Source organism: Arvicanthis niloticus, chromosome 11 (assembly GCF_011762505.2).
Source record: "Arvicanthis niloticus isolate mArvNil1 chromosome 11, mArvNil1.pat.X, whole genome shotgun sequence".
Classification (NCBI taxonomy): domain Eukaryota; kingdom Metazoa; phylum Chordata; class Mammalia; order Rodentia; family Muridae; genus Arvicanthis; species Arvicanthis niloticus.
Genome location: NC_047668.1, coordinates 16,079,034 through 16,223,212, shown reverse-complemented (window position 1 = coordinate 16,223,212; position 144,179 = coordinate 16,079,034). Strand labels below are relative to the sequence as shown.

The 144,179-nt window shown below is 38.1% G+C and overlaps 1 protein-coding gene and 2 long non-coding RNA genes across 5 annotated transcripts; 2 read left to right on the top strand and 1 right to left on the bottom strand.

Annotated features, from left to right (window-relative positions):
* The first annotated feature begins 27,609 nt into the window (after nucleotides 1-27,609).
* On the top strand, nucleotides 27,610-43,431 carry LOC143443952 (uncharacterized). The gene is made up of 4 exons (XR_013113410.1): nucleotides 27,610-27,758; nucleotides 30,343-30,408; nucleotides 42,065-42,257; nucleotides 42,535-43,431. It is a non-coding gene; the product is annotated as an uncharacterized LOC143443952 (long non-coding RNA).
* Nucleotides 43,432-65,905: 22,474 nt separating this feature from the next.
* On the bottom strand, nucleotides 65,906-71,629 carry LOC143443849 (uncharacterized). The gene is made up of 3 exons (XR_013113162.1): nucleotides 68,700-71,629; nucleotides 68,473-68,586; nucleotides 65,906-66,773 (listed from the first exon to the last, which is right to left on the bottom strand). It is a non-coding gene; the product is annotated as an uncharacterized LOC143443849 (long non-coding RNA).
* Nucleotides 71,630-71,686: 57 nt separating this feature from the next.
* On the top strand, nucleotides 71,687-136,984 carry Arhgap5 (Rho GTPase activating protein 5). Of its 3 annotated transcripts, none has more exons than XM_034514656.2 (7): nucleotides 71,687-71,806; nucleotides 84,560-88,448; nucleotides 108,396-108,543; nucleotides 125,164-125,241; nucleotides 127,553-127,684; nucleotides 129,490-129,595; nucleotides 134,085-136,984. In XM_034514656.2, the coding sequence occupies exons 2-7, from the start codon at nucleotides 84,729-84,731 to the stop codon at nucleotides 134,410-134,412; spliced, it is 4,512 nt and encodes a 1,503-aa protein (XP_034370547.1). In that variant the 5' UTR covers nucleotides 71,687-71,806; nucleotides 84,560-84,728; the 3' UTR covers nucleotides 134,413-136,984. The 3 variants fall into 3 exon arrangements, with proteins under 3 accessions (XP_034370547.1, XP_034370548.1, XP_076797989.1); XM_034514657.2 differs by lacking the exon at nucleotides 71,687-71,806 and adding an exon at nucleotides 71,902-72,142; XM_076941874.1 differs by lacking the exon at nucleotides 71,687-71,806 and adding an exon at nucleotides 71,970-72,142 and having other exon boundaries at nucleotides 108,399-108,543; nucleotides 134,085-136,732.
* Nucleotides 136,985-144,179: the final 7,195 nt, after the last annotated feature.

The following is a 144,179-nucleotide window of genomic DNA, read 5'->3' as shown; positions in this document are numbered from 1 at the left end:
ATCTTTCAGAACCATGTTAGAAATTAGGTTGCTTCTTACGATCTCCAAAAGAATTTCTGACTGTGAGCACATTGCAGGGAGGGGAAGCACACAGGAGAACTGGGACAGGCCCTTGGCATTGTTTATCTATGCAGCAGGTATTTACCAAGTGGCAACTTACATGCCAAGTCCTCTGAAATTAAAATTATTGGCAATCTGTAAACAGAATTAGAGTGATAGTCTTTCCATTTGGATACGCACAATTAATTTGAATGGCTGGGGGATGAACTAAAGACCATGCTTGATTCCCCTACCTTACTTACGCTCATCAGCAGTCATTTTTCTTTTGCTAGAAAGGGGAAGGAAGAAAGGAAGAAAAAAGGGAGGGAGAGAAGGAGGGAGGGAAGGAGGGAAGAAAGGAGGGAGGGAGGGAGAGCACAGCCAGGCACCTCACAAGGATGTGTTGCAGAAGACCTAACCACTACACTGGTTTGCCTTGGAATGTCACTTGATGGTAATTAGTTTTCTCATTCCAGCCAGGGTCCCCTTTAGCATCACACTATCTGTCCCTTTCAAATCCTCCCTGAGCAGCGCTTTGTAAGTAATTGTAATCAATCACTGCCTATGGGCAATCCCTTCTCAATAATGAGCTCATCATCCCATCAGGTGGAAATACAGCAGCACAATTAATATTGGGGGATGAAAATAAATGACTGTTTTCTGAAGAATGAGCCTGGAGTTCTGCTTCAGAGCTCACAATGCAGCCCAAGACCAAATTTTAATTCTTTTCCTGAGAATTAACAGACTTTGCTTCAGACCCACTACACTTCATTAAAACTGTGGTAAAGAGCCTGCAAAGCAGCCTAGACGGATTGCAGCTGTGACTCTCCGAGAGAAGGAAAGAATCCTCTGCTTGTTCAAGCGTGACACAGTGAGTTTGTAATGGAGTCACTCCATCCGGATACATCCGGGTTCAACGCATTGATTTCCCTCACAAGCACCACAGCTCACTCTCAGCTGTAAGACAAGCAGCTCCTGAAGCAGCCAAGACTGTTACTTGCTTTGATAAGGAACTTGCTAAGGAACTGTGTGGCCTTAGGTGGGGGCCAAGGCGCAGAGAAGAAAGGAAGAAACTCCCGCTGAATTCAAGTGTGCTACTAGGACTAACCGAAGTCTGAGCCAGTCAACCTGCTTTGTCTAGTCAAGATGCTGAGGAGGAAGAAGGGGCAGAGACAGGGTAGGAGGCCTGTGGACATGGAGAGGTGACTAACTTTTGCTCTGACCCTGGACTAGGGATTGTTCTCTTCTGAGAATTCTTTTCTAGCCTTTTACACTAAGTTAGATTAATGTCTTAGGGCTTCTACTGCCTCGATAAACAGCATCACCAAAAGGATCTTGGGGAGGAGGAAGGGTTCAGTTCAGCTGTGGTAAGAACTCTCAGGCCACACAGGGTCACTCAGGGAAGTCAGGGCAAGAACTCAAGGCAGGAACCTGGTGTCAGGAACTGAAGCAGAGGCCACACAGGAGCTACTTCTTACAAGATAGCTTATCCTGCTTTCTTATGCGTCCCATGGCTGCCTACCCAGGGGTGGCGCCACCCACAATATGGGCTGGGCCCACCCACATTAGTCACTAATTAAGAGAATGTCCCACAGGCTTTCCCATAGGCCAATTTGGTGAGGGCATTTTCTCACTTGAGGTTCTCTCTTCCTGGACGATTCTAGGTTGGGTCAAGTTAGGAGGGAAAACACACAAACAAACAAACAAACAAAAAAAACCCAAACCAAACCAAACAAAAATCCTAACTAGGACTATGAACTCCCAAGTTGTCTTGCACTTACTCTTTTGCCTTTCTCCCTACCCTTTGAAAGTTCTCTGCTTTGACAGCTGCAACTTTAAATTTTTTCACTGCTTACTTTTAATGATGGTTCTCAAACCTTTAACCTCCCTTTTATCCTACCACCCACCAGAGATAGTGGGGGAAAAAAAGGATATGGGGGAAGTGGACCTGTTTAGAAATGTTTCTTTGGAGCATCTCCTGTCTGTGTTGTCTAGAAATCAGAAGTTCAGTTCACAGGTCAACAGCAGCCGCTCAGTCCACTTGCCAACACTTCGCGGATACACCAGCAGTCCAGTTCAGTAGAGTTGGGATAGCCCTTCAGTTCCACTTCAGGAAAACACTCCTTCAAATGTTTGCCCCAGCAAAATACCTTCCAACACAACTGACTCTCCAAAGAACCCTTAAGTTTTCACTTCAGCCCACTATTGTGCAGCAGTTCCCACCCAGATTAAAACATTCCATTGGGATGGGTTAAGCAGGAAGGCAAACAACTCCAAACAGCTTTAGGAAGTCCCCGAAACTGACAAGATTCTCTGTGCTCCTTCCCAAGAGTAAAAAGGACAAGCTTCTCAGTGTCATTCTCAGACAAGCCAAGCTGCAAAGAAGACTCTGAGACCAGCCTAGCTGCCTGGAGGAAGTTTAGGCCAACTGAGACACTGGAAAGGACACTCTCCAACCTGTTGACCCACCTGCAGACTGTGGCATGCTCCAGATTCCTAGCTTTTATGAGTGTTTACCTATGCTTGGATGGGCCTTGGTGATGCAGCTATCTGAGTTATTTTGTCTCCAGTAAGTAACCCGTCACCTTTACTCCTGTGAGATGAATACACTGGTTCTCCAAGTTGGACTTTGGTGGTATCTGTACTTCAGACTGTCATGAGTTCCCTGTCTGGGGTGAGTAGAAGTATTCATTGCATCTCCTCAGGAAATTCTTCGTCACACAACACAGAGGAATTGGCATGTGGCCTTTGGAGAAAGGTCATGTGTTCTGTCACTAATCAGCTGTGTGGCCTGAGGCCAGTCAGCCTCTCTGAGCTTCAGCATCTTTGTGAATAATGATAAGTATTCTAGTAATTCTAGTATTGCTGAGAGATAAAATTATTTAGTAAAGGGACTGGTCATCATCATCATCATCATCATCACCATTCCCTAGGGCCTTGGTCATAGTTTCCCAAGGGCAAGAGTCTATGTCTTCATCTTCTAGAGCTCAGCACATAGGATGCTCCCCCTTCAGGTCTGCTGGATGATTTTGCAGTGGTAGCTGCTGGTGAGGGGGTAGCTGATCCTCTTGGGGTAATGACAGGGCCTAGAGAAAGCTGAGGTCCGGGCAGTGATACAGACTGTAACTCCCTACCAGAGTCAACCTATTCTGTACTCAGTGTGAAGCCTTTTGTATGAGTGGTTAGGATAGGAAGCACTTCTTGAGAAGATGGTGTGATTAATCTGTGTGTTCCTTTTCTGCTGGGAAAGTGTTTTCTAGGAAAAGCTCCCAGATAAAAAGCCCACACTTAAGCACTTAACACTGGGTGTTAAAAATGAAGCTGCTGGTCAACTTGCCAGCCTTTTCCATCTGCACTGCCTTCCCTGGGCTCCGGGGCTCAGGTTTCTCATGGGGCCCTTATACCCACACTGTGCTGAGGAGCGCTGTCTGTTCCTGGGGCTCAGGCATCTAAGGGCACTCTTGAGAGAGGACGCCTCTGTGCAAACAGGCAACTTTGCTAGCGGTAATGCTGTGGCCATGTGTGAGGGGAAGAAGCCACATGACTTCTTAGGCTCCCTTTCAGCCCTTTGAATCCAACAACAACAAAAAGTCCTGGGGTGGGAGAAAAGAAAGGAGGAAGGCAACAGGGAGAGAAGCCAAGTGTGGTGGGCTCGCACCTATCCCAGCACTCAGAGGGCAGAAGCATGAGGGCTGCCAGGAGTTCAAGACCATCCAGAGCTACATAGACTTTCAGAGAGAGGGGTGAGGGGCGAGGGAGGGACAGAGCAAGGGCAAAGAGGAGAAGAGAGATTCAGTAACACCGCTCCCTTTGAAATTAGCATAGCTAGGCAGTGGAGAGGTAACTGCTGACTTAGAAATAGTTCAGACAGCAATATGTCCACTGGCTCATTAGAAATGTCATTGAGCCGAAGACTGACTACAATTCCAGTTGATATAAATACAGCATTCAGCTGCCCTTCGCAAGGAATGAAACTGGCTTGCCTCTGACCTAGTAGACGTCAGGACCAAAGAGGGAGGCATTCATGTGGCATGGTAGCAAAAACACAGCTAAGGAGAAAGCCTGGTTATGAAACAAGAAGGACAAGCAGAAATGCCTAGCAGGAGTTTAGACATCTGGGCTCTTGTCCAGGATCTGCTACTAACTAATGTGTGACCTTGGGTGACTCAATGCATTTATTTGGACCAAATTTTTTTTAATATGGAGAATGCTCATTAACCCTACTAATATAACTCACTAAAGCATATTAAGTATGTACAGGTGAATTTCAAAGAGAATATACTCTATCCTTCAACTGTCTTTGAGCATTAGACCTCTGACCCATGTTAGTTCATATCCATTAGTGTCTAGAACTGCTCAACTGCCCTATGAAAATGCATGCATCCTAGCTATGCCACCAAATTCAATGATTTATAAGAGTAATTTGGTCATACAGTCATTTAATAAGCATGTTTAGTACCATCTGTGCCCTCTGTGTTGTCTAAAAGATAGTAACAATAACACCACTGCACTTAAGAAACCCACACAAGATGACAGCCCAGTAAATCAGCATCAGCAACATCCTGGAACCTGTTCCGGGAGCTGACCTGCACATCATATCCAAGTGAGCACGTGTATGATTTCTTCAGTGGAAGGATGCTAGTCTAGGCTGCGCATACCTGAGGTAGCAAACTCCCTTATTTCAGCCAAGTTTGCCATGGCTAACTTGAATCATGGCTAAAATAATATCCCATATCCTCTCTCCAGGAGACAGTGACATTGTAAAGTAGAATTTCTACCAAAAGTCTAAAAAGACAAGGCCTGTGATCCATAAATGCTTTGGAGAGGATGCTAGGCTCTCCCTTTGTGGTAGGCCCATCCATTTTGCATTCCATGTCCTGAGATGCTGTGACTGGGGGTGATGACTGGAGCCCTAAGTGTAGAATGTGTCAGGGTAGATGTTAATATTTGCCTCTCTCTGATTCCCTGGGGATATTTATTATCAACCTCCTGGTCTCTGTGTATTGCAAAAGCCTAGATATTTTAACTTGAGAGATTCCTAAGAAGCCAGTTAGGATTTGATCACCAGAATCTTCACAATGGGGAAAATGTGTGAATATAAGCATTGGAAATACTATATAGGAGGGTTATTTTTCTTTTCTTTTAATGCCTTCAACACCTGCCCTAACCTGATGTGTGTGTGTGTGTCTGTGGTGGTCATAGGGGCTTCTCAGTTCTCCTTTCCTAGGCTGGATGAGAATTGATAATCAGGAGTAACCTGTCAGTGGGGTATTGTGGTAGTAGCAACCCCAGTCCTCAGTGGTTCTGGCTTATAGGCATCTCAGCAACCTATGCATAAGAAATTTATACCAAGTCTTCTAGGAAACTGGAAGAAAGAGATTTGAGGGAGAAAGGTCTCTCCAATTCAAAACTGCAAGAGCTATGCAGTCCCTGGGAGAAAATTTATTCTTAGGGGAAGAATAATTCTGGCATAGCAAACTGGGCTTAGCAACAGGCCTTAAGGATCAAAAGGAGTAATGAGCCTTGGTTCAGCACAGAGGCTGTTATTTGAACCCATCCTGGCCCAATTATCTCAGTGTCGTATGCTAGCCCCAGAGAGAAGAATAAATAAGCCTGGAAAAGCAGTACCACCACACTGAATCATGCAGGGCCCAGGCAACTCCCCTGCAGAACAAGACTTCTCCCCTAAAGAGCACAACTCCAGGAAGGCACCACTTCCTTCAGTACAGCACTTTGCATGGTGACTCAGGCACCACCTACAACAGAGCTTTGGAGTTGCAGTATTGTCAGCCTGGAGGGCTGGGCATCGGGAACAGGGTACACAAGGAAGCCTTGTCACAGTGAGCACAGTCCCAGAGGACTCTCAAATACTTCTGAAACCCTCTGCAGGGCCTCAAGAATACCAACAGTGTGGGGCTGTGAAACGAGGGTAATGAAGACAGAGTCCCATGAACCAATAAAATGTCATACTGAGGACAGAATAGCAACATTGGTCCCTAAAACCTGGAGACGGTTGACCTACTCCTCTTTGGAAATGAATTCAGGAGTAGCGAATCTTATCCTTGTTTCTTTTCTGGTTCTCTCTGCCTCACTTGTCTCCTTCTGGCTCTTAACAGCTTTGGCCAGCTCTACACGGGCTCCAGTTGATGTTACATAGGAACCCGGTGCTATGCAGCCTCATAACTACCTCATAAGCTCCTAGATTCTCATGAGACTTCCCTTTGACACAAAGGCATAAACCTCCACTAGGTACCTATGTGTGGGCAACAATTTAGAAATGTTAGAGTCAAATATCTCTTGGGTTAAACCTTTGATCAGTGGGAAACTAGTCAGAAGTGAAAAATTCATTAAGTCCAGCCAGGCATTTCATGCCAGTGCAGATACATTTGGCTTCTTCTCTGTGGATGGGGCAGCCATTTATCTGAACTACATAGCGACCTCATCTGCATATGGGTTATTTGTTTTCCCTTTCGTGGTTTCACTATCATAACCACCCAGGACTTTACAATGTCTGGTATGTTGATGTAGTAGCCTTTATAATATTATCTAATGCCAGGAGACCCATTTTATAGCAATCAAAAGAGGTGTTGTTAACGGGCTAAGGGATCTACTACCGTCAGAAGCTAACAGTCTTCCAGGATGGTACGATGGTCTATTAAAGGCTCATGTATGTCACCAGATTGAGGAAAACAGCCTGCTTTAGGCCTTCACTATGTGGATAGATAAGAGCCAGTAATGATGCTAGGTCTCTAGTCATTAGAACACGTGGGTCTGGGATTGGCAAGATGGCTCAGTGGTAAAGGTGCTGGCTGCCCAGCCTGATGACTTAAAATCAATCCCCAGGAACGATGTGGTGGGAGAACTGGTTCCTAGAAGTTGTCCTCTGACCTTCCGTGTGCTCGTTCTCCCACCTGCCCCACACATGTACATGTACACATACACACACATGCACATGCGCACACACAACTGAGTGGCTAAATGTAAAACACTATTTAAAAATATGCATCATCCTGGGAAATAAGTGTTGCCTCATTCAGCATCACTCTCGATGGCCTACTTAACAGATTTTTATTTTCCATGCCCACATGGAATTTTCCAGGCTTTGAGGCCCTATTTCCCAAGGTCAGTATGCTTTCCACTGACCTTGACACTGCAATTCCCAGCCAGTCAGTCTGAGCTGTTCCTGTCGGAGACTGAGAGAGCAAAGAAGGCATCACTGACTAGCATGAAAAGCTGTAATTTGGTTTATAAGCCGAGCCAGGGAAAGCATGTCTGAAAGCCACAGGATTTACAAGGATGTGTTTTGGTCCATCCGCATGAATGGGTTACTGCACAATCCCAGCTCAGCAGACCTTGGTACTGTAGGTCCTGACTGTACCACTAGGCAAGCAGTGCAGGGTGCTAAGCACCAGTCAAAGCACTGGGGGGGAGGGGGAGTGGGGGGGGGGAGGGGGAGGGGGGGGGCGTGGGCTGGGGGGGGAGGGGGGAATGAGAAGCTAAACTGGAGAAGTACCACAGTGGTCAGTGTCCTTTCCCCCTGGGCCTTACAACACATGTCCTGAAAGAAACATAAATTCTCACCTCTATCTCTGCTTTTCTTTTTTCTTTTAAAAATTATTCTTCTACTGTCCTTGATATATATATATATATATATATATATATATATATATATATATATATATTTCCACTCCTTCCTTTTCCTCTCTGATTCTTTTCATGTCCCCCTACTCACATTTGAATTCATCATATCATCTTTAATTATTATAGCTGTGTACACACACACATACATACACACATACACACATACAACCTACTCCGTCCATTTAGCGTTGCTTTTGTGTACCATCTCTGTTTCCTGAATAAAGGTAAGAAAAGCTAGTGTCACAGAGGGAAAATAGTGAAATATATAAAAATGAAAACACACCCCTCTATACAGGGGACATAAGTCAAGAGTGATGACAAAGCCAGACATGGCGGTACATAGCTATAGTCCCAGAGCTTCATGTTAGTGGAATCAAAAGAATCATGAGTTCAAGGTTGTCCTAGGCTACATAGGGAGTTCAAGGCTAGCCAAACCTATTGGCAAAATAACCAAAGGGTGTGGGGGGAGAGAACATAGAAAGGGCAGGTTAAAAACATTGTTAAAACCAGGTGTGATAACACATGCCCATAATCCTTCACTTTGGAAGCTGGGGCAGAAGGATTCAGCACTAAGCTAGGATACATAACCAAGATGCTATAAACAAGAAACTAGTAACAATAATAAATTTATCCATTTTAAATTATCATAGGATATTCTCAGTGGAATTTCAGAAATCCTTTATTTAGAATCCAAGAAGTGCAAGCATTATTGTCAGGATTTGAGATAGCCCAGGGTAGCCTGGTAAGGATGCTCTCATGCCCCTCCAGAAGTCCTTCATCCTCTCTGCTTCCTCTCTAAGTGCTTATCTTCTCACTATCTCGCCTGCACTCCTGCCCTTTTAACTACACGGTCTCGCAAGTGGTCATTTAAATTGATTTGCAGTTGAGCACTAATGGCTAATGAAACTTAATCTGGCATTTCTCCAAGAATCCCAAGTGGACATTTAAAATATTTAAAATAACCCCCTAATTCAAAAGACCAAGTATCTGTTAGTGAATTTTCTGGCATCAACTCTTGGCTAGTAGATGCAGATTTGAGGTTTCCCTTTTAAAATAATTATACATACAGTTAGACCCCTTTTCATTTACAGTTAGGTCCTGGCCAAGTCATGTATTTCTATATCCTTTCACTAGTGATTCTTACCAGAAAAAGAAACTCGAGAAAGACATTCAGTGTTAACCACTGGGTTTTTTTGTTTTTTTTTTTAACCATCTGTTATAAAAACCTAATAGTTAGTTTAAATAAAAACTATTGTGCCCATGTAGATTTTTTCAATAATAGTTAGCTCACTATATTTTCTTTGTCAGTTATCTGTTCAGAATCCACCATTTAAAAAAAAAAAAAAAGTCTGAATCAAAAGGAATTGCAAGCACCAGCACTCTTCCTTTTAAGCACCCACAAGGCTTGATTTTCCTCTTAAGTAGACGACACATCAGAATAAAGGAAAAACATCCAACAACTGCTACCTAAGTACTCATTCAATATTTGGGACTTGAGACGAAAAGACACGCAGGGCAGAAGTTCAACGGCTGCTCCCGTTCCTTCTCTTACAGGTAGGCAGCCAAGCTTGCTTCCTGGGCAGCGCAGTCCTGACTAGACACCTGTCTAGAGAGGGTGAAGAGACAGCAGTTCATAGCTCACAGTAGTAGTCTGCAGTAGCTTCCCACTGTGGTGCATCCAGCTCGAAAACATTTAAGTGTTCAGTTCATTTTGCTTCACCATTTTGCTTGTAAGGACAAAGGTGTTTGAAACTATAAATTGTACCTTGAACTATGCACAAAATTCAACTCGGCCCAACACAAGCTATCTGTGTCCCTGACCCTTACTGATAGCCTTTGGGGCTAAAAATTGCTGCTGTCTCTTCTAATTCCTGACCTGTCTGACAAGGTCCTGGCCACTGGGACATGGTTCCTCCTGCCGCTCACCAGGTACATCGCTGCTTCCTGCCACCTAGTGCTGCACAATCATTTCCTTATTTTGCACAGAATGCCTTCATCTTTCTGTTAGAGTCTAAATTCTGGGATGATAAGAGGCTTGCTTTCTAAATATTCTACCTTTAGTGCTTGGGAACTTGGCATACTATGCAGTGAGACACCTGTAAGATCAGAAAGTCTCGTATCTTCTCTTATTTCAACATCGTGTAGATAACTGCTTGGTCTGTTGTGTCTCTCATGCTAGCCCTGAGGACTGCTGCAGCAATCCCGGGGTGTGTCAGTGTGGCAGTTTGTATCATCCAGAAGATTTTTTTTTTCCAGGAAGAACCCGGGCTATTGCCATGAACACCGACTTAGAGACAGAGCTGTGTTGTGTCCGTGCCAGAACTCAGAAATGCTCTGTTTTCCTTGGTTTCCACAGACCCAGGATTTTTCTCTCAACAACCTTTTGCATTGACCCCCTTTTCTGACTTCTCAAACAGAAGGATTAAAGCTGAAGAAGCATGGGACTGGGCTTATGGGATTGGCAGGTCTGATTCTGGGGACTGTAGGCTGTTACAGGGCTTCCTCTACTTTCTGGTCCTGGCAGTTCTACAGACCCAGGTCTCTTATAGCACTGGGTCACTCTACAGGGATATATGAAAGTCAAATTAATTTTCCTCTGGGAAGCATGTCACTGGAGTTAGCAGAACATTGGGTGCCCAGCACAAAGATAATTCATTAACCAATACTCATGAACTATCAGCTTCCAGAAGGCTCTAGTCTCTTCTAAGAATGTAGGCCTTGACAATACTTGTGACACCTTACATGTGACACCATGGGATTTGGCTATACATTGATGTCCTTAAAACAAACAAAAAAACAGAAGCAGGTTCAGGCACTAGTTGAATATACTTTCCTTTCTTCTGAATTGCCCTAGAGAATGTTTCTTCTCATCTAAATTTTATGTGATCGAAAAAAGTGTCTGCAGATGCCCTGGAAATACAGACAACAGTGTCACTGTAGCCTGATGGTGACAGCAGCTTAGTGTTAGGCTGCATTCCTACCTGAGCTGGGTATCATTCCAGAACCCTCACGCCTCCCAGGTGACCTTTCTTTTTAATCCTTATGTTGTAGAGATTGTTCAGTAGTTTCAGTAAAGAACAGCCTGGACAAAATCCTGAGTGGCTTGTCATCACAGCTGAATCCAGAAGTCTAAGACTCTCAGCTCAAAGCCAATCACCTAGAGAGGAGTGAGAACCAGAGTTTCTCCTTTTCATAATTCTGCTTGCTCTGTTATCTATGAGTCCATCAGCAGCAGCAGCAGCGTTTTTCAGAAGGGTGTGCCCTGGGCTGATACAGAAAACAAACCCAAGGAACACCTGTCTCCCACCCTGGAGAGCAGAGAAGGGCTGCTGCTTTGCTGTGACCTTGACAAAGAACATTTGATCTTTGGGTGTCATTTAGTCTCCTCCCAAAGCATGCAGTAGTTTTGGATCTCCAGCATTCCCTTTGTGTGGTGACACTTGGAGTTCTAAAAGACTGACAGCACCTCGGATGGGCCTTTGGGTTGCCAGATCAGACCCCAAAGCCTTGCATGTCTGTCAAGATGTCTGTGCACTGCAGCCAGCCTCGAGACACCCTGCTGTTTGGATGCTAGATCCAACAGATAAAGCCCCTCCTTCACTGAACACTAGCTTTCACACCCAAGCCTGTTATCAGCCCCACAGCCCATCTCACGGTGTTCCCAGAGCAGATTAAACAACATTAGTCTCAGCCAGCCAGAAGGAAGAATCTCATATCATCTTCACAGAGCTAGCCAGTCCCAGGAATAGAGCAGTATCTCTGTAACATGGAGGCTGTCTCTGTTCTCTTGATCTTCCTTCATGATTATCAAGTGGGTATCGGAGGCAAGAATGTTCATCTCGTCCTTCTTCTTCATTGCTTGTGACCTTAATTAGCAGATTTCAGGAAGCACTATACTAAACTCTGTCTGTATGTGACATTTCATTTGATTCTACACCAGAGAAGGAAAACAGAGGCACCAAAGGCCTAGTTAACTTTCTCAGCGTCACACAGATAAGAATGGTATAGAATGGAGACTTGAGCTCTGGCATCTTGGCTCCAGAACCCTCCTGGGGTCAAAATTGCTTCTTAATAAGGAGAGAAGACATTTCCCAGAAGCTTCTAGGAAGATTCTTACCTTAAGGCTTATTGTTTAAATGTGGGTCACACGACTTCCTTGGCTGTATACAAGTGTAGCTTTATGGAATTGACCTTAAGGCTGGAAAGGTCAGCTGAGTAGCCAACCAACAGTCTGCCCCAGGCACAGAAAAAAACAATGGCCTTTGTTACTGGGGAAAAGTCTGAGGCACATTGAGCTCCTAGGTGGAAGTCCCAGGTCAGTGGCTATTTGGCTTGCTGCCACTGGGAGAAGAGACCTAGCTATGTTTGCTTATAGCCAGCCAGAACCCGGGAAACTGCCAGCAGCCTATCTTCCATCCCGTGGGCCAGTGTCTGAGCAGGAGCAGGTCTTATTAAATTATTCATTCTGATTTAATGGGGGAGGAAATCAGATACAACAGGTGTGACTCTGCCTGCTTGCTGCACGGCTTAAACCAAGCTTTTAGATACTTGCTGCCTCGGGGAAAACAGCAGGCAGGAAATCAACGGTATTTTAAGCTAATTACTGAAATGCTGCAATCCCTGTCAAATGGGGACATTTTGTTCTGTGGTCAGTGGTCACAGAATAGAACTATGGGAAGGAAAAAGCAGTATTAAATAGGCAATTTGCTGTTCACACGTTTAGGGAGAAAAAAAACTCTCTCCGACACACGATCCCATTCCAAGTGTTGTTCTACCTTCTGAGGAGCTCAGGTAGAATTTCATTTTTACAAGCTCAAAGAGACTCCTCAGTTGCTACATGAGAGAGCAAAATCACTAAACTTGAAGCCTGTTGCTATAATAGGCTGAAATAGACGGTGTTGTTTCCACTTGAAATCAACTTGCACCAAGCCAGTGTTAGCCATAGAGTTGATCTGCCAATGGCACATGGGACAGAGAGGAGGAGGTGCGTATGAAGAGGAGCCTGGCCAGGTCCTTGTCTGAGAAGAGGAGACGCTGAAGGATGCTCTGTGCTTCTGTGGTGATGTGTTTGAATGCAGCAGAGTAGTTTAATGAAGTACAATGTGCTTTTCAAAAGGTAGGTAGTCATGGTTTTGCTGTTTTATAAATCGGTTAATTTAACCCCCCTCCTTTTGGAGCTTGCTGTATAAGTACTAAAAGCTTTAAAATGCTGGATAATGAGCCCGGCTCCACTCAGAAAATAGCTAATCCACTCAGATGCAGCAAAGATGTTTAGTAACTAGGAGACACTGAAAGGTCAAAGGGCATGTGCTCTGCTGTTCCCAGCCTCCCAGAGACTCTGTTTTCTTATCTGTAAAATATAAAGAACTAGATTTCATGATTTGTGAAACCTGTGATCCCTAGAGCCTTTGAAGTTCCGAAGTTCTAAAGGTCTGTTATTGTGTACACCCCAAGTCAGGATCTAAGAATATCTCCCATCATAAAAATCAGTCACAAAGCTGAGCTTGGTGGTGCACACCATTAATCCCAGCACAGCACTGGAGGCAGTAGCAGATGGGTCTCTAAGTTCAAGGCCAACCTGGTCTACCAAGCAAGTTTCAGGACAGCCAGAGCTCCACAGAGAAATCCTGTCTCGAAAAACCAAATTCTTATTCTTGTTGTTGTTGTTGTTGTTGTTGTTGTTCTTCTTCTTCTTCTTCTTCTTCTTCTTCTTCTTCTTCTTCTTCTTCTTCTTCTTCTTCTTCTTCTTCTTCATCAAAGATAGAAGTCAGTCACAAAGCGACATGCTGGGCCATATGCTGCCAAGAATGCTTGAGTAAGCTGGGAGAGCATTCCATGAGAAGGAAACTTCAAAGGATGGGCTGTTAAAAAGAGAAATGCTTTCTGTGGCTGTGTTTCCCCCCCCCCCCCTCAGTGTTTCCTGTATCCACACGGACAAATAAGGCTAGTGAGTGAGGCCGTCTGGAGGCCTGTGTGTGGAGAGGGCTTTCTCTCTGCATTATGCCTTATGAATGGAAAGCTAATGAAATCGTGCAGGTCTCAGTCTTCACTCCACAGGTAATTTTGTCAGGGAGATGAGACTGTCCTACCTCTAATTTGGTATTCTATTAAATTAAATGCATTGCAGAGGAAGGGCCTTTTTATTCTGCTGGTCTGTCATATTTAATAGCATGCTAAATGCCTTTGCCCATTGATTCTTTCCAGAGTCTCCTCTATATCCTAGCAATTTGCAATAAGTCCATATTTTGTACACAAAAGAAAAATACTGAATTTCCTTGAGTCAAAATTTCTTTTAAAAATTTACATGTTTTTATTTATTTATTTATTTATTTATTTATTGGGAGTAGGCAGGGCATGGCAACAGCTCCAAGTCTGTTCTCTTCTTCCATCTTTTGGGATCTGGGACTGAGCTCAGCTTGTAAGGCCAGTGCATTAGCTTCTTTACCTGCTGAGCCATCTTGATGTGAATCAGGACTGTCCTTTTGGGGTCCTATGGCTTGGGCTCACCTTGTATAAAGAGAGAAACCTGAAAGGTTTCAGCCTATCCTTTACCATCTCTCTTACTCAGTTGTCACTGTTTGGGATTCTACTGGTGTGAACGCTGTGCAGTTCAGTTAGCATGACTGTGTCATGCATTGGAAGGTCTTTAATCCCTGCTCATAGCTGCTAAATCCCAGGTGTGCCCCTAGACATACTGAGTCGACATTCATACTGAGCACACACGTATCTCCAAGTGCCAATTTGTCTGAAAGACTGCAAAGTAAGCATGCTCCTCCAGAAAGAGGAGGACTAGAATTTAGCTCCCAAAAGCATCTCACTAAGTCCCCATGGGGTCTGTGTGTATGTGTGTGTGTGTGTGTATATATATATACACACACACACACTCATATCTCCATATATATTCAATCATTCAATCCATCTCCAACTAGTATACCTTGTCAAGGCCATTCTTCGATGGATTGATGACATTGGTATAGCAGAGAAAAGGTGTAAGAGGGCCCTTGAAAGTCACATGGAAAGTGCATGTTTTATACACATTTCCTAGACCTTGGTCAAGACGGGAACTTTTCATCGTGTTGCTTTATAGAGAATGTAAACATTTTTTCTCTTTCACATTTCTATGGAATAGGTTAAAAGCGGTCCACTGTGAAATTTTCAAAAGAAAATACACTACAAGGCCACACACACAGGCAAATGAGTTGACTTTGTCCTCATATCTAGCCTGTTCTGTGGTGTCAGGCTTTTGAATTCTAACACTTTAACATACAGGAACTAAGAAAGGCAGCTGCGCTCTTGTATTCTGGAAAAGTAAAACAATGACTAAGGCATGTTCTCTGCCTTTGATGCTCACAGCTGTGCCTGGGGCCCTAACTCTAAACTGTGTCTAGGACATAAAATAAACACCAAAGTAGGTTTACTTACATGCCATGGGAATCTGGTAAGGGGTGGCTGGTTTCACCCTGGCACAGAGGGTGGTGATGGGATGCAGTCGGGAAGAATCCAGAAAAGCTTCTGAGGGAAGAGAATAACTGAGTTGAGCCTCAAAGGATAAATGATCATCTGCCAAATGGTAAAGGGATAGAGACCAGCATGCCAGCTCACAACGACATATGCCAAGTCACAGAGGTGTGAGAGAATGGAGATGGTCTCATGTCGTGGTAGGACATTGGTGGAAGGGGATAGAAGACAAGCCAGAGACAGCAAGTGGCAGTTGGAGTCTTACCTTCTATGGGGAACACAGGAATAAAATGATTGGATTTATATGGAAACAAAAACTCTAGTGACCACACAGAACATGCCTAGAGGCCAACCAACTTTAGCTAAGGAGCCCAGGTAAGAGACAATGAAATTCACATTTCACTTTCAACACTCATTTGTAAGATTTAGGGAACCATGTGAATCCGAAGCCAATTGAAGGCTGGTGGAATTGTTAAATGTTTTGCCCCACACTTCATATTCTGGATGAAGACTCCAACCAGAGCTTCTTCTGGATGTGGAGTCCAATACATTTGTTTCATACTAGGTCATCCATGGCTCGAGGTTCTGGTCTGTGATGGGTGTTCTTTATCACATGAGTTCTTCCTGTCAGTCAGCTCCCTTCAGGTATCTGAGTCAAAGACAGCTGGACACAGCGGAGCTCATAGAAAAAAGTAACAACACCAAGAAAAGCAGATGTACAGCAGAAAAGAATGACACAGTCGCAGCAATCTGCTGCTCAGATTGCTTAAAATATTATCTCTTGTTTACTCATATTCTAAAATAGTTTGATTGGTAGAGATTCTTGTGTCTTATAAGCTGAGAGAAACTAATGAGTCACTGAATGAGATGGTGACCTTGGACAGTATTAACAAAAGAGCCTCATTTACTGAGGGCCAATTATGCACCAGGTATAGTGACCAGAGTTTGCTCGGTGTAATCTTATGTAAATGCTGTGACAACCCTGTGATGTGGGTTGTTACATTCCTTCTAATTTACATGTAAGGGAGGGGTATCAGAAGGTAAAATAATGTCCAGTATCATATGACTGGTGAATTACAAGCCACTGGGCTCCACAACGGCTTTCTGGGTATCTGTACTGACCTGGGGAAGATGGCTAGGTGTGTTCCCTTCTTCTTCTCCTTCAGAGAACACAGTCCTCTCCAGCTGGTTGCTGCATTCCCAGCCCTTGCTTCCATAGGGAACCACCTGATTTTTGACAGGGGAATTTGTGTTGCATTTGGAGTTTCAGCTGAGGCAGAGTGCTACTTCCACACTCTTCCCTTTAGCCAGCATGATGCCAGTGACTTCAAGGCTCCCAGGAACAACTGAACCACAATGTGGAAAAGCCCACACTTCTGAATAATGACGTGGAAGAAAATGGCTGTGCAGATCACCTCTCCTGTACTATTTATTAAATTACAAAAAAAAAAAAAAAAAAAAAAAAAAAAAATCAGTGAAGTTTGGGAGTTGAATGAGAATGGCCTTGTAGGCTCAGATGTTTGAATATTTTCGTCTTCCATCGAAACTGGAAAGGATTTGACAGTATGGCCTTGTTGGATGAGGTGTGTCATTGTGGTGAACTTTGAGATTTCAAAAGACATGGGCCACTTCCAGTCTCTTTCTGTCTCTCTCTGTCTCTCTCTGTCTCTCTCTGTCTCTCTCTGTCTCTCTGTCTCTCTCTCTCTCTCTCTCTCTCTCTCTCTCTGTCCCTCTCCCTCCCTCCCTCCCTCCCTCCTTCCCTCCCTCCCTCTCCCTTGTGGTTGTGTCTCAGGATGTGAACTCAAGATGTTTCAGTACCATTTCTGCTGGCATGCTGCCATGTTCATGGCCACAGCCATCATGGACTCTAACCCTTTGAAACTGTGAGCCCCAAAATAAATGCTTCCTTTTTTTTATAAGTTACCTTGGTCTGGTGTTGTATCACAACAATAGAAAACTGTGACAAGGATCTCTTAGTCCCCATAGTCTAATGCAGCCGTGCTGCCTCTTTCTTCTCACCGAGGCTTAGAGCATTATAATCACCAGAAAAACAGCTTCATCTGCTGATGCTGTTATCCACCGAGTTGCTAAAAGACTGTGGGAGCTATCTCAGATGGTACTGCTTCCCCACATCGAGAGAAGCTTCCTCTTTTTATTCAGCATAACAGAAAAACCAGAAGGTGTCATAAACACAGAGCTGTGTTTGTAAACACATTATTCTTATGCTTTCCCCAAATCCTTGAAAACCTGCCAGGGGTGGGGAATCGTGAAAGCAGAACACCAAGCCTCGTAGCACCTCTCATCTGTTAGAGGTTCCTGTTCTAGTCTAACTTATATTTAGATATCATTTCCTCCTTTACACCTCCACCTGCTGAAATATATAGCCACCTTTTGGTGTGAAACACAACACCTGTTTAATGGGCTCACAAGAAATGGCACAGATGTTTCCAATAGTAAACAAAAGAGTAACACACCTGGGAAGAGGCAGCATGACTTGAGGCAGGGAAAGTTAGTCATTTGGAGTTTGTCTACATTGATATCCAGCTGTAGATGATGCCATGGATGGAAACAACTGGGGTGCATCCCACCAGAACCCTCTGAGGGGGCAGATGCTCTATTGCATTTAGCTTGTATCTTCTGTTTGCCAAAGCCCCTTATTTCTGGGATGACCATTTAGGAGAACCAGATGCAGCAGATAGACTGTGTTCAGGGGGCCTTCTCCCTTATGTCATTAAGGAGATTGTGGTGGTTTGAATATGCTTGGCCCAGGGAGTGGCACTATTTGGAGGTGTAGCCTTGTTGGAGGAAGTGTGTCACTGTGGGCATGAGCTTTAAGACCCTCCTCCTAACCATGTGGAGCCAATCTTCTCCTGGGATTAATGGTGTGTACCACCATGCCTGTGCCTAAGCTTTTCATGGCCACAGTTCCTCAAGATCCAGATCAAAAGCCTGTGTCTTCCAGCCTTAAGATATGGATCACAAATATGCCCTCCTTTTCTAGTTCATTCCAGATTAAAAGTCCAAACTATTTCCTGTTCAACTTCAAACACAAACAATAAGCTTAGATGGGTGGGATCTTGGCCTGTAAATTCCGACTCCCTTAATCTTTTTATCTCCTTGAACACAGGATTCAGCTCCATTTCACTTCCTCATGCCCTTTTATTACTTAGACCACACATTTTATATTTTTCCTTTTTCAGCTTGCTCCTTTTCATTAAAATGCTCTTTATAAGACTAAAGCAGAGAACTAAATTTCTGCTGGGTTCTTTTGAGACTTCCACTGTCAATGCAATTACTAGAAACATCTTTATGTTAGTCTCAGGTAGACTCTTCAGACAAGGCAAAAAGCAGCACTCTTCACCAAAATACAACAGAAACAGTCTCTAGACCACATACTGAAATTATTCTCCACTGAATGGCTTGGACCAGGTCTACACAGTTCACATCACTCTCAGCAACAAAGTCTTCCATATTCCTACTAGGATAGCCCATTAAGCCCCACTTAAAGCATTACATCAGCTTTTCAAATCCAAAGTCCACAAGTCCATATTCCTCCAAACAAAACAATGGTCAGGCCTATCACAGCAATACCCCAGTTCCTGGTACCAACTTCTGTCTTAGTGAGGGTTTACTGCTGTGAACAGACACCATGACCAAGGCAACTCCTATAATAACTACATTTAATTGGGGCTTCCTTACAGGTTCAGAGGTTCAGTTCATTATCATCAAGGCAGGAGCATGGCAGCATCCAGGCAGGCATGGTGTGGGAGAAGCTGAGAGTTTTACATCTTCATTGGAAGGCCGCTAGGAGAAGATTGGCTCCCACATGGTTAGGAGGAGGGTCTTAAGGCCCATGTCCACAGTGCCACATTTCCTCCAGAAAGGCCACACCTCCAAATAGTGCCATTCGGCCAAGCATTCAAACAACCACAGAGAGGATATGAGGTGAACACTGCAGAGTGCTGCAGACTTCAATGCAGAGAATGCAGGTGGGACTTGAACATAATACTTTGTAATACTAGTGTACTTTCCATTAAGAGACGGGACATTTGTCTCTCATTCTGGAATTGATGCTGGTAATTGTTAGATGGCTTTGGGAAACCACTTAATATTTGGGCCTGCTTCCTTACGAGGCTCAAAACTGGGGCCCTGAACTGATCCATTGTCTCTCAAGTATATTGAACAGTACAATAGGTTATACAGAGTGCCAGCAGGTATAACAGGGAAGGAGTGTGTTGGTCACATTAGAAAAGCAGATGGAGGTAGAAAACAGTTAGGCAAATCTACTGCCGGAACAAAAACCGGTCTTTACACTGTCTATTGCATAAGACCCTTCACTTGAAAAAGAGCTCACAGAGCTAGATTGTTTTTATACTAATTTTTATTGTGCACCTATTATTTTTAATCTTTGTTAGGCTTTATGTTAAAAATTTTTCAGGTGTTCTTTTATTCACTTATATATTAAAGAAGATCTGCTGGGTTATGATATGAGTGTTAGGTTGTTCTTGACACTGGAAAGAACATCCACAAAAGATTAAATTGTCTTTATTTTAACCTGGGTAAAGTGGAAAGAAGGAGACCCCCCCCACACACACACACACCTAGTGAGACGGGGCCTATTTTTATCAAGCCCATCCCGTAAACAATGAGACTGGGGAGGAAACTTATTGAACCACACAGGTAGAAATGCCGGAGCTGAAATCTACCTGCATAAAATTCTGCTTTAAAAGTGTTTTTGAGCTGCATGCAGTGGTGCGCACTTACAGCCCAGCACTCAGGAGGCAGAGACAAGGAAGATTACTTGACCCTAGAAGTTGGAGACCAGCCTGTGGAACATATTAAGGCACACCTCCACCTTTACGATGACTTTGACATCACATGAACAGAGTTGGGTTAACTAGTATCCCAGGGCTCCTTACATGTCCCATCACAGGCCCATGTAAATACTAGTGCTTGGAGCCAATGTAGTCTGTTCTATTCTGTCTTCCACAATTTTATTAATTTATTAATTAGAATTCTCTCCAGATCAGCAGCTTGAGACTCAGTGCACTAAATAGTCTGAAGAAAAGACGTTGTTCTGGTTCTAATGAGACAGGTAGCTGCACAAGGTGTTACCCACACCAAGTGGAGACTGGGAAGTGGAGTGACTCAGAGGCTGTGCCATTGCAAGGCACCGTGTGGTGTCCTGTCAGTTGTGCCTCTCAGCCATCCTGATAGACGCACACAGTTACTGTCTCTTTACCATAATAATTAAATTTCCCCTCCGCAAGTAGTGGATGATGTCTGTGGACGTTCTTGCAACTTTAATACTCTAAGGAGAGACCAGTCAGTGATAAGCTGATTTTAAAAAGTGTAATTTTATCTTCAAGTTCTTTGAAGAAAAGAACCTCTACGTTCCAACTTTGATGATCCTGCGGTCTATGAGATCACTCTCAGAAATAATAAAGTGGGAAAGGAGGATTATACTTTCTGCATATATAACATTTAAATGGTCAGGACTGTTGAATTCGAGAAAGTAAAAGTATCCTTTGAAGGTCTGCACTATTTATATGTAGATAATGATTTCTAAAATGCTTTGCCTTTTTTTTTTTTTCTTTTTTAAATGTTTTGCAAAACTTCATTCTTCTCCCAGGCTTCATCCTGACTGCACTTTCCCCCTTCCCCTCCCTCAGCCTCCCTCACTCCCCTCTTCCCCAAAATCCATCTCTCCTTGGCCTTCCCTCAAAAGGAGCAGGCCTCCAAGGGACAGCAATCAAACATGGCATAGCAATCTACAATAAGGCCACATAAACCACCACATCAAGGCTGGACAAGGCGGCCCAGTAGGCCCCCTCCTCAGCAGAGCTCTCTGAGTTCTGCCTAACAGTGTTTGGCTGTGGTATTCTGCATCTGTCCCCATCTATTGCTGGATGAAGTCTCTCTGGTCTCTCTCATGATGATTATGTTAGGCTCCGGTCCAGAAACACTCTGCAGGCAGAACAGACTGTATGTTGAAGGTTTTGTAGCTGGGTTAGTGTCCACTCGAGGCCTTGCCTGGTTCAGGAGATGATCCCATGTCCCTCATTACTAGTAGTCTCTCCTAGGGTTACTATTCCAAGAGTTTCCATTGCACTAGGTTTCCACCTCACCCCCAAAATGCCCCCACCCCCAATTCCAATCATTTCTCCAAGTGTTCCCCTTCCCCATCTGATCCCTCCTGCTCTCAACCGCATGCCCCCAGTTGAAATCTATTCTATTTCCTGTCCCCAGGAGATTCTTGTATCCCCTCCCCTACAAGCTTTTCTTTGTTGCTTAGTGTCTCTAGATCTCTGGACTATAGCTTGGTTGTCTTTTACTTTTCTGCTAATAACAACTTATAAGTGATTACATGCCATGCTTGTCTTTCTGGGTCTGAGTTACCCCACTCAGGAGGATTATTTTCTAACCCTCCTTTTAAACTCAGTCTAGATTCAGTCTGACAATAAAACTTCCTGGCCAAAGTAAACATAAGAGAGTCATAATTTGTAAATCTCCACAGATGAAGACCACACACATAGACACACACATAGACACACACACACACAATTTTTTTTTGTTCCCATTGATTGTCATTAAGCTTGTTTGCATGAATTTGGAGCAGAAAGCATTAATTTATTGACAATTTACTATATAATTTTTAAAATATTTTCAATAGTCATAAGAAAATTGCTTACATAGCTGCAATTTGAGACTGCCATAATGATCTTAGTATTTATCTTCCTACTTCATTGTATATATTTTGTTGATACATGATATATATATATATATATACATATATATATATATGTATATATATATATATATATCATTTATATAGCACACATATATGGTATTATTACAGACACACATATACCAAATCAGGGTTCTGAGCACTTTTTCTCAAACATTTGTAATTTTTTTATTGAAAAAAATCTGCCATGCAATATATTCTGATCATGGTTTCCCCTCCCCCATCTCCTATCAGACCCTCCCCACCTCTCCACTCATCCAATACTATGCTACCTTTCTCTCTCTTTGGAAAATGAACAGGCCAAAAAATAATTTTAACAAAGAAAAAGAAAAGTAGGGAGAACACACCCATACATACACACAAAACCAACAACAACAAAGCCAAAAGAAAACATAAAAACACGAAGTTGGGAATGATAATATAAAAGCAAAAGACCGGAGAGGTGAAAACAAACAAGTAAACAAAGAATCTACAGAAATCTCACCGAGCTCCATTTCTTGTGTCCATTGACTGAGTGTCGGACGGACCTAGCCTTAAGTGTGGCTTAGCTATCCAGTGATACTCCAACAGAGAAAATGAAATTTCCTTTTCAAATGGTTTTTAGTTGAGGCTGGCTTCTTGGCTAGAGATGGGAGATCATAGCCACTTCCTCCTATGGGTCCAGTGCTAGGACCCCATTTGGCTTGGACCTGTGCAGGCCCTGTGCACACTGCCAACCTCTGTGAGTTCATATGTGTCAGTTAAGGTTTTCTTCATATCTCATCCTCTCTGGTTCCTACAAGCTTTTGCCTCTCCCTCCACATAATTGTCTGAGCCCTGAGAGGATGAGTTTGGTGAAGACATCCCATTTAGGACTAAATATTCCAAGGTCTCTCACACTCTACACAGTGTCCAGTTGTGGGTCTTTGTATCAGTTTCCATCTACTGAAAGAGGAAGCTTCTCTAACAATGGCCGAGTGAGACACTGACGTATGGGTATAGTAGAATGTTGTTAGGAGTCATGTTATTGCTTTGTATTTGGTTTTCCTGTAGGCCTATGACCTATGTAATCACAGATTTTTAGCCACCAAAACAGTGTCAGGCATGGGTTGGTTCTATCTCATGGAGTGGGTCTTGAATCCAGTCAGACAGGCATGGGTTGGTTCTATCTCATGGAGTGGGTCTTGAATCCAGTCAGACAATGATTGCTTACTCTCACATTTCTGCCACTATTCCCCTAGGTTATCATGCAGGCTGGTCAACAGTATAGATTGCCAGGTGTATGGCTGGGTTGGTGGATACCTTTCTCCTTTTGGTATTGTGCATAGTACCTTCCAGTACCATGAACACAAGTCAGTAGGGGTGACGGCTCTAGTTAGGCACTGGCTTGACTTCTCTGTGTTCAATGAAATATGTTAAGTATTGTCTTCAACAGTAGGGCCTTACCACTGGCTTGTGGAAAACAGCTAATAGCCTTGGCAGTAGCCTGAAATGTTTGGATGTCTCTGTGGGACCCCTTTAGCCAGCAACTTAATTAGACACAACCAATTCCGGCTCTGGAGATTTCACTTGGTAGGAAAAGATGTCAAGTTGAGACTTGTCTTTGGCTACTCTGTGGGTTCTTCTTTCCTCCACCATTCTCCACCCTTTTTCTTCTACTTTTCCAACCCCATAATAGGGAAGAGAAAAAGGACAGAGGGAAAGGGAAAGAGCTCCCTGAATAAAGTCAGGTGTGGGAAAGGGGGAAACGTTTTCATTAGACTACTTCTTGTTGATCAGGGGTGTTGAGTTCCTTGGGCCAGGTTTGATCGTCACCATCAGGATATCTAATTTCTTCTTGTTGTTGTTTCTTCTTTGCACACAACTACTTAGCAAACTATGACCAAAAGCAATCAACCAACAACCAACTCTGCCTCTCGGAATCCTATTACTTACATATCTTCCAAAAAGTCCCGAGAATTCCAAACATCACTCTTTTCTAGTTATTTTGAAACATACTATTAATTGTTGTTGACTGTAGTTACAACATTATGTGCAGAAGACCAAGACTCCTTCCTGCTATCTAACTGTACTTTGGTACCCATTAGATATCCTAGTTCAGTAGCCCACGTCTCCACTCTTCTTAGTCCCTCTGACTGTGGTTCCACTCTCTTCTATGAGGTTGATAGTTTTAGAGCCCACAGTTGAAAATATTCAGTATTTTTCTTCTGTACCTGAATTGGTTCATTCAGCATCATCAATTCCATCCGTGTTGCTACAGATAATAGAACTTCATACTTCTCTGGTTGAATAGTATCTAACCCATCTGTCTGTCTGTCTGTCTGTCTGTCTGTCTATCAATCAATCAAATTTCTTAATTTTTTATTAATCAGTGAGAACCTTGGTTTATTATATATGGTTATTATAAATAGTGCTAAATTAAGTTATTTTTCTGATAGAATGACTTTGTTTCCTTCAGATATTTACACAGTAGTAAGATGGTTTCCATGTGGCAATTCTATTTCTTGTTTTTAAGCCACCTCCGTACAGTTTTCTATAGTTGAGTACACAAACTTACATTTTCATTAACAGTGTGTATATGTTTTGTATCTTTGCCAACACTTGCAATCTATTCTTACTGAGTAAGATAATAGCTCTCTCTATTTGGTTGGCGTTTCCTGGGTAATATGATGCTGATAACTTTTTTTTAACATACTTTTTGACTACTTGTACATCTTTATATTTGTCCTTTGTTTTCTTCTTTAATAAGGCAGAGTCAGGGATTATGTACCTTAAATATCTGAGACAAAGGGAAGGTGACTTACATGTTAGAGACTTCTATGGGAAGATGTTGAAAGATTGTAATGTTTCTTTGACACCCCCCTAACCCTCTGACACAGATCTCAAATCAATTTCTTGCCTCCCTGTAATCTGTGCCCAACCAATTTCAATAGCCTCGGGTTCACCAAATGTGGAGTAATTACACAATATTCAAGTAGATGAAGAAGAGACCATATCTTCTGTTCTAAATGGGAAAACTAATATCAGGTGGTTGCAAAAAGAAAATGGCAGGGTGTGTGCATAGTAAGGTAGAAAACCACATTGGAAAGCATAGGCCATCTCATTTGGTCTTTAAAATTATTGATTCAAGATTCCTAGGCCCTTGCTAAGAGGAAGAGAGAATATTTTGAAGCTGTAATTCTCTGGACCAGGAGCATTTGCTACCCAAGACTCTTTGCATAGACATGCAAAGTCACTAGGGAGGGGATGGGCATTGACAGAGGGAGCATCCACCTGTCCTGTTGCAATTCAGTCAGGTCCAGGACTGCTGTTTATCTATGACTGGGAAGGGGCAAGGTCTGATGCTTTCTCTTTTAGAGGAGATCTGGTCTACCTGGACATCCTATGCTAGACTCTTTTTCTGCCTCATTACAACCAAGCTGACAAAATCATCCTCCCCATTCCCAGGGTGGAAAGAAAAAAGTAACACACCTTCAGTCTGAGGCAGCCTACTTTATCATCAAGACAACCAAAACAAACACTTCCCATTCAAAAAAATGGGTCTCATTAAGAGAACTACCTGTGATATATATAAATGGTTAATTTTTCCCTTCATCAATTTATCTGACTCATATAGAGTTCCATCCATGTCATTAGGAGGCCTTTGGAACACACAGTGAGAGCTTTTAGTTCAGCCTGTGTGACAGATAAAATCTTAGTGAGCCACAGTGTGGTAGTAAATGAAGGAAGGTCTCGGAGTATAGATGATGCTTGAGAAGACCTTAGGATGCCAGTGAAAACTGCCACATGTTGCCAAGCAACAAATGCCTTATGAAAAGAGGATTCAGACCTAGAAAAAAACTCCCTTTTATGCAAACTGTTCTCTTGCTATCCAAGGGCACAGAACCCCCTTTAGAAGTCTACCATATTTTTTCCCTTACTGCCACTCCACTATGATGTGGTTGACTCTGGTGGCCTTGCTGTGACCCCTTGTTTACAGGTCACATTGGTTACATGCTGTTTGACTGCTTCTCTGAGCTTGGGACAAAAGCAGTGCTGGGCACAGGTCCAGTTGAAGAGCTTGGTCTTCATCATTATCTTTGAACCAAAGCACAATGTGAGCTTTGTCTCTGTTATTATGCCAGTAGTCTGCTCTAATCAAATTTAACATTCCCGTCCTTGCACTCATTTCCACAGCTGTCATTCCTTTGCTACTTTCTTACCTACTTCTTTGGGGGCAAAAACAGTTTTCAGCCAATATTTCAGAGGCAGAGCTAGAAATGAACTGGACTGCAAAAGACTTATCTCAATAGATTTACGATAAAAACCAGTTCATATTGTTGTAACAAAACATTAACGGCTGATTTAAATTTGGAATCTATACCTTGCCTTCCTTGAAAATCAATGAGTGGGTGATTGAGAAGATTGGATGGCTAGATATGAAAGAACAATCACACACACACACACACACACACACACACACACACACCCTCTAGAATCTCTCCAAAATGAAAGCAGTTCATATTCATTTTCAGAATATGCCATAACTCCAGCTTCCACGGTGTCTCAGTCAAGCCTCCCAAGTACTTGGCATACTGATATGAACAAAACACTCTCTGAAAAGAACAAATTATTTCCGAACAAGAAAGGAAGGCTGTTCATTGCATATCTATTAAGGCCAAACACTAGGACAGTAAGAACACTGAGTAACTTGGGGACTTGCTTTGAAAACTGGGCAGGAAACATGGGAGACGGAATAGAGCTGACTGTAAAGGAGTTTCTCTATGAGAAATGAGGGAGCATAGGTGAAGTGGTGGTTTAGATCCAAAATATTAAGGTAGAGAAAGAAGTGCCCTAATGCATTTTGACTTTAGAACTAAAACATTTGTCTCAGTTCAATTCAGTTCCACTAGTGAACGTTCAAACATAAAGGAAGCTGACTGTGACCCAGCATCTAGTCCAACACCCCTCATCCTCAAATGACTTAGATGTCTTGCCTAACTTCGTAAATGACCCTCATCCTACTCAGTGGTAAAGCCAAATGTCTGCATGGCTACAATTACTCCTCCAAGTCTTAGATTCCTCATCTGCAAAGTGGGTACATGTATGGCATGTGAAGTGCTTAGTAAAAGTCTGCCGTGTAAGGACACTAAACTAATATTAACTAAATAGCAATAACAGTATCACTATGCTTCCCAGGTTCTGCTCAAAGCCTGTGCAAGTAGTGCTGAGGTCGGGGTGATCTTGTGATTAATGTAGGCCGTTTTAGAAAGTTCCGTTTCCTGGCTACTCAAGACTCACTGAATCTGAATGCAGAGGTAGCTGGGGACTGACCTTTCAGAAAGCTTTCTAGGTGGTCCTGACAATAAGCACGAGGGTTAGAAACAATGATTTATATTCACTGCTGTTCAAACTTTTATTTTCTTGGTCTTTGGATGAGAACATGGAATCATTTCCAAGTGTTTCAGTCCTTCAAGCGTAGGTGTTAGCACAAAAATTGGGGGTGAAGAGAAAGCTACTGCACATATGTTGAGATCCTAGGGGGTTGTAAATATACATCTGTGCCCCAAAGAAAGGGATGGGGAATGGATGGCAAAGCTGGGCAATGGGGTATTCATCATTGGTAGAAATGATTAATTATGCCTAGTTTTGCACATACATTTGCATGCCTCCTAATATAACATATGCAAATCCATCTTTAATAGCATGACTTGTTTGCCAATGTTGAATACTAACTGTAAATAATTTCTATTTTCTGTAGTGTTTAGGAAACTTCAATATGGCATTTGCTGGCAGATCACGTCTATCTTCTGGATTTAGCAACATATTAAGTAATCGTCACAAAAACATTTTCACTTACTACTAACAAAAGAACTCTAGACAACAATTTGCGGTCGCCTGTAAAACAGAATAGGTAAGATGCAAATTATCTAAATTTGTCAAAAATGTAACAGATGGTCTAGTTTCCAGTTTTCTTTTTTTTTTTCTATCTATAGAGTTTTTTTTTCTAATACAGAGCAACATAGATCACTAAAAGTTTTCCTCCTATTTTAAGAACCTCTTTAGCTTTTCTGATAATGTCATTAACAGCTTACAAAAGATAAACAGTAAAATGAAGACATAATAATCAATGGTCAGTGCCTCGAATTGCTGCTCCCTAAATTCTTCCCTGTCACCCTCAGCTGTCAGGCCAGTATTCTCAACCTATATACAAATTTCAGAACTCTTGTTTGACATGAAGACCATATGCCTCACCTCTAAAGCTTCTGGCACAGTATATATAGGGGTAGACCAGGAATCTGCCTTTCTAACAATCCCACCATACTCCCAACTAGCCCTGTGATTTCGGTATTGATAGTCCTCAAGGTATAGACATAGAAACACTGCCCTAGTTATATTATATCAGGACCCTGAAAATCAGTGTAATTCTAGGGTTAGCATTAAACCTGAGAGTTTGTTAGAAATGCAGAATTAAAGGACCCATCTCAGGCCTGTCCCTCTCAGGCCTGTCACTCTCCTCAGGCCTGTCCCTCTCAGGCCTGTCACTCTCCTCAGGCCTGTCACTTTGAATCTGCACATTCAAGATTCGAAAGGACTGGATATTTTCTTTCTTCTTTGTATCTAGTAATATAACACGTGCACGCACGCGCGCGTGTGTGTGCACACACACCCCCCCCCACATACTCACACACAAACACACCATACATACCACACACACACACACACAGCTCCAACTTTCCTGTCTTAAATACTTGGCATTGCTTAGACCAATGATTTTCATGGCGTGTTCCTAGACATACTGAGTTGGAAACTCTGGGGAGGGTCCAGCACTGTGTTTCAGCACATTCTTTTCCAGATGATTCTGATGCATCGAAAACTGCTGGCAAGGCCAATGTTTTGGTTTGCTCTTTAAAACATAGATGACTGGAATACTTCATAGATTCTAACGGAATACCAAGCCAACATCAGCAGCTGTTCAATTGTACAGCTCAAACCCTTGTTTCCCACTGCCAGTTCCCCAGATTCAATCATCTTTACAATATCTTGACTTCCTGCTTCACGATGGGAGAGGTTGCCCTTGTAGCAACTGAAGAAAGGCGAGGTTTCTAGACTAATGTGGGCAGCTGTGTTATGTAATGATATCAACAGATGAGTTTCAGATAAGTAGTAACTTCATGACCTGAATCTTTTGGAGGTTCCAACTCTCTTTACTTTCTGAGAGGAGCATCACAGGAGAGGTATGAGTGAGAACTCCAAGGATGGATGTATCTCAGAAGAAAGCCCTTGAGCAAGGACTCACAGTGCAGTGTGACACACAAACAGGGGACACACAACTGGGACGCTGAACAAGTCAGTGTCTACTGAGTATCATCTGCATTTTACTCTTGCTTGAATTTGCTGATAGATCATTCTACTGAAATCCCACCACAAACTAGCTCTTCTTCTTGTGTCTCTTTGTCATATTCTATGTCCCTCAGAATCTTTATCCTTCCCTTTCCTCCAAATATCTTCTTTTCTTTGCATATTCAGTTATCTTTATTATGTATGTTTATGAAAAATTGAAAATATCCATTTATTGACTTAACTTTTAAGTTTGCTTTTTAAATTCACTTTACATCCTGCTCACTGTCCCTCCTCTCAGTTACTCCTTCTCACAATCCTTCTCCCCTCCCCCTACCTTTCTCCTCTCGGGGAGTGCCCTGCTCCCCCAAGTACCCTGGCACTTCAAGTCTCTGCAAGGGTAGGTGCATCATCCTCTCCCACTGAGACCAGATATGGCGGCCCAGCTAGAAGAACATATCCCAAGGACAGACAACAGCTTTTGCAATAGCCCCTGCTCCAGTTGTTTGGGACCCACATGAAAACCAAGCTGCACATCTGCTACATATGTATGTAGTGGGGGCTAGGTCCAGCCCATGTGTGCTCTTTGGTTGGTGGTTCAGTCTCTGAGAGCGCCAAGGATCCAGGGCAGTTGACTCTGTTGGTCTTCTTGTGGAGTTCCTATGTCCCCCAAAAATCTTCCTTACGAATCCCCAAGCTCCATCCACTGTTTGGCTGTGGATGTCTGAATCAGCTGCTGGGTGGAGCCTCTCAGAGGACAACATGCTATCCCCAATGCTGTGAGTCACGGCTCCAGTCACCCCCATTGATTCTTGGATGACTCCCCTCTCCCAAGTCTCCTCCACATCCTCAAAATACCCCCAACCTCCCCATGCCCACCAGTTGCAGATTTCCATTCACTCTCACGGTCATCTAGTTACCTTCCCCATCTCTTCCCACACCTGATCCTAAACCACACGCCCTATCCCCATCCCTATCCCCATCCCCTCTCCCACCCAGTTCCCTCCCTCCATCTGCCTCCTATGACTATTTTGTTTCCCCTTCTCAGTGAGATTCAAACATCCTCACTTAGGCCTTCCTTCTGGTTCAGTTTCTTTGGGTCTGTGGAGGATGGCATGGGTATTCCATTAAAAACCAAAACATCATGAATTTTGCAGGCAAAAGGTTGGAACTTGAAAATACCATCCTGAGTGAGGTAACCTGGACCCAAGAGGACATGCATGGTATGTACTCACTTATAAGTGCATAGTAGCCACCCAAATATCTGTAATGAACATGCCTCTTGGGGCTGCAGACGGAATAAGCTTCCACATGGACCAAGCAAAGAGCCTGCCTTAAGTTTTTGTTGGTACTGTTGATTTTCTCATCCCCAAATGCTCTGTGTTATTCCTTTACTTCTCCCTTAAAACTATGAGTGTTGGCTGCAGATTACTCTCATGCTGGTTCTCAGTTGACCTGGTGTACTAGTATATCAAAATGTCAGCACAAGCATGCGAAGCCAGGTAGGTTTGCTGCAGTAAGGAAAGGCTGCTAGTTAAGAAATCATGGCGAACCTGACGTATAAGGCCAGTGGAAAGCATTTTAATGAATGAGAGTGAGGTTAACACAGTATACATGCACTTTAATCTTGTGCCTTGTTAAATTTCTGTTTTAGCAGCTGGGACCGGTTATTTATACTATGACTCTAGGGCCTATCTGGGAATACTTAAAACATAAAATCAGGTTCATTTTGCTGATTTCATTTGTTGAAATGTGTTATCTCTCCCCCTTTCTTTCTTTTAGCGTGTTAATGACGGTGTGCTCTGGATTAACTTTCTTCTTCAAGTCTTCATTGTAGTTTGGTTTAAAAAATGAACCACTTGAATATTGAAAATATTTGGCAAATAAGCCCATCAAATAAATTTTATGAATTTTTTTATTGAGTTTCCTTGGATATAATTGTAAAGAGATTGAGCATGTCGAGAAGACATTTATCTCCTTGGAATTTTAAGTCCTTTCTGAATTATACTAAACAATGGAGTCAGAAGAGGAAAAAATTGCCTCAAATCTAATTATCAAAAAGCAATTTATCTTGTACGAGTATCTCAATCATCATATCCCCGAAGCCATTTTCCCAGCTCCCTCCGGTCTGAGATATGGATTTTTGTGTGTGTTATCATTTGGAGAAACCTCTTAGCATATGGTGGGGGTGGAGGTAGGAATGCAGATTTACCAATTTTATGTCATTTCTTAACAATATGCTTGCCTGCAGCAGAGTTAGTGGAATGGTAGAAGCTTGGTCTGGTTTTATTGTGTGTGAGTCCTCTCCTGTCTGCAGCAACTCCAGTGGCCCAGAGCTGTTTATGTAACAGAGTTGGGGGGCGGGGGTTTCATTGGCCTCAGCTTCCACTCTCGCAGAGAGCTTTCCAATTGTAGGCACTCAGAATAAGTGCTATCATTAGTGGGTATAAAATGCCCTAAGGGTATGGGAGGGATTTTGAGCTTCAGTAATTCCACGAAGAGGGGCTAACGTAGGGGCTCAGGTATCCACGGACACTTGGGTCCAGTAGTGATGCTGCAAGGTGATCTTGGCTAAATCACTTGACCTTAGTCACCTTTACAATTAGGTAAACTGATTGTTGTATTAGCAGCGTTGTTTTACGGAAGGTTTTACGGGAGAGTATTTCACATATGCACTTCCACGTCTAAGATCCTGTGTAATTGCATGTGTCACAGAAGACATCACCTTGTAACTGAAGACATCATTGGCAGAATAACTATTTTGTTTCTTTTTTTTTTTTGAAAGGTGGAAATGGTCTGGCTCTTTAGAAACTTGATCTTCAGCAGGGCAGTGGTGGCGCACGCCTTTAATCCCAGCACTTGGGAAGCAGAGGCAGGCGGATTTCTGAGTTCAAGGCCAGCCTGGTCTACAGAGTGAGTTCCAGGACAGCCAGGGCTATACAGAGAAACCCTGTCTCGAAAAAACAAACAAACAAACAAAAAAAAAAAAAAAAGAAAGAAAAAAACCAAATTTGATCTTTTGCAACCAAAGTTACCATTGCATATGTAATTTAATCAGTTACTATTTTGTAGCTTAGGCTCATGTTATTTTTCTCATCAAATGATGACTCATCCAGGCAAAACACAGTACGAATCTGAGTTTCTCCTATGCTGTCACTCCTACGCTGTCACTGTTAAATACTATTGGGCTTCCATATTCGGTTTTACATATTAGAGGAGCATTCTTCCATAGGACATGGAGAGTAAAGGACACAGACTATATTGGTGCTGCCCAATCCTGAAATACGCCTAGTGCAAATGAAAAACATCATTTTGAACTTTGTTTCATCCTATTCACTTCCATTTAAAAATAATCAAACGGCATGATGGTGCATGCCTATATCCCTACTACTTGGGAGGCCAGGGCAGGAAGACTGCCACAATCTGAGGTTAGCTTGAGCTACAAAGCTAGACCATGTCTCCAGAAACAAATAGCTAAACCCAATCAAACAAATGATAATTAAAATGTAAATAACCATACATCTTGACGGTAAAATTAATGTTTGTAGAATTATTAATGATCATCTAACTACAAAGGGATATATAAAGCAACATTGTTTTAGATCCAGAGTCTTAGGCTGAGCCTTGTTGGATAGAGAATGATAAGGAGAAAAGAGAAGGGAAGAAAGATATACTCGGGTGAGGAAATCAGAGAGCAGTGAACTAGTAGCAAGAGCCTGGTGCGGTCACTGGGCAGTTAGGCAGTCCTCTTGGTGTGAACTGAAAGTCCCTATGACAGAAAGAGAGGTAAGAACAGGCTCTGGGAGGTTAGGCAATGTTTCCAATGTTACACGGCTAACGAGCAGCAAACCAAGCTTTAGAACTTTAGAAGACAGCTTTCTCTCAGATGCCATGTTTCCCAACACCTCACGTCACCAAGATGTTTATAATTTTGGATGCTGGACTTACCCAACTTGACCATGATCATCTCTAAATTGAGGGCTGAAAAGGTGTATCATCCAAAGTGCTACGATTGTGTAAGAAATTCTACAGAGCTCCTAGCAGTGCCTGGCTTGTAATAACAGCTCAGTCAGTTTTGGCCCAGGCTTACTGTGTCAGAACTAGACTGGAGAAACAACAGAGTGGGTGTTAATCAATCAATCAACCCAGCTTCTTTAAATGAGCACTGCCATGCGGAAACTCTTACCGACAGAGGGGGGCAAGAAGAGCAAGACCGGACTCTAAAGGCCTCTGAGAAGTATTTGCACTCTTGCCCAGGTCTAGGAGCTCAGATAAACAGATAGAAACAATGTGACTTTTTTTTTTCTCTAAGAAGCAAAAGCAATGCAATCTGTCTTAGATAGAAGACAGTCTTGCAAGCAGCTTAGGAGGAAGGTCTCAGAGCCCACCCCCCACATTGACACACTTCCTCCAACAAGGCCAGACCTCCCAACAGTGCCACTCCCTATGGGCCAAGGATATTCAAACCACCACACAGGCTGATCAGGGATTATTTTAAAATCTCAGAAAGAGACTGGGACGCAAATTTAATCTTCTGAAATATACATTAAGGAGATGATTGATGCTCTTATGTTGGTACATACTGTTTCAGTTTTCTCTATTTTTTTTTATCCCTGTGTGTGTGCCAGCTCACTTTTTATATGTACAGTAGAGACCTAGAGAACCTTCATACTTTGGGTTTGTTACTCTTTGACACTTAAATGATTACATCGTTGTCAAAATTGACATTCATGGCTTTATCTTCAGCCCCTCCCCAAGGTGCCAGCCCCAACAGTGGTAACCACTCACCTGCTTTTCTGTTGTAGTGTTTAGAATTGGTCCACCAATATTTCTTTCCACCACCACCAACAGGGTTCTGTTACTCCGCACACCAACTAATACCTTATCTGTGCTTTAAACTACTGTAATTGTATGTGTGAGTATAGTTTTAATTAGCATTATCCTAATAATTAACGTTGTTGATGCCTCCATTTATGTTCAATTAGAGAACATTTTACTTATTTTCTATTCACCTGCATTTCTATTGTCTACTATTGTGTATTCGCTAAGACCTTCAGTAGGATGCTAAGTGGAGTGATGAGAGCACATATCTTTATTATATTCTTGCTTATAGGGAGAAAAAAAAGTCTGCTCTTTTAGCATTTAATATGATGATAGGTGAAGGTCTAGTATAGTGCTCTTTATTGCCTGAAGACATTTTATTTACTCATTCATTCATTTATTTGTTGCTTACTGAAAGCATTGTGTATAAATATTGAGATAAGCGTGTGTATTGATGGATTTTTCCAGTATTCAGCCAGTCTTGTATTCCTAGGAGAAATCTTTGTCATGATATACCCTCTTCTTATATCTGTTGTACTTGATTTGTTGTGTCTGCTTAAAGAAAATAATATCATATTACATATACACTAATTGGCAATATTTTTTGAAAATTCATATTTTCTAAAATCTAGAAGAATTAGATGTTTATAATAAAAGCTCATGGGGCTTGAACGATTGCTGAGTGGTTAAGAGCAGTTGCTGTTCCTCCAGAGGACCTAAGCTTACAAGCACCTATGCTGGGAAACTCACAACTACCAGTAACTCCATATCTAGGATATCTAACAAATTCTTCTGGCTCTCATCGGGACACACACACACACACACACACACACACACACACACACTTCAGCATATTTGCCTTTCTCTTTTCTATGTTTCTTTTGCTGAAGGAGTAGGCAGTTATTATGTGTATTTTATTTCAAGTTCGCTAGATTCAAAATCTGGACTGAGAGATGAGAAATTTCCAGCCCACACAAACCAGCTCCTCTAATTAGCTGATAAACCCTGAAAAAAAAATTGCATCTTTAGCAGAATATGAAGAGGAAACTGCTCTACGTTTGAAGGCCATTCTCACTGCCAAGAATAGAGAGAAAGGAGGTCTCTAGAATTCAGGCGCTAGGTTCCTAAGAGTTTCTAATGCCGTGTCTCATAACCGTCTTAAACCTACAACAGAGAGCTTAGACATTTTAAAGAACATTCTTTCATTAACAAAAATTTCTGGAGATGGAGCATCAACAATGTTCTCTTTTTATTTTCAAAAACATTTTAATTTTGAGATGTGTCTTCCCTAAACAAGTGAGCCTTTTCATTTTTTAATAAAAATATGATAAAATTGAAAGCAGCCACTATTCCAGAATTCCAGTTTCTAGCTACCCACTTCAGACTTATTTTTAAAAATTTGAAAGTCTGGGCACCCCCCTCCCCCCAGTTTTGCTTTAAGAGATTCCAGCTGGTTACTCTTCACATCTTCGTGAAGGCGTGCTCTGTTTTATATGTGGGACAGAGCTCAAGATAATGGCCAGTCTTACCCGAGGCCTCATTGCTACTAAACATTTTTTTTCAGACACTTTGTTTGCTCATTTGTTTGGGTTTTTATCGGGACGGAGGGGGAGGAGTGGAGGGGGGAGGGAGCGGGAGCTCCTCCGGTCCCTGCCTTGAGTTAATATGATTCTAGGTCTCTCAAACATTTGTATGAGAGGATGAACTTGGATGTTTTCGTCGTTTCCCCTGTTTTATACTCTCCTCGCATAGACCACAGCTGAGAGTTTTAGAGAAAAGGCGCTTTGGGCAAGTGCAAAGTGGTATTGTCGTGGTTGCTACTGGAGCTGACTGTGAGAGCCAAGAAAATAGGACAGAGTAAAAAGAAAGTAAAGTAAGTCCCAGTGAAACCTTCTCCCTCAGAGGAAGGAAAGCAAACACTGAAATATTGCTTTTTCCTGGCTGCTTATTAAAGGGGAAATTTGCCTACTGTGCTGGAAGAGTCTTTTATCCATCTTTCGGTTGATGTGAAACATCCAGCTTGAGGTTTGTTTTTGTAAGCACATGGGCTCATTCTGTTACTCACAGTGAACTCCACTGACAGTGTGTGTAGAACGGTTTCAACATCTGACTAGAAACGATGTTGATTTGCTTTAATCGGTCAATAGTTTGAACCAGAGCCAATTCTCAGAAACACTGCAATCGAGATGTTTTCTGCCAAGTCAGTCTATATTTGTGAAATATCAAAGGTTGTTGTTTGTATGACGGTCTTGTTTTATTTGAATAATGTACTGACTGGTTTAAACTAAAGTGCTTCTTGAGCATTTTGTGGAACTTAACATAATTTTGTTACATTTAGAGTTTATGTCAAAGGTACTGTAAATTAATCAACTAATATAAAACCTTCGTGTTTAGCGGTATAGAATTGTAATGATATATTATGCAAGGCAGTACCCCAACATTCTATTTTTCAAAAGTCCAAGGTCATCGGTCTAAATTACAATTATACAATTTCTGTTATTATTACTAGTGATTGGTATAATTTGACTAATTATTGCCAAAACAATGGAAGTTGGCTCCGACTCAAGCTGCAACAAATGGTTTTCTATTCGAGACGAACAAGGAAACAGTGTTTTTTTTTTCTCTTGTCACTCACTGAGGCACTGTGATTAATCATAAATATTGTACTGGGGGAGCAGGCATATAGAGAGCTTTCTTTATTTTCCAATATCTTCTTTCTTGGTTGGGATAGAAGGCAACCCTCCAGAGAGAGATAAATGACTCTGTTTAGAGAAACATCACTTTGACTGACTAATTGGAAGGATGGTGGAAGAAAATCCCACAGGAAACGGCCTGGAACCTGTGACTTTTAGAGTCAATGCTTTTCTTAGGCAGAGCAAACATTCTTTTTAATGGCATAAAAATCCATTTAAATTGAAAGTGCCATCTGCCAAACCTTCTAATCTGACCACAGGTTCAGGAGTAACCATGATCCAATAAGGAAATAATAAAATGATTTATGAAATATAGGATGGACTTTGTAGAGAGTAAGAATGTGATTATTAATGGGGGATAATTTTGAAAAGACACTTGTAATTTTAGGAATTTTAGACATCGCATGGTTTATTAAAAATCTTTTTTAGCCTTCCCAGGGTTTCCCACCAACTTCTTTGACTGTTTTGACCTTAAGCTTCAAATAAATTGAAAATAAGAGATCTTGGTCATTGTCACTGTGCCAAGGCGTGAGATATGTATGAGAGCAGATAATACAAAAAACTGCAGTGCCCAGTGGGGAGCCTAGGAGAGCAAGTGTCCTCTAGCTGGCTGTGCCCTTAAGATGCTTGGATTTGCATGGGTTTCTGGGAGTCCTTAGCGTCTCTACTCAAGCCCCTTTATCCCCACCCAACATGAGAGATGAGGGTCCACTACTGACAAGTTCATTCTGGGCCAAGCTTTCCAGTTACAGATGGTGATGTTTCTTGCAGGCACATCAAGGCAGTGATGTGAATACAGATTCTGTCTTGTGGCCACTTCTTGTAAATTCTAAGCAGAGCTTCCCCATTCCCCTCAACTGCTAACATTAAGACTTGGAATCTCTTCATGGGAACCATAACAAGGGAGGGAGATGGTTCTGTGGCTCAAGTGTTTGTCATTAAAATATGAGGATCAGAGTTCAGATCCCCAGAACTACATAAAGTGGGATGCGGTAGCTTGTATCCATAGTCCTTGAGAGCTTATGACAAGATGAGACAGGTGGGTGGATCCTATAAGGTACAATCCAGCTAGCTTAGTGCATACAGTGATGAAGAGCAGGAGACCCTGCCTCAAGCAAAGGAGAGATTATGCATAGTCACATGCACACATGTTCTAAAAGGAGCCACAGCCCCACACTTCTGAGCCTTGCTTTCATAAAGCTAAGGAAATTCCCATTGAAAAGAACAAGTTGAATGCAGTGTATCTTCTGAGAGTGTGACACCTGAAGTACCATGTCAGCTCCTTGCCGGCAGGTCCAGGCAAGAGGAGAGCGGTTCCTGTCCTGCCACGTCTCTCCAGTGCTGAGGGGATGGTGAGTGTTGAAACACACCAGGCGGGGAGTCTTGTCGAAGCAGGAACTCAACTTTATTGCTTCAGCCTCTCGATTATATAAACTTGGAACATATGGAGGGGGATTTTTGCTGGGGTGAGATGATGTAGGAGGTGAGGAAGGATGATGGAGGGTACAGGTTGACTGACAGGGCCAATGGCAAAGCTCTACATTAGCAACGGGCTCGGGTTTGTCCACAAGGCTCAAACCGGGGCCAAAATGGGGCCCAACAGTACCAAGTGAAGTAGCTTGTCTTTAATATGGTACAATGTATTACAAATTAAACATTCCCTTTTCAAATCTCTTTTAAATGTTTTATGTTGTTGACTGTACAGATGACCACCTCATTTTCTTGACAGCTAATGACAACTCAGCAGGAGCTAGGATCACAACTATAGAGTAGAGTTACCTTGGGAAAATAGAAAGGAAGTTGATTTTGGAAGGTAGCGTGCGCGCGCACACACACACACACACACACACACACACACACACAGGCTACACATACCATATTTCATAAACATGTCAGAAATGGAATACAGCTGCCTGGGTAAAATCCTGATTCTACCAGTACCAGCTATGAATCTGTTGATAAGTTGTTTAACTTTGGGAGAGTCTCATTTTCTTTAACTGCAAAACAAAATATATAACTACAATTGCCTCAAGGAATTGCTGTGAGGAATTATTTAGAATATAAAAGTCTGAACATATAGAAACAATTCAAAGAAATTTAAATTTATCCTTTTGTTTCGTTTCACCAAATCTCTCTGTGTCTCTGTGTCTCTGTGTCTCTGTGTCTCTGTGTCTCTGTGTCTCTGTGTCTCTGTGTCTCTCTCAGTGTGTGTGTACTTGTGCGTGCCCCTCAGCATTAGTAGGATTTCCGGAAACTGTAATTACACCCAAAGTTGTTTAAGTGGCCGAAAGCCTCTCAGAAATTAGATTATTAAATTCAATTTTCAGGCCAAGTTGCATTTCAATAATTCTGAAAGTCATTATTATAGAAGCTTGAAATCTATTCATCTTCTCTTTGTCTTGATGGAGAAAGTGGTGTCGTTTCTCCAGCTCCTTTCAGGCTCAAAGAACTGTTCTATCCACATCAGAGGGAGAGGGAGAACATGAAGCCACAAGATGCCTTAGTTAGCACTCTGTTCATGGCTCAGCTTCACATCTGAGTTCATGTTTTGAGTTGTGTATGGATCACAAGTTATGAGCTGAAATTCTTTTTATAAGTCAGAAAATAAAGTCCAGTTCTTGGCTTTCTAGGTCATAGAATTCTCAGATGCTATTAAAGATTAGTAGAGAGTATTTTTTAAAAATGTACTCTTGACCTAAAAAGTAATCCTTTCATTTTAACTTTTGAGCTTCTCTTACAAGTACACAGATTGTAGCAGTACTCTGTTGTTTACCAGAAACCATCTTATATCTCTCGGATGCTTTGAAATCATAAACTGAAGAAGTCAAAGTCAATTTATGAACCCTCCAAATCTCATGAAGGAAATAGCAAGGAACTGCTTAGAAAAAGTATATTTATCTCTATGAAATATGAAAAATAATTTCAGTGTTCATCCCTAAGTGACTCTGCATGCGGTATAAGCTGTGTAAGATTGTGACTGCACCGAGTTTACTTTAGATGGTGCTTTGGGGGATTGGCATAATTGAAAGATCTGAAGATAAAACTAGCATCAATTGAGTCGAAAGTTCTTTTTAAAATAAGATCTGTTAAATTACACTACAAAGTATGGAGAAAATATTGCATTCTATCTAAATGTGGCATCCGTGTCTCCCTGAACATTACCGCAAGTTGTGTAGTGCAGCTCAGCTTGGTTCCTAGCAGGGTGAGTTGCTCCCTCAGTTTCTGATGATTCAGATTTTCCTCACAGTCATATGCCTTTCCCTCATCTCCTTCTTCAACCACATTCTCTTGTCAGATTGTTGTATTTGAAGAAGCACATTCAATGCCTCCTAGGGACAGAAAGAAGAATCGTTCAAGGGGAGTAAATGTGTGCGTGACTCTTTGAAAATGCAGTTGTGAGCTTCATGATTTTTCTCATTGTGTTAGAACCATGCGGTGCAGCTCTTCTGCCAACAGTCTTCCTTCTCTTCTGCAACCACGATTCCATTTGTGTGACTCAGTTCACTTATTAAGTTCATCTCCGTGGATACTGGCCATCTAATCTGCCATGCTGTGGGCATTTGTCCAATTCACAAATCAGCAATTATTAACCTGTGTTTTTAATATCTAAGGGTACGTTAATATAAACAAAGGGCTATCTCTAGTTCTCTAAAAGGCTGACTCAAAATAGCTTTCAATTTCAAGATGCCATTGAAAATAGAATAAATGATTGGACAATAACCTGATTTGTGAGATTTAATATACTATACAGTAGCAGTGCTCCTAGGCAGAGACACAATTACCTGATTGAAAGAACTGGTTGCTAAGCAAACAACTAGATTGCCTCAATTATATAGGTCAAGTTATAGCTGCTTCCATCTTTTGGTACCCATTCCCTTCTTCCAGACCCATGATGTTTTGCTGTTATTGGTTAATAAAGAAACTGATTTCTGCTGCTTATATCCTACCACCAAAATGTTTAGACTCTGCAGATTCTCATTTTAAAAAACTGCCTTTATCCTGTCAAATAAAATCATAAGTCTGGGATTTTAGAAATTCTTCATTTTATTTTAAGTACAAAATAAGAAAGATCTGTAAAATTTAAAGGGATTCTATGTTTCCTAAATTGTTAGCAACAGAGTGTTACCTAGAGCCAGGCTTATCTCACCAGTGTTTTGTTTCCAGAGCATCTCAAAGACCTGACTCATATTTTAGAATGAAGTGTGTGGGAATGCTACTTTGAGAACTGTCCATTAGAGATAAGGTCTGTGGCACTGTTCCTCAACCTGTGATGTGAACTGAGGGGGCTTCCATTAATCCCTGAAGTAGAGATTGATGTCATGTCTGGTGTTACATGTCTGTAATCCCAACACTAGGCAAGCTGAGGCAAGAATATTGTGAATTTAAAGCTAGCCTAGGCTATATAGTGATGCCCCTCTTTTTAAAAAAGTAAAATTTTAGACCCCTCCCCAGACTTAATAAATCTCAAACTTTAAGGATGGTCACAGAAATGTGTATGGCAAACAGCTTTCTGTTTTACACACATTAAGGTTTATATCTATAGGCTGATGATATGTCTTACTAGGCTATTATTTACTATCTTAAGTTGGCATAAACATCATATAGTCCCATTTGAGGGAGATACAATGCTTTGCAGTAGATCCTAGGAGTCAGGTGGCAAAAGAGAAGAGCACTGGATTTGATTCCCACACAGGCACCACCGCCTTTCTAGGTAGACCTAAGCAAGTTACAGAACACACCAGGACTCCAGACCTTCTTTTGAAAAAGAGTACTAATGCTACTTGTGCAGAATCGCTGAGAAACAATAGATATCAAATCCCTGGCAAGCATTGGGCCTAGCAGGTTAAAGACACAGAACTTGGATTACTGTCCTTGCCTGTGCTCACCTCACTGTTATAGCCACACCTCTCCTTTCACCTGGCAGAGTGGGAATATACTGAATTCTATGTTGCTTTAGACCTAACTGCCCATTGTGACTTCTCTCTGTCCTTTGCTCTCCTCCTTGTCTCCGCTCTGACCTCCTGCCTCTCACCTCCTGGCCATTCTGCTGTTCATTAGTCTCTATGAGTAGGAGGAGGAAAGGAAAAATATGAAATGCATTTCAAAACATCTATTTTTCTTACATTATTACTTCTAGAAAAAGGGTTAGTTTAAAGGAAAGTCTGAGTCACTGGCCAAAATATGTACTGAGTTTTCTGAGAGTTTAATCTACCTTTTAAAAGACAGTTTCTATCCCAGCTCCAGTTTTATGTTGACCACACAGTGGTGGCTCACTTGAAATACCCTCACTTTAAAACAGAGCCTTTAATAAAACTGCATATGATAAAGCGATATTTTTAATCTTGTTTTCTTCCCTATATTTTAGGGAAACCAAAAAGATCCAGTTTAGAGGAACTCAAGATCTCAGAGAGAACTGTGTGCGAGTAGGCCAGATTCATTTCCCTGGTCATGCCCTCCACCAAGCTGACACGGATTTCTGGCTCAGCAGGAGTAGACTGTATGTGGACAGATTCCTAGAAGTCAATGTTTCTCAGTTTGGCTTCTAACCTAATGAGAAGGTATCCATGCAGGGCTTCCACATGCACCCCAGTCTTGATGGTCATTCGAAATGCCTCTAGATTGGGTTTTTCTACAGCTACAAGAAAAGAAGTCGAAGGTGGAAACAAACCACAGCATCACACAAAGCTGGGTGCAGCAAGGGGGAAAGTGTATCTTAAGTGCCTGGGTGTGTAGCATAGGCTGGCACATGCTGGCAGGGTGTGCAGGTTTGGGACTGGGCAACCTTCTTTCATGATTCATTTATTTTCCCCACTTTTTTTTTTTTTTTTTAAACAGACCCAGCTTGTGTCAGTATGCCAGACCCTGTCTCTCAAGTGGACTGGAGAGCTAGCAGAGATTCCTGGTGCGGTCAATGGGATGGGATGACAGGATGACAGCAAAGACGTATTTAATAACCATATGTTGGATACATGTATGAATTGGAGATCAGGATTAAACTATGTTTGTTGGAAGGAAGAAGAAAAGAGGAGGAAAGTGAAGAGAAATCACAGGATATTGGTTAGCCTGTTTGAACAGGTCTGGTGGGTGAAATGGTGCTCTTTTCAGACCAGAAATGGCCTGCTCTGTGTTGAATTGGGGGACTGAACCCAGAGCTTCACATATTTTATGCAAGCGCTCTACCACTGAGCTGTATCATATCCCTTTTCGTTTTGAAATCAGGCGTACTAAGATTTTTTTTTAATTAAAGGTTTATAAGATTGTTGCTACTAGATCCTTCGGATCAGGTTTCAGAGTCTACACTTGACAATACCAACGCTGATAACTGATTGGATTGGAAAACTAATTATACAAATGAGTATAAATAATAAAAATCATGAGACTCACTGCTTATACGGTGCTTGCACCCCATGGGTCTGCTTTTCCAATTTGTATAAGTTAGGATGTATAAGCATTGTGAAGCTTGGGAGAACATGAGAGAACATATCGAGGGTATTCAGCCATGGGAATGTGATCTTGGGAAGAGATTCTAAAGGCAGCAGAGTAGCCTGGTTTCTCTAAACAATATTGCCCATGCTCCTCCACACACTCACACATGTGTGAATATACATACACACCCATGAAGCCTACTCAAATCATTTTGTGATGACCTTGTTCTTGGAGTTGGGTTACTAGGTATAATTTCTACTTTACTGTCTTATATAGACCAGAGTTTCCTGAGAAGCTGCCAAAACCACAAATGCAAATGACATGCATCTCTAGAAATTTCCCTTTGAGTAAAGAGAGTGGCGCCATGCCAGCAAAGGTGAAATAGAAGGCACATTTTTCCAGGAAGCCGACTCCTCCTACATTTTATGCATCTGCTTACTATATGACCTTTACTATATCTTGTTTGCTTCTTGCTTTAACACTTTAGCTCTAGCTCTTGGATTGCCTTATTTAAGTGCAGGAAAGGCAAACCAGAGTGAATATAAACTGTAGTTTCCCTGTGTGTGTCCTTGGAAAGACATGGGCTGTGTGGATCGGCAGAGCTGGAAGGTATAGACTCCAGCTCTGTTGGCAACCTCTTGTAAGACCTTGGATGATGGTCTGAAAAATCGGAATTCTTCTCCTCCATAAACAAGAGAGAAAACTTCTCAGGGATGTGTTATGTACAGTATTAAACATAAAAATGTTTAGTGGGTTAACATGGCTTATAAGCCATGTGCACCTATGTATCTTCCGCATTGCACACTCTTAGCATCCTCCACAGTACAGCCAGCCTGAACACCTGATCACCTCCAGGACTAGAGTCTCAGGTCAGCTCCTTGGATCTCTCCTAGACTATAAAAACTACGTAGGCCAGTATGCTCTCTACATTATGGTGCACACGCACACAGGTGCAAACACACACACACACACACACACACACACACACACACACACACACACACCTTTTATTCTGCTCACTTCTTAGTTTTCTTCAGCCTATGGAATAATGCCTAAACTCTGGTTTGAAGCATGCAAACCTTGTTCATTCCACTGTATTCACTCCTTTTTCTTTAACCTTGCATGTCTTTTCATAACTCCGTGGCCGTGTGTGTGTGTGTGTGTGTGTGTGTGTGTGTGTGTGTGTGTGAGCCTAAAATACCCTTCCCCTCTTCACCAAGTAAATACTCCCTATTTCTTCTTTCAAGCCAAATCCAAAATGTGATCTCCTTTGTAAAGCATCCCCGCACCGCCAGGAGCTAACTGGGTCATCTGCTTTTAGATCTTCCCAGCTTGCACAGTTCTCTGTAATTCTATCATAGCAGCAATATGTGCTTGGTGAACTACAAACATGTCCAGTAGTGCAACTCTCTAAACTTGTGAGATTGAACAAGTACTTTATGTGTATTAATCTTGTTCAGAGCACGAAGATAATATTCATACCTACCAGACACAGTAGTTTTAAGTATTGGCTGAGACAATCTTTGAACAGAATATAAGACAGTGCTATAGCTTGGAAACTAAGGTCACAGGACAGTAGTAGCTCTGCTGCCCTTCAGTAGCTACTTTGCAGTCTGTCATTGCTGGACTGTGTCTGTAGTATCTATTCCCAAGCCCAGAGCACAATAGTTACTAATTTACATTTGTTCGAAAGAAAGACACAAAAACTTTCATCTTTATTAACAAAGAAAAATGTTAAACTATACAATATATTTGGAAGGTTTAAGAAGGTTTTTTATGTGAAAATCTTTATTGGATATTTTATTTACATTTCAGATGCCACCCCCTTTCCTCATTTCTCCTCCCTAGAAAACCCCTATCCCATCCCCACTTCTCCTTTTTGCTTTTATACTATTTTTTAAATGTTAATCAAAGGCTTTATAAGTTTGGTAATGCTCAATATCAATCAGAAGTGTAACCCAATACCCAACCTAGATATATCAACTATCTTTGACTGGCAGGGATACGCAAACACTCACTCTTGTCACCTAGCTCTTCTCTCTTCCTTCCCTTACTCCTTATCTTCCTCTCCTTACTCCTCCCACCTTAGCTCCTCCTACATATCACCCTTCCTGTTAAATAAAACTTTTTTCTTAGAATACAATTAGAGCATAACCATACCAATTTGTGTCAGTAAGATACAAGATAGACCTAATACCCAGTCCATCATTTTGTTGACTAAACAGAACCTCTGTCATCCCTCCTAACTAAAAGACTTAATTCTGAACCTGGCTTTTTTTCTTGGCTTTAAAATGAATGTCAGCTGAAAACCTTCCTCCAAACCTTTTCTCTCAAAGTAAATAGCCGGGATTGGCTATGAGACTATAAGTCTTCAACCCCATCAGAAATCCAGAATGACTGAGTTAACTGAAATTATGGGAAGCACAAAGCATAGCTTCTAAAACTTAGCCAAATTATAGAGACCGCTGAGCACCTGGACAGTCCCTATACTACAGAATGTTGGAGCATTCGATCTTCAGCCTTCTGGCCCAGGATCATCTGACAGACCTAGTGATGCAGAATTATTAAGGGCTGATTACTCTGTCTTGGCAGATATAATCAGTCAACTATTCTGCAAGTGTGTCCTTTTCTGGACAGTAATTTTTCTGTAGATGAAAGGAGGAAATTCTTGTCTAGTGGCTGTCTCACCACAACTGGAGTAACTTCAAAGATGCTCAATTTCTTCTTAGAATCCAAGACAGGAGGCTGTCAGGAACAGACAGGTCTCTGATCAAAATAAACATTAATACAGAAATGTTTGTAACATCAATTCTGTGGACCTCTGACGTTTTGAAAACCAACTATCCATGTAAGGTAATCTGGACTGTTGTTTTTTAACTCCTCTCAGCTAAAAAAATATAGAAAACACCCTAATAATAAACTCAGAGCTATGGATTTGCTATAGGCCCTTAACTCACAGGCTAACCATCTCAAATCAGTTTAAAAATTTAAAGAAGGACTGGGTCTAAGCCTTGTATTCCTAAATGTGTTTTATAGGTACAATGCCTATGAGAGTAACAATATTAATCTGACTTTTATATCAATAAGAAGCTCATACCAATGAAAACCTTAAATTTGAAATCAAAGTAAATTTTGTACCATTTAAGAAATTATAACTTCATCTTGATATTAATTATGCAGATTTTTACCAATAGGTTATGGCTATGCAATAAGTCCTAGCTAATCCTCCCTGTTCCAACAAAACCACTACTTTTCCCTAGAAAGACAGCCCAATATTAACCACCTCAGTCACCAAGCCCAGGGAATAGGGGTGCTGATTCTTCATTAGCTTCTTCAAGCTGATTATGGGCACTGAGATATTAGAAGAGGGGCAGGGAGAAAAGTAAATTGATAAGCCTCTGACGTCTGTGTCTTCACTGCATCCAGCTGCAATTCCAGGACATCAGAGGTTAGAGCAGGTCTGTTCAGCTCACTTGATGAGTAGATACACCCAGGCTGTGTATTCTGCAATATACAATTCTCAAAGCAAATTTTAGTATCAAGATAATTTTTTGTTTGAATTCTGGAATCTAGTCTTCTGGCGGCCTGCCTCTGTCATGTCTAATCCATATAATTCTGGGAGTTTCTATGAGGGTGTGCTCCCACCATCCTCCCATTTTCACCTCCCTGCTCTCAAATTCCCCAACACTAGGGAATCCAAACTTTCATGTACCAAGGCTGTCCACTTCCACAGATGCCTGGCAAGGCTACCCTCAACTACCTATACAGGTGGAGCCATGAGTCCTTCCCTTTGTGTTCTCGGGCTGGAGATTTTAGAATGGCTACTTAAGCTTGTTTCTTAGGCCATTTGCTTGAAAAATTGTTTTCCAGCTTTTTACTCTAAGGTAGAGTCTCTCTTTGTCACTGAGGCAGGTTTCCTGTATGCAGCAAAATACTGGGTCCTGTTTATGTATTCAGTCCATTAGCCTACGTGTTTTAATTAGGGAAATGAGTCCATTGATGTTAAGAGATATCAAGGAACAGTGATTGTTGTCTCCTGTTATTTTTGTTATTAGAGGTGAAATTTTCTTTGTGTGGCTATCTTCTTTTGGATTTGTTGGAAGAGGATTACTTTCTTGCTCTTTCTAGGGTATAATTCCCCTCCTTGCATTGAAACTTTCCTGCTATTATCCTTTGTAATACTGGGTTTGTGGAAAGATATTGTGTAAATTTGGTTTTGTCATGGAATATCTTGGTTTCTCCATCTATGGTAATTGAGAGTTTTGCTGGGTATAGTAGCCTGGGCTGGCATTTGTGTTCTCTTAGGGTCTGTATGACATCTGTTCGATGTCTTCTAGCTTTTATAGTATCTGGTGAGAAGTCTGGTGTAATTCTGAAAGGTCTGCCTTTATATGTTACTTGGCCTTTTTCTCTTACTGCATTTAATATTCTTTCTTTGTTTTGTGTACTTGGTGTTTTGATTATTATGTGACGGGAGGTATTTCTTTTCTGGTGTAGTCTATTTGGTGTTCTATAGGCTTCATGTATGTTTATGGACATCTCGTTCTTTAGATTAGGGAAGTTTTCTTCTATAATTTTGTTGAAGATATTTATTGGCCCTTTAAGTTGGGAATCTTCACTCTCATCTATACCTATTATCCTTAGGTTTGGTCTCTTCATTGTGTCCTGGATTTCCTGGATATTTTGTGTTAAGAACTTTTTGCGTTTTGTGTTTTCTTTGACAGTTGTGTCAATATTTTCTATGGTATCTTCTGCACCTGAGATTCTCTCTTCTATCTCTTGTATTCTGTTGGTGATGCTTGTGTCTGTGACTCCTGATTTCTTTCCTAGGTTTTCTATCTCCAGAGTAGGCTCCCTTTGTGACTTTATTGTTTCTACCTCCATTTTTATGTCCTGGATGGTTTTGTTCAATTCCTTCACCTGTTTGGTTGTGTTCTCTTATAATTCTTTAAGGGATTTTTGTGTTTCCACTTTAAGGGCTTCTACCTGTCTACCTGTCTTCTCCTCAAATTCTTTGAGAGTGTTATTTATGTCCTTCTTAAAGTCCTCTATCATCATCATTAGAAGTTTTTAAATCTGAATCTTGCTTTCCTAGTACTATGGGGAATTCAGGACTTTCTTGTGTGGGAGAACTAGGTTCTAATGATGCCAAGTACCCTGGGTTGCTGATGCTTATGTTCTTGTGCTTGCCTTTTGCCATCTGGTTCTCCTTAGTGTTTCCTGCCCTGTCTCTGACTGGTGCCTGTCTTTCCTATTATTTTGGTTTTATCAGAACTGTGTAGGGTGGGTGTTACTACTGGGGTAAGAGCTGGGACCCAAAATCTGCTTAGTGCTCTGGGCCAGGAGTGACTTTCTGGGTCCTAGTGGGTCCCAGTTACTCCCTGTTTGGGGCGAGCATTGCTGTCTGCTTACCTAACATACTGCCCGGGTTAGAGTGCCTGGGAGCCCCACTTTTTCTGTGTTCTGTGAGATTGGGGGCAGAGCTGTCACCTGGGATCTGCTCAGTGCTCAGGCCCAGACAGGAAGGAACCAGTGCTCTGGGCCAGGAATGACTTCCTAGGTCCTTGTGGGTCCCAGTCACTCCCTGTTTGGGGCGAGCGTTGCTGTCTGCTTACCTAAGATAATGCCAGGGTTAGAGCACCTGGGAGCCTCGCTTCTTCTGGGTTCTTAGAAATTGGGGGCAGAGCTGCCACCCGGGATCTGCTCAGTGCTCAGGCCCAGACTGGAAGAAACCCAGTTTATGAAGTTTTATGAAAGTTTTCTGTTAACTTTTAGATAGGTCATCAGTTTTGAAACCACAAAAAGCCGGTGTTGCCCAGCCCCATCCTGCTCATAAGATCCCGAGTCCACTAGCAATAAAATGATAGTGCTGTCTGCTTATACCCGAACTTCAGAGTTCAGATTTTAAAACAGGTATCGGGTCTCATTGTGATACCTTCACCAGCTCCTTTCTTTTCTCCCCAAAGTGAGCTTTAGCAGTGTGTACCAAGATTTGAGATCTCATTCTAGAGCAGGGCATTGGCAAGTCAGTGGGCCCAGCCAAGTTTATAATGTAATGTCCTAATCATTCTGCCGATTGTGTCTCAGGTGCCGTGGAATTATTTTAGCCCTCCACTTTGTCTCCATGTTTCTAGCTTAGAACAGGTAAAGATTCTCAACATGAGAGGTGAAGACTAAATGTGGACAGTACTGCTCAATTGTCTCCTGGAGCATCTGACGTGTGGTAGACGCCCAACCAATGTCATTTCATTCCTCATCCAAATGTATTTACAACACTGTTTTATTCAGGCTCTCTTGTTTACATATGTGTCTACCCTTCCGCAGTGTACATGCACACGCACACAGAGCAGGCCTTGTGTCACCTCAGCTTTGCTTCCTAACACTCAGCCTATTGCTTGACACAGAATGAAAATGCATTCATTTAGAATGTAAAAGCAGTCAGGCAGGAAAGATGGGAGAGCAAAAAGAAAAACAAATGGGAGGAACCGAGAGCCAAGCCTGCATGCACATGACGAAATGCCTACAGTTTACCAGTCATGTTTTAGTTACTTATGGCTTAGATATACTCTAGTAGTTCTGAGAAATTACAGAATTATACAAATAGATTTAATCCTTCAGAGCCGGAGTGAAGAAAACTTAAACGTCCTTTTAGTTTTATGCCAGTGGATAAACATTACTGAATAAAAATTGCTTGTCAAAAATCTGACAAAAGCAAGATAAGGCTGCGAATTTGATGGTCTGTGTCATTTATGTCTATGAAACATGAGGCGTGTCACCGTGTTTGGGACTCTTAAGTACTTAGAGAAGTTTGCAGTCTGCAATCTACTTGTTCTGTGACCTCCTCGGGGTGTTCCATCGCAGGTGACATACATGCGTTTAATGTTCTTTAGTGACATGCCTGACATGCAGGACGAAACGGTACAATCTGTGTAGTATACAGTCACAGTGCAGTGCACACAGAAAAGCCGAGCCCTTGGGCAACGTCACCCGGAGTTTGGAAACGTTGCTTTCGATATTAAGGAAAGAGTGAGGGAAGCTGCTGTTGTGTCTGTCTCAGCCCTCCCTAGGAGACCTCGAACAGCAGCTCTCCAGTGTCTGCGGCGCATCCTTTGGTTAGGTGTCTGCTTGAAGTATTATTCGTTCTCTAATTAACAGTTGATACATTCCGGTTATGTGTATTTAACTAGTTTTTAAAGGCCTCACTAATATCAAAGCAAAAGAAGTATGAAATTCTATGTCACTAGCTCCTTCCCTGTCCCCCCAACTCCATTCACGTTCCTCTGTGGGCACACATCTTCGGAGCCCTGACCCACGAGCAACCTGCACAGGTACACAAGGCTACGAGGACAGATGCTTGCTCATATGAATGGTCCCAGTTGTAAGCATGCTGTCTAAGCTCCACCCCCACAGTTACCTGGTAACAACCAGGTATGCTCCTCCCCAGTTATCTAGCAACAGCCAGGTAAGTCTGGCCCACTATAAAAGGGGCTGCTTGCCCCCTCCTCTCTCTCTTGCACCTCTCTTGCTCTCTTGATCCCTCTGTCCCCTCCACCCTTCCCCCTTACCTTCCCCCCCTCTCATGTGCTCATGGCCAGCCTCTACTTCTCTCTTCTCTCTTCTCTCTTCTCTCTTCTCTCTTCTCTCTTCTCTCTTCTCTCTTCTCTCTTCTCTCTTCTTCTTCTTCTTCTTCTTCTTCTTCTTCTTCTTCTTCTTCTTCTTCTTCTTCTTCTTCTTCCTCTCTCTCTCTCTCTCTCTCTCTCTCTCTCTCTCTCTCTCTCTCTGTCTCTCTCTCTGTCTCTCTCTCTGCCTCTACTACCCTCTCAACTCCCTTCCCCATGCCCTGAATAAACTGTGTTCTATACTATACTGTTGTGTGGCTGGTCCCTCAGGGAAGAGATGCTTCGGTATGGCCCCGCTGAAACATCTTCTTCCCCCATACTTCTCCATACACCCACAGAACATATTCTATATCTCCTTATCTTTTTATAAACACATTACCAGTGGTGTGTATTAGTGATCTGCATGCTTTTTTTTTTTTCACTCATTCTTTAATGTAGAAGTCTCTCCAGGTCCGTATGCAGAAGTAAAACTCATTCTTTTTCTTAGTTGTGTATTATTTCTTTATTTCTTGCATGACCCAACAGTTCCCCTTCCAATAAGAATAAGTTTGTTTTGCTCCTGTAACTGATGCAGACAGTGAAGTGTGGTGCTTGGTCTTGTGTTTTCATCTCTCCACAAGGTGATGCCCTTGTGGGACACTGAAGTGCAGGGGCATTCTGAGTATCACCTGGAAGGGTCTGTCTCAACACTGAATGACAGTCCTTTGTCATTCTTCTCTGTCTTCTGTACTGTTGTGATTTGCTCTGCCTTTACTGATCTTGGAGACACAGTGAGGTGCCGGTATAAAGAAACTTGAGTGTCTTAAACAGAAGGAGAACACAGGAAACATAGTGTCACTTCTGTCAACTCAATCATAAAGTTTGAATATGTCCTCATTTGGGTGTTTTTCTCATAAAGAGATCTGCGGTAAAGACAACTTTAAGTTCTAGGTGCATTCATCTCAAATTACATATAAGGAGAGTTCAATTAGTGAAATTATTTACTTCAAAATTATTCCATAGCATATATTTGAAGGGGCAAGTCAAAATCAAATAAAGTGTAAAAGACAGGAGCTGTCCCTTTCTAGGAAAGCCCCTGAAACTGGGGCTATGTTTAAGATGCAGTTTCGAATTGTTTCTCTTTTTAAAATATTTTTTTTGGGGGGGGTCATAAAACAAACATTATTTCCTCTGCATTTGAGAAAGGGAGACACCTAAACATTCTACATTTTTAAGTGTTAAAAATGAAAAATTTAGTAAAAGGTAACAGAGGATTTGGAGACTGGGAAAACATCTCAGTCTCTCGAAGAGAGAGTTCCAGGGAATGTTCATAGGTTTGAGGAACGAAGGTGGTAGTTTTGGGAAACCATTGGATGGTGGGCCATGTGGAGTGGCCTCTTGTGTTTCTCTCTGTTCCTATGTGCTCTCTGTGCTTCGATCACAGATAAGAGCGGACCTTCTTTCTTGCATCTATTGCTAAGCCTATGCTGAAGCTTCAGAACTCAGAGAAGTTTAAAGTCCTTGGAGATCATTGACTCTCCTGTGGCCCAGAGCAGTAAACCCATGAGTTGCTGTCACCTGTAAACAGAGGCTGTCTGTCTTTCCAAATGATTCCCAGTGAGGGTTGGTTTTTTTTTTTTTTTTTTTTTTTTCCTTTTACCTTTAGAGAAATTAGGGGCTGCAGAGATGGCTCAGCAGTTAAAGAACACTTAGTGTTTATCCAGAGAATCAGTTTTGTAGAAAGAGTCTCCTGTGCACTGTGTAAAAACATTCACCCGTCAATAAGAAAACCTATGGCCAATGAGCTATGAAAGGAAATAGTAGGTGGGAGTTCCAGCAGAGAGAGGTATGTGTGGTGTGTGGGTTTGGGGGGTGGGTGGTTCTGGGAAAGAGTCAAGCACGAGATTTGCCTGTACTCTGAGAAGACAGACACGTGAAACCATGCCTACTTTCTAGAATCAATCCATCCCCTCCTCCCCTCCCCTCCCCTCCCCTCCCCTCCCCTCCCCTCCCCTCCCCTCCCCTCCCCTCCCCTCCCCTCCCCTCCCCTCCCCTCCCCTCCCCTCCCCTCCCCTCCCCTCCCCTCCCCTCCTGCCCTCTCTTTTCTCCCATCTCCTATTTCCTCCCACCTCCTATTTCCTGCCTCAGCTCATTGGCCAAAGGCTTTTTTATTGACAGGTGAATGTTTTTACACAGTGCAGAAGAGATAACTATAGAGTTTGGTTTCTAGAACTCATATTGGGAGGCTCTTGACTGCCTGCAACTCCCAGTCCAGGGTAGTCTGATGCTTCCGATCTCTGTGGGCAGCTGCATTCACATGCTCGTACCCACACTCAGACACTTCAGACATATAAAAGCGTTAAGTCTATACAAATTTTGAAGAAAATTATGGATAGTAAAAACAATGAAATTTAATCAAATCAAAACAAATAAAACTGCCCTGTGTATACACCCCGTGACGTATCCCTGTTCCGTTAACCCCAGCGACTCTTTTCCACACCAGCTTTTTCTCCTTCCACCACAGCACCTTTCCCAGCGGAGTATGGTCTACTGTGGTAGCAGTGTCATGTGCCCTGTTTGTTGCTTGCATTCGGCAATGGCTGGCTGGTTGCATCTATCTTCATATATGAAATCCAGTTTAATGAATTGGCCATCTTTATTAAATACTGTAGGCATTTTTTTATCTAAAGAAGAAAACCTGTTTAGTAGTTGCTACGTACTGTGAGTCTACTACATTCAAGCGTGGTCACATTTACTTACAGGTCCTGAGATGGTGGCTGACATGTCTTATGCAGGCCCATTGTTGAAGGCTGCCAGCTTGTAGCCCTACTGAGAGGTGCTCACACCTTTAGGGGCCTCATGGAAGAAAATCAGATTTCAGGGGGCATGCCATTGGAGAAAACCAGGAGCCACTCCTTCCTGTCTTCCTCTTTCTACACCCCTGACCACCATGCCACCATGAGAGAGATAGGCAGTTCCTTGCCATATGCCATGTACAGCGTGTCACATGGTTTGTCATGGTGTATTACTGTACCACCAGCAGCCCCACAAAACCAGAGACTATAACTTTAGTATCTCAGGTATTTTATTACAGCAACCAAAAGCCTACTTAGAAGGGGAAAACTGTCTTTTTGGAAATGATTATGACTCTGTGGTTGTCGGTCACACCATGGAATCATGGCAGTAGCTGTTCCTTCTCTACCAATAAGTTACTGGGTTCTCACTTAGATGCTAGGAGCAGTTCCAGAGGTTTGTCATAGCGTTCTCTCATCGGTTGGTCTGGGACAAACTGACACATACAATTTTAAGTTTTCTAGGGCATATACTAGCTTCCCAAAATGCGTGTGCACATGCACGTGTGCATGCATGCGTGTATGTATGTTTGTGTGTGTACGTGTGTAAGTGAGCGATCAAGAGACAGAAGCAGAGAGACAGAGGGATGGATGGAGAGAGGGAGGGAGGGAGGGAGGGAGGGAGGGAGGGAGGGAGGGAGGGAGGGAAAGATTGCATTTAGATTTGAGTGCCCTTTTGTTAGTTAGAATGAGCATAATAATAACAATGCCTGTCTCAAGACTAACTGTGCTATGAAAACTATAAACCAGTGGCATTTAGAGAACAGTTAAGTGTGTGCAGTGATTAAACTCAAACAGGATTAGCAACAATTTAGAGTTCAAGATTAGCATAGAAATTAATTTCTGAGTAAGCAGGTCATCTTGTTTCATTTAATTGTTTCCTACGTGATTATGTAAAGTTGGAATTAATTGTTGAGCCTTTTCCTTTTAGCTTTAAAATGTAGTTAGTAGTGCTTCTCGGCCCCGGTTTGTGTGTGGCTGGGTCCCACTTGGTCCTCTTCATCAGGCAGTTCTCATCAAGGGCCTATTTATACCCTTCTGAGTTCCTGACGAGTTACTTCTGACCCTAATTATCTCGTGCAGCACTTTGCAGTTTATATCTCAGCCATTTCCTACTTGGCATATTTTTAGGAAGATCGTCCTGCTGACTCTGCCCAGCAATCCTGGGAAAGCATCTTGAAGAGGCTGCTCAGAAGCTTTCAATCTGCAAGGCTTGATCGGAACACAGCTGATCAGCTGCTCTGCAGTGTCTTTCTCTGTGAATGCATCAATCTCTGCCTGGCAGCCCGACTGGGAAGGGGCTGACCCCTCACAGGGACCCACAATATGGTTCAGTCCTCATCCTTCATCCAGGGATGACATGGAGGAAAAAAGAGAAAGGCAGGGTGACAGAAGTTTCTGCAGCACACTGCTGTCTGTAGGGAACCTTTCTAGATCTCGGTCCCTCGTGGTTAAAGCTGTTTTTCTCGTTTGCACTGCCTGTTAACCCCTGGACCTCCCTCCTGCTTATCTCCTGTGACATCTTACCTTTTTGTTCTAGGTGATATTTTTTGGATGTATATGTGATAACAGCTCACTAGATAGCGAGGGCTAGCCTCTTATCTGATTCTCCTGTCTCAGTCTTCCCTGTGTGTTTCAGGCCTATGCTAGCATGTCTACTTCAGGGTGGTGTTTTGTCTTGTTTTATTTTTTAAGTCTAGGTGAAAACAAAGCATACATGTTTGTTTTAAAGTTGAGCGTGGTCTACTCCAGACTGCCACTCTTGCACCAAATGGAAAGTTACTCTCCCTAGTGTATGTGGTGCTTGGTTGCTCTCAAAGCAGCAGCTAGCTGACTTAGAGAAGAAATCTTTACTTTTCTAAATTCTTGTTTTAAGACAAAAATGTGTTTTTATAATTAAGATTCACCACAGTGCTATAGTTAGGAATAAAAATGATTCCTAAAATACCACTGAGCATTCAAAATGATCAGGAAGAGGAGATCTGTGTGGGGGGATTTTAATATTTATTTGACTATAGAGTCACCATAGTTTCATACATTATAGATAAATATGGCCAGAAAGGTAAAATAAATGCTGTCAATAATTCTAGAATTCTATTCCTAACTAAAACAAACATATCAAGTATGTCAATAGACACTAAGATTAAAATGTAACCTATTTTTTAATTGAGAATTAATAAATGCTTGAAAACTTGCTAAAACAGCATTTATTAGAATTTTGCTAGATCATTTAACTTCAAATTTTCCCTGCAAACTCTACTTATATAAACCGTATTAATGCAAAATTAACATCTTAAGGTAACATTTAAAAACATAGACAAACCTGATGCTCCAGCATTACTGTCTTAACAATTTATAATCAAGTACCATAAAATAGACAAAGTCTGAGGGTCAATTGTCATCAGTCATTAAGGAAGTGATTATTTGGGAAGAGAAAATCTCCTGCAGTTGTTATTTCAATAACTTACTCATTGTCATGATGAAACTATAAGCGGATTCATTTCCCATGTTCCATAGAAATCATGTCTAATAACAGCGTGGTTCTGAACTCCATTCTTGACTTAATATGCGAATCTTTAAACAGACTCCAGTGTTTATAAAGCACCTCACTTATGAGTCTGTTATTTCAGCCCAAGGACACAAAGACACTGGCTAAATGAAATATAAACCATTAAGTGTACACATGCTGGAGCCTGGAGAGAAGTCTCAGCTGGTAAAAGTGACTATACTGAAAGCGGGAGGACCTGGGTTTGATCCCCAGCACTCATGCAAAAATCCAGATGACTTCATATACAACAGCAATCTGACAACCATGAAAGCAGAGACAGGAGGATCCCTGGGACTCTCTGGCCAGGTGGTTTAGCTAAGTTAGTTATCTCTAGGTTCAGTGGGATACACTGTCTCAAAAATAAATAAATAAATAAATAAATAAATAAATAAAATGGAGAATGATTGAAGACAACACTGGGTGTTAACCTCAGGCTTAAACACACACACACACACACACACACACACACACACACACACACACGCTCGAGCACATCCCTCCACACCTACACATGAGTAATAACGGGTTCACTAAGTACAAATGTATAGGAATGAAAGTAGTTTTTTCTTGTTGTTTTTTTGTCTTGAAGTGAGGCAAAGTCTCACTATGTAGACCAAGCTGGCCTCAAGTAGACAAATTCTTGATGCGAGTGTCTTTCCTAATAGGAAAAGTGGATTAATATTGCCACACATTTGACATTTAGGTTCAGCTGTGTATGGTTGCTAAGTAAAGGACTCAATATTTTCAGAGCTGTTCCCAAAGCCCAGAGAAAATGTAAAAAGCAGCAAGTGCAGTCTCCTTAGTTTTTAGATGACAGTACTAGCTACAGAAGGAGAAGTTGCTGCCGTCAGGACGATCATCCCCACCTGTTTCTTCTAACACAGTTACAGGGGTCCCGGCCCTTTGAGGACTGATTCTCACTAAGACCCTTAAAAATGCCTACCGATCAGTACCTGGACACCAAACACTTGGGAATTTACACAAAGACTGTAACACAAGGGAGCCACTTGCATTTCTGAAGTGGATATGACACATAGGGAACTGTGGCACTATTTATGAAAACATTGAATCATTCAAAATATTACAAATATTGAAAAGAGATATCACCTCTCATGAGTTCAAATTATATTATAATTAACTATGGGAGCAGAGACAGGTCATGTTGATGCAAAAAAAAGACTCCGAGCAAACCGTGTGTATCACTCGGGTGCTGTATTTACACTGCGCTTGTGCAAGAGCACTGGCTGCGGTATAGGCTTCCTGGGCAGAAGACAGCCCTAGGTGAAAGGAACGTGAAGACACATAGACCACTTACATTAATGGAGATTTCCCCCTTGACAGAGGTGTTGCAGGAACACACAACTGAGCTTCTGTCTTGATTTAATTAGCAATACACCTGACTTTTAAATTTTAGTTAGCATATAAAAAAACTCTACTTATCAGTGGACTATCACATGATGTTTTGATAGAGTTGTCCTCAAGGTAATTTATCTCCTCAAATGTTTATCATTCCTTCAGATCAAATGTACTCTTTTAACTTTTAAAAGTACATTCTTGTGTCTGCAGTCACTATGTAATAGAATGACAGATTCCATTTCTCCTCTACGAATAACAACATTTGTTGACGAACATCTCTCTACGGTTGTCTTCACTCTGCTCTCCCAGCCGCTGGTAACCAGTATTCTATCCTCAACTTTCCTGTGCTCAACGTTTTTAGATCCTATGAATGATGAAGTTCACACAGTGTTTGTCTTTCTGTGCCTAATTTTACTTTATATAACAATCTTCAGTCCTATTCATGTTATAAAAATGAAATGGACCCCACCCTTTTTAATAGCTGAATAGTATTCCACATTCTTTATTTTTCTTTCCTTTGTATTTTTTTGCTTCATATTCTTTCTTTCAACCGATGCTTAGGCTGTTTCTCTGTTTTGGCTGTTGTGAAGAACGCTGCAATAAACATAAATATACGGATGTCTCCTCAACAGGTTTATTTCATTTCTTTGGGGGTTTATAACTAGTAGTTGTGTTGTGTATTATATGTTGGCTGGTTTTTTTTTTTGTTTTGTTTTTTTGAAGAACCTTCATACTGTTTCCATATGGGTGCACTAATTCACTAACTCACAGTGTCACCAGCAGTGTGTCAGGACTCCCCTCCTCTGCATCCTTGACAACACTTGTGACTTTTGGGGAAGACAATTCTTTCTAACAGGCATAATGTGGTGTCTCATTGATTTGCATTCCCTACAGTTTATATGGAGGGACAACAACAAATCCCAAGCAATCAAAGTTATTCTGACCAAAAAGAGCAAAGGGAAGGCATGGTCCTACCTAACCCCAAATACACTACAAACCTGTAGTGACTGAAGCAGCATGGTATTGGCATTAAAACAGATACCGAAGATCAAAGGAACAGAGTAAAGTGCCTGGAGAGAAACTTACAAATTCGAAAGGAGCTGGCCTGTGATAAAGATGCAGCAACCACATACCTCACTGAAAGAAGATCAGTTTCCTCAATAAATGGTGCTGGCCAAATGGGGTGTCCATAAGCAGAAGAATGAAACTAGACACTTAGCTCTCAATATATATATATATATATATATATATATATATATATATATATATACACAAACATCAAAATGGACTAGAAATGTATGTACAAGATCTGAAACTCTCATGGATTGTATCAGACTACAAGTATTTTGTGTATCAAAGAACACAGCAGAGTGAAGGAAGACGCAAAAAACGGGTAAAGTCTAGAAGGAGTAAGAAGCTCAACTCAATAGCAAAGAAGAATCTATTTGATAAATTTGACCAAGTTTTCAAAAGAGGATGTACCTAGTCAGCATGTGTGAGGAAGCTCGGTGTCACCAATTGCCCTGGTGTTTAAATGGCTCAACAGAGGCCCACGGGACCCAGTGGGATCTTCGGATTCAGCACAGTCAGGATCCTTCTCTTCTGCCTTATGGCCGTGGAAGCTCATCTCTTGTGGATCCTACAGTGTGCCCGTCATAGGCTTAAAACAAAACAAAACAAAACAAAACAACCCCCCCCCCCCCAAAAAACGCAAAAACAAACCCTTTCTTTTTCGAGCAGAAGCATCACAGTTACCTCAGCTCGGATTAGCGCACTCGCAGCCATTTCTATTAAATTACACCCAGCGAGGAGACAGCAGCACAAATCAGTCTGCGTCTGTCTCACAGAGTTAAGGACGTGTGACAGAGAACAGGTTGAGGAGACTCCCTTCTCCTTAGGAGCCTGAAGAAGGACGTCAGAACACAACCCTCATTGCTTATCAACAAAGCAACTGGACATCAGAAACTCTCATTTCCTCAGTAGGTTTCGTGGTCACTCATATATGTTCCTTATCTCCAACCAAAAGAGAGACCTTCGGACTGGGTGTGGTGGCACCGGCCTTTAATCCCAGCCTGTGGAGGCGGAGGCAGGTAAAACGAAACTAAAACTGGGTGAGTTTGAGGCCAATCTATGTGGGAGGGAGGGAAGGAGGGAGGGAGGGACGAGGGGGAGATAGACAGACCCCACATATGGAGATTTCTGTTCCTCTGGGCCTGGTGGCACAAGCCTGTAATCCCAGCACTTGCCAAGTCCAGACAAGATCAGAGCTCAGGGTAATCCTACATTACTAGCAAGTTGGAGCACAGCCTGGGCTACAAGAGACCCTGCTTGGTGGAAAAAGAGAAGAGAAGAGAAGAGAAGAGGAGAGGAGAGGAGAGGAGAGGAGAGGAGAGGAGAGGAGAGGAGAGGAGAGGAGAGGAGAAGAGAAGAGAAGAGAAGAGAAGAGAAGAGAAGAGAAGAGAAGCTACAGCAACTAAAGTGTTTGGATTCCAACTAACTTTTTGCTTTAAAAAAAAATGAAGATTTTTTTAAGCTAAAAAATTTGACCATGCACAAAACCTGGTTTTTATTTAAACAATGTGAGAAGGCACATGGTGTCAAGAAAGCGTCAATCTTATTTGTATTAGATCATTTGGTATATATAAATTTATTTTTTTTTAATTCTGGGATTTTGTGAGTTCCTCTAATAGATCTGACATTTTAACTGTTTAAATATATTTTGATTATTATTTTCCTTATTGCTATAATTCTGTGGCTAACACTATCAACACTCCCAGGAGGACATACTGGGCGAGACTTCTGTGCCATGCTTGTCTTAAAGCTCCTCCCGCCATCACTTTCCCTGGAATGTCTGCTGAAAGTTTCGTTACATTGAAGGAAATTGAAACAGTGTATGAAAGAGGGACGGCTTTTATGAAATGGAATTTGTGGAATGCCCTTATTCTGGATGGGTTGCAGCCTTCCAAATTCCACAGAAACCCAAATAAAAACAGTTATATGCCAGTTAAAACAAGAGTTCACTCAGTCTCAGAGTGGCCTCTATTCCACTTGGTGGCATGGCCCTAACCTGAAGACTGCCAAAACTCAAAACCGGGAGACTACATGTCTGACAATAGGAGAGGAAACAACAGCGTTCATTCAGAGAGCCGTTAACATTCACACTGTGCACTTTGAAAGCGCCCTCAGCACACAAGTTATTTGAGTAAATCAGCGGTCAGTTTGCTAGAGGAGAAATTATCATCCTTCACATTTTTCAATCTCCAAAAGATCTCACTGTGCCTATTGTATTAAAAATGAGAAACCCTGAGTGATGAAGCCATTATAGTGTGACAGAAATTGAAAGATGTATTTGTTCCTCACCAAAAGCCATAATCTATAGCCCTACATCTGACTAGTTCTAAAACCAGAAAATGAACATGTAACCGGTGGGATTCATGTCTTTTCTTTCCTGTGATGGTAGAATCACAGACTGGCACACAATGGGTTTGAATTTATGGCTATTCAATGAGAGTATGACTGAGTAGTGCTTCAAAGAAAAGTTTACCCAAAACCCAAAACCTGTATTATACTCTATTATACCGTCTAGGTAAATTTTTTAAAGGATGTTTTAAATAGGCAGATGTGATTTGCATGTACAGTGTTACTAATTATCTCCTGTTATTTTCAAGACTAAGGAAGTTTAAATATATGTGAACATATAAGGCACATAGCATGAGCACATCATTTTAGACCCAGACATGGCCACTGTTAATGTTTCTATTTCTTTTCTTCTAAGTTATTTAATTAGTCATATTTTTATACAAGTTAAAGTCATAATTGAATTTTCAGAATATACAAAACTCTAAGTGGAACATTATTCTAGTAATTAAAGGTAAACTAGAAATTATTATCCTATAACCGGCTTATTAGTAATACATTTTACCTAGTAAGAGCTCCCAACAGGCTGGGCGTGTGATGCACCTTACAGTCCCAACACTCAGGAGCCTAAACAGGAGGCATTGGTGGTTCAAGTCACTCTCAGCTACAGAACAATGCTCTGTCTCACAACAAACAAGCACACAACAAAAATAAAAATGTGAAAACCCAGAATTCTCAACAAAATTAAACAAAACCCCAAACCACAGTGCTAGAGAGATGGCTCAGAGGTTAAAGCAGCTGCCTGTCTTACAGAGGACTGTGTTCAATTCCCAGCACACACATGATGATTCACAACCATCCTTAAGTCCAGTTCCAGGGTCTCTGGTATCCTTTTCTGACCTTTATGTGTATCAGGTACTCACATGGTACACATGCATGTAGGCAAAATGCTCACATGTAAAATGAACAACTCAAAACAAAACACTCCCTGCCCTGTCCAAACACTAGAACTAAGTAAGATTGAGTCCGTTTGATAGAATTAAGGAAGCTGGGGAGAGTCTCTGAATCTATAAATCAGTGATTCTCAACCTGTGGGCTGTGACCCTTTGGGTTCACATAGCAGATATCCTGTATATCAGATATTTATATTACAATTCATAGCAGTAGTAAAATTACAGTTATGAGGTAACAACAAAAATAACTTTATCACTGGGGGTAGCTACAACATGAGAAACTGTATTAAAGGGTTGTAGCATTAGGAAGGTTAAGAACCACTGGTCTAGATCGTCAATATTGATAAAGTATCCATAATCTGTATATTCTTTACATTTTCAAATAAGGACATTTCCATTTCATAAGTTGCAGTGTATGCCCATGGCAGTCTGATATTCTGAGCTAAGGCTTCATGACTTTCTTTGATTTACAATCCCTTTTGTTAGTGAGAATTTTGCATAGCTAGAGTATACAAGTTTATAAAACAAGTATGCGAATCAAAAATTTATTGATAGTAACTCACTAAAAAAATATTATATTGTTAGAGACTCTACTTTATTCTCAAGCCAAAAATTAACTTAATGAACTTTTCATGGAATACAAATGGCAATTTTAAAATTAAACATAACACAATATAATCCAAAGATACACTAATTTGATACTCACCTGCTGAGTGAAGAATGATAGTTGGAAAACATTAAAAGTCTTTGGTTTTTTGTAGTGAAATTGTTTCTATGAAAGCAGAAAGCCTCATTGAACAGAGTGAAAACACTGCAATTCATGACACAGGATAGCATGAGTTTGAGTGTCCAGATTTCAGACAACATTATATGGCCCGAGAACATGCAGTGTGAGATGTGCAAGTCGTGGCTTAGAACTGGGGCAGCAGTGAAATCATGTAAGGTGACATGGGAGGGCACTTTCATAGGGTAGGCATTTGATTTTTAATTAATTTTTTGGTCATTGTATATTCAGAAATGTTTACACTATAGCTGCCAAATTTCACAATTCTCATATTAAATTTTATAACTTCGTTTGGGGTTGGGAATCACAGTTTAGGAAGCTGGGTTCTAAGCTACAGGCATCTGGTGAGAAAGCTTTCGCAAATTCCTTTTATTGTGATGATTTTGCTTAGAATGTTATCTAAAGGGTGCTAGTGACAGCATCCAGTGTTGCATCATGAGTTGACTTATGAGAGGGTGGGGAGAGTTGAGGGTTTTGCGCTTATGTAAATTACAAGGATTGTCAGCAGCCTGTCCCATCACGAGGCAGATACACAGAACACTGTCAAAACCAGAACCCTTTTATTAGAATCGGTATGACACTTGGGATGTGTACCAAAATCATAGGAACCCACAGGCCATACTGAAGATGCACACACAGTAAATCAGAAGTGAAGGGCCAAACTGCAGTAAGGTCTTTTCTTTTTCATTGCTAAATCACTGCGACATGTGATTTCTTTGGAGCCAAGAAGTTGTCTTACCCTGTAAAACAACAACAACAAAACAGAAACACCAAAACAAACAACAGCAAAACATCCCAAGGTCTGGAAACTGCAACCAAAAAACTCACTTTGAACCACTCTAAAATTTTCCTTGGCTTAAGAGTTAAGCTCTTTCCATAGGCGCTAATAATGAACTGGATAGCAAGGAGACTCCCTTGTCTTGGACTCACTTGCTTTTGATCACTATGCCTCAAAAGTCCTGCTCAAGGCTTATGCTATTGAGATGAGGATTCTAAGACTAAGCATAGCTCACAGATGTTAGTCCTTCACCCAGACTCCCTGACAGGATGATTATACTATTTCTACAAACAGATAAATAAAAGGCCAGACTGACTAACACACAGCTCGTCTACATGAGCAAGAAGAGTAAAGAAAGAACGTCTCACTGACCAAATACCATGGAAGAACCCTGGCTCTAAAAGTGCCCTGGAGCCAGAGGTTTCGTTCAGTGATGCTACGTCTTTCACGAATTTTGAATTTTGGGAAGAATTCAAGAGGTGCAAAAATATACATGGGAATGAACCGTAGGAAGCATTACAGGGAAAATAGGAACATTATCACCTGCATTAAAAAAAAAAAAAAGATTTGTTATGAAAATTCAGTATAAGAATTTAAGCCCCAAGAAGTTCATCTTGATGATGAGACAATCTATTTTAACATGGGCAAAATACTGAAGAAATCTGCTAAAGAGATGCCAGTGAAAACTAAGCACATTAAAAGATACTCAGCATCATTTATCATATAGAGATACGCAGGTCCAAACAATAATGAAACGCTACTTTATACCAGTTAAAATGTCTGTAATAAAAGACAGACAATAACAAGTGTTGACCCAGGTGTGGGACGAATATAACATTCATATGTGAGTTGGTAGAAATATAAAATGTTTGGGATTTTCATGTAAGGCTAAGCATTAAGGCTTACCATAAAACCTATCAATTCTGCCCATTCAAGAGAAATTAAAATACCTTGTCATACAAATATTTGTATTATTATTCATAGTAGCATTGCTCACAAAGGACAAATGATGGGAACTAATTAAATGTTAGCTGGCAAATGGAGAGAAAAGGCAGAGTTGCCTTGTACAGTGGAACGCTACTCAATAGTAAAAGGAGCTGAAGCATGCTAAAGTAAGAATGAATCACAACAGTATCAAGCTAAGTAGGAGACAAGTCCCTAAGATCACTTATGGTATTGTTCCATTCACATGAAATGTCCAGAATAAGTAGGTATCTGGAGGCAAAGTACATAAGTGGTTACCTGGAGCTAAAGAAGGAAACAAAACTGATCATAAATGAGCAAAAGTGGGAAATCTGTAGCCTGAATAGGCTACTAACCACGGTTACTGAGTAACCACGGTTACTGAGACCCAGAATGGTCCCTTCAGCTAGACTGTTGGAAGGCAGAGTAATGAATGAATTTAGGGAGCTTAAAGGCTTGTGATCTTAGGAAATAATAGGTAATTGTTAGGGAAAGAAGAAACAACTCAGTTGATCTTACAACTTGAATGGGGAAAGTTTGTTCAGAAAGGTCTAGATATCCAAACCTGAAGACATAGTGGAGTTTAGGAACAGGGATTGTTTTGGAGATAGGGATTTTATCCATGTAGTCCAGGGTAACCTGGAACTCACTACGTAGTCCAGACTGGCTTTGAATTTGTAGCTATCAGCCCTTCCCTGGGATTGCGGACTCATATAAATTTACGTGAAATGAAGGTCAGGTTTTTTGGGGGGTGGGGTGGGACTATCCTTTGTTTGGTTAGTTTTTAATCTTTGTGGAGAGGGATGCAGTAAGGACAAAACTGAAATGGAATCGAAAGCCAGGAACAGCAGTTTTGTCCTGGGTGTGGCAGCAGGTGTGGGTGAAGGCCACATGAATATAAACCGGGAAGCAGGGACAATGCTTCCCAGGTTCCCTGTGCAAAACAGCCTCACCAGCTAACATTGGAGTGGAGAGAGGACAGTTTTCTGAATAAGCACCAATATAACCAAGGAACTTTGAAAATCTTAGCAGTGGACAGAACCTGAGATGAAATCCTGGTCTTCTGTTTTCCCAGTTCAATGGTCTTTCACAACAGACTGACGTGTTTATACTAATTGTTTTGCACTGTAGCAAAATCATTGTTTTTCTTCTTAAGCTGGTATTGTGTTCAGGAGTATGCAGTGATACATAAGAGCTGCAGAATTGCCTCCTCTTAGAAAGAGAAATCTCATTGAAGGGATGGCAGAATACAAAAATAAACACGTAACAAATCCAAATGGGAGGCCGTCTAAATGAAATATATTCTATCATAAAACTTCATTTACAAAGTTATACAGGAACCCGTGGAAGGATCTACTTCCTGCATCAGTGTTTGTGAAAATGATCTATTGGACTATCTAGTAGATGTTACATGAGCCTATCTTCAATATGGGTAATGCTATTTTTGAAACAGGGTCTTCATCTTACCCAGACTGGCCTTAAACTTGAAGTGTAGCTGAGGATAACCTTGAACTCCTGATACTCTTGTCTGTGATAATGTAAAAAAAAAATTTATGAAGCATTTCATGTACCCCACCTTAAGTCAATAAGTCAAATTATTGCAAGATTAAATTTAAATGGAGCCCATCTTTATTATATCATTATTATAATAATTATTGTTGTTGTTGTTATTAATGCAGTGCTGAGGATAGATCCCAAGGACACCTGATGTTGGTGCTGGGATCACAGACACGGGACAGCACACCTTTGGCGTGGCTGGTTTGTGTGGGGCTAGGGATGGAACCTTCTGCACACTCCACGAGCACTCTACCAGTGAGCCGCATCCTCCTCCTTGGATAATACTATTGATTGGTAGATTTAAGAATTTAAAAACAGAGTCATCAAATACAATAACATTCATGTTCTTTGGTTGGCATGTTTTGGTCTGTAAGAACTTTAAAAAGCCACCAAAGTAGTATTACCTAGAATCAACATGTGGCAATATATGCCTATGAGAGATGTTTTGTTCTGTCAGAGGTGACCGTAAATGGAATCCGACCATGCCCAAAGTGGACAGCCTGTGAGACACAAACAGAAAGACTGAAAAGCAAAAGGCTAAAAGACAGAAAAGTGGAAGGTACACCTAGAGGATGAGTAAACAGATTAAAAGAAAAAAGACAAATGGAAGAAAGAAGAAGTCAGTACTAGCTACAGCTCCACAGTCCAGGTTCAATATTGACATACTAACTAGTCAATGATGTCGCCATCTTGTTTGCAAACATTTTTTTTTTTACACAAACCATTATGGCATTATTGCTTTTTAGTGAGACTTCACTCTGCATACAATACTGTGGTTATTTTTCTCAGTGAATATATACTTCTAAAATATAATTTTAAATATTTCCTTACAAGGCTAAGTATATAGATCAATGGTAGCATGCTTACCCAGCATTGGGTGTCCTTGGGCACCATCCTCAGCACTACAGAAAATAAAATAATAATAAATGATAATGATGAAAAATGGGCTCCATTTAAATTTAATCTTGTAAGGATTTGACTTATTTGTCTTAAGATAGAGTACATGAAATGGTTTATCAATTTTTTACGTTATTACTTTTATTTTGTGATGTTAGAAAATCTCAGAATTAATAATGTAAATACTTTTATGAAAAAGGAAATTATTTAATAGTCGTTCCTATAAGAACAAGAGTTAGAAACAAACTCTGTGACATAGGCCTGTTCTGGGCTGTGCCACGGAGGGATAGGAAGTCAAATTACGGAAAGAATTTGATTATTATTCCTTACTATCTACCAGTACTCAGGAGGGTGAAGTGTTCAGGGCTAACCTAGGATGTTACATAATAAAACTCTGTCTCCAAAAACAAGTATTTAGAAATATATAATAGTTTAGCTAAAAAAAAAAGTATAATATTTTGGTTTCTTCTTTTTCCTCAGGAAAATGCATAAGCATGGACTGGTAACACAAGTATTTACCATCTTCTGTAGCTTATAAAAAGGAAAACTGACAGAGCCTTAATTGCAGAGTGATTAGCTGTCTTATTGTTGATTGCAGGAAACTCTTATGCGGCACCAGTTCTTGAGAATGCTCCCTGGTGTCTTAGATCCATAGTTATCTGCTGTTAGTGACTCCCACTCACCCACCAGAGAGATGTTATATGGAGAAACGTGGGCTGTACTTGGGGAAGGACAAGTAAATCAACTTTCATAGGCTTCCCCTCCTTAAAGTGATTATCTCAGCTGGTACCTCAAAACATAATCTATGTCCTTCTGCTAGTAATCAACCCCCCCGAAAGCCATGAAACCTAGAGTGTTCCGTAGAAACAAACATTTGCTAAGCTCTTGACAAACAACCTGGGTTCTGTCATTGTATGGAGCCAAACTCGCATTCATCCTTTCCATCCAGAAGAACTCACAATCTAAATCTGGTCTCCACTAAAAATGAGACAATGCGCAAAAATGAAAACAATGTACACCTGATCAGACAGCCAAGCAACTCAGGTGTCTGCCCCTCAAGTCAAACGGTTGAGGTTAACACAATAACAATCTAGGAGAGAATCTGAATCTTTCATCTAGTCACCCTTTCAATTATTTCTCAGCTTTATAGGGTTAACCTTATTGGGGCTGATTAAATTCAAGCTGTGATCTTTCAAAAAACTCAACGGAGGGTCCAGATGGCCTAACAATACCCCCTTTTGTGAGAGGAAATAACTTGAAGACCTTTTTATTTTGTCTAATTAAAGTCTTTGTGCTGATTAGGACCTGGGCGAATTGTCATTACTCTAAGAGAAGCCCACATTACAAATAAACTCTCTAAACAGTGAGTGTTTTATAGGAGAGAGCTACTTTGACAATGTTAGTTATGTCCTAGGACTAGAGGGTCAGGAACATGACATTTTGAAGATAGACTCTGATAGCATCTTTGGGATTTCAGTCTGAAAATACAGTTCTGGAGAGCCAAGAGAACAAGGCACAGTGGAACAAGAAGCCGGGAAGGTCAAGGCATTCCTGTCCTTCTCTTCCATCCCTGTACTCATGACTACCTTAACTCTTGTCAAAATATCTTCTACCGTAACTGCCAAGACATAATTAGAACTCTTTCATGTTGAAACTATCATTGGTAGCCGTAAAACAAATACGAGGACACCCTAAGCATCTTACCTCAGCAGATGGCTCAGGGGCTGCTTGCATACCATCATTTGCCCTCCTGCAGGAGTAAAGCCCCATCTTGTCATGCATTCCCATGGCAGCAGTCTTAACTTCTGAGACAGAACTCTAGTGAGGAGATGGGAATAGGTTAGGAGGGTTGGAAATGAGTTGAGAAGTGCAGTAGGAAAATAGACAATAGTCTTGCATGTGATTTTCGGTATGGTCATTTGTATCATTACCTCTCCATCTCCTTTGTGTCTGTAATTAAGACAATATTCTGTATTGTTTCTTCCCTGAAAACCCTTCTCGTGTCAGTTAGGCAAAAAAACACTTCCCAAGAGGATTGCCTTTTGTTTGACTTTTTGTGTGTTCTTGGTTGAGGCTCCCAAAGACAACACTGTTATGATCAGCGATTTCCAGCAGGGGGCGTAACTGCTTCTGTAGGGTAAATTTCTGTGAGTATATCATACATAGTTCATGCATTTCCAGCAGAGGATAGAATTATAACATTTTTTATGACTGTCTTATCTTTGGCTCCAAAATGACCATGCAAATTAATACTCTGTTAGGATATGTTGAAGAACTAGGAATTTGTAGGGACAAATACTTAAATTAAAACCCTAAAATGGCTGATTGAAGTGTTAGTCGTTCTCCCCCTGCCCCTTTTTTATTTCAAAGTAAATGAAGAACCAAGTTCCAGGTGGTTTTAATTACCCAGATGAAGCATTTAAATTTTTTATTCCAGATAAGAAGAGTAATAGATGTGAAAAGGTTGGGTAATATTTATTCCAACTCTCACATAGTACCATGAATGAGCTTAAAGAACAATTTCCTCAATTTTTTTTCCTCAAAATATTTTGAGTGGGGAAGGTGAGTGTTTCAAAGTTTTTTCCCTGAAAGCACTGCTCCTACTCAGGTTTAAGAGATGGCGCCTCTACACTCATTCTTTGGTGCTTTTTACCTACAAATATATAGACATTACCAGTCACAGAATGTTGGCTTCTAATCCCCATTTTAGGATTTTTATGGCTACAGAACGCCATGCTTTATTTTTAAAGGAGAAATAATTAACAAAGACAACGGCAGTGGTGACTTAAATATACTAGTAAGTAAATTACTATTAATAATAAGCAAAGCTTTACGTTTCCAAATCTTCTAAGTCAAGATGGATGATTCAGGACTAGAGAGAATGCCAGGTATAAAAATTATTGCTTGAAAACCGTGATAAAGTTGGGGGGAGGGTCCTTTATTAAAAGCAATGAGATTTTCAAGTCGTTTTTGCACCTGGCATCAGATCCTTTAGCTGAAAAATTACACCTTATGCTAGTATTTCTTTTATGAGCCCTGATTTATTTGACTTCACATATGTTGCTAAATACCCATGGTTAAAGATTTTCTGGTTGTTTAGAAGATAATTCCAGAATTATCTTAGTATGAGTACCGTATAATACTGAACATTTTATTCAATTCAGGTTATGGTTTTTAATTGGCTTTAGGCATTATTTAAGGGTTTTTAGTACAAAGATTAAAAAATACACAAAACCACAATCTGTTCAAGCCCATGTAGGGGATTCCTGCTTCCTCTTCCTAATTGTCTTCTCTCTTCCCTTCTGACTTCTCTGTGTCACTTTCCTTGCAATGCTCCTCTGCTTTCTCTCTCGGCCTTAGTTTGTAAGTATCCCCAGAGCACAGCCTCTGGTACAGCAATGGATCAGGGAGTTTAGTCATGCCTTTGTAAAATTAAGGAGTGAATAACAGAGAAATTAGAAATGTCTTTTCTGCTTTTAAACTATTTGCAGTTTACCTTTGAGGAATATGAACAGTGGAGGGACACGGGGAAGGAACAAACAGATCTTCTGCTGGAATATTGTGACAGATTTACTGACGAATATTTTCTAACAAATTTGTACCAACAGGCAGTTTTTGTTTTCTTTTCTGACAGAGCGTAAATTTACTTCTGGATGGCAGCAGCTACGCCATTATAACACTAAAAAGCAACCTTGGCTAACTTCAGTACCTTATGTAGCATAAGAATAATTTGAATTTTAAAGCATTTTTATGTATTTACTGATGACAAACTACGTTCAGTACAGAAAATAAATCTTGCCCCCAAAGAGAAAAATACTCCCCCCACCCCCAGTTACTTTACATGAACCATTGAATTGGAGCAGATTTATTTTTTCCTTCTAACATCTCCGTTTAAAATTAGGGTGACCTTGGGAAAGTCACAAATAGTTTCTTCAGAGCGTAAAGGCCATGATTTCCTTCGTTCAAATTCTCTGCCTCTCCGTATCAGTGCACAGATGAATGGAAAGCTCAACGTACTCCCAAACTTGCCTAATTTCTAACAGTCTCAAAAAAAAAAGACCGATTGCATTTTAAGGCAGTATGAAAGTCGGGAAGCAGATAGTTGGAAGTTGAGCTGATGGTGAGCCCCTGGGGCCACCCTAAACCATCTAAATCTTGGCGTCTGTGTCGTGCCCACGGGGAAAGGACTCCTCTGGCCCTCGCCTGGCTCAGGCTTCTGGCTGAGAGTGGCTCCAGGTCCCAGGCGGATGCTGACTGTGGTCGGTAAGCGATTACCAGGCAGGAGTGGCTGTGCACATCACACACACACACACACGCACACACACACGCGAGTCTCTGCGACCGAGCTCAGGCACATTCTTTCCTTTGCATTCTTCAGTGCCCAGAGACCTTAGACTCCAAGGCTTAGAGGGATTTATGGAGGAGCGTTCGGCGCCCATGCCATCCGTGCCTTGCAACGGCTAACACAGCACTGAGTTCCTTTGCAGGACTCCGAGTTACCGCCAAATGCCGAAGGAAGGCAAGGGAGAAGGGCAGGGGAGGCTCGGCGACCATGCACGGCGTGAGGCGCCTAAAGCGTGGAGGATGGGACGGAGGAGGAGCGGAGCACGGAGAAAGGGGAGAGCTGAGGAAAAACACTCACGCCAATGGGTAACAGGGAAAAGGTGAGAAGGAAGGGAGTAGGAGCGGGAGCCAATGGGTGGGAGAGGCGGAGATAGGGGGAGGGGCAGAAGCCAATGGGGAGCGGGCCCCGAGCGGGGACGCGGCCCCGCGCGCTCGCGCGCCCCCTCCCTCCGGCGCGGCAGCTCGCGCCTCCTCGGCTCCCGGGAGACGAGGGCAGGGGCGGGGCCGAACCGGGAGCGCGGCTCGGGAGGCGTCTGGAGGTGAGCGCCGCGGGGCGGGGGGAATTATGGGGCGGGCGGCGCGGGCACGCACGCGCGCCCCCGTGCTGCCCGCGCCGCCCCCGGCCGGGTGTGTGGCTTCGCGCGCGCGCGCGCGTGCGTGCGTTCCGGCGGTGCGCGCCGGGAGAGATGCTGAGGTAAAGTTCGGGAGAGAGGGAAGAGATCCGTCAGCGCGAGGAGCCCGAGTGGCCGCCATTACTGAGCCCAGCGCGACGGCGGGCGCGGGGGAAGGGGGGAGGGTCGGGGCCGCCGCTGCCGGCAGGCGGGCGGGTTACCGGGCAGCGCGAGCCGCGGGGCTCCGGCTTTCGGGGCGTGTGTGTCGGCGAGGGCGCGGGGAGCGCGCCGGCAGCGAGAGGCGAGCCGAGAGTGGAGGAGGCGGCGGCGGCGGGAGCGCTCCCCAGGAATGTCGCTGCCGCCGCCACCGCCGCGGCCGCTGCCGTTGAGGAGGCGACGGAGGAGACCGGCGTTGTTAGGTAGGACCTCGGGGAGCTAGCTGCGCGGGGCCTGCCTCTCCCCTCCCGCCGGGGACCCTCGCTCGCCGCCGCCGGTTGTAACCAGTTGAAGGGGCCGGGGCCGGGCGGCTGGGTCCTCGCAGGCCGGGCCGCAGGGATACGGTCGGCTGAAGGGCAGAGAGGCCGGAGAGGGGCCGCTTTCTCCACAGGTGACCGGGCCGGGGGCGGCGGAGGCCTGCTGGTCGCCGAGCTCGTGCCGGCCCCGCCGGGCGTCCTCTCCCCGCGCCACCTTCACTTGTCCGGGGCTTGGAGGGTGCGCGGGGAAAGGAAGGTGGCGGGGTCGCCGTCGGCTGGCCGGGCTGCTGATGTTAACGAGTTCCACCTGGAAGGGGGAGCGAGCGCGGTGGGCGCCGAGCCGCAGAAACAGGAGCTCGGCTGCAAACTTAACCGCCTTTCCGGGGGGATCGGCCCTTTCACTTTTTTTTTCTTATCTCCTCGACTCCTCCCTGGGTTCACCACCACATTCCCATCTGCTAAAGCTTGGGGTAAGGGAGTGAGAAGTTGCACTGCGCAACCCAAACACAGACTCCTTCCTGTCGTTTGACTGCTTTACTGGGCTGGGGCTTTGATCCCGAGTTTTTTGCTGGAATAACCTCTAAAATCTTCCCTCGGTTCCCAGCAAAGAAAAGTATCGGGGTGGGGGTGGGGAGCAGCTCGGGAGCGCGCGTGCACTTATCCACACATTAATACACTCCCTCGCACCCTCCCTCTCCAGCATTATTGGAAATGCAAGTGAGGTGCAAGCTCTGGAGAAGCTGAGGCTGAAGGGTGCTAGAAAGTAAGGGCAAACTATTAGAACGACTAATAAAATTCCGAGAAAGTTGCAGGGGAGAAGTTCATACTTTTACCGTATGATGGGAATCCAGTTTGGGTCAGTGCTTAGTAAATAACAAGTAAAATGTACTAAATCAAAACCAAGATAGATGAGTGGATTTCCTCATCCATTTAACCTTATGTCATCAGTTTACTTTTTCTTCTGGGAAGGTAGAAAACAAGGACATTTTTTAAAATGTTCAAGTATGAAACAGTGAAATGCCTCTGTTTACTAGTGTTTGTGCTGTTGCCTTCGGCAGGTGTGTGAGGTAGGGATTGCCCTTCTACTTAAATTCAAAACCAATTTCCAGTTTGAACAGGGTGTTAGGAGTTGTTTACCAGCTTTGAGGAGACCACTCACTTCAGGGAAGAGTTCTCTCAATCTCCATCTAAGAAAGACAGTTCTTCAGGCAACCATTACATCCAGATATGACTATTCCCAAAAAATACTTTGCTTTAAATATAGACTTCACCAAAATGTGTTTGAAAACATTTTGCTGTCATTCCAGTTTATTTGTGTGGTACTCCTTTTCAGTATTTTTACATACTAAAACTGACAGTATAAGGTCACCTGCAGCTTCCAGAAAAATGTTGCTTTAATTTTAAATATCTCATTCTGTGCCTTTTAAAAACTCCTTTGTAATTGACCTGTAGTTTTTCTTATCTATAGAATGTAGAGCAGAGGAAGAAAGTTATAACTGTGGGTCACAAAAGCCTGGTAAGGCATGAGGGAAGTTTATATAAATTGTGGATTTAAAGGTGAAGGATATGTGTTTATTTAACTTAAGGAACTGTAGCTATTGATCTGATTGATTTAAAGCAGAATCCAACAGGATAGACAATTAGATAACTATTGCTTTGGTTGTCTTTTTAGCTACATTCTTTAACTCAGATCAGCATGCCTTATTTTACCAATTTTTGTACATTGATTATTAAGAGCATTGGGAATGGGCTTAGTTACATGTGGATAGAAAAAATTGTCACAGAATTATGCTTATTTATTTTTTTTTTAATCTTTGTCCATTCAAACTATATAGGTGATTAGATTTTTTTCTTCTTATGGTGCTGGACATTGAAACAAGATGTTGCATGGTGCTCTACCACCAAGCTACATCTCCAGCCTCTTTCAAAATTGATTCAGTATCTAAATTAATATCTCAATTCTCTTATGGTTTAGTTTTTGAATAATAGTTATGTACCGCCTCCCCCTCGCTGTTGCTGTTTTAGAATTGAACCAGGCCCATGAGCATACTAAGCAATCATCCTTAGTTGTTGAAGAAAAGCATGTTTCATGAATACTATACTATGCTAAACTTTTCCACTGTTTATTTGGATCCATAGTTTTTTCTTTGCAAATCAAGAAAGCACTGTAGTTAATAACTGATTCAAGAAGCAGCCTATAGTGTTATTTTATGTTTGTAATAATCATTAAGTACAAGAAAGAAATGTGTCTAAAAGAATACTGAGGAAAGTTTAATAAAGTCATATATCTTCCATTTGGCAAGTTCTGTAATGAGCCATTTAAGTGCAAGGTTTTGTTGATTTTATCAAATAGGGGGAAATGTTAGAGTGTGTTGGGTTGGTATACAATACTTACCTAGCACACACACACACACACTCTCACTCTGCAGGGCCCTTAGTACATTCCCTAGTACTGCAAACAAACTAGAATGGAACATTAGAATTAAAACAAAACTCAGACATAAGAATTTAAAATACATTCTTTAATTGAGTTTCAGGCTCTGCTCCTTGCTCTGCTCCTTAGATCCCTGCAGTCTTTGATTAGATGAGACTTCCTCTGATAAGTCACCCTCCCCAAACCAAGGCAGTTTCTGTTTTTAACCTACGAACATCTGCATTAAAAAGTATTAAAGTCTCTGATGTATTATTGTTCATTAATTTGATTGTTTTTATTTAGCACTTTATAACGTACTGTGGGGATAAAGAGATGGATTAGAGAGTAGAATGTAGTTCATACTTCAGTATGAGCGGTAGTAATTGTAGAGGACTAGGTAGATAAAGGTGCTGTGATGTCCAGGAAAGAACAGAGCTAGCCTGTGTGTGCGCTCTCTGTCTCTTGGGTTATCCTTCACAGAAGAAAACAGTTTGGGTTTTTGTTTTGTTTTTTGGGGTTTTTTTTTTTTGTTTGTTTGTTTTTATAACCCTTAGTGTTCTGTAAGCAATCTCCACAGGGCTGTGCTGTAAAACAGTAACTTTTCATCTTACCTTTAGAATTAGAGATATTACTTAGGAAAAGTTACATGTAACTTTTATTTATGGTTAAAATATGACTTAAGGTTTGTCACTTAGCTTTTTCTCAAGCTTTTTATCATGCAGAATTAATTGCAAACATTGGTTTTAATTTTTTTTCCCTTCTGATTAATCTATTGTCCTTAGCAGATTTATTTTATTGGATATCTAGGAACTGTGAGCTATATAAGAAAGTGTGTATGAACTATAGTCTTAACTTCTATCAGAACTTATAGTTGTTTGTTTTAAAATTGAGGCTCCCCCACCCCCAACATGCTTGTCTGTATATACACATGTGCATGTGGGTGCCCTTGGAAACCAGGAGAGGGCATCAGCTCTCCTGGAGCTAGAATGGTTGTGCACTTACTCCCAGCCTTTGCAAGAGGCTCTTAATGATTGAGCCATGTCTCCATCCCTAGAGCTTATAATTTTGAGAGAGAGAATTTGAGATGTGGAACAATGTAAAAATAGTTAAATGTGAGGCTAATACAGAACAGGTGAATTTGGCTACAGGATAGTACTTTACTGATTTAAAATTTGCTATAAAGGGCTGGAGATTGGGCTCTGCAGGAAGAGTGTTGAATATTCTTCTCGGGGATCCAGGTTCTAGTCCAAGCACCCATATGGTAGCTAACAGTTATCAATAACTCCAGTTCCAGGGGAACCTGATGACCTTTTATGGCCTTCATGGGAATTGAATTTACACAGAACACAAACATAATATAGAGGCAAAATACTTGTCTACTTTAAATAAGTAAAACAAAACAAAATGCATATAAAGAAAGTTCTACAAAAGAGGTACTTTTCAAAAGTAGTTAAGATAGTGAGGAGGAAAAAAAAAGATGTTGAAGTGGTAATGTCTGTGGGCCAAAAGTATGTGGGAAAGTGTAAGCCAGATTGGCAAGTGAGAAGAAATGTAAGGTAAAAGTATAAGAGCATCAGTTTGTACCTTATGAGTAAGTTGAAATATTAATACAAATGCAAGGGTAATAAAGAGATCATGGAGAAATAAACTCTCTATTCTTATTGTATTTGACATTCAGCAGCCCTGGAGAGATGGACTATAGTTCTTGGCTTCTAGTTTGGTATAGTTTGTTCATTTTTCTTGTTGAGTATGCCCTTTTACTGATGAAAAATTCTGTGCTTATTACTTGTATGTTTTTCTTTTCTAAGCCAATGTAACACTTTTTGAGTGTTGGCTGTTTAAGGTACTGGTGTATAGGAGTCTTCAGATATTTCTAGGAATACCTAGTGGTCTTAAAATTTTCTGAACTTTATGTTCTTGTTACTCATCTTGACCTTGCCTCATTTTATTACCAAGTTTCATGTCTTTGGAGATAACACTACAGACTCAGGTGATATCACCATCTGTTGCTAAAACTGATTAGCTTTTCATTGAGAAACACTGACTCATTTATTTCGTATTAGACATATGTGCCAGTCACTAAGTTCTCTGTCTAGCATTGTTCTTTTCAGTTCTGCTGAGACAGTTCAGGTGCTTAGCATACAGTAGTTACTCACCTTTGTAGGCTGTGTATTCCATCACATTCAGTCTTGTATTCTACTGTTAGACTCTCCTATTTTTACAAGGTCTACCTCCTGTTTGTTCTTTTATAGGATATATTTTAAATCTAGGCATATTCTTCTACTTTCCAATATGGTTGCCGTGCTCAGTTCACTCTTCATTAATCACACATCTGGAATGACTTCTCTTTGAAAACCAAATCCTATCAAATCTTTTTTGTTCACAAAATTCTTCATCTCAGGACTGGAGAAGTGGCACAGTGGAGAAGAGAAGAGCCCTGGCTACTCTTGTAGAGGACCTGGGTTTCATTCCCTGTCTGCTTTTACTTGACCCGACATTCACTTTGGGCTTCCACAGACACCAGGTACACGTGTGGTGCACATATATACATGCAAGCAAAATATTTAAACACATAGCATACAAAAGAAATCATCTAAGGTTTGTAAACTATGGCCTTTGTCTGACCATTTATTTTTTTATAATATCCTTTTATATTATGAAATAACTATCGAAGTTGTCAGAATAATATTTTAAAATATATGAACACAATATGAAATTCAGAGACCTGTGTGTCTAAATGAAGCTTTATTATAATAGATCAAGATCATTTTATTCTCACATCAAGTAACATGACAGACCCTGGACAATAAGCCCAACCCATTATAGAAAAAAGTTTTCAAACCTTGCTTGTAACTTGTACTTCATTTACTTGAATTCATAACTGCATTTTTAAACGCCATGGTACATATCACATTGCTTGTATCGCTTTAGCTATGGTACTATAAAGATGAGTGGTGGTATGGAGTTTTTGTTTGTTTTAAAGACAAAGCTCATGTATACCAGGCTTGCTTCCAAGTTGCTGTTTAGCCAGAGGTGACCTTGAATTTCTGATCCTCCTCCCTTTGCCTTCTGTGATTGTGTTATGGTAATAGGCACAAATCATAGACAAGACTGTATGTGCCTTCTCCCTTATCTTCCCAGATGATGGAGTCATAGGTGTGGGTCACCTTGACCAAGGTTTATATGTTTGTATGTGCCTGTGTGCCTGTATGTGTGTGTGTGTGTCTGTCTGTCTGTCTGTGTCTGTGTGTGTCTGTGTCTGTGTGTCTGTGTGTGTTTATAGTGTGGAAAATGTTTCTTAGCCTCTTGATACTCTTTTTTAAATGTCCAATATTTTAAAACTATACTTCTTCCTGTGATTATTTGACTTGCTACTATTACCATCTTTAAAAAGAAAATTATGAAACCTAGGACCACTGAGATGGCTCAGTGTTTATATAGATGTTTGCTGTCAAGCCTGATGACCTGAGTTATCATGGTGTAAAGAGAATTGACTCCTGCAAGTTTTCCTCTGATCTATATACACACCTGTGGTGTATATGCCCATACACATACAAAATAACTGTAAGTTTAAAACATTGGAAAACCTTGCTTACAATCATTCATATAATGAAAATGATGGATCCTTTTCTGTATAGCATTACAAATATAGAAAGTATTTAAAAGTATTCCCTTTTCTTACTCCTTAGTTTTTCAAAGAGGGTGAGCATCCATATTAATAGTACTGTCTTCAGGTTAAGCAGGTAGTGGCTAAACAGACATACAGGTTGTTCTCTTAAGTTGATAGAAATGAGATGACCTTTGATGCTTATATTTCTACTACTGAATAAGTAAATAGACTAGTATAAATTTGGGGTAGCTGTCTCATAAAGGCATAGGGAAGAAAGCAGGTTGATCAGTGAAAGATCAGTGAAAGGTAGATTAAGTAATAAGGTTTGCACTTACTCTCTGGGAATAGTGTACCTGGTTTAAAAATGCCTTTCATCAATAAAATCCCCTCCTAACAACTTGAAATATCAAAAGATAGAAATGGATAAAAGAATTACCTTTATTGAATAGTGTTAGGAAGCCCAGAGTTCCTGCTTGGATCCCTTCACCATCTACCTCCTGGAAGTACTGTACTGTTTATCAGTCTATACTGTATGTAAGTGATCAAACTATAGGGCTTAGGAAGATGCTGGATGTTGTAGATTAGAATATTGTTAGACTATAGGTTTATAGCAGTATGTGGATTTCTATTAATTGTGCCAACAAATATGACATCAGGATTATATAATGGTTTTAGAGCTCTGTGCACTGAGCCTGAAGATTTATTTATTTATTAATTGCTAAAAATTATTTTGTTCCCCATATGTGTAAGGTAATCTGGGAGCTAGGAGATGGGGTAAAAACGGAAAATTCTAGATTATTCGCTACATAATTGTTAAAAAATTTAAAAGATTCTCTCTATAACTTGATTATAGTCTAATCTAAAGACAAATTCATAAAATTGACTTTTTACAGCTGTATTACATTTAAAGATTGTGTGGTTTTGTGGCAGAAATCTTGGTTCAAAGGTAAAAGTTAAAAAATGAAAATGATATGATTGGTTTTCATTATTACATTGTTGAATTACTTAGCTACCTTACATATGCTAAAATGTTACCTGTTTTTGCTTATATCACTGATAAGTTTGTCATCAAGAATTAGTAACATTAATAGAACAATATTTCATGTTTACACTAATTTTTTAGTATGAAGTTTTTTTGTTAAGTTATTCTGGATAAATTTACGTTAGCTTATTGAATATAGGATGATCTTTGTGTTAGGTCTGTCTTTAGAAATGTTTGATTACATCAGGGTATTTAGGATTGAGCAAGTAATTATAAAGTTATTTCTGTATAAACAAGTCTTAGAAATGTAATTTTCTATAATAAATACTATGACTTGTAAAAAGGACAAAGTCAGTTATATTTAGGGCTATATTTCTTATTTTTAGATTTTTAAATTTATTTTTCATTTTATGTGTTTATGTGCTTTGCCTGCATGTTTGTGCATCATGTGCGTGCATTGCTGTGGAGACCGGAAGAGGATGTTGGAACTCCTAGAATTAGAGTGTTAGATGGTTGTAAGCTGTCATGTGGGTACTGGGAGTGCAACTTTTTAAAAAATTAGTTTTAACATTTATAAATAAAAATATATGCTTATTCTGGCCAAGTATATTATTATGAATCATAATTTACTTTGATTGAAATACCTTCATTTTTGGAAAAGTTTTCAGCTTAATGTTAAGACTTATAAATCTGTTTTGTGAAGTACTGTTAGGCTTGTTAGACTAGTGTGATAAAGATTTGTTCCTTTTTGGCCCTTAAATCGAGTGAAATGGGAGAGGGGTAGAGTTAATGACATACAATACTTACATTAGTCATGCAGTAGTTTTGGAAATACTGGGGAAAGTACAAAGCTAGGTATGTGTTAAGCATATTGTGTGCCTCACTGTGACTGAAACTGAGAATTTGAAAGTAGCTCAGAACATACAATGTATGATGAGAACATTGTAGTAGGCAGGAATTATAGTAGTAGGACATTAAGGACTTGGCTTTTCCTTTTACAAGTACTGCAAAGTTTTTAACAGAAGACTGGCAAGCTCTGGTTTATAGTTCAACATGAACCTGGTTCTGATATCAAAAGACCAGAGAAAGGGAATTACGCAAGGAAATGAAATTAGAATCATTTACCAAACATGATGGTGAATAGAATCTGGGTTATAGTAGTAAAGATGGCAGGAACTGCTAAGTTTTGTGTGTGTACACACACATCACACATGCATAACACACTTGTGCGCACGCGCGCGCACACACACATACATATTTAAGGCTGGGGCTATTAAGGACAAAGGCACTATAAAGGTGTAAATATTTGAAATCATACTTTTATAAATAGATGCAACAATTTTATGAAAGGGGACAAAAGTTTTTTTATTTAAAGATTAATTTTTATAGATTTGTTTCTCAATTGACAGTAGTTCTGTGTATATGGGATACAGTGTGGCATTTTAGCACATATGATAAGTGATTGGATCAGAGAAATTGGCATATCTTTTGATACCAGAACAGCCAGGTTCTTGTTAAAATATAAACCAGAGCTTGCCATTCTTCTGTTAAAAAACTTTCCAGTACTTCTAAAAGAAAAAGCCATAGTCATTTATTCATATTGGGAATGGTCAAAAACTTTTCTATTAGTTTGCTTTTTTATACTATAATAAAATATGGAGTAAAACCAACTTGAGAAGGATTTATTTGGCTATACATCCTAGGCCCAGTCCATCATTGAGGTAGTCAGAGCAGGAATTCAAGGGGAGCAGAGGCAAGGACCATGAAGGAAAACTTAGAGGTTTATTTCCCCAGGCTTACTCAGCTACATTTCTTATATAGCTCATGTTCATTGGCCAGTCTGATGGAGGCAGTTCCTTAGTTGGGGTTCTTTCTTAGTCATGTCAGGCAACCAACCAAGATTGGCCTGATGAGAGAGAAAAAGGGGGGGGGGGCATGGAGGCAGATGTTCACATGTCTCCACCAGTCAAGGATAGTTTATATATCTAGGTTGGGTATTGGGTTACACTTCTGATTGAGCATTACCAAACTTATAAAGCCTTTGATCAACATTTTTAAAAAATTGTATAAAAGCAAAAAGGAAAAGGGGGCATGGGATAGGGTTTTTCTAGGGAGGAGAAATGGGGAAAGGGGATGGCATCTGAAATGTAAATAAACAAAAAAGATTGGCCATCACAAGTTTACCCCTTGTCAGTTTGACACACAAACATTACTGTGAAAAATCTTCAACCCTTTCTTTCTTTGCTCCCTGGGTCTTGTGCTAATATAATATCACAATATAAAACTTGTTAGGTATACATTTTAAAAGGTCTCAGTCTTTAAAACTTTGAATACTTTAAAAATTCAAAATCTCTTAACAGTTCCTATAAAATCTAAAATAAATGATATAGTTTCTTATTTTAAGAGGAAAGAACTTGGGTACAGTTATGATCAAATAAAAACAAAACCAAAATCTAACAAAAAGTTTAGAATCTTAATATCTGGAACTCACTCATGATCTGGGATACAAAGGGCTTGGGTAGCTCCACAACTTGAGTTCCACCATCCACAGCCCATGCAGCTTGTCTCCTAGTTTCAGGCCGAGTCCACTATGTACCTAACACTGTCTTTTGTAGTCCTTCTATGGCCCTTGCATTTCCAGTATGCAGGACTGTCCACTGTAACAGGCTGTACCTTCACCAATGACCTTTCCTGGCCTCAGACAGTGTCAAGCCACATCTTCTGTATATGATTCTTTCGGTACTAGGGTTTCTACTGCAACTGAGGCTGAACCTTCACCAATACTCACTCCTGGTCTCTTTTCAGGGCATCTTTGATGTTGTCATATAGTGCCATGACTCATCTGCTCTCTGTAACCTCTTCATGCCTTCAGAACAGTACCATATGGAAGTCTTACACATTACCAAGTTCTGCTTTCAGCTTCAGATATAGGCTTCACCCCTTACCCCTAGCTATGTGCTAACTCTGAGGAACTACTTCCCTGATTTCACCTCAGTGATGCTCCTCTCTTACTAATCATAGCAATTTTTCAGCCTCAGCCTACCAACATTGGTTGTCCCACTTAAAGCAAAGATTTTAGTTACATAGATTAATTAAAATGTTATAGGAATAGAGTCTTTGAGAGACTAAAGTCTAAGTATTGAAACTTAGTCCTCTGAAACATCATAAGCCAGACCTCACCTCCATTTCTGTCTACATATCTTCCAAGCTTCAACAACAGTATGGTAAACTCTTAGCACTCAGCCTTTTCTCTCCAAAAGCTCCCAAATGAGCTAGTCTTCTGCCAAAACAGCATGGTCAGGTTCACTCCAACACTGTTTTGTACAAGTTTGGTTCTCTGTTACTGTAATAAAACATTGACAAAACAAACTTGAGGGGAAAAAAAAAGGGTTTATTTGGTGTATAGTTACAGTTCATCATTGAGGGAAGCAGCACAGGCACCATGAAGGAAAGCACCATAGGGGCTTATTTTCCCTGGCTTGCTTAGCTACCTTATATAGCCCATGCCCACCGGCCTGGGGATGGCACTGCCCACAATAGGTAAAGCACTCCTTTCTAGGTGTGTCAAGTAGACAACCAAAATTAGCCATTACACCTCTCTACTAGTTATTTTAAAATAATTGTTTTCAATTCTGATTAGGCTACAGTGATGTAGAACATTAGAAGTTATTATGTCCAGCTGTCCAGCTGTACTTCAATACCCATTATCCATCTTCTCTTCACTTTTCAATTTCCCTCACACTTTACCCAGGCTCCAGTCAGTAGTATTCTAGTCTCTAAAAATATTTTAGGTTAATTGAATTCCTAAGATTTTATTTTTCTAGATTCCTTGTGTAGCTTTTAATTTGTAGAAAACCACTTCATGCTATTAAACTTTATTTAAAAGACAATGTAGAGTATGAATGGCCTAGTAAATTTTTAGAAAACTTAGTTCTAGGAAATAGCTTTATTTTTAAAAAGAGGTCTAGGAAAGTTTCACACAAATATCTATATTATCATTAATTTCTATAAAGTTAATTGACACTCTTGATATAACTTTCTTGATATCAACCCTGAGCTTCTAAGATGAGCTTAAAAGAATTTGAGCGCCCTCACTGAGCTATTAAAAGCAGCACTATGGTTGAGTATGTAAAATTGATAACCATGTAATTTCATGCAGGCCATTACCACTACTACTACCACCATTATTACTGTTCCTTGCTTTCATCATAAGTCAAATAAGTTGACTAAATGTTGTAAGAATAAGTTACTGTGCATGAAAGTAAAATTTCATAAGAAAGAAGCTATATGCATAATTGTCCTAGTAACATCATGTCAGTGCTGACCATAGTTGAAAAGGAATTTCACATTGAATTTAAATAATATGTACATAGTAGGAAAGCAGGGTTCCCATCATTAGTTTATTAGAGATTTTTGTTCTTTGCCCTTAAAAAATACCAAAATTGCTTTGATTAATTAATTAACCATTACACAAATTGTCTACCACTAAGCTTCATTCCGTACCCCAAATCTAAACTCTTAGGAAGTCATAGTGTCCAGAGTTACATTTATGAGTTACATTGTATTTGGATAAGCATATATAGTAGATACTACTAAAGATGTGAGCATTTGGTGGAGATTAGGGTTTAGTTGAAATTTTTCAATAGTATTAACTCCTTTCTACCCTTTACCTCTCCTCCTTTTCTTTTTTCTGCCCTCTAAATTTTGGGAAGATTGTATCTAATAAATTTCACACGAGTGTTAACTTACCAAAAATAAACATTCAAACAAAAACCCCTAAAATTACAATCCTGGGGAAATAGACTTTGAGGAATTCTATTATCTAAAGCCAGTCATTTTATGCTTTTTACGTCATGAGGCTGGAGATTGAAGCTGTTTTAGAGTACTTGCTTAGAGCATGCTAGCACTAGGGCCCTTGATTCTACCCTTGACACAGTATAAAACAAAATTGAGTAAAAGCTGTAAATTAGTTGATAAAGCAGTACATTTTAGTTAGTCTTTATTTACATAGTCTTATAGAAGGCAAGAAAATTAAAGGAGTAGGAAAGATTAGTTATTTTTCAAATTCGTAGAAAGGATTAATTAGAAGCAGAGCTCACATTTGGTTTCTAGAGGCTCGAGGGAATTCATTTTAATGTTTGTGAGCTATTAGATTCGTATATTTAGCATTTATTGTTAGATCTACCTTAAAATTTGAGGCCATGTGTATTTATAAAAGTAAATTATAAGTTGTTTATATGATGTCTTTACATATTAGAATTGTTAGTTTTCATAATACTTTGTTATTGACATTTTTACTTTGTGTATTTCCACATGTGTAACTCATGTAAGTTTTTCATATTTTTTTCCCCTTTCTAGGAAGATGATCCATATGATCTTGAAGAAGACCTTTCTTTGGCAATGAGGGAACTACAAAGAACCAAATATAATTCTGAAATTCAGGATCTGTATTTTGAGATGGTTTTATTTTCAGAATGAAAAGTATATATGGTTACCTTTATGAATGTAAAGACATGAGAAAAGAGTTATGATGGCAAAAAACAAAGAGCCTCGACCCCCATCCTATACTGTCAGTGTAGTTGGACTCTCTGGGACTGAAAAAGACAAAGGTAACTGTGGAGTTGGAAAATCTTGTTTGTGCAATAGATTTGTACGTTCAAAAGCAGATGAATATTATCCAGAGCATACTTCTGTGCTTAGCACCATTGACTTTGGAGGCCGAGTAGTAAACAATGATCACTTTTTATACTGGGGTGACATAACACAAAATGGTGAAGATGGAGTAGAATGCAAAATTCATGTCATTGAACAAACAGAGTTCATTGATGACCAGACTTTCTTGCCTCATCGAAGTACAAATTTGCAACCATATATAAAACGTGCAGCTGCCTCTAAATTGCAGTCAGCAGAAAAACTAATGTACATTTGCACCGATCAGCTAGGCTTGGAGCAAGACTTTGAACAGAAGCAGATGCCTGAAGGGAAACTCAATGTAGATGGATTTTTATTGTGTATTGATGTGAGTCAAGGATGTAATAGGAAGTTTGATGATCAACTTAAATTTGTGAATAACCTTTTTGTCCAGCTATCCAAATCCAAAAAGCCTGTGATAATAGCAGCAACTAAATGTGATGAATGTGTGGATCATTACCTTAGAGAAGTTCAAGCCTTTGCTTCAAACAAAAAGAACCTTCTAGTAGTGGAAACATCAGCACGATTTAATGTCAACATTGAGACATGTTTCACTGCTTTGGTACAAATGTTGGATAAAACTCGTGGCAAACCTAAAATTATTCCCTATCTGGATGCTTATAAAACACAGAGACAACTTGTTGTCACAGCAACAGACAAGTTTGAAAAACTTGTACAGACTGTGAGAGATTATCATGCAACTTGGAAAACTGTTAGTAATAAATTAAAAAATCATCCTGATTATGAAGAATATATCAACTTAGAGGGAACAAGAAAGGCCAGAAATACATTCTCAAAGCATATAGAACAACTCAAACAGGAACATATAAGGAAAAGGAGAGAAGAATATATAAGTACCTTACCAAGGGCTTTTAATACTCTCTTGCCAGATCTAGAAGAGATTGAACATTTGAATTGGTTGGAAGCTTTGAAGTTAATGGAAAAGAGACCAGATTTCCAGTTATGTTTTGTGGTGCTAGAAAAAACACCTTGGGATGAAACTGACCATATAGACAAAATTAACGATAGACGGATCCCATTCGACCTTCTAAGCACTTTAGAAGCAGAAAAGGTCTATCAAAACCATGTACAACATCTGATATCAGAGAAAAGAAGAATAGAAATGAAGGAGAAATTCAAGAAGACTTTAGAAAAAATTCAGTTCATTTCACCTGGGCAGCCATGGGAGGAAGTTATGTGTTTTGTCATGGAGGATGAAGCATTCAAATACATCACTGAGACTGATAGCAAAGAAGTATATGGTAGACATCAGCGAGAGATAGTAGAAAAAGCCAAAGAAGAGTTTCAGGAAATGCTTTTTGAGCATTCTGAACTTTTTTATGATTTAGATCTTAATGCAACACCAAGTTCTGATAAAATGAGTGAAATTCATACAGTTCTAAGTGAAGAACCTAGATATAAAGCTTTACAGAAACTTGCACCTGATAGAGAATCTCTTCTACTAAAGCATATAGGATTTGTTTATCATCCCACTAAAGAAACATGCCTCAGTGGCCAATATTGTACAGACATTAAAGTGGAACACTTACTTGCCAATAGTCCATTGCAGTCGGATCATGGCCGCTTACGCTTGTATCATGATAGTGCCAATATAGACAAAGTTAATCTTTTCATTTTAGGGAAAGATGGCCTTGCCCAGGAGCTAGCAAATGAGATAAGGACTCAATCCACTGATGATGAGTATGCCTTAGATGGAAAAATTTATGAACTTGATCTTCGGCCTGTTGATGCCAAATCGCCTTACATTTTGAGTCAGCTATGGACTGCAGCCTTTAAACCACATGGGTGCTTCTGTGTATTTAATTCCATCGAGTCACTGAATTTTATTGGGGAATTTATTGGAAAAATAAGAACCGAAGCGTCTCAGATCAGAAAAGATAAATATATGGCTAATCTTCCATTTACATTAATTCTTGCTAATCAGAGGGATTCCATTAGTAAAAATCTACCAATTCTCAGGCACCAAGGTCAGCAGTTGGCCAATAAATTGCAGTGTCCTTTTGTAGATGTACCTACTGGTACCTATCCTCGTAAATTTAATGAATCACAAATAAAGCAAGCTCTAAGAGGAGTATTGGAATCAGTTAAACACAATTTAGATGTGGTGAGCCCAGTTCCTATCAATAAGGATGTGTCAGAAGCTGACTTGAGAATTGTCATGTGTGCCATGTGTGGCGATCCATTTAGTGTGGATCTCATTCTTTCACCTTTCCTTGACTCTCATTCTTGCAGTGCTGCTCAAGCTGGACAGAATAATTCATTAATGCTTGACAAAATTATTGGTGAAAAAAGGAGGCGAATACAGATCACAATATTGTCATACCACTCCTCAATTGGAGTAAGAAAAGATGAACTGGTTCATGGGTATATATTAGTTTATTCTGCAAAAAGGAAAGCATCAATGGGAATGCTTCGTGCATTTCTATCAGAAGTTCAAGATACTATTCCTGTACAACTGGTGGCAGTTACTGACAGTCAAGCTGATTTTTTTGAAAATGAGGCTATCAAGGAGTTAATGACTGAAGGAGAACACATTGCAACTGAGATAACTGCTAAATTTACAGCATTATATTCTTTATCTCAGTATCATAGGCAAACTGAGGTTTTTACTTTGTTCTTCAGTGATGTTCTAGAGAAAAAAAATATGATAGAAAATTCCTATTTGTCTGATAATACAAGGGAATCCACTCATCACAGTGAAGATGTTTTTCTACCGTCTCCAAGAGACTGTTTTCCCTATAACAACTACCCTGATTCAGATGATGACACAGAAGCACCACCCCCTTATAGTCCAATTGGAGATGATGTACAGTTGCTTCCAACACCTAGTGACCGTTCCAGATACAGGTTAGATTTGGAAGGAAATGAATATCCTGTTCATAGCACTCCAAATTGTCATGATCATGAACGTAACCATAAAGTGCCTCCACCTATTAAACCTAAACCAGTTGTACCTAAAACAAATGTGAAAAAACTGGATCCAAACCTTTTAAAAACGATTGAAGCTGGTATTGGTAAAAATCCAAGAAAACAGACTTCCCGGGTACCTTTGCCACATCCTGAAGATATGGATTCTTCAGATAACTACGCAGAACCCCTTGACACAATTTTCAAACAGAAGGGCTATTCTGATGAGATTTATGTTGTCCCAGATGATAGTCAGAATCGAATTATTAAAATTCGAAACTCATTTGTAAATAACACTCAAGGAGATGAAGAAAATGGGTTTTCTGATAGAACCTCGAAAGGTCATGGGGAACGTAGGCCTTCAAAATACAAATATAAATCTAAAACTTTGTTTAGTAAAGCCAAGTCATACTATAGAAGAACACACTCAGATGCAAGTGATGATGAGGCTTTCACTACTTCCAAAACAAAAAGAAAAGGAAGACATCGTGGAAGTGAAGAAGATCCACTACTTTCTCCTGTTGAAACTTGGAAAGGTGGTATTGATAATCCTGCAATCACATCTGACCAGGAGGTAGATGATAAGAAGATAAAGAAGAAAACCCACAAAGTAAAGGAAGATAAAAAGGTAAGTTTATTTATGTGTATATGTATATATATTTATAAAAGTGTTCACTTTTGCCTTAAAAGGAAAAAAATATATTTAAAATAATGAGTTTTGACTTAAACTTAATTACTTAACTTAATTAATAACTTAAAAGATCACTAAGTAAATTTGTTATCTCTTTAAAAAATTTTTTTTAAATTCTAAATTTAAAATTCTAAATTTAAAATTCTAAAATATTTGGTAGGGACAGATTTGTTTTTGTTGTTTTAGTGCATTTTATTTCTTGATGCTTTACTTGGAATAGAAGGCTGAGTTTATATTCAGCATGAAAATTATGAGTGGATGTTTATTTTGTCCTTTACATTTTCAATAGTTTAATTTATCTAATGGTATCAGATTTGCATTAAAGTTGTATTTAATGCTTTCTACATCTTTTTTCACAGTAGTATTTTAGGAACTTCTATTACTATTTTTGACTTGATTTCACATAAACCTTCATCAAGGATTTTATGGTTGTTAAGATAATATTCAGTATATTTTTATTCCAGTGTATTGAATGTTACATCAGTTAAATTTAATGGCTTTAATAAATTACTGTGAAGTTCCCACAGCTGATTGGTATTTATCAGAACCAATTAAAGATAATGATATTTTGAGTAATTGTACTCTAGTTAGATTTTCAGTGTATAGTAAACTGCCCATTATAACTTGGATAGAAGTTTTAAAAAGTTTAAGCTATGGTATTTATTTTCCTAATTCTGTAGCCAAAACATTTAAACTTTTTTTCATCTAGCCTAGACATGTAACATATACTCTTATGACCTCATGACATATGATACTAACATTAAATATCTCTGGCATCTTACACATACAAACTTTTTATCACTAGTCCTTTCTACAGTTCTAAGGTGGGACTTTTGTTTGTTTGTTTGTGTTTTGTTTTTGAAATAAGGTCTTGTTTTTCTCAGGTTAGTCTTGAACTGTATACTCAAGGCTGCCTTTGAACTTGTGCTGCTGTTTGAGCCTCCTGAAATTACAGGAGCATACCCCAACATCCAGCCATGTGCTAATGCCTTTTATCACTGTCAAAGCTTCTTTTCTGCTAATTTACACAGACCAATTAAGCATTCTTAATTTGAAAACCAAAATCTAAAATGCTCCAAAACCTGAAACTTTTGGGTCTCATCGTGATATTACCCATGGAATAATTTTATATCTGACCATACCTAATAAATATCAATGAAAACTAGAAATACTTACAAAATTTTTAGACTATTTATAAGATATATGTGAAACATAAATGAATTTGATGTTTAGTCTTGACTCTCATCCTCAAGATAAACTCATTTTATATATGCAGACATCACAAAATGAAAAACAAAAGAGATATGAAAAACTCCCAGATCCAAGCATTTTAAATAATACTCAACTTTATTGTTCAAACTTTCATAAATATCAAGCATCTATAACAGTGGTTCCCAACTTTCCTAATGCTACAACCCTTTAATATAGTTCCTTATGTTTTGGTGACCCCGCAACCGTAAAATTATTTTGTTGCTACTTCATATCTGTAATTTTGCTGTTGTTATGAATTGTAATGTAAATGTATCTGCTATGCGAACCCTGTGAGAGGATCACTGAGTCTCTAAAGGGGTTGCAACCCTCAGATTGAGAACTCCTTATCTGTAGTCTTTTCACTTCAGTATTGCCTTTATTTATGTTTTTAATTTTTCTATTTTGGTTCACAAATCTTAATTGTTTTGCTATCTTGGGGGGGGGGATGGAGGGAGAGAGGAGAGAGAAATGGCTTACTTTCTTTTTTTCTGAGATAGAGTCTGTCAACTGAACATGGAGCTCACTGATTCACTAGGCTGATTAGCCAGTGAGCTTTTGGGATAATAGATATTTGGTATATTGGCCAGCTTTTATGTGGGTGTTGATTAGAATTCAAGTCTCTGGGCTTGTGCAATAGGCATTTTACCAACTGGTCCAACTCTCCATCCACTAGTATAATTTCCACTTAAATAGTAGTTGCAGGAATAGTGAAAAGTTCCTGTACTCCAGGAACAATCAGATTTTCTGGTTGTTTATATCCCGTCTTGCTTGAATATGAAGTATGACTATATTTGTTTGCTTGTTTAAGTATTTGGAGGTTAAACTGAAGGTACTGGAATCTTTGCTATTAAGTGCTTCATCTTGTATTCTCTATGCAAAATTATCTCTAGTAATAGTGGTGTTTTAGTGTTTTTGTTTTCCATCTGGCAAATTGATTAAAACTGGTTAGTTTTCCATGGTTTTCACTTTGCTACCTTTTTGTTAGCACAATAAATGAGTAATTTTTTTTATGAAAATTTGTTCTAGGCATATTCTTAAGGCTAAGTCTGTAATCACCAGACTCAAAAGGCCTGTATTTTAGTGATTCAGTGCTATTTCTTCAGTTTTTTTTAAAAATTAACATTCTCACTTCTGAGCACAGGGTAGGAATATACCAAATATATATTCTGGAATTTTTAACATCTTTTATACCAACTGAATAATCATACAGCTACTTGGAGTGAATGTTACTTCTTAAGTTTCATTCACCTATGTGGTGATTTAACTCTCCAGTTATTTCTTTGATTGTAAGTCCTTTTTATTTTCCTGTTCAGATCTCAAATCTGAGTGTGTTCAAGAGTTGAAAGCATGTGATAATTGAAATAGTATAAGATTTTCATTCTTTTGTTTTAATTAAGCGTATATAAGGTAATAGTTCTGTTTATAATCACTAGCATCTTAGATGCATAGAATAAGAGTACTTTGCCTTTAATTTTTGTCATTTGCTAATTACCTCTATTTGATGTCAGCATTTTTTTAACTCAACACTAGTGTTGAATTAGCTTCAAGTTATACTTTTACTCCTTCTATTTGATTAAAGTTACATTCTCAGCCATCTTCAGAAGTTCTTTTCAGAAATGTGTTATACTTCCATGTAATATTGCTTTGATTATTAGGGCCATGGTTTGTGTATTTGGAGTCTTAAAAAGATTTAAGAAATTATTTTATTGAAGTTTTTATGTTTATAAAGTTTGGAGTTATATAAGTGGTTCTAGATTATGATTTTCAAAAGATAAATATAGGTTATGCAACTTCAGACAAGAACAGGTACTATCAGTGTGGTATTCTATAGACCTAGGCTTCTCTGTTTTGAATCCAAGCTCAAATGCTCGATTCAACCTCTGCATGTTCATTTAGTAAAACAGAGCCATCATACTTAGCAGTGCTATGAGAGAAAAAAAAAGATTTATTTAGAACAGTATCTGGAATATGTTGTTTGTTGGAGAGGAATAATGTAGTTCAAATAAACATTTTTTTGTTTTAAGTGAGCATAGTGGGAAAGGATCACCATAGAGTACCATTCACAGAACTTAAAGAAAAGTATATCAGGCCAGGCAGTGGTGGCACACGCCTTTAATCCTAGCACTCGGAGGCAGAGGCAGGTGGATATCTGAGTTCGAGGCCAGCCTGGTCTACAGAGTGAGTTTCAGGACAGCCAAGGCTATACAGAGAAACGCTGTCTCGAAAAACGAGAGGGGGGGGGGGAGGGGTATATCAGACCAGTGGTTTTATTTTAGGTGTATTTTAAAGAAAAATTTAGATGGAGAAAATTTTCAGTTATTCAGAAGCATAAAACTGGTTACATAATAGAGATGATAATAGAAATTGTCCTAATTATTAGGTACTGAAATATTAATATTACATTTATAAGGGCTTTTACTGAACTGTAGAGTTAGTTTGAAGCTAAACAGAGCCATTGTACCATAGGATTACAAAATTATCTTCAGACTGTTTACAAGATGTATGTGAAACATAAATGAATTTGATATTTAGCTTTGAGTCTCTCCTTCAAGATAACTTTTACCTATGCAGATACTACAAAATGAGAAAGAGAATTGAGATATTAAACACACTTGGTTCTAAGCATTTTAAATAAGGAATACTCAAGGTGTTTGGAGTATGTTACTGCACTTCTGGTCCTCTAACCTCTACCTCCCAAAGTATTGAGGTTAAAGACGTATCTCCCTCTGCCTGGCTTGCTTTCACATGAGAGATTTAAGACCTGTTTGTGAGCAAAATACATTCAAAATGAAAATCTTAGCCTATTTGGGTTTAATACTACATATACAGAAGATGCCTTAATATTAAAAATTTGATATCTGTAGTTAACTCCATAGATTAAGTTAAAGAAGAAAAAGTATTATTATGGTAGTAGTACATAGAGGGAGAAAATGCTTGATAAAATTTCATTCATAGAGAGGCTACTAATTTAGGAGTAGATCAGAACTTTAACTTGGAAAAGTATGTGCTTTAGAATACAGCTAAGTCTTAGGTGTAGAAATAATGCCTTTAGAACCTCAAAAATCTTTATTAAAATGCCTTCTTAAAATAAGTACTATTGAACTTGTACAGGTTCAAGCCAGATGGGGTCCCAGCACCGAGAGGATGAAGTAGACAGGATTTTACTTTTAACCAAGAAACTATTTGCAGTTGATACATGTGTCACTAGATATGTCAGCCACACTCAAGGGCAGGCCCGATGCCCAGAAGTAGTTAGCTAATACAAAACAAACTCCATGATTCTTGTTTGTTTGCTTGAGCTTTCTGTCTGTCTTGCTGGTTTTGTTTTGTTTTTGGATTATTAATAAAGAGAGCACAGCAAATTGAGTAAGTAAGGAGGTGGAGAGGATGTGGGAAGAAATAAGAGAGGGAGAAACATCATAATATACTATCTGAAAAAAAAATTAATGAAAAAGTACTATTGTTACTGGTATGATGAATCTTAGTCTCAAGGGCAGAAGCTAGAGTTTTCAGATTCTTGTGCCTCTTAATAATGAACTTTACAGAGATACACGGATAAAGGAAAGCATATAGTTCACAGGGAAGTATGACATGACATATGCCACCTGACTTGGCACCCAGAGGACAAAAAGGAAAAAAAGACCAAGGTGACTTGTTATGGGTCATGATCTTGCTCCTCCCATCTTCCCATGTGTGCTTTTCAGAGCATGCTCCCATGATGGGTTGAACATCAAGTAGACTAAGAGCTGCCAGTCTTTCTACTGGTCTGCCATTTGCTTTTCATGCTAATTTTTTGAATTTCCTCCTCATTTTAGCAGCCTCTATTTTCACTTAATTTGTAAATTTCCTTTTTTAGGTACCTTTTAGTGTACATCAGTTAACCTCTTAACAGCTGGAGAAATTAGGATCTTGAAGGATGTATCTCTTGTTTTTTGTTTTGATTTTTGATGGAGCTGGGGATTGAATTTACTGCAGGACTTTATTTAACAAACAAAACATTTAAATTGTTTGAAAGTTTCTTTTTAAAAACTCCTTAGCCTGTTTTGGGGGAATACTTGTTGCTTAAAATTAGCAGTTGATAAAAAGGTATCAATTATTTAACCATTATTTGGAGTTCTTCTCTTAGAGGTTCTAAGAATCACCTTTGTGTGGAAAATATGTTTAGGAAAATGAGGAAGTGGTTTTGGTTTTTTTTCTATCAGTCTTTCAACTAACATCATTTTTAGTTTTTTTGTTTTGAATTGAGTCCTGTTTCTCTTGGCCAATTAACAGTTTAGTCAGAGGAATAGAGATACCCTACTGAACTTGTAGCTGCGCTTTTATCCCAAGAGCACGGAATTTTCTAAAGGATAAAAATTACAGTGTCAACTATGGGAAAGACTGATGCCATATTTATGACTGATAGCTGTGGCTTAACAGTATATTCTACTATGATTAATTGAATTCAGTATAAATGACCTTGTATTTTTCATAGTAAAAAAATTATATATAAACAGAAGAATTCCCTTAGTAATTATAGTTTATTTTGGAAGAGGATACTTATTTTATTCAATTAGGTTTTTACTGAATACTCAATATGACTACTGTTAGAAGCTAGTACAGGTGTAAGTAACTAATTCTTTGTCTGTTTCTCAAGGAATCAAGTCTAGTAAAATTCATTTTAAATTAATATTTTGAACAAGGTATAACAGAACTTTTGAATTTTCCTTATCTTTGTCTTACCCAGAAAACACTGGCTTTGGTTATTATTTCTATTACTTTCTTATTGATAGGCTAAAATGACCTTTTGAATTGTTAACTAGGTATATATGGGGTTTATAATTCTGTATAAAATTAAGTTTGGTTTATTGTCATTCATGATTGCATGCATGTGCCTATAAGCCCTAGCTATGTGGGAGGCTGAGGCAGGATATCCTGAACCTAGTAGTTTGAGAACATGTTGGGCGACATGAGCGAAATGCAATCTTATGATTGGTTTTTTTTTTTTTTTTTTAATAGCATTTCAATGTTGGTCACACCAATTTATGGTACTATATACGTTCAGATTATATAGTGTAGTTATTTCCCCTTATATTTTGCCATTTGTCATTTCTTGGGCTTGTTCTCTTCTATATTATATTTGACGGATTTATTACTTTTTAGACATAGATTGAAATACATAATTTTAACAGCATATTTTTAATTCATATTTTACTAAGACCTAAAAATAAGTTGCTTATTTGTGCATCAGATTAATTGTAATTGTTAAGACTATAATACTTTTTTCTAATAAATAGATGGACAGTTCCTATTGGAAGACAGGTAAATTTATAGCATTTCTTGTTTGTATACTGTTAACTTTAGTGTATTGTAAATGATCCTGCTTCATCGTGGAAAAACAGTAGATACATTTTTATGATTCTAGGTCTAATGTTTTCTTGATGGCTCAGCTGATATGAGGAGATTCTCAAGTAAACAGAAATTAGTCTTTTAAAATTTTTCTTTTAGAAATTATGCCTTTGAAAAAATAGAGCTGGGTGTAGTGGCATATGCCTATGATATCTCCACACTCCAGAGGCTGACACAGGAGAATCCTGAGTCAGCTTTGTCTGCATAGCATGACCTTGTTTCAAAACAGAACAAAACAGACTTTAGTAGAAAGAAAGTTTTTTTTTTTTTAATTTTTTTTTTTTAACTAAAAGTCATTTTTCAATGTCTTCAATCCTTAGCACAAAATACGTGGGTATAAAAAAAGTGATCTTGTGATTCTATTTAGTGCTACCCAACTATAAAAAGGAACACTTTTCATATTTTGTATAAAATAATTATTTTGAACTTTTAGAAATTATTTTTTAGCCTTTAAAACTCTGCAGAATGATTTAGATGTTTCTCCTGGAAAAAAAATGCATACAGAAAATTTAACTGGAGTTTTAATAGTTTCACTTACATTCTAAAGACCTGTGGATCCCAGCTTAAGAATTCTTATTATAAAATGTGAGAGAGGAAGAAGACACTCAAATTTTTCTTTACTTTTTTTTTTTTTAATTTTTTGTCTTCACTAACACATTGATTGGCAAACATTGGAGTTGATTTAAATATTAAAAAGTATTTGATAGGTAATAAAAAAAGAATGTCGGTGGTTTTAAGAATGAATTCTATCTATAATATAAAACTTAATTTCTTTTGAATGTTTTTATTTGGAAAATAAAAATCTACCAATATACTTATAGAATAAGATTTTGTGACAATACCCTGTCCAGGTTACTCTTAGTTTATATTTTATTATTTAAGTTGTTAATGGCATTAATAAAATAACATATCAGATGGATTGTAGATGTTGATGTCCTTTTTTAGGAAAACACTATTTTATAGAAGGAATTTTTCTGAATTAAGGCCAGAAACTATCTAACTTGTAGCTTCAAGAATCCTATCTACAGCTATTTTCTCTTCATTTCACTTACAGTTAGCCTGAAAAGTAACCAGTTCTTTTAGAAGGGACACATCCCTGTTTTTCAAAGCCTATTTGGACTCTCAGCCAGTACCCAGAACTTTTATATACATTTTTAAATGGAGTTAAATAAATTTTCATAGAGTCCAAACTTAACAAAAGACTTACACTATTGTGTTATTAGTTATTTCCTTCCCATGTAGTTGTTTTTTTTTTTTTTAATATTATGGCTAAATATTTTTTTCCACTATAAGCATTTTAAAGGTGGTATGGTTATCGTTTTTGTATGCACTACAGTAGTGTTTCTCATCTTGATTCATGCAAGACTTCTATTTGTTTATTTGTTTGTTTGTTTTTGAAATGGGACTCCCTATGTAGCCCCAAACTGAGTTCAAATGATCCTCTTGCCTTTGCCTTCTGCCTTTGCCTCCTGGGTGCTGGGATTACCATGGTACCTGGCTTCAAGACCTTTTTCTTTTTCTAAGTTAAAAATTTCAGACTTCTCAAGAATGTTTTCTGTACCCATTTATCAGACTTGATGCCTTACTTTTATTTCACCAACCTATACCAGTGGTTCTCAGTGTAATACTGCTCTTTAGGGACCATGTAACAGTGGTTGGCTGTCACTACTGGGTTGGAGTGTTGTTGCCCTAGCGTATGATAAATATAAGTCAAGAATGCTAGTAATATACTAAAATTCATTTCTCACAACTCTGGATTAATGCAGCCCAAAACAGCTCCAGTGCTGAAGTTTGAGAAACATTGGTACAACTGAATGTAGTCTTTAAGGAAGTTCCAGTGAAGTTCTAAGACGGCAGGTATATGTGGCATGTTTGTACCTGTTCAGTAAGAAAGGCAGGTTTTTCCTCATAGGTCATAGTGTTTGCTTCTCCTCATGATTGAGCAAGATTGTGTTTTTAGGAAAGTGCTGCTACAAATGCTGCTACAGACCAGAACTAAGTACTATTGCTAGTCGTCATACTCAGCTGCTCTTCAGTCTGCTATCAAATAGGATGCTTCTATTCCATTGTCACAGTCTTAGTTGAGGTTTTTATTATTTCTTACTTGTATTATTGCCATGTATTTTATTTTGTGATAATTGTAAATTTTCATGTCATTATAAGACATGACACAGAGGAGAGATCTCAGGTTCGTTATAATAGTATAACACCTTGTCAGACTATAGTACAATATCACAACCACTGCATTGGTATTAAGTTAGATGTCTGCTTTCTAATTCTCCAATTTCTGGGTTCTTTATGTGTGTATTTAATTGTGAAAAATTTCACATGCATAGGTCTATACAGTAAAAATGCAAAAACAGTTTTATAACCAACTGGCCTTTCTAGTGTTCTTTTATAACCACACTCTCATCCTTTTCTTCCTTCTCACCTTTTCCTCCTTCCTAACCTGCCTACACCTTCTATCCTGTTTTCTGTTTGTATACTTGTCACTTCAAGAACATATGAATGAGATCAAACAGTAGGTAACTTTCTAAGACTTTTTCATCCAGCTTAATTCCCATCAGATTTATTTAAATTGTTGTATTTTTCAATTATTCTCTCTTTATTGTTGAGTGTAGTATTCTACGGTATGAGTATATCCAGTTTTTAAATTGTTGAAGGGCATTGGGTTGGTTATGTTTTAAATATGGATGGTTTCTGTGAACAGTTGAATTTGGGTTTTTTTCTTAAATAATGAGTCTGTTTCTAGAATAGGACTATAATTGCTAGATCATATGATTCTTGTAAGGAAACTACCTTACTGTCTTCCTGAGTGGGTGTACCATATTAAATTTCCACTGGCAACGATGGTCTATCCAGTTTCTCCACATCATCACCAGTATTTACAGCGTAATTATTCTTTAACTGAGTTTCTCTGTTCCAGTCAGCATTAGTTCAGACTGCTCTATTACTCTGAGGGATTATGCTAAAATGGAAACACCTGTTCCCTTTTCCTACAACATATTTGTGGCATGTGTATAGAGTTCAAACTCCTCAGTTAGATACCTAAAATTGTTTGCAGGTAAACTCTGCTTTTCTACCCTTGTCATTCACTGGTATACAGTTTTAAATTATAAGAATATAAAAGTAGGTGCAAAATATAGTAATTGCATCAGTGCTGTTATGAAGATTAAGATTGTGCATATCATTTTAACAAATGTCTGATATACAATAAGCAGTAAATGACAATTTCTAAGTTCTTGTCCTTGTCCTTACAAATAGGCAGTCAGGTATTTATTTAGGGGCAAGAAGTCTTATAAACTATCTAGACCCTTAGATTTCTGAACTGTTTCTAACCTCCTGTCTTGTATATAAAGTTCTGCCTTTTGCCATTTTTACATTTAATGAACTACTTTGTACTGTTAAATAATTGGTAGTGAAGTATGGGTTTTTCTTTTTTCCATGACAGATTAGATATTTCTTGAGGAATTAAAATTCCTCAAATTTTCTGTTCTTCACAGTAATTTGGAACTCTACACACAGGAAAGTTTGTCATTTTAAAAAATATGCTGTTGTGTCCAAATACATTCATAATAAGGTTGGCCTGTAACCTTAACGAGTAACAATTTTTTGATATGATTTAGATGGGATCCTTAAAATTAGGAACAACCATTTAATAACACTCAAAGAATGTGTAATTAGGTAAATAAAATTGTTGGCAGGGGAAGGTATGGGAAAGAAGGCTCAACAGTTAAAAGTACTTGGTGCTGTTGGAGAAGACCTGGGTTTGTTTCTCAGCATGGCAGGTAATAACAGACTGTAACTAGTTTCAGGGAATCTACACCCTCTATTGGACTCCACATACAGTGGACATAATGCATGGACATAACATTCAGGGAAAACACTTATGCATATATAATAAAAATAAGTCTTAAAAAGAAAATTTCAAATGTCTGGTGAATAACCCGACAATACTTTATAGATTTATTAACAGAAACCTTGTGTAGTAAAGATCTTATGGATTACTGCTTATAGGTTTTTCTGTTAGTGTTTCGTAATATTCATTATGTGTTAGATTATTGTTCAATACATATATTAAAAAGAGAGAGAAAGGTTACTAGATTCTAAATAGTATTCTGAAAACGGTACTAACATGCTTCTGATTTCTTCACTAGGAAGAGTTAAAAGAGAAAGGCAAAACTAAGATTGACTCTTGGGATTTTGATTTGAGCAACTGGATGGTTTTATTCAGTAGCTACTTACTCTTACTTTTTATGTTGTGTTTGAAATATCTGTTAACATTCAAGTGGACATAGTGTCAAGATTGGATTTATGAACTCTGGTACTAAGAGAGAAGGCTTTAAAGAGGGATTAGATTATTCACTTAAGGGTATGAAACAGCTAGAGGAGAGAAGAGCTCGGGTAGAGTTATGTAGAAAAATAGTTGTAAGCAGGGGAATGGAAAAAGAATAGTGACCTTATGGAAGCCAAAGGGCAAGTTCTTAGGGTGAAAGTTTAAAAAAGAATGTTGATGAGATGCAGTGTTTTTTTGTGTAATATCATTTTAGTAGAATGGTAAGAGAAGCCATATATAAGTGAATTGAGAGAATAGAATGTATTTTAGAAGATTGGTGACAATTTTTGGGGGGTGTTGCATATGAACACGGTTTACAAGGTTTGTGTTGAATGAATAAAATGTATGTAGATAATAGTTTTATTATCTAATACCATAAAATATAACATTTATGAAAAACTAAAATTTATTAACACAATGCACATAAGCAGATTATGGAACCATTGACAGTATCTTACTGTACTTGAGTAAGTACTTTTTTCTTTAGTTTACATCAAAATAAAAAGTAGTACACAGTTCTCACTTATTCTTTACTATGGATACATACAACATATGATGCATCATCAACAGCAAGCTAAGTTGTAGAGGAGTTGACATTTGTAGAGCTAATCAGGAGCAGAGAACTAACTCCACAAAGTTCTTAGAGCTCTTTGCTTCCCAAGCTAGGATCATACCCTGAAAGAAGTACAGCTTGTCTAATGGTAGCCACCTATCATCTCCTTCCATTGCTTCTAAGACCAAGCCCAACACCAGAGTAATCGATAGTCAAATGGGAAGGATAAGAAATAGCACATTGTTAAATGCTACAACAGCAAAGATTAGAAGGTTATCTGTGCGAAGGTTTGGGAAACAACAGAGTAGTTCGATGTAAGAAATTGATGTGGTCTTATACCAGAATGCTACCAAGAACTGTGACATGTGACTGGCTAGGAACTCATCTTCAGTGTAAAAAATGAGAACTGGAATTAGGTGTTAAAAGAGGAAGACATGGTATAGAGCCTGGAGAAATACCGCTCTAGGACTCTAAGTATATATTAAAAGAGTAACCATTATAAATGCTATCCATGTTCTACGAGTCCTTCATATAATTGCCAACAGGATTATTTGAATGGAGAGTAGAGGTACAAATGCTCTAGAAGTCCAGACCTAGCAAACAGCAGCCTTAATGCCGGGAAAGGTTCTGAATACTACATTCAGAGGTACTATGAGTAAGACAAAAATATCTCAGTTCTGTTCAGGGAGGAATGATAGAGAATTCTGACAGTGCAAAACTGAAAGGTAGCCACAAAACAGAAAAATATATTGGAGTCATAGCCATAGTTCTTTGGTCCTTGCTAACAACTGCCTGAAGAAGGTAATAAAGAAATCAAGATTAGGGCTGGAGAGATGGCTCAGTGGTTAAGAGCACTGACTGTTCTTCCAGAAGTCCTGAGTTTAATTCTCAGCAACCACATGGGGGCTCACAACTATCTACAGTGGGGTCTGATTCCCTCTTCTGGTATGTCTGAAGAGAACATGGTGTGCTCATATACATAAAATAAATCTTAAAAAAAAAATCAAGATTAAAAACTCAAGGTTAGCAAATACCTCAGTGTTAGTTCTCAACAACTTGGTAACTGACACCATTTCCCAGAAAACTATTAGCCACAAATGACAAAGAAATCAAAACCGCTAATCTACATACCTTCAACCTAGGAATTCATGTGTGCCAAAGGCTTATTAGTCAATTGTCACTTTAACATCTCTCAACAGTTGTCATCCAGTGAAATTTCAACAGTAAGAAATAAAAGATTGAATACACTGTTGTTGCTTCTTTTTTGTCTATTGTCTAAAATTAAATTCTTGTGCATTGTCTTATCATGTTAGGCTTATATTATTTTTACTTAAAGATGTCTCTTTTGAGTAGAACAACATTTTAAGTCTATTTCTTCCCAGTATGCTTTAATGATTTTCAAATTGCTTCATATGTGGTTATGACTACCATTTTTCTTACTTCATTTGTAAAACATGTTGTGTTCCCCCCCCAAAAAAAAAACCCAAAAAACAAAACAAAAAAACCCTGAAAACTAACCAATGAAAACAAACAAAAATACCAAGCCAGCAGCCAGCAAGATGGCTTGGCAGGTAATGGTGCTTGCTACCAATCCTAGATGACTTAAGTATAAATATACTTAAATATAGGTACCATATTGGAACCTATATGGTAAAGAAAACTACCCCAGCAAATTGTCTTTTGACACCCACACGTGTGCTTTAGGATGAATGCACCCATCCAACTTAAACATACATGGGTGCTCATACACAGATGCTTTTAAAGAGCAAGTCTACCCATGCATATTAATAAAAGGCTTCCAACTTTTTTTAAAAGTTAGACCAGACCCTTAAATAATTTATTGTATGAATATGGGCATATATGGAGGTCAGAAGAATAGGGTACCAGGGATAAAACTCAGATTGTTAGTGCTAGCATTATAGGCTTACACTACCATGCTCAGCTTTTTATTTTAGTAGTAGGGATCAGTACTCCCTCATGTTGTGTGCCAGGTACTCTACCAACTGAACCACCTCCCTCGCTGTATGAGATGGTATTTTACTGGTTTTGATGTACATTTTCCTGATATTCAATGATACTAACATTTTTTTTCTTATATTTTTGGCTTTTGTATGGCTTTTTCAGATCATTTGCCTACTTTAGTTAGATTGTCTTTTTTAAAAAATAAGTTTGACTTCCTTTTACAAACTAGATATTAACCCTCTATGAGATATATTTTGCCATTGTAAAGGATGTCTCTTCTCTGTATTCATTGTTTCTTTTTCTATGTAAAGGCTTAAAAAATTAATGTAATCTTGTTTGTCATCTTTCACTTTTTTCTGTGCTTCTGTGCTTCTGTGGTTCTTCCTAGGGAAACCATTGCCTATACTGATGTCTTATTTCCCAGATACTTTTTTATACTGCTTGTGGTTTCGAGAGTTACTACATTTTTGTCTTTAATCTCTCTTAAACTGTTTTTTTTTTTTTTTTTTTTTTTTTTTTTTTTTTTTTTTACAGGTCAAAAGGTGGGGGTCAAGTTTCAGTTTCCTGAAAATATTAGAAGAGCTTGTCCCTTCTCCATTTTGTATTTGTTACACTTTGAGTGAAAATAGTGGCCATAGGATTGTGTGTTTATTTCTGGGATCTGTTCTATTCCATTGGCCTGTCTGTTTTATGCCATGGCCTTGTATATATTTCTCTGGTATGTATGTGGTTCTGTACTGTCTCTTCACATATTATTATGCTTCCAGCTTTGTTCTTTTGGATCAGGATTGCTTGGACTATTTGAGATGTTTGGTGCTTCCATATGAATTTTACAATATTTATCTAGTTCTGTGAAGGTCATTGGTATTTTGATGGAGGCTGCACTAAACATATAGACCCCTTTTTATATTGTGGACATTTAATAATTTTCCAACCCAGAACCCTGTAGAATCTTTACTTCTTTTTTGTATCCTCAGTTTCTTTTTCTTCTGAATTTAATAGTTTTTATTTTAGTCAGTTTTCATTTTTTTTGTTCAAAATTAATATTAGGTATTTTGTTTTATTATAGTTTTGTGATGGAATTGTTATCGTTTATCTTCAGAAATTTTATTAATGTTAGAGAAGCCATTGATTTTTTTTAAATTGCTTTACCTGAAAATTAGCAGTTATATTTTATTTGTCTTTAATATCTTGTGAGTGTGAATGCCATAGCACATATGTGTGAAGATCAAAGAACAGCTTTGCAGAGTTGGTCCCTGCCTTTTATCTTGTTGAGGCAGATTCTCTTGTTTCTGCTACTCTGGTACTCAGGCTATCTGGCCTGTGTGTTTCTTGCTGAGTCCTTCTGTCTCAACTACACATCTCAGTGTAAGTGCTCAGATTACAGATTCATGCTATTGAATACAGCTTTTTACCTGGCTTCCAGGGAGCCCACTCAGGAACCCACTGAGTCCTCTCCCCAGGCCTGTTTTTTATTTAATAACATAACTTTGGTTGCTTTAAAAAAAATGTTTTACTGAACAGTGTTTGTGCTTAGGTTTTTATACAAAAAAGTCCTATGATAAGTTCTTTTATTGATATTTTAAATATGTTTATAATTTTTAAGGAGATTGATTTATTGAATCAAGTTCTTTCGTCCAAGCTGCCTTTGAACTTGGATCATTTTTCTCACCTTAGCTGTCAAATGCTGGGATTTTATAGGCAAAAAGTCACCATGCTAAGCTGGCTGTAGAATTATACTAACCTTGCCCATGTATACTCTTGTCAGTGAATCTTCTGAAGACTTAGAGTGGGGATACAAAGGGAACAGCTAATGCAAAAGCATTGTTGACATGTTAAATAACAAAGAAGTCATGTAGCTGGAATGAATAAATAATGAAAATAGTGAAGAATGAAGTCAAAAGAAAATGTATATATGGATGTATAGGGATGGAATATATGTTATTACAAGGCTTGCAGGCAATTAGTTGGGGATCCAGCATTGTTCTGGTTGCTCTCTTGAGAATGGCTTAGCTGTATAGGGAATTGCAGTAGAAGCAGTCATTATAGTAATCCAAATACATGATATGATGGAAGCTTTGTAAACTCAAGGAGATAACTGTAAAGATGGTTTTTAAAAATCACATGTATTTCTATACATTTGCTTCGCAGCTAGAGGTGTAGGAGGAAAAGAAAGAAATCAAGGATTATGTTGAATTTTTATTTCTTTGGGAGACATGATCAAACCCCAGATATGGCACAGAGAGTAGCCCAAAGAATGCTTCCACCCAACTCCAGTTTTGTGAGCTAATGAGCTTAATTGGGTTTACTTACGGGAGCACCGAGGGGGTGGGGGTTACTTGTGTAAGCACAGACAGCTACACCACCAGAACCCCCTAAATCCCAGAAATGTTAGCTACTTATATATCCTGGAGGCCGGAGGAGCTGCTTTGGTTGATAAGTCCTTTGTAGGGCTGCCTTGTGGCCACTTCATAAGCCTACTCCTACAAGAGAATGTTAGTCGGCTGGGTGCTACAGAAGTCTTTTGTGGGTAATCAAAAATAGATAACCATGCCCAGAGGACAGAATTCCACAACAGATGACTTCAGTATTTTTAGCTCTAGCAACTTGAAATGATGGAATTGCCAATCGATGGAATGTATAGATACAGGTTATTTTATGGAAAACATCAGGAATTTTGGACATGTTAAAAAGTCTCTAAACTTTGGAATAAAGATATTTTATATTACTTTAAAGTTCAGGAGAAAGGTGAATTGCAGTGTGTGGATGGTATTACCAAGAGGGTGCGTTTACAATTACCAAGAGGGAGAAGACAATCAAGGATGAGTCAGTCATTCATACCATTGTTACAGAGCACACTGAAAAGAGTTCCTTCCGTGAAGCAAGATTGGAGTGGATGAGAAGTCGAGGAAGATGAGAACTGAAAACTAGCCATGGCAAAGCAGTAGTTGGTGCCTAGTATAAGATATGTAGAAGCATGCTAAAGGTGATAGGGACAAATTTGAGTGCATGTGAGTGGAAGGAAAGTTGGAGCCAGCTTGTATGGATGATGTCTGCATAAGAAAGTCTACCCAGTATCTTAGAGCATCAACTAATAACAAGAGAGACTTTTTTTTTTAAGAAAAAACATGAGCGTAAACTCTTCTATATAAAAAGCTACAGGCAGTTAATGGCTGATAGATAGATAGATAGATAGATAGATAGATAGATAGATAGATTAGATAAGATAGATAGATTAGATAGATAGATTAGAGATGATAGATACATACATACATAGATGATAGAGATAGACAGGTAGAAAAAAAGACTCAGAAGGTTGTTAGCAACATATTAATTTGTATATATATGCACATGTGTATAACAGTAATAAAGAAAAAAGGCCATGAATTTGAGAGTAGTGGGTGTGTTTCTAGAGAGGAAATGAGGTAGATGAAAGGGGGAATATAAATGTAGTACACATACATGATTTTTTTTAAAGTAATTGCTACCAAGCCCCATGTATTTGTGTATATGTAATAGGAGTGATGGTCCTTAATATTTTATTCTAGTGTTTTTGTCATAGTGAGTTTGCTTGTTCTTTCTTTCTTTCTTTCTTTCTTTCTTTCTTTCTTTCTTTCTTTCTTTCTTTCTTTTTTTGCTGCTGCCAAAAAATTAAGTCTCTTTACATTTCTTCATTACCTCATTCCTTATTTGATCTTTATCTAAAAGACAATGTCTAAGAGTTACAGATTTTCTTGCTTTAAGTTCTTTGAAAGATATATCTGATCTAAAGCTTTTTTCTTTTTTAAACAGTTTTTCTACATACCCTAGGTTGAGTTCATTTTGTGGCCCCAGACTGACTTTGAACTAGCATCAGTCCTGCCTCAGTCTTACACGTGCTAAGGTCACAGCTGTATACCCATATGCCCTTCCCCAAAGGACTTTTCAGCATGTAAACTTTTTTGTGGCATCATTGGGAAAGTTACTGATCACATAGGTTAACCTCCTCCCCTATAATGATTATTAGAGCAGACCTGTGTTAAAGTGTCCCTTTTAGAATTGGTTAAAAAGTCCCTCCTATAAGATTGCCTGTTTATTGTATTAGATTACTAGCACCAAATCTGTTTAAATTTCAGAATTAACTTTTGGCCCTGAAATACACTTTTGAGTTAGGTAATCTACCTTATTTTACTTCCACTTGTTTGTTTATTAATTTGCTTGTTTATTTATTAAGGTTTTTCAAGACAGGGTCTCTGGGTAACAGAGCCCTGGATGTCCTGGATTCACTATGTAGACCAGGCTGGCCTTGAAGTGATCCACCTGCCTATGCCTCCCGAGTGCTGGGATTAAAGGTGCACACCATCATATCTGGCCTGCTTCCTTTTTATTAACCACCAAATTTAGTGAAATCTTTAGGCATTCTAAGACAAAGTGAAGTCTTTTTTTTTTTTTTTTTTCCTTTCCCTGTCCTCAGTTGGGGGTATTTCAGTCATTTCAGAGCTTAAATTAATTTTGAAATGCCAATAATAAAAATAGTATTTCTTAAGAGTGAATTGGAACAATTAAGTCATAACTAGATAGTTGACTTTAAAAAATTATTTTAATTACATGTATGTGTGTGTCCCATGTCTATTCATGCATATAGGTATGTGCATATGAGTACAGGTAGGTCATTGTGGAGCCATCCAGCTTAGGTGCTGGGAACCAAACTCGAGTCCTCTGTAGGAGCAGTATACTCTTAACCACTGAGCCATCTGTCCAGTTACAGATGCTTTATTCTTTAAAAATAACTTTTTGATGTTACAGACTTAGAATTCTTCATTTCTTCTTTTCTATTCATGCTACTAGATTCTAGGCATTGATGTTGATTACAGGGTTTTTGGTTTTTTTTTTTTTTTTTTTTTGCAATTTGCATTATTTCTATAAACAGACAAAATCAGTTTTGCTTCAGATTTTATTTTCCATTTAAGTTCTAATACAGTTATTAGTTTGTAGCTTGAAAAGCACCTTACTTCTTCCAAGGAAAAAAAGAATATCGCCACTTTTACCTCTATCTACCTTTTAAGTTACAGTCTCTTCTACTTCCATGCACATAGCTGTTTTGGTGATGGTCATTTGGAGAATAAAATTATAGGCAAGTTAGATTTTGTACCAGAACACTCTAATGACCTGTTGTAAATAGTCTGTACTTAACAAGAGGTGTATATTCTTTCTTACCAGAAAGTTAGTGGCTGAGGATTTGCAAGTTAGATTTTTATGAGCTCTGGCAGTTTGCTGGGTGAAAGAACCTGAAATTGAAAGGACTAAAATAGCCAAGATATCCAGTCCAGAGACTAAAACAAGTTTCCTGTAGAAAGAATGGGGAAAATGAGAATTATTTGGGGGCATAAGGTATGATGATGGTATCTGTGCTTCCTCTCCTGCTACTTTTTCCACTTTTCTCCTATTTGTAAGTCAGCAACAGTACTAATGGATTAAATGAATAGGTCTGTAAGTGAAGGAGAGGGTGTGGTTATTAGTTTTGTCTGATTGTTTGGTTTGTTTTTTCAGGGAGAATAAAAAATTGTAGATAAAATTAGACCGAAAAAGTCTGGGGTGTCAAGTGCTCTAACTTTTATGTTTGAAAACTTCATTCTTCTATTCTTCAGAGATCCCTAGCTGGGTGTTTGCAACAGAATCATCTGCAGAGATAACATCTAATCCAGAAAGGTTAAGTTAGAATCCACTGAATAGTTGGATTTTAGACAGTGTTCAGTATGTTTTTGATATGTTCACTTCCTAGTGAAGAATCCATTTTCTTTCTGATACTAGGTTTTGAAATTTTTGTTTAATTATTTTCCTTTTCTGGAGATGTTTTGTATGTTTCTTAGACATTTAAATGTCTAGATGTTAAAATGTAAAGGTGATAGCAAAAAATGGGAAAGAAGGCTGGTGGTGACAATTAAAAGTTTATGGAGTCAGATAGCCTCATTTATAATCAATCAAGAATAATTTGTTCTTATAAATAAAAGTTAGACAAAACCACAATCTACCTCTAAAGCAAAATAGGATTCATAGACCATATAAAAAATGAGGAAGGACATTTGATATCTCTGTTAGTCTTTTGTGTTAACATTGAGAAATTACTTTTTTCCCAATCTCTTGCTATTTAATTTTTCTAGCCTCTAGACTTTCTTTTCAAAGAGACCATATTCTTGTAGTCAGCTCCCCCACCCACCCCTGTTCGTTTCTGTTTCCATTGTTCAATTTTTATCTAGCAGAATTTATTAGGGATATTACTAGGCCTTTGGGTTGGATGTAGCTTTCAAATACATGCTAAGCTTCTTTTGATCCAGAGTACTTATTTACATTGTTTGGTAATAATCTGGAGAAGATAAACATTAATAGTTTTAATTTTGAATATGTTTTCTTGTAGCAGAAAAAGAAAACTAAGACCTTCAACCCACCAACACGTAGAAATTGGGAAAGTAATTACTTTGGGATGCCCCTCCAGGATCTGGTTACAGCTGAGAAGCCTATACCACTATTTGTTGAAAAATGTGTGGAATTTATTGAAGACACAGGTAGGCTAGAAGAATGAATACATGAGATTTGGTCTATATTTTCATTTTCCTACAATAATAATTTGTTAAATATGATATGTTAAAACTGTATTTGAACCTTAGCATTCCCATTAGTGTCATCTTAGTCACTTTGAAGGTAGCTATCTCATACTTGAACTTTTCATTGTTACTCAGTAGTGATTTTGAAAATCTTTTCTCGAACATAATAAATAACCTTGTTGAAAGCTAAGGTGTTAAACTTACCTAATTCTGGAATTTATAATAACTTCATCATATTAAGAGAGTGCTACTGAGATTTGAGTCAGTAATTAAAATACATTTAATATTTTAAACTTGATACTATTTATGTTACTTATTCCTCACATGGATAATTTTCTTTAAAAGTTAAAGCCATAATTATACATTTATAAATAGCAGTTCATTCTGTGTGGTGTTATTATTTATTCAGCAGTTATCACTTGATACTATTTTATATTGTTCAAATTATGTTTATAAGGAATGAATAGATACCTCACAATTTTTTTTAAAAAGTTTGCATTTATGTTTGTTTTGTTGCAATATAATAAACATAAAAACTGAGAGTGGAGCTAGTAAGAGTTGGAGAATAGATTTGAAAAGTTATACTTGAGTGTATTTTATTTATTGTTTTTGAGACAGAGTCTCACTTCGTAGTTACGAAACATTCTGTATAAACCAGTCTATCTTAACATTCACAGAGATCCTCCTGTCTCTACCTACCTCCTGAGTTCTGGGATTAAAGGTATTTGCCAACATGCCTGGCTATTGAGCATATTTTAAATGAACTCAAGTTAACCATGAGCCAGAGTGATTAGATAAACTGTAGTTATAAAAAGTTTAAAAACAAGCTCCATCAGTTTTAGCCTTATTTACTTGTAACACTTTTGGATATGTATAAGCATTGTTTTGTGGTGGTTGTTTTGTTCCTTTTTGGTTTTGAAAAACTACTATAGCCATGTCTTACCTAAATATTCATGCTCAGTTTTGCTCATTTTTATCCTTTAGACCTGTTACCAGCTTACTTCTGTACATACTGGTTTGTGTGTTTGAGGAGGAATGACTTATGGATTTAGTAAGGGGTACAATATGGCAAAAGACTTGTTATTTGCCAGCATAATTTTTAATATATATACATATATATGTATATAAAATATGGAGTCTATATTTGATCTGCATTTAATTTTTCTTTCACCAAGCACTTAAGTGAGTTTTAGAGAAATTTTTTATTTGCCTTTAAGACAGGAAAAACAAATGCAAAGATTTTTCTAATATTAGCTCTCTGCTTTGGAGTTAATGATTTCTCATTTTCTGTAGTAATATATTTAGGCCTTGTGAATATGACAATTTTTGTTGTTTTTGTTTGGGGGAGGAATTCCGTGTATCCTACTCTGACCTTGAACTCTTAATACACGTACTTTTAGTTACTTTGGGTCAGTTCACTAGCGAGTAGGAAAAACTATAACTAGATTCTTCATATCCTCCATCCATATGAGACTCCAGGTTTTCATATGCTGTTTAATTTCTTTAAGATAAATGGAGGAACTTGCATTAGGGCCATGTAAATGAGGATATTCTATATGAAGGAGATCACGTATCTGCAGAGTTCAGTTTTGATAAAAAGCCTTCAGTCTGGCTAGATATTAATTTTATGACAAAGTTTTTTTTACATCTTTAGAAATTATTGTAACTTTTTTTTTTTTTTTTACTCAGTTTCAAGTATTGGTTGGTTGGTTTTCAAGTAAGCTAACCTTGACTTTCTAAGATAGATACCACTGGTTCTTAATGTTTTTTAATTTTTTATATATTGCTGGATTAAATTTGCTAAAATATTAAAGATTCAGATTACTGTTTAGTCTGATACATAGTAGGAATTATTTACTGTAGCAAGGAGTCATTCAGCTAACTATGTATTCAAAGATATTTTCAGAATAACTTTCAATTTCTGGCTATAGGAACTTGTCATACATGCAGAATATTCTTATAGTTTGTAGAGAATTTTCCAAACATGTATGAGGCTCTTGACTGTGGATCTCCATTTCTGGTGCTGTGCCCCACAGACTAGACATCAGTCTTTCTGACCTCTTATCTGTGTCTGCTAGATTGTCACAGCTCTTAGGTTTCCACCTCCTTTCACTGTCTCTGAAGACTATCTAGGCACTAAATTGGGACATTCAGATAGTTTATCTCACTTACTTTCCCTGTGGATAAACAGTTTTGAGCTGGAGATTTAGTGCTTCTTTTAAAATATTGAGGTTCCCCCCACCACCACTTTTTAATTGTTTGCTGTGGGAGGTTAATTTTCATGCAGTTAATCCTTTGTGGTAATATCCATATTAATACAAATAGAATCACAGTAAAACATGTTAAATGGTTTCAAAATGGTTTGTTTGCTGCATCTGTGTGCTTGTGGAATGTCCAAATAAAAGACCAGGATTCTGTTGGATACATAGCTACAGAGCTTAGGAAAGTGTTTTGGTTTTTAGATGCTATTTTGGTAATTGTCAGTGTATACATATTAATGTAAACTTTATGTTAGTAGGATTCAGGATCAACATTTAGAGTGAGAAGAAAAGTTCAAAATGTTGACAGACTAAGCAAAAGAAAGGCTCTAAAACTAGAGAAGAAAATAAGGAATCATAATTATCAGCATCAAATAACTTAACTTTTTTTTACAGTATATTAAGGTAAAATTTATGAATTTAAAACTAACCATATTGAAATATACAACCCAATAATGCGTATTGCATTTAGTATTGTAGGCCATTCTTCATTTTGTTCCAGAACACTTAAAACGCTAAAGAAAACCTTAAGCTTATAAGAGTACCCCACTTTCTCCAGCTTACCAATCTGCTTTCTGTCCCAATGGATTCGTTTATTTATCCTGGATATATTATTTAAGTTTAGGCATATAATATATGAAGATTTTGTTTAATTTCTTTAACTTAACTTTTTTTTTTTTTTTGATTCAACTGTGTTGTAGCATGTATCAGTGAGATTGCCAGATTTTGTCTCCATTATTATTTGGTAGACACATTCAGGTTGCTTCTGCCTCTTGGCTATAGTGAATGGTTGTACTGTAAACATTCATGTAGAAGGATTTGTTCAAGTGTTTTCTATTATTTCAGTATGTTCCTAGAAGAGTGGAATTGCTGTGTCATTTAGTAACTAATTTTTTTAATGGTACCGTCAGACTGTTTTCCATAGTGGATACTGTTCTGCCTCTTACTAACGATGTTAGTACTAAAAGGTCAACACTGTTTACATCATTGCTAACTAGCACTTCTCTTCTGTATGCTTTTCTGTCTTCATTATCACTAGTATATTTCTTTTAATATGGATTACATTTTACCTAGATTATTTTGATAGTATTGCCATAAACAGTATTGTTTTTCTTCAATTCATGAATGCTTGGTTTTGTTTTTTGGTTTTTTAACTAAATTTTTTTCATTTATTAACTACTCCTGGATTTTTAGTGAAATACTGCCATATACAGTATTTTGATTCTGTATTTTGATCCTATAATTTGGCTGAATTATTTTATTAGCTCTGTTAGTTTTTTGTATGTATTCTAATAGGTACAGTTTTACTTCTTTATATTTTATATTGGCTTTCTTTCTTTTTATTGAATTTCTAATGCACTGGTGAATCTGAGTGAAAACAGTACCATTGTTGTATTTCTTACCTGAGGGATGTTGCAGCCAGCTCAGCTCTACCTGGCTTGAGACAAAAGACTTAACAATGCCTGAATAGTTACTATGTTGGGGCCTGCTCCTCTCTGCCTGGCTTGGCCTGGCTCCAAACTGCCGCTCAGGTCTTCAGGTCAGGGTCTAGAGAGAGAGAGTGGGGATAAGGGGAAGAGACACAAGGAATGGAGACAAGACAGAGGTTCTAATCAAGTCTCTTTTATTGAAGGGAAATCTGGGGTATTTATACACTTTTGCCACGCCCCTTGTAGGCGCGTGGATATGACGTAAGTCTTGGAGGCGTGGCTAGCATGTGGATAGCTGCTTTCTAACTGCTTTCTGCTAAAGGTCGGCTCCCAACAGAGGGATAGACAGTTTTTGTCATCATTGAGATGTCACTGTGGTTTTCTCAAATACTACTTACCCTGTTGAGGAAACTATTCTTCTGTGTTAGTTTTCTGCCATAAGACTTTTAGAAATTGCCTAAAATAAAACTGCAGTTATTTTGTCAAATCTGATGGCTGGGATTCTGAAATTACAGCATTAGCAGGATTAATGTTCTGTCTGAAAATCTATGTAGAATTCTCCTTTGATCTTGACTTATCTTCCTCATCTTACAGGTGTTTCACTTCAGTCTTTGTCTTTAGCATTCTCACTGGGCATTTGTTTTCTCTTTTTATTTATTTTAAAAGTAATTGTTTTTATTTATTTTGTGTGTCGGGGGCATATGCTCATAAGAAAGTCAGAAGGTGAGTTGGGAAGTCAGTCCTCTCCGTCCACCATGTGCCTGGGATGGAATACTCAGGCTTGACCTGAAGCGTCTTTAGCCACTGAACCATCTCACTGCTCCATTTTCTCTTTTTTATGTTGGTATGAGTCACCCAACTTTAACCAATATGTATGACCTTATCTTGATTGATTATATGCAATAATCAGAGTCATCTTTTCAGGTTTATGGGGTAGCCTTATATTACTTTTCTATTGTTGTAATTTCCCCCTGCCTCTACCCCTTCCCACCCTCCACCACCCCCCCCCCCAAAAAAAAAAAAAAAAAAACCTTCAGGAACACAGATTTTACTTTATGGTTACAAAGGGATAGATTTCTCATGGCAGAGATGGCATGACATAGTGGCAAGGTAGCTTTTATGTCTTTTTTTTTTTTTTTTCCCCATTTTGGAACTCTGAAAAACATAACAAGAATTACCAGGATCCATTCATGGATCTTCCATTATTGGTTTTGGTATGCTTCTTTTACACTTCTTTAAAATCGTTTCTTACCTATGTTTATGTTTTCATGCTTTTGTTTGTCTTATTTTGCATTTGTTTTGTATGTTTGTAGAATGTTTCTAAATTTATCTAATTTGTGATGAAATTCTAACTATTTTTTATTGGCATTTTTTTGTAGTGCTGAAATAGTTTTAATATATCACATATCACATAATGACAGTTATTAAAGAACTATTTCAATTGCTTTTAAAATTCTATTTTTTAAATAACTCCAACTCACTATTGGATAATTATCAGACAAAAGTTGTAGTTACTGTCACTTGAATTTAATAGTGCAGGTGCTGGGGCTAAAAGGATGACAGCTTAGCAGTCATGAGCACTGGCTGCTCTTCCAGAAGAATTCTCAGCACCTACATGAGAGCTCATGTCTGTAATTCTAGTCCCTGGAGACCCAGTACTCTGAGGGTACCAGTCATGCATATGATACACAGAAATACATGTAAGCAGAACACCCATATGCATAAAAATAAATTAATTGAATTAAGAAAGGAGTGAGCCACTAAAAACAATGTGGGTATTTCTTTTCTAACACAGGAATTGTAAATTAGCCCTGGAAATGGTTTGTTTGTTTTTCCAGATTATTTCTATACTTTTGTCCAGCAGTGAAGTCCTTTAGGCCTCCTGTCATATTTTACCTTTTATGGTTTTCTAGCTTTGGACCATCTTATTTTTATGTTACTAACAACAGTCTTACTGAAATATCTGATCATTTAACTGGTTAAAAAAGCTAAACCTTTTGGTTTTTGTACTAGAATGTATTTGCCACAAGAGTAGTGGTCCTTAGTTCCTAAAACTACATAATTAACTTTTTATGTTTATAACCAAATCTTTACCCCTGTGATATTACACACAGATTTTATTTTTAATTTCTATGTTTGGAGAACTGGAGAGATGTCTCGTTAAGAGCATGTGATGCTCATGCAGAGGACAAGTTCCTAAGGCTCATGTTAGCTCCAGGGGATCCAGTGCTGCCTTTCTTGCTTCTGTAGGCACCTTTACATATGTGCACATACCACTATACAGTTACACATATATACTATATAATTGAAATTAAAAATCTTTTTTTAAAAGACTATTTTCTAAACTAGAATTGGAATTACTGTTTCCCCCGCCCCCCCCCCCACACACACACACACACAAATTAAAGAGGGCCGGCCACACATGGTAGCATAAACCTTTAATCCCAGCAGCTGGGAAGCAGAGGCACGTGGACCTCTATAAGTTTGAGGCTAGCCTTCATAGTGAATTCCAGGCCAGCCAAGGACTAAGTAGCGAGACACTTGTCTCAAAATACTAAGTAAACAGATAAATAAAAAGAGGAGACAGTCTTAATTATTTCTTGAGGCAAGATTTTATTATGTATCCATGGCTATCCTAGAACTCAACTCTGTAGCCCAGGCAAGCCTCAAACTCAAAAGAACTCTTTCTCCCAAGTGTAGGGATTTAAGTGTGTGCCACTGAGTCTGGCAGTAATTTTGTTTTTAGTGACAAAATGTCTACAGGAAAAGGAGTATTGCCCAAGCCTGATGAAACATTTTATACTTTATCCTTTTTAACCTCCCCCAAAGTTATTAATAGAGTCCGTTTTACTTAATGCGTACTGTTTGCATAAACCTTTATTGTGATATGAAATAAATCAAAATATATGTATAATTACATTGATTTTATAGAGGAAAAAAACCCAAGAGCTTAAGTAACTTGTCTTAAGATTCTAGTCTAGACTCATAACTGTTAATTGTTTACAAGTGATTTTGATAATTAGAAGTTTCTAGGAAAATAACAATAGAAAATACCAATTAATCCATGAAGAATAGGCTAAAAATCACCTGTGATTTCATAACAGATAAGTTTTCTGTGTGTTTTCTGCTATATAATGTGCATGTAAACATACATAACTTTTCCAAAAAGGAAAAGTAAACTTACTGTTCTGTAGTATTTGACATACCTAAGCAATTTTTAATGTGACATAACAGTGATCTTTGGAGTTGCTTTTTATAGTTTATCCTATCACATTCTAATATAATGATAATTTTAGTTTTAATAACCTCCTAATTCTGAGTGTTAGTCTTTAAATGCTTAGTATTTTTGGTAGTTGTCATTTTTATGTCAAATGTATATAAAAATGCTATCTGGGCCTCAATGATAGAAACCTTGTAGAGAGAAGAAACCATTCACCTGCATCATTTGAAGACATTTCAAGAGGATATCTGTTACTCATTGAATAGGACAGACTAATGATTTTAGCCTGGTTATCATGTAACTAAGAAATTTATTTTACTGTCTTACTTATGTCTTGTTATTTTTAAAAATATTTAAATTTTTAAAAAATTTTACTTATTTTTATACAGTGTATTTTGATCATATCCATCTACTCTTTACCTCCCTCCAAACTCCCATTAGTGACCCCTACCCTGTCTTTCAACTTTTCATGTTTTTTTTTATTGTTATTAAATAACTACCTAAGTCCAGTTAGTGCTTTCCGTATTGACGTGGTTTTGGAGCCAAATGCTGGGACATGGGTACCCAACCAGAGCAAATCCACAAATCAGAGAGTCCTCTCATTTGCCAGTAGCTATGCAGCTGGATGTGGGACTTTGGAGTCAGACATACACACAGCATAATACACCTTCCTTCATGCTGGAATTTTGATTGTTTTGCTCATACACAGTAACTACATCTACAGTGTGTTGATGTATTCAGCAACCATGTCCAGGAGTCAGCTTTTCATAGTTCCTCAGCCCCCCTCCCCATCTACTGGCTCTTAAATTCTTTCTTCCTCTTCTACTGTGCTGTTTTCTGAGCCTTGGGTAAGGGAGGTTGGTATGGACGAGCACTTGGTTTCTTGTACTCAGCATTTGACTAGCTATGAGTGTCTGTATTAACAAATATGGGCTGCATAAAGAAGCTTCTCTGACCAAAGTTGAGAGAAACCTAGATCTCTTCCTTGGGTCCAAGACTTCTGCCACCACAAGTTGTGGAACTCCTGGCCATAGGTTGTTTTGTTTTTAATATGAAATGAAAATAATGTATATAATATATGCTTTGTGAAAGATTTAATTATTATATGTTATGGAAATAACAAGTGTTGGAAAGCCATTGTTACTTTTAATGGGCATCAGTTAAAATGGCTTTCAAAATATTTTCAAAGAGTAGGGATACATCTTACTTAGTTCAGTAGAGTAAAAAAGAAAATTGCTTGTACCCCTGGCCTTGTGGCATTAAAAGGAGAAGCTTGTATTTGATAAACTGGGAAAGCACTGCCTTTGTGTCTTACTCATGTAAGGTTTTCTTTCCCCCAGAAATGTCACATTCTTCCATTAATAATTAACTTCTTCAGTATCAGCTATTAGTATATGAGAAATCTCAGAGTGAAATTTCATTACTAATACCATTAAAAATAGGGCAGACATTTACTTCAGTCATTGTTCTGACACACAGAATAGCTAGCCTTGAACTATGTACTATGTTATATCCAGGAAAATATATTTTATATCTTGTATCACATGAAAGTTTTACATGACACATTAGTAGGCATTTGATTAAGAAACATTAAATCCTGTTTTAAGTAAAAACATTTCTACACATTTATTTCTTTTGCCTTTACTAAAGTACATTCTCATAGCTTCAGTCATTTATAGTTGTTATCTTTATGATGCCATTTCTGTATATCTGATTGATACTTGTGTTTGTGCCAGGGCCATTCCATTTATAGAATTCCTTTCCAGATCTTTCTTTTTGTATTTTAATATGTTAATATTTTCTGAACTGCCTATTGAACATTTCTAGTTAAAATGAGATGACTTGTACTTGGCAAAATTAAAATGTAATTCATCCATCTTCCTCCAAAACACCTTCTGATTTTGCTTGTTTGTAACAATAGTAGTTGCATTTTCCCAGTTGTCCAAATTGAGATCTCTTTTTAATCTGACTTAAAAAGAAAATACTGGGTCACATAAGGCCATTTTCATAAATGGACAACACATCCTTCAGCAATTTTACCTCATTTCCCGCCTCCCCTTTTCTTTCTTGCCCCTCTCTTGATCTGACTTTTTCTCCATTGTGCCCATACTGTTAATAGGAAATCCTGTTTTTAAGCAACTTTTGTCTTATATCAGTTTTTTATATATCACATTGAAATCTATTACTTCACATTTGTATTATTTGTTATCTAGTTGTTTCTTTATTCTGACTCTTAAAATATTGTGTATGGGCCCCAAATGTGATTCCAGCACTTGGGAGGGCAGAACGGGTGAGTTTGAGGCCAGCCTGGTCTTCATAATTAGTTCAGGCCAACCAAGGCTACATAGTGAGACTGTGTCTCCAAAAAAAAAAAAAAAAACAAACAAACAAAAAAAATGTGTTTGCACATAATACTGAAATGCTATAGCCTAGTACTTGATGCTTTCCTTTTACTGTGTGTATATGTATATATTCATACGTAATTTTCAGTCTTTATGTTGAGCAGACAAGAGAAAATGTTTTCCGAGTCAGGATAATTTGCCATTCCAATTCTCTGCAGATTTCATTTTTCTTTTTGACTGGATACCCTTGTATATATGTGTGTACCACAGTTTCTATATTTGTTCATCTAATGATAGATGTCTAAGCTGGTTCCATTTCCTCACTCTTATAAGTAATGCAGCAACATTCGGGGATGTGTGATATTTCTATAGCGTGTTAGTAACCTGTTGAGTATATAAGCAAGAGTAGTGTAGAGACATCATAGTTAGTTTTTTGAGAAACCTTCATACTGGTATCCATAGTAGCTACTACACAAGTTGCATTCTCACCAGCAGTATACAGGGCTTTTCTCTACACCCACGTCAGCCATCCAACATGGGTGCTAAGTCTGAACTCGGGTTTTGTGCAAGAACTTTAATAGCTAAGCCATCTCTCCAGACTCCCCATGTCTTGGAGGATAAGGGAGAGACTGGGCCAAGGCTAGCCTCAAACTCACTCTGTAGCTGAAGATGACACTGACTGTCTAATCCTCTTGCATGTACCCCTGAGTACTGGGATTATACGTGTGCCACCCTACCCCACGTATGTAGTACTAAGGAATCAAATCCAGGGTTTTATGCATGCATGATAGGCAGTCTACCAACTGAACAACATATTCAGCCTGTAGTTTCTATTCTGGTTAGGTTAAGATAGATTCTCGGAGCAGTTTTAATTTGTATTTTTATGGTATTTTAAGATGCTGTACACTTACTTTTGGACATCTGTGTTTCTTTTGAAATTTGTTGACTATCTCATTTGATCATATAATTTACTTCTTGTGTTTATTTTGTGTTATTTTTGTTTGCATGCGTGCGTGTATGAGTGCGCAAGCAGTGGTTTTCTGCCTTTTCTTTTATTGGATATTTTCTTTACATTTCAAATGTTATCTCCTTTCCTGGTTTCCCCTCTGGAAACCCCCTATCCCATCTCCCCCTCCCCTTGCTTCTACTTTGGGAGAGGTCTTTAACTGATCACTTGCTTGCTAATTGGCTGGTCCTCATGTCTCCACACCCAGACACTGAGATTACAGGCACAGCCTGTTGTTTCAGGGTTGTTTTATTTTATTTTGAGATTTCTTTTATTTTTTAAATTTTGTATCTTTGTTGTTTTATGAATCTATGAGTACAGTTACCCATGGAACCCAGAGGAAAGTGTTTGATCCCTGAAGCTATAGTTATAGGTGATTGTAGGCTGCCCCTATAAGGGTGCTGGGAACTGAACTTGAGTGTTCTACAAGAGTAGTACATGCTCTTTACCACTAAGCTATAATCCTCCCTCCCTCCCTCCCTCCCTCCCTCCCTTCCTTCTTTTCCTCTCTTCCTTCCCTCCCTCCTTCCCTCCCTTCCTTCCTTCCTTCCTTCCTTCCTTCCTTCCTTCCTTCCTTCCTTCCTTCCTTCCTTCCTTTGCTTATTTATATTAACATGACATATGGGAAATTGAAGTCAGGTCCTCATGTTTGCATGGCAAGCACTTTCAGAACTGTGTCATCTCCCCAACTTGATATCATAATTTTTTGTTCTATAATGGTATTAATCCCTTGTGTGTATGTAGTTGGCAAAGAATTTGTTTGGTTTGTAAGAGGTGTCTGTTTCCCCTCCTCTGCATATTTTTTCCTGAGAACTTTATAAAAATTTAGGTCTTTGTACTCTGAGTTTATTTTTTGTGCCAGTACTGTGTTGCTTTTAGTACTGTGAGTCTGTAGCATAATTTGAAATCAGATACTGTGATGCTTTGATCTTTGTGATTTATCATCTACTGGCTCTGAATTTGAATTGTCTGTGTTTGGAAGGTTTTGTTTTCTTTTGTTTTTTAAGATCTTGACATTCATTATTAGGTTATCTAATTAAAATTAGTATTAGCTTGCTGCAGCTGTGATAAAATTGTCTTAGAATTTCTATTGCTGTGTTAAAATACCACTACCAAAAAGCCATTTTGGGAGAAAAAGGCTTATTTCATCTTCCAACTTTTGGGTCGCACACTGAGGGAACTCAAGACAGGAACTCAAAGCAGGAACCTGAGGGCAGGAACTGAAGGAGGCTATGGAGGAATGCCCCTTATTGATTTGCTCCCAAGGGTGCTTATACACCTCAGGACTGCCTACTCAGGGGTAGTACTGTGAACCAGTAACCTTGGAACCTCCAGCATCAATCACTAATTAAGAAAATGCACCACAGGCCAGTCTGGTGAGGGCATTTTCTCAGTTGGAGTTTTCTCTTCTCAAACAACTCTAGCTTTTATCAAGTTGAAATAAAACTATCCAATACAAACATGTGACCTAAAATGACTTATAGAAGAGTTTATTTTGGCTTAATGTTACAGAAGTTCCATCTTACTGTGGAAGCATGGCAGCAAGCAGCAGGAAATCTGCTCACATAGGAAGCCAAGAGCATAAATCTTCAGACACAGACACAAAGGGAGTGGGAGGAGAGTGAATTGGAAGTGATGGTGCAAAGCTTTAGTTCTAAAACCTGGCTTCTAGTAATGTACTTCCTGCTCAACTGTACTACCTAAACACACCAGTGCCACCAACCAAGGGCTAAGTGTTCAGATGTCTAAGACTATAAGGAACATTTTTCACTCAAACGACCACAAGATGTTTCCATAGTACTCATAGCTTTAAACATTCTTCTCAGGTCTTCCTTAGCTGTATCTCCAGTGTTCTGGTTAAGTTACGCTTTCATTTTTAATTTGTTTAGGACGTTTTTAGTCTCCCCCACCCCCTTCTGCTAGTTACTCACTGGTCTTTAAAATGTAATTGTTCAGTCTCTATATAGTTTCTGAAGTTTTCTTGCTGTTGATTACTAATTCTCTTGCCTTATGTTTGGATAAGATAGAAGATTTTAGTTGTTTTGTATTTAATAAGACTGGATTTGTGCTCTAGAATGTGGTCTCATTTAAAGAAGGTTCCATGGGCTACTAAAAAGACTATATTATGCACCTGCTAAATGTAATTTTCTGTGTTAATGGTTTTACCACTGAGTTTCTTTGACTTTTAATTTGAATGGCCTATTTAGGGGAGTTGGAGGTATTCAGACTACCCATATTATTGTATAAGGACCTATGTGACCTTTTGTGTCTGTCATTAATGTTTCTTTGAATTATAAAATTGGGAACTCCATTTATTGCATATATGCTTATATTTTCTTGATTGTTCTCTCTTATCTCTTCTGAATAATTTCAGTTTAAAGTCTACATTTTCAGGTACAGAATAAATACACCAGCTACTTTTCAATTCTCATTTGTTTGATAGTTTTCCATCCTTTGATTCTTGGGTGACTTTCCTAATGAATCATATTTCATGAAGACAGTGGTTAGATTTAGTTTTTTTGATCTTTAAGACTGTCTGTGTCTTTATTGATAATTGAGGCTATTTACATATAAGGCTACTATTTTGAGAGATATTTACTAATTTCCGTGATTTTGAAGGGTAGAATTACTTTTCTGTATGGTTGGATTATTGATTGGTCATTGATTTCTCCTGATGAGTATCAAAGGTTTTCTTGCTTAGTATTGAATATGATGAATTCCTGTTGTGAAATTTATTTTTCTTACGCGCTTATGACTAAGACTTCTTTCTATGTCCATAATATTTAAATATCTGTAAAGTGCTGGCTTGGTGTCCTTGATATTGAAGCCTTAGTTTTTTTTTTTCAAATGTCCTTATCAACTTTAAAAGATAGCTATGCTGAATGTAGTCATCTTTGTTAGCTGTTATTTTCAGGGCTAGAAATAAATTATTTCAGAATTTCTTGACTTTTAGGGCTGCTAATTTTCTGATGTGTTTGACTCTTTGAATTGATGTTTTTGCTTTATCATTTCTTTGTTTAGTATTTGTGATTGACTCGAGTTAGAACAAGGTTCTGATTGTTTAGGATTCCAAGTGCCTCTTCTTTTTGGATATTAATTTATTTCTCCAGATTTGGGGAATTTGTTATAATTTCACTTAAGTAGACTGTCTATGTCTATAGTGTTTAAGCTTTATGCTGCAGAGTCTTGGGCTTGGTCTGTTGATTATATTCTAAAATTCTTAGATGTTAGTCATTTTTCTTTTATTGATACTTTATTATAGAAGGTACTGAATTCTGTCAGGTGCTTTTTCTGTATGAATTAAGACACTAGGGTGGATTTGATTTTTGTGAGTTGAATTTGTTATCCTTGGATAAATCCTGATTGTTCTTGGTGTATAATCATAATATCCTGAGTTCAACTGTTCTTCCTTCCTCAGCCTTCTAAATAGCTGATACCACAGGCACTAGTGTCTTGATGAACCTTCCATCTCTTTACATTCAAATATTTGTGCCATTGATCCTGTGATAGTTTCTTAGAGGCTGCATCTTTTTTTTTTTTTTTAATTAATCTGTTAAGAGAGAAAAGGAGAGTTTAAGTTAACTTTTTAGTTGTTACTAGGGGATTATAACTATCATCTTAACTTTCTTGGTGTTTTTAGAGATAGAGTCTCACCATGTACCTCTGGCTGTCCTAGAACTCACTATGCAGGCCACCTGCCTTTACCTCCCAAATACTGGGATTAAAAGTATACACCACTACCACTATACCCAGCAGCGTATTTTAAACTTTTTAATGGTCATGTTTTAATTCAGTTTAACTGTTTCAAAAATAAATAAAACCCATTTACTGTTTTTGCCACAAATTATATCTTTGCAAATTGTATGTCTGTTAATATAAATCTGATAAATTGATGCATTTGTGGTATAATAACCATAACAAAAAGAAGTCATAAATCAGAGCTGAAATACTTATGACTTATGCTCTTAACTGTATATCTTTGTTGTTGTTTTATGTTTTGTTATTGTTATTACTTCAGTAGGTCCCCTGGATAGTTAATATCGTCAATTTGACTTAATCTATACTATACCTAGGAGATGAGCATATCTGAGGAAATTTCTGGATTACATTAATAGAGGTAAAAAGACCCACCCTAAATTGGATGGAAGGCATTCCATGGTCTAGAGAGGATTCCAGACCTAGTAAAAAGAAGATAAGCTTTGCATTAGCTTCTGTCCCCACCTCCCACTTCTGACATGTAGTCAGCTGCCTTCTGTTCCTGCTCATGTGACTTACTTATCTTGATGGACCTTACTGTCAAACAGTGAACCATAAATTAAAATAATTTTCCCTCAAGTTGTTTCTAGTGGGTATTTTGTCATAGCAATGATAAAAAGAACTAATATACTCCTTTCTATTAGCACATCAAAAAAATATTTCTAGGCATTATCAAGTAGTCCCTGAAATACAGTATCTCCCCAGAAAAAAACACTGCATGCTATGAAGCACCTTGAGGATGACAGGACATTGCTAATACTGTTAACATTTACAGCTGAGTACAAGAGTGTGTTCTACTGTACTATAATGTAGAAAGAAAATACTTAGTGGTGATAGTTACAGTTTTAAAATGCTATGGGAATTCTGAAGAAGTTGATTCTAAGTGGAAATAGCAAGGAAAGTGTCAATGAGGAAGTGGTGTTTTTATTGGTGTAATGATCTAGAGAAACAGTGTGATACTCATTTCGTAAGTGTTTATGTTTGTAATGCAAACAAAAGGAGTTGAAAAAATACTACTACTTGCAGTAGCTCTCAAAAAAGAATTAACTATCAAATCCTTAGCATTAAGTGGCAATCTGTTCTTTAGAGATACTATTGTTTATAGTATTAACATGCTTGAATCTAAAGGGAAAGAAATTAGGCCTGGTTTTTTTCTTCTTTTCTAACTTACTTGTTTCATATTTCTATCAGTAGGGGGCTAACATAAGTTTTTGTTTTGGTTTTATAAAGTTTTTTTTTTTTTATAAGGCATTAGTTCAGCTGCTATATGAAGTATCAGAAGGCACGCAGTCGAGAATTGCAGAATAGAAAATGGTGGCAAGCACTAACACTACATCCACATGTAGTATTTCATTAGGGAAACTAGTTCCCTTATGTTCAACTATCTCTACCCAAGTGATTGATGCTAATCTCATCTGGTTGTGGATGAGTTTGGGAATGCGTGTGTGTGTGTGTGTTCATTTGTATGTTATATAGCTCCTCACCTGTGTGTTTCTGGTGTGGATCCCAAAGTTAATATCTAGTGTCATCCTCAATCACTCTTTTGTTATTGAAGTGGGTCTTTCACTGAACCTAGGCCTTGCCAATTCTATCTAATCTATCTAGCCAGCATGCCCTAGAAATCTCAGTTCTACCTCCAGAATGGTAGCTTATGGGTGGCTGCCATACTCACCTGGTTCTGGGGATTGGAACTGTGGTCCTCAGTATTGCATGGAATGCACTTTATCCACTGAGCCATCTCCTCAGTCCCTGATTGTAGAATGTTAAGTATTTGCTTATGGTTCTTAGATTTTAAAAACATGAGCTACATAGAAAAGGATACACTGATTTTACAAGTATATTTGTATATGTATTTTTGACAAATGCATACAAATGTGTGCATATACCTGTCAAGAACCGTCTTCATCACTTTTTTTTGTCCTTTCCTGATTTTCTAGCCACCAAAAACAATTTCTTTTGACAATTGCTTTAGGATGTCATATAAGTTAAATATATATTCTCTTGTTTTTGGCTTCCTTCATTTATTTATTTTTTTTACTTGTTTATTTTTTGAGACAGGCTTTTGCTATTGAACCCAGATTGGCCTTAACGTCGTGATATTTCTGCCTCAGTTTCCCAAGGGCTGTGATACAGACATATACCACCACATCAGACATAATCCGGTTTCTTTCACGTAACCTGAGTATTTATAACACTAATTTATAACGCTAATGTTGGTTTTGCCAGTGATAACTCATAGTTTTTCTAATGATGACCTTGTTCTTATAATTTTTCTGACAGTAAATTTTTGTTCATTTTATCTTCACAGATTTCTGAGAGTTGAAATTTTCCCCAGTAGAATACTTTGTAAAGAAAGCATGAAATACTTTTAACCAGAACAAAAAAAAAAAAAAAAAGTATATTGTTCTGTGCAAAGGCCCTGACGTACTACTCCAGGAATGCTACTAGACATCAGCCTTCTAATATTTCTATAAACTAGTCATATTTTGACTAGTTGCTAAAGATTTAGAAGTAAGCATATTCTTCAGTACAGATAAACATGTTTATAAAATATGTTTTAATTTCTTAGGATTATGTACCGAAGGACTATACCGTGTTAGTGGAAATAAAACTGATCAAGACAACATTCAAAAGCAGTTTGATCAAGGTAATTGCAAAATAAAATTGTCTTACTGTTTTCCATGTTAGAATTTTACAGTAGGAAATTTGCTGTTTTAATTTAAACCTTACAAAAATGGATATGGAGAGGAAAGCATTTAAAGTGTGATTATAAATAATAAATATATAGTAATCACCAGAGTAAAAGGTATAGAAGAACTGAGAAAGGTTTGTCTTAGCACTAACAAGAAAATGCTGAGCCTGGCATGGTTGGTGGATAACTTTATTCCTAGCACTGAGGAGGCAGAGGCAGGAGGATCTCTGAGTTCTGTGACAGCTAAGACTGCATAGTGAAATACTGTATTTTAAAAAAGGGAGGGAGGGGGAAAAATAAAATGTTGATTCTTTTAGTCTTCTTAGGAAGGTTGATATTAGGCAATTATAAGAGAAAGTGGGAAATATCAAACTTAAAATACATTTAGAATAAAATATTTGAAACAGTTGGGTAAAGAAAGTACAATATTAGCTATATTTTGATGTGTGAAGGCTAGAAAACAAAGAATTTATTGAAAAGAGGATACTCAGAATTGAAACTGTCTGTTGTAGGCAATAAAATTTCTAGGTCTTGTTTAGAAATAACAAGAATCTTTTTTCATTATGCTGAGACTACAGGGATTCAGGTAAAGCAAATATTTTGAGGTAAGCTATGATATGGTCTATCTACTGTTTCTCACCCTACTTTATGTTTTTAATCCAGTAAGCTGTCTTACAACAATAACAGAATCTATAAAGCCAGGGCCAGAATTAGAAAGGCAATAAATTTACATATGATGGATTAGTAACTATTGTATTAAAAAAAAAAACAGTACTATATAAAGGTGCTTTTTTAATGTAACAGATAACTAATCTTTAGGAGCAAATTCATAAGTGAGTCCTTGACTAGTAAGCAACTCCATGTGTGATTAAAGATAAAACTAAAAAATAAAAATTACTAGGGGGAAGTAAGTGAATATTTTTATAGTCTTTGACTGGAAAAGTCCTAAATTTAGTAAAGAACCTCAGAAGCATCAATGAATATCAATCAAGGCTGCCTAAAAATGTAAAAATTCTCTGTGAGAATATAAAAACAAAATCTTTAAGAAAGTATGGACTTAACCAAACAGATTAAACTATTAGTATATATTTGAAAATATATTCAGCTCCTAACATTGACAAATTTTTATTTTAAGATTGTATTTATTATCAGTAACAAAGATTGTTGGTAATGTAGGCAAACACATTTTGTATACCTACTGTGGGTACCTTTTGAGCGGTATAGTTTTTATGTTAAAATTCAGATTTCTTTGTTTTGGAAATTGTACTTTAAGGAATTTGCATTTGCATTCCAAGAGTCTGTGCTTGAGCCTTTTAAAGGAATTTGTTGCACTATTTCTAATTTTAAAGGGAGGAAAACCATTCATGTGTCTATAAATGTTGAATATTGTAATGAGGTAGAATAATTATGTTTGTTAAAATGGCAAAACATCACTTACTAAGTGGTATATACATGTGTATAAAAAGTATGCTGTGTTGCCAAAAATACTCTTTATTTTTAAGAAATATTAAACTGTATAATGACCAGTTGGTACCCTCTTTCAGTGAGGAAGGCAGAGTAATAGTTGAGGCTCTTGAATTCAATTTAGTGTTTTATTTTTATAATCTTGCCACTTACTGTCTGCCTCGGGCAAGTTAATCTTTCTAGATCTCATCTTTTTTTAATCACACAGTGGAGATGAAAAAATAAGTATGAGGCTACTTAGATAGCGCTTGACCAGTAAGTGTGTAAATCGGTCCTGTTGTCTTTAAGGGGTCATAAACAAAGCTCACGTGAAGCATACTGGAGACAACAAGTAATGACTGTCTCTATGTCATGGTACACTTAAGTGACTTGTTAATATCAAATAAACCTTATGATACACCTTTAGCATGTTCCTTTCTTGTTCTTTAAATCAGCCCTTTACTGATAAGATAATTATTTAACCTATTTATTTAAAACATTACAGAGTAGAGTTTAAATGTCCAAATTAGAATTGAGATACATAATCTGTATTGTTTGTCTATTTTTATGGTCTTTTAAATAGTCTTTGTATAAATAGGAAATTAGAAAAGCAGTATATTAAAATTCTTTAATGCACTATATGCTGGTATGTAAGATGCAGAGTTTGTTGATAAAATGCTTTCTACATACGGTTGTCTCTTCCTGATCTGTGAAGATTGTTGGCTTGTGTCTTTTGACAGAAAAGTACCCATTCAGTTGACCATTAACCAGTAATAAAGTTAAAATTTCATTCTCTCAATTAAGTTTTGATTTTTTTTTATAGATCATAATATCAATCTAGCGTCAATGGAAGTGACAGTAAATGCTGTAGCTGGAGCTCTCAAAGCTTTCTTTGCTGATCTGCCCGATCCTTTGATTCCATATTCACTTCACCCAGAGCTATTGGAAGCATCAAGTAAGCATAAACTGTTTTTTTGTCGGGAGTAGGTTGCAGGAGTGAGGAAGAGTGATGATGATGATGTTTTTTGAATATTGTTTGCCAGAATCATCCATGCACTAGAATTTATAGTTAAAAATTTACGTTATTAGAAACTATGTCTTAAAGGTATCCACCAAATTTAAATAGAATCAGGGTCCCTATGACCTTAGGGATTTTGGTTTTAGCTATTCTCACAAATAATGAGGGGCAGGGGAGTGTGCACTGAGACCAGAAGAGACTGTTGGGTGTCCTGTTTTATTACTGTCCCCCTTGTTCCAAGACAGGTCTATTCTCCCTCCCACTCCCATGGTGAAGCTAGGTTTTGCATCCAGTAAGCACTAGGTTCCTGCCGTCTCTTCCTCTTACCCTCAACAGTCCTTGGCTTACAAGAAGCTATTCACGATCCAGCTTTTTATCTGGAAAATGGAATCTAAGTCCATTTGGGCATCAAGAAACCTAGTGCTTAATTTGCATTGGTAGCTAAAATTAATGCAATTTCTAGGTTTTTCCTTTTAAGAGGTCTTCAAATTCTTTTAAATGAGATTACTTTTATTTTAGAAGTTCTCAGTTGTTTGTCTTTTTAATTAAAATACAGTTCTGAGCCAGCAAGGTGTCTCTGTAGGTAAAGGTGCTTGCCACCAAGCCTGTCAATCTTGAGTTCACACACATGGTGAAAGGAGAGAAATAACTTCATCAGGTTGTCTTGTGACCTTTATTACATGCATTATGGCACATGCCTTCCCCCTCTCCCACTTCTACACACATAAACTAGTGAAGTGTAGAAAGGAAAAATAAATTTTAAAAGGGGGATAGAGAGATGGCTCAGCAGTTGAGAGCAGCACTTCCTGCTCTTGTGAAGACCTGAGTTTGTTTTCCAGCTCCTGTGCCAAGTAGCTCACGACCAAGTGGTTCCAGATGGTCCAACACCTTCTTTACTTCTAGGGGACCTGCATTTGTGTAACATATCCCTCCCTACAAAGACATACACAAAAATTACAGAAAATAAAAAATAAAAATCTTAAAAATAAAATATCTTTTTAAAAAGCAACAATTTTTTTAAAACTTGCAATATATTGTCACAATATAGATATTCCCAGATGTTATTTCTTGGTCATAAACACTAGCCTTGGAAAGGTAGCTTAGAAGTAAAATGTGACAAATGAGAACTTTTTCTCCTTGATAATTCTACCACAATTTGAAGGCGAGAGAACAGAAAATAAATCTCTTATCTCCTATTCGTTGCAGGACTGTATTTTAGTTGTCTTGTTTTATAATGCATAAACTTGAAAAATAACTATATTAAATGTGTATGCTACCTGTAAAGGAAATATTTTGGTAGAGGAGATTACAAGTAAATAAACTGGATAACTATGGCTTCAGGGCTATATTGTGCCTATCACTGGTTTTGCAAGTCTTAAAACTTGATGACACATTAAAATTAAAAAAAAAAAAAATCATGTCTCAGAATTTCTTAGAAGGTACCATTATTCATTTATTACATATTCATTTATTACATGTTGTCTGTAACTGACTACTTTTGTTGTGCAACTGTAGGACTCAGTAATTGTGCCCATAAAGCCTGAAATTCTTACCGTCTGTAGCAGGAATATTAAAGAGACTAACATCCTTATAAGTAATTAAGTAACTTTAAATAAATTCCTAGTTGTATATATATAAATATAATATATTTCAGTCTTAATTTTTATAGTACATACTAACTGGATATTTGTATCAGATATTTGTTAAGTTTATTAATTTTACCCAAAAAAATTCTCTTACAGAAATCCCAGATAAAACAGAACGCCTTCATGCCTTGAAAGAAATTGTTAAGAAATTTCATCCTGTAAACTATGATGTATTCAGATATGTGATAACGCATCTAAACAGGTACTTGCAAATAAAATAGACTTTGTGTTTCAAACCTGTAACTTTTATAAGGGAATACAGACTAAGCACAAGGTTCTGTTTGGGTTCTTTGTAATGGCTGTCTACATGATCTAATTCATATCTATATGGTTACTATTTTACACATAGGATCAGTGTTTGTTTCTGTGCTTGTTTAGTCACTGTACTAAATTAAACCCACAGCTTTCCATATGCTAGGCAAGAACTCTACCACTGTCCTATATACTCAACCCAACAATGTAATTTTTTTCACAATTTTTCTTTAGAAGTTCTCTTGTGTGGAGTTTTAGAATTTTAGCTGGAAAATGACAATAGCCAAATAAACTAAATCAACCTGTTTGGAGAGAAATTAGGGTTAAAAGAGGGAAATTGTAAGTAGAATATAACTCTTATGTGGTTCACTTCACTTTGTCTACTATACTGTGTTACATATTTTGTGTATTTCATATGGGGAAATTTTATCACAAACTGCCCTGTTACACAAAACAGGATACTAATTCTTGTATTCATAACTCTATAAATGTATTACAGTTGGAATTTATAATGAAAGGCACTACAGTATTAAGACTAGCTCAGACAATGTAGTCAAATAAGTGTTTGCAATGTTGTTATAATCATAACTTTAGACAAATTACCCATTGCTCAGTAATAAAAATGAGAAAAATAGTACTTTCTGAAGTTGTTCTGAAGACTGGATAGGTATTTTTGGTTTTGTTTTGGATAGGATTTTTATATTTTATTTGCACAAATATAAGTAAAAATAAATTTTTACAAAAAGTTTATTTAAAAAATATCTATAGTAGCAACTTAAAGAATTCTGCAGAGTTATGTGGCTCAGTGGGGTAGCATTTGCCTAAATTCTGGGAAGCCCTGAGTATGATCCCTACCACAAGAAAGTAGACTGCAATAATCATAAGACCCAAATGAAGTACATTTTAATCTGCTCTTTTAAAGTTTTATTATTACTATCAGTGTGATATATAAAATTATACTATCTTTATAACCCTTCTTCTGAGTCCCCTTTTTAAAAAAAATGCCAACTTAATAATAATATAGTAATGGGTTGGTATTTTGTTAACAGGGTATACAGAAGCTTTAAACCTTAATATAGAGACCAGTGATACTTTGTGAATGTATCAGGCTGAGTTAAAAATTGGACTTGAAGCCGGGCAGTGGTGGTGCATGCCTTTAATCCCAGCACTTGGGAGGCAGAGGCAGGTGGATTTTTGAGTTCAAGGCTACCCTGGTCTACAGAGTGAGTTCCAGGACAGCCAGAGATGCACAGAGAAACCTTGTCTCGAAAAACAAACAAACAAACAAAAAAAGTGGACTTGATTTAAAGGATTATGAAAAGATGACAGGGGAGAGTATATTCAAAGAGTCATAATACTGGCCTCCTTCAAAGTTATCTCAAGTATTGTATTCTGGAACTCTCTTTGGCTGTGTTCAAAAATAAACAGCACAGCCAAAAGCATGTTTGATGCATGAAGAACACAAAGAGGAGGCTTATTTGGACTGGAAAAAATAAGAATGGGAAAAGTAAAAAGGAGGAACAATGCCAGCTTATACCAGACAGTACTGGTTTCACTATGACTCATTGACTAGCTTTAGTCCATATAATCATAAAAAAGTTTGTTTCAAAATATACAAATCTTTTTTCACTATACATACTCTTTTTTTTTTTTTTTTTTTTGGCTAGGAGACCACTCTTTAATGAAAAAGCACTATATGATTTGCATCCTTTATTAGAAAATAGAGCTATTTAGACTTCAGTTTTAAAAGAAACTACTGTACATTTCTAGCTTTCTTTTGAATTGTTGTGATAAATACCATAGCCAAATGCCACCTGGAGAAAGAAAGGGGTTTTTGGCTTATGTTTCTCACATCATTGAAGGTAAATGCAAGACAGGAGCTGAGCCAGAGTCTGCAGAGGAATGCTGTTGCTGGCTTGCTCTCTAACTCCTCTCAGCTAACGGTTTTGATATAGCTCAGCACTCTTTGCCTTGCACATGACTTTTTAGGCAAGAAAATAGCCCACAGACATACCCACAGGCTGATCTGTTTGAGACAGTATCCTGAAGTCACTTTCACAGCTGAAGTCAGCTAGGAGCTAGACTGTAACTAGGTAAAGCCTTTTTTTTTTTTTTTTTTTTTTTTTTTTTTTTTTTTTTTTTTTAAAGTGCCGAATATTCTCACAAGTACTGAGGCCATACAACAGTGAACAAAATAGTCAAAGCCTTCCTGAGGCTATATTTCTAGGAGAAAGAGAAATATGTGTTTTTGACAGGTTGACAACATTGTAGTTATAATGTGGAATGATTCTTTGATTATCTTCTTCCATTTTTCATATCAAGTGAGTATCAAGTCCATTTTTTCCTAATTATGTTTCCATTTTCTTTCCCTTGCTACAACTTTTATTTACTATTTCTCATTCAGGAACTATTAGTGTTAACAGTTGTTGTTTGCCAACTTTTATTTTTACCCTCCCTGATTCTGATGCCAAGATGATCTTTCTAAATCATTTTTGCATAAAGATTTTTAGATGTTTTTATTTTGTATGTTTTGCTTATACATCTGTGCACCACCTGTGTTTCTGATACCTATGGTAGTCATAAGTGGGCATCAGTTGCCCTGGATCTAGAGTTCCAGATAGTTATAGATGACAGTGTGGGTGATCGGACCTGAACTTGGGTTCTCTATGAGAGCAACAAGTATTTTTAACTGCTGAGCCATCTCTCTAGCCCCAAAGATTTTTCAGTGTTTAAAATAGTCCTTTATTTCTGTAGGACAGACTCTAAAATGATTAACACTAGTTGTACTAAGTGGTTACACTTTCTTCCCTTTTCTCATAACAGCAGTAAATTAGCAACTATTAATAATAGCAGGTATCCAGGAGTTTCAGTTTGTGGCACATCTTAACATGCTGCCAGAACTTTGAGAGTATGGTACCCCAAACAGTGGCCATCTAAGAATTTATGTGGAATCTATGTTATTCAGCCTCACCACAGACATAATAAATCACAAACAAAAGATAGTCACCAACAATTTGTATTTAACAAGCCCTCCAGAAGGTTCTAATAAATGCTGTAGCCACTCACTTTCCCTTCCTTACTACCATTCTTCCCACACCCACATTCTTCCCTTGACTTAAACTTTACCTTGTCCATGAAGCTTTCCCTGGTTAACCAAATTTCTGATACAGTTTCTTCAGTTAGCATACTGTATCCATAACTTTGTAGGTAATCCCAGAACCTAGCACTTGACTGCTACATAGAAATACCACACTGTACATACTAACTGCCTACTACTTATTAAGAAATGGTTGACTGTTTCAGTTGAGTCTCTTTTAATTAGAACACAATGTTTGGCTACATTTTTTTTTTTTTTTTTTTTTACTTTAGATAAGTGATTCCTGTGTCTAGGAGTTTCCTATGGCTTGTGGGGTTTTTTTTTTTTCTTTCTTCCCTCCTCCTCCTCCTCCTCCTCCTCCTCCTCCTCCTCCTCCTCCTCCTCCTCCTCCTCCTCCTCCTCCTCTTCCTCCTCTTCTCTTTTTTTTTTTTTCTTAAAAGATTTTCCTGCTATGCTATCCGGACAGTTTTTTCTGCCGTTTCTTTTGTAGCTCAGTCTGGCCTGGAATCCACTATTCTACTGCTTCCACCTCCTGATAACTTGGGATCACAGATGTATACTACTGTGCCCAGTGTGAACTGTTTCTTTCCTATCTCTCTTAATGCAGTAATTCATAGTTTACATCTTAAGGTTAGCGTCTCATATGTCTTGCTTATTTAAGACAGTGATAGTGCTTGCTCACATATTTAAAGGACTGGATAAAAATCATTTAAACTCTGTGACCATTTGTAAATTATATTGAATCATGAGAAATTTCAAAGTAGAATTTATTGAGTATTGTCTTACAGATAAAATATTAATTTTAGTAGTGTACAAAATGGTTACTGTTTTAAAAGATTGTTCATAGTCTGCTAGGAGCTAACTTTCCTGAAAGTTAAAAATATTCTTGGCTGGATAGGTTATCCTAGGTTTTCCAAAGTTGGTTTAAAAGAGATGACATACCCTGATTTATTTCCTAATTTTCCACAGTAGTCTAAAAACTTAGATGCATATAATGTTTGTCACTTGGCCTTTTTAACCTAGAGAAAAAGGATTTTTTTTTTTTTTTCAAATTGAAAAGACCTCTGTTTGTAGCTTTAAGACTTGGGGTACAAGCAACATCTTATAGACTGTCTGACATTCTCACAAGAAATATGTATTACATCTTATAGACTGTCTGACATTCTCACAAGAAATATGTATTGATTGCTCTCTTGTTTTAGAATATAGTTGAATATAGAATGCTAACAAAAAATTCAATTGGAAGATAAAATTAGCATGAAAGGAAAACTAGCTTTGAGAATCTGTAATTGCAATGATTTCTGATTTTTTTTTTCTTTTTTTCTCTGTCTTATAATTTCAGGGTTAGTCAACAAAATAAAACCAACCTAATGACAGCAGACAATTTATCCATCTGTTTTTGGCCAACTTTGATGAGACCTGATTTTGAAAATCGGGAGTTTCTGTCTACCACTAAAATCCATCAATCTGTCGTTGAAACATTTATTCAACAGTGCCAGTTTTTCTTTTACAATGGAGAAATTGTAGAAACTGCGAACACTGTGGCTCCTCCACCAACTTCAAATCCGGGACAATTGGTGGAATCAATGGTACCACTTCAGTTGCCACCACCATTGCAACCTCAGCTAATTCAACCACAATTGCAGACAGATCCTCTTGGTATTATATAAATAAAATGTGATTGCAGATGGCCTGAAATTGGACAAAAACAAATCTAGACATGCATGTTTCAGGGGTTAGTAGTATATTTCATGTTTCATACAGATAATCCACATCAAAATGATGAGACAGTTTCTCTTTGAACTATATGGTATATTCCCTATTCAGTTACATTATGAATCTACAAACATGTGGTAAGCATGACTGGAGAGGTTTAATTTTTATAAACAAAAAAAATAGTTATAAAAATGCAAAGCTGCTGCTGCATGCAACCTTATTGCAATCAGTATATCATTCCTGTGGCAATTTCTGTCACATTATATTGTGAATACAATTTTTCTATAGAAATGAAATGATTTAAAAACTCATATATGAAACGTTTAATGCTTTCAGCCTGCTTTATGGCTGGTTTTGTTATTTGATTGCTAATTTGGGGACCTGATTCCAGCAGTCTGTATAGATAACTAAAGTCCAGTTAAGTATTTTTTAATTTCAGGTTAATATGCCATGCTTGGGATGTTTGAAAGAAAGAAAAAAATAACGTGTAACATATTTCACATTTCTGCACCTTCATCTTCTAAGTAAATCTGTGGATGATTTGATGAGGAGTGAATGAACCTGTTTCTTTTACTCACATACCAAGGACACACTTGTGGTTAAAGTGAGTTGATAATGTGATGTAAAGAATAGTTGTCACCAACTCATTTCTTTATGATCTATGCTGAAAAATACATTTTGTATACACGGTTAATTCTGTAAACAGATGCATGTTCAAAAGATCTATGATGGTCTTGTAATCTTAATCTAATATATTTTAGATATTTTAATTTTTCCCTCTTGGGGAATACATTTAGTATAGTGTAGAAAAATACTTCATGACATTTTCATATAAGGTTATATAACTTTTCATACATAAACATGAAGTTTGTTGTAGAAAGTTCTTTAAACCAAACATTTAATCTAGGATTTCAATTTAATCTGTTCCTTGAATCTATTTTTATGTGGCCCTTGAGAATATATCCCAAAAAATTCCATTGCTAATACAGCAATAAAAATACTTTGGGTACTGACAGACTCCTTGGAGTATGTATATATAAAATCACAAACTTGGACTCATATTCTTTCTGTGATGTGTTGTTCTACAATCCAGAATGGCTTTTGCACCATTTTTTAAACCAGTTTCCCCCCCCCCCCCTTTGCTGTTGGTACCAGAGTTGCTATAAATGACTGCTGCTTTAGGGGTTAAATATTTTGTTAGTGAAGATACAACCAGAACACTAAATTATGATAAAACTTTCTGGCTGAGTGAGAGGTAAATTTAGTTGGGCTATATTCAAAATTATTTTATTATCAAACCCATACCATTTGCTTTACTGGATAAGGAAAAGTGGTTTGCTTTTTACTGCTGGGTCATATTTTGTGTAGTAAAGAAATTCTTTGGTCAATGTTGTAATCTTTATATTTCAATTTTAAGGTTTCCTTATTTGTATTATAGTAAATTGATGGTTTTGAGATTCAAGGCTCCTAAGAGTTTGATTTGCTACATTTTGTCTTAAAATATTCTTTCTCAATTGTTATATCTTAGGTATTGTACTTCCAGTTTCAACCAAGATGTCAACATGAACCAGGCTACTATTGAAGTACATGTATATTATAAATTATCTTGTGTTATTATCTTTTCTAAGAGAACAAAGTCCCTATTATTCCTATTGCAAAGCACACAGGAATTTAAGAAAGTACAGTAATTTTTAAAAAAAAATATCCGGTAAATGTAGTATTCTTAACTTGTTCTATATTACTTATACCTATTGTCTATATAGCTTTAATTTATAGCTGTCAGTTTAACATTGGCATGTCTGGCAAAGAAAATTAAACTTTAAGAGTTTTATAAACTGTTTCTAGGTTGCTAAAGAATTTATTTTTCTACTATAAATGGTATAGACAAAGCATCAACTATGTACAGGATAAAAGCCTGACTATTTCTATTGAAAGTAGGCTTACAAGAAAATTTTCAGAACTGTTCATATCTTTGGTTCATTCTGTCCTAACTTTACTATTGTAATATGTGAGTCCCAGTTTATTTAAGCTATTATCTTTTATAATGTGTTAATTTAACATTCATTTACATTTAAAACTATTTTTGTTATTAAAATTAGCATTTATAAGTTTCCACATTAACCACCTTACACCTCTTCCAAAACTGATCTACTTTTCTATGCATTCTATCATTGATTTGACACACTACATAGTGAATCACTTAAATATTCTACATCTGGTTCATTTTACTACTAGGTTACAGATATTAAAAATTAAAGTATGGTTTAAAGCTCAGTCTGTTACACTGACTTGTGTTTGTTTTTGGCCAAGGGTATAGGTATGTTTTTAAATATTAGAACAGTAATTTTAAGAAGAGAATAACATAATTAAATCATTTGTTGCTTGTAAGTTACTGGAACATTGCACTGTTTAGGGACATACACATACACCCATGTGTATATGAGACTTAATGGGTTTAAAGAATAGTAAATAGTCTTAAAATAATGGGTCAACATTGACATTCACAATATTAAAGAATTCCATGTATACACGTTGCCATTGTTTCATTTAAAGTTCAGTGCTTATTCCATAATCAGGTTCAACAGTGTTCAGATAATATAAAGAAGTATAGAGGGTCTCTGTTTCAGGCTTTTAGTGGATGTTTTTAGAAGTCAAATTCTATCTGTTATGCACTTGTCAAGGTATACAGATATCTTACAAACAAAATTTCAGGCACAATATATGTGTTTAAAGTGATCTTTTTAGTAGTACTTCCCTGGCCCCTTAACATTCACAGTAACAGCAATCTTACCCAACAAAGCAGACTTTTTTTTTTCTATTCCATGTGTAAATATTAAAGACTTTTTGGTTTGTTGGTTGGTTGATTGGTTTTAGTTTGGTGTTTTTTTGTTTTTGAGGTACTAAAATCTACTTTCTATAAACAAAGGGGACATTTGAAATGAAATCTTAGGCTTTAGCTTCCATGATTATTTTTAGTTTATTATAGAGTAATAATATGATGCTGTTAGTGATTTTAAAATGTCAAAAGTGGTTTGTTTCTTTTTATAGTTAATATCATTTTATGCTTTATCCAGATGATGCTGCCATTAAATATCAGTAAATCTTCTGATATACTGAATGCTTTGCATAAAACATTGAGAAGCAGTGCAATTTTAAATTAAAGTTGCCTATATTCACCATTTTGCTGGTAAAAATTAGCTAATTTTAGGTAAAATATGAACACTTAAAGCTTTATATTAAATTAAGATTTTACTGGATGGTTTTATTATTGAACTTTTCTTATACAATGAAAGGAAATGAAAAACTCATTATGAGCATATATGAATATAAGCTTTTAAAAATAGGAGGGACTGAAGGTGTGTAGCTCAGTTGGTAGAGTGTCTGCCTAACTTGCATGAAGCCCTGGATTCCACCCCTACTCAGTACTACATAAACCAAGCCTGGTGGCAACTATCTATAGTCCTAGCACGTAGGAGACAGAGGCAGAAAAATCAAAAGTTCAGAATCATCCTTGACTACATAGTGACTACACAGCCTGCAATACATTAGAACCTGCCTTTTAAAAAGGTTTTAAAAATAGTTAGGATAACAAAATAAAATGTTCAAATTAAACAAGTGTATGTGAATTTGGATTTTGAGAGAGATTCTTTCAAACTACTGGAAATATTTTAAAACCTAGTTACAGCAGAGCTAAATTAGTATTGGAAAATAACGTTTCTGCTTTTTCTTCATGGCTCAAAAATAAGATAAGCCCAACTTTATGACTATATGCTGAATTCTTAGGCTTTTCCAGTTACCAAATACCTGAAAATAATATTTAATTAAGGAAGATACCTTCTTCAAACCATTTTTAATTATAGCATCTGTCTGGTTTGAACACATTCTTACATTCAGTGATTTGCTGTGATACAGGTACTCTAGTTTTTATAAAACTTAAAATCTAATTTTAATGAACTTGGAAAAATCTTAACTATTTAGTTGACTATCATCATCCTATATACATAATTATTATCATAGACACAATTATTACCTTTTCCTGGAGGATGGAGAAAGGGGGAACCACAGGATTTCATATTCGCATTTTAATTGAATGGTGTAAAATTAGTTTTTATGAAAATTTTAGAAGTAGCCAAATTGATTTTGGAAAGCCAGTGAATGACAGTAAACGCTAACATTTTTTATATTAGGATTACAATATTGACAGTTCTTGCTTACCAGCTGTTAGAAGTGTTAGGATTTGTCAATATATTCATCTGTAAGTAGCTGTCAAAGAATTTGTGGTTGAAAAACCAAAGTTGTTAATCACCATAGTGCAGATTTTATGTTTAGTTTTCCTGAAATAGTAAAGTCGCTGTGAGTAATTTAGTAATGGTAGTATCATAGTAGTGTCATAACGTGTTTTCAAGTTTATATTCTTTTATTTCCACATAAGCAATACAGATTTATCAACTGATTTACCAAGTCTTTTTAGTTATCTGTATTTCCTCAGTACATCATTTTCTTGTGTACTTGAATTGTGAAGACTTTGGTCAGTATTGTCTAAATCTAAACTATTTTGTCAGTTTTATGTTTGAAGCTCTTTTTCTCCTGATTCTTGTTATTTCATTTTGTCCAGATAACAAAAAACAACAGAAAAACAAAAGGCTAGCTGTGTTTTCCCATGTTACTTAAAGTTTCTATTCTAGATTTGCCATTTGTTGGCGGTCATACATGTCTACAGAATTTTTTTTTTTAAGTTAGAACATCGTGAGGCTTCCTAGCAGTGTAGTTTAAAATGCAAATTGTTTTATCTAGTACTTCAGTTACAAAATAACTGTTGGGTTACCTTAAAATTACTATTTTTATGGTATAGATCAGGAATTAACAATTTTTTCTCCTTTAGGAAGTCAGATAATAAATATATTAAAGTTTCCATGCTAATTGATCACTGTATCACTACTTATTTTTACTCCTCTAGTTTGCAAGTAGCCATTAACAAAGTAGAAATGAATGAGTATTCTAACTAGATTATTAAGCCAGTAGAATTTAGTTGACTGATCACTAGCATAGATTGTTAGTAAAATTAAAGCCTCCAATCTATTTCTGTATCTGTATGTAATAGCTGATTATTATTAATTCATAATACAGAGTGAAGTAAAATTTTACTAGTGACAGTGATACTTAATCCTCTTACCATTTTTTTTCCCAAAGGAAATTGTCTTTTTCAGTTGTAGGAAATAAGTGAGAGCTATATTTGAAGGTTCTTATTTATATTCTGAAGGGTGAATTAAAGATTTTTAAAGATGGTCATTATATAGTATTTGCTAATCATTAAAACAGTAAATTTTACACTTTAGCATATTTTTTGAGACTCATCAGATTGCAAAGATATGTGGCAATTAATGAGTTGTCTCCAGCATGTGTGCCTCACTCGACAGACAGTACTTAGATTCTTGAGAAATTACATGAAAGAGACAATCCAGCAGAACATTCAGAATTTAAATGCAAATAACCATTTGGAATTTTATTGGACATTGCAGAGTTCAGAATGGAGAAGACTATAAGTGTACACATAGAAAACAAGTTGGGCTTTGGAATTTCCAATCAGTAGGGAAGTTATATTGTATATGGAGGGAATGTCACCAGAAGATCATATATCATCTTCACAACTATATCCTCTGGTCATAACAAAATAAACTTGATGTCAGATCAGAGAATTCACTCTTACAAAAAGAATGAATTGACCATGAAAAAGCATTTACCCAGACCTCCATGTTGAAGAAAAACTGTTAGATACTGAATGAAAATGATGTTAACTATAAATCAAACCTCTTAAAACCAGTCTCTAAAGTAATCATGGTTCTTGGAATTCACTTTGTATATGGCTCTACTTTTTTGTTGTAAGGCTTTTACTCTCTGTGATTGCAAGCATCTTCTGTGAACCTAAAGCACCAGTTGACTGGAAACTAAACTGGAACTAGATAAACATGTTTGCTTGCTCAAAGTCCAAGGGCTAAAACATAACAGCGAAATTATTTAGAATTTAATGTTCAACAAAAGTAGTACATCAAATACAACCGATTTTTGGTCAGTGAGTAGGCTCTGCTAATAAAGTAGCTTGTTGCCAAGTCTAATAATGAATTGGACCCTAGAACTCTTTGTACAAGGAGAAAACTACAAGTATCATCTGGCCTCCATCCACATGCCATCATACACACACCCACATACATAAAATTCACATCCCTTGTGGATTGAATTCGTTTTCTGTATCAGAATGTATTTTTAAGAGGTTCAGACTTTTGCTTTACCTGATCTGAAATAAATACTTTTAGAAGTTACATTGGGAAAAAGGAGCCACATTAAATTGTACTTGTAATAACAAGTTTACATGTATCCATATGGCTTTGCAGGTGAGTTTCACTAAATCTTTAAATAAAACCTTTACTAGATTGATCAGGCCTACATAAACTTCCCAACAAAATTTAAGAAGAATATAAGTGTAGGCAATCTTGTTCACGAATTTAAATGCAAATAACCATTTGTATGTAATGACATTTAAGAGTTAATTTTTTAAAAAACTACAATGCAGGATAAAGGAAAATTATGTGATTATGTCAGTAGATGTAAAAAGTATTTTAAAAAATTTATATAGGTATGCAAATATCAGTTAATGTTGCCATACTGTTTTCAGGCCAACAGAAAAGGAAGAAAGAAAAATAAACCCCCCCAAAAAGTCACTGGATATGCAGGACATTCAATCTTACAAGGTTCAATTCAGCAGAATAATGCAGTTATAAATTACAATGACCTAACAAATAAGAAAGAACAGGTCTTTTGAAATGTGCTTCATCTTTTGTCCTCTACTACAGACAAGCACAATATAGCATCTGCTGGACTTTTTATAGCCTTTGAAGACAAAACATTGTAAACAAGGGCCTCTCAGCTTTGGCCTTATTGGCTTTTGGACCAGATGATTATTTGTATGGAGAACTATCTTGTGTATTGTAAGATCTCTAACAACATCCCTGGCCTTTACCAGAGTTAATGCCATTAGTACTCTTACTACCCCATGAGCAGAGATCCAAAATGGCTTCAGACTTATAGTGTTCTTTACAGAACAAAATTAACCATGGTTTGAAGCTAGTCTACATCTACTTTGAATTCTGATATAACCTACTTTCACAAAGAGGAGGCTTCCAGACCCAAAACAGTCACGGAAAACTCTTCAGAAAACACAAGTGTGTGTTCAAACACCTCTTGAGTTATACTATATAGGTGGCCATAGTGGAGAGAAGTAGCAGGGAAGATGTAATGAATTTATGAAATGCCCCTTAGGAACATGCAATAAGCTTCTGAAATATGGCTACATGTTTCTAGACATGGGAATACCTGACAACCATGCATGCCAAACTGCCAATAAGATGAGTTTTGTAGACTTCAGTGCAAACAGCCAGGCGTATCAGCAGTCCATTGTAAAATAAGGACAATCCATCTGGGTTTGCACATGAGCATAATTCAACATCATGTCACTTGTGTTGTTTACCTGCCCTGGTCATACATTTTCCACCCCTCAACTTATACGTATGGTTGTGTGAAAGGCCCTGTATAATCAAATGGAAAAATTTAAAAGTGATTTATAAACTAGAAGCATGTCTTTAATATCTAATCTGGAAGCATATTGCCTCTGTTTGAATATATCAGTCTAGTGGACAATATACCTATGCCATGGTCACTTCAGGTCCTGGTTACCAGAAAAGTAGCATAGAGACCTCCAAAATTGCACAAAGTAGCTAATCCTAAACTGTACTTTGTCTTGTTTTTTTTCTTAAACACCAATAAAAGCATTAGCCTAATGCTTTCCCCTTGATCCGTTTTTTGCCTCCTGGACATCCTGGTGTTTTTCCCTGTGCAGCTGTGTCTCCTGTCCATAAGATCTGTCAGCACTGTGAACTTTGTCTTCCTGAGTGTGTGTCATTCCTCTTGTAGTTGTACCTGAGTGATCTTATAGAGAACAAGAAGAAAGCCAGGTTCAAAACTAAGTGTTTTAGTTAAGAGAGATGACAGAGGTTCTGGTTAGTCAACAAAATGATGGACTGGGTATTAGGACTATCTTGTACCTCACTGGTACAATTAGGAATAATTATGCTCTAATTGCATTTTGAGAGAAAAAATTATTTAAACAGGAAGGGTGAAGCTAGGTGATGAGAGAGAGAAAGGGGGGGGGGGCATGGAGGCAGATGTTCAGGTGTCTCCACCAGTCAAAGATAGTTTATATATCTAGGTTGGGTATTGGGTTACACTTCTGATTGAGCATTACCAAACTTATAAAGCCTTTGATTAACATTTTTTAAAATGTATAAAAGGAAAAGGGTGCATGGGATAGGGGTTTTCTAGAGAAGGGAAATGGGGAAATGGGGAAAGGGGATGGCATCTGAAATGTAAATTTAAAAAAAAAACTGATAAAACCTCTAGATCTAGATTTTATAATTCTGTAAAATTGAAACACCTCACTGATAAGATAAAAATTGTCTATTGTGCAAAAGTAAAAAAATATATTTTAAAAATAAAATTACTGAGATTTTTTTAAAAATAAAAATTAAAAAAAAAAAAGAACAGAAAAACAAAAAGATGGTCTTTAAAAGCTTCTCAATTTGCCAGATTCTAGCTCTGGTCCCACACTCAGAATGCCCCTGCCCAGAGTGGGTTGTCCTAGATCTCAAGCCAAACCCTGGACTTCTGCCATGCTCTGCCCTACCTACCACTACACATGTCCCTTCGGCACTGCATCCAACCTCTCACAACCAGATCTACCTCCTCTAGAATCTAGGAAGAAGAATCCTAAGTCAGTGGCAAAGACCAGACCTTTAATGAGGAAATACAAAACTTCCTCCAAATTAAGGAAAGATGCCCAAAACAAATACAAGAAGCACATGAAACTAACAACTAGACAATTCAAACAAAAAAATCTCCACAGCACAGGATAGTCAAAACGTTAAATTTAGATAACAAAGTGTATTGAAAGCTACAAAAGAAAAAAAAAGTCACATACAAAGGAAAACTCATCAGAATGACATTTCTTGATGGGAACTATCTCCCATAATTGAAGGAGAAAGAAAAACTATGATATAAAGAACCTAATCATATCCAACAAACTAAACTTAAGGAAAATACAGTAAGCAATATTTCAAGCTTAAGAGAGGAATGAGCATAGCAGAAACACTGGAAAGAAGAAACCATAATTAAAGTATCACTAAATACAACATCAGAAATCAACACTATCCACCTATCAACACACATTTCAACAATAGATATTAATGGCTTCATCACTAACTAAAACACAGGTTGCCTGAATGGATCAGGAAACACTATCTGTTGTCTACAAGAAAAACATCATAGGTTTAAAGATAGGTACCATCTTAGAGTAAAAGGATAAACAAAATTACTCCAATAAATGGAACCAGAGAGCAAGCAGGCATTATTATCTCAACATTGGACAAAGTAAAACTAAAGGAGGGACATCTTATCTAATCAAGGAAACAGTTACCCAAGCAAATTTTATTATCCTCATCAAATGTGCACAAAACTCGGGTGCTCAATTTTATTTTTAAAAATCGAGATTTAAAGACATTAATACTGCTTTCATTACCCTGATTTTCTCAATAGAAAGGTCATCTGAACAGAAACATCAGAATTGACATACTATGTCAAATCGAATAAACATCTCCTGAATATTTCATCTAAA

Bases quoted from the DNA above. Each gene is read 5' to 3' on its own strand.
- Arhgap5 (XM_034514656.2), top strand. From the start codon at position 84,729: ATGATGGCAAAAAACAAAGAGCCTCGACCCCCATCCTATACTGTCAGT. The intron at 108,544-125,163 runs GTAGGCTAGAAG...TTAATTTCTTAG, and splicing joins GGAATTTATTGAAGACACAG to GATTATGTACCGAAGGACTA. The intron at 125,242-127,552 runs GTAATTGCAAAA...TTTTTTTTATAG, and splicing joins TCAAAAGCAGTTTGATCAAG to ATCATAATATCAATCTAGCG.